The following is a 144179-nucleotide window of genomic DNA, read 5'->3' as shown; positions in this document are numbered from 1 at the left end:
TTTGGGGATGCAGCTTTGGGAATGTCACAAAGCACTGAGAATTCACCTGTTGGGACATGGAGGTAGTCCTGTCCTTAATGGGGATGGATTGCACTTGGGACTGGACTGTGACACAGCAATTGAAGGACTATCTCCTTCAGGGTCGGGAAAAAGCCCAAAGGTGGACTCCACTTGCTTGGAAGATCAGGACCTCCAAAGCATTGTCACACTCTGCTGCCCTCCAGTCCTGTTTGCTCTATGAAACAATTAATAGAAGAAATGGGTCAAACAATAATACTGGATGGGGCGGGGGCCAACCTGTCTGAACAGAATGTGCTTACATTCAACCCCTGAGGCAACAAGGAGTCAAAGCCAGCTAGGAGTGTCATTATATATGCCAACTGTCACCTACTTTGCTCTCCATACTGTGACATCCAGAGTGCTTTATTGACCTGCTTTTGCTCATATAACAAGCCTTGGGTAGCAACACTGAACAGAGGCCTATCATGGCCTGCACTGTAGGCGCTGTGTCCACATGTTGGAACTTTCAACAGATAATTCATTTTCAGAGGTCAATAAGGTTAAGTGTGCTTGTATGCCTGGGACCTTAATCTAATAGCCCCGGTGTTATTAAAGCTGAGGAAGACAGCAGACCCTTATACTAGCCGGTCCTTTTCTTGTAGGAACGCAGAGTGCAACAGCTGCATACAGTAACCTGTTCAGCAATGTACCACCCTACTACTTATGTGGGTTGTCCCAACTGACCTTGGAGGCGCCCCTTCCAGTGGATGCTCACATATCTGATCTCAGGCTATTCCTAATCTAAGCTCTTCCAGATATGTAGGGTGCTGAGATGCCTCTGGGAAGCCTCAGGGTATGCTGGCCTCTGTTTCCACCAATGCATCTATTCACAGAAAGCCACCGACGGAGGAACATGTGACTGATGTTCCCCATGGGCCTGATTCACATTTCCACATCTTGATGTGGGGTTTTTACCAAGGATACCCACAAAGACAGGCTGATTACATGGGCGTAGTGGTACATACTACGTTACACACTTGTAAGGTTAGCACTTGGGGAAAACAGGTGGATGGTGACTTCTGAGTCAGCCTGGGATGGATAATTACATTATGTGTCAAAACAGGCAAGCACACAAAGGACAGGGGCTCTGAGGAGTGGATCTGGGTCATGTGTGTTTATAAGGACAGACTGGCTCCTAAGAATGGATGCCCTGGAAAGGGCTGGCTTTGAACTTCTAGGGGATTCTACTATGTCCCCCATCCTTACTCCTACCAATAACGCCTACTGCTTCCATAAACAGTTACAAAAAGAGAGAGCCAAAATATCTGTCTGTCAGTCTCCCTCAGGCATACACTCAGGCCATGTCAGGACGCTAGAAGGAAACCCTCTGCAGGCTGAGGAGAGAGGCCTCAGGAAAAGCCAACCTTGCTCACATCTTATTTGGATTTCCAGCCTCCATGGCTGTGACAAAATAAATCCCTTGGCTTCGTCTCTCCAGTCTGTGTGTTTTGTCATGGCAGCCCAAGCAGACTCCGACACAGCCGTCCAGGCCACTCTGCGACTGCTTTGCTATGCCCTCAGCAGCTCTGAGCATTTCTCTGCTTCCTGACACCAGGCATCACGTGACATTTAATTCTCTCTTGGCCATGGTAGGCCGACCAGTGGATCGTCTTTGAAAAGGTAAAGCTCCAAGGCCGAGAATGCGTTGACAGTATTTAGTCCGTATAGCACTGCCTTCCATGAGTAGCAAGATGAAAGTTTTTGAAAAGACACTTTTGTATTCTTGCCCATTGAAAGAGGCATTGAAAAGACTCATAATTGAAATTCATAGAAATGGGGATTTGTTTCTTGGGTGAGCATGGCTTGCTTCTCTCTGTCTCTGCACAGCGGAGATAAGTGGGAATGGTCCGGCGTTGCCATGGGTGGGTTTAGAATGGATAGGAGAGGGATCCCTGGATGTCTGCAGTGAGGCACATGCTGGTAGACAAGGGAACAAGGATGCTCACGTGTTCTCTGATCTCAAAGGGTCTGTCACAGGAGTAGCTTCTCACCAATAAGGAGGGTGGAAGACATTACTTAGAATGTGCAATGGCTTTTATTTATTTATTTATTTTGTGGTGTTGGCAAGTAAATCAGAGGACTGGTTTATTGACTCAACTGTTGGTTAGATTTGTGTTTTAATTAATTTTTACATGGATACATAAAATGGAGTTCTTTACAAATGTGTAGGTGCCATCCTAGGGAAGGCTATGCTGACGATCTCTTTATTATTCCAGGTTAATATATATGTGTGCCACCGAAGGAATATAATGGTTAGATTTAAACGGAGAAAATCAAAATGACTCAGAAAGGATAAATCTGACTTAACAAGGTCATCGGGGGAAAATAATTAAGTGGAATAAATGAGGTCTAACAGGAAAAAAAGGCAGCAGGGAAGTTGGAAGTCTTGAGAAACACACTAAGTGGTCCAAGGCCATCACATCTGTGTTCGCTGACCTTCCATAACACACGTAAACAATGACAGCGGAAGCCTACAGTTGAAGAGCTTGGACACACTGGTGTCGGGCCTGAAGCTGTCTGTCTAGACACTGCTGAGAAGACAGCAAAGAAGGTGACTGGGAGAGCTGAAAAGCATCACCCAAGGGATCCTCCTGCAGGCTGCTTGCTCTCCAACTTGCTTCATGTGTGCCATGGTCTTGATCGTCAAGTAAGGCTTAGATTTAGAGATGTCTGGAGTGGTTGACTTGAGTGTGGGGAATGACAACATGATGGAATGAGAGTGTCCCTCATAGGCTCATCTATTTGGATACATGGTCCCCAGTTGGTGAAGCTGTTTAGGAAGGTTTAAAAGGCATGACCTTGTTGGATCTCACGAGGGGCTGACTTTGAAGTTTATGCTATTCCTTCTCTCTGTCTCTGTCTCTGTGTTTGTCTCCGTCTCTTTCTCCATCTCTGTCTCTCTGTCTGTCTGTCTGTCTCTGTCTCTGTCTCTGTCTCTCTCTGTCTCTGTCTCTCTCTCTCTCTCTCCACCCCTCCCAACCCCGTGGATCAAAATGTAAGTGCCCTACCTGTCTGCTGTCTTGCCCCCTGACATAGGACTCTAACCCTCTGAAACTATAGGTTCTAGATAACTCATACTTCTGTAAGGTGCCTTGGTCATGGGGTCTTATTACAGGAATAGAAAAGGAACTAGGATAACAAGTAAGACTGAGCATGGGAGAAACCCAACCTGATATCATTGGAGAGTGATATCATGCAATGAGCTGGAGAAAGAAAAAGAAAGGGTTAAGCAAATGTACACGCCCCCTTTCCTCCTGGGCACACCTACAACAGCTCCATCTCCTTTGGGCTTTCACCAAGGATTCAGTGCTGGGACCTCACCAGGGAGTCTCCAAGGGTTTCAGCACTGGGTTAGAACTGCTGATGCTGATGGCTTCATAAATGAGCATCTGCAGTGATCTCTGTATCTCCAGCATATGCCACTGTTGGTCTATCAATCATCCTGTCAGGTAAACAAATCCAACAAATCCCCTTTCATAGAATACATATGTATTTTTATTCATCTGATTTTCTAAAGAACCCTGTCTAATGCAACATGAGATCCCCCAAGGCCCTCCAAGCTTAGCTTTGTGCTTAACTCACAAGCTCCACATGCCTTTTGCTCTTTTCGAATGCATTTGTTTGTGATCGAGGTTTCTCAGACCCTTCGAGAATCCATGAGAAAAGTGCTTTGTGTAGTGATTAACAGCTAGGGGAGTTTTCTAGTTATCTAGCTACAAGACTTTGGAACTTTCAAGCTACGTGCACTGAGTTAAACTATGACCTAGCTATTATCTAGGTCTCAGTGGGACAAACAACATACCCTTGTGGTAAGTGGGGCTCAGGGATAATGTACACTGTATCTGCATGATCCCAGGTCTGGATCTCACTGAATCAAGGTCCTGATCACTGATCCCTTTTGGGAATGGGGAAGACTGATGTGCCTATGGTTTTGGATTAAGTAGTTATAAAGAAACCAGCCCTCCTTTCTTGGAGTCAGACAGATTGCAGGAGTTAATGAATAATAGAAGGCCATAACCTGCCTACAGAAATGTGAACAGATGCATATGACATAATCTGAGTCTTTGAGAACAGGATAGAAATATCTGGGGAACACTGGATGTCCTGAGAAATGGCTGGGGATATAGTCCCTCTGTGACTATTTAATTTGATGGAACACACATCCAAGGATCACTATGGGAAGGCTAAGTAAGAGCCCATTCAAAATGGTGTAGCTGACTCTGGTCTGAAGGCAAGTCCCTTTGCTGATGACCTGGACAATCTCCACAGTCTTTTTATAAAGTCCTTGCATAGATGATGGTTGTCCATCATTTTCCCAGCCACTATGGATTCCCTTCTATCGAATGTGATAAAACTATTTTTGCCACCAACCTTTCTGAATTTTGAGTCTTGCATCTGAGGATTAGTCAAGGCACCAGAGAGAATCATTTTGAAAGAGTTACTGTGCCAGGAATTAACTCTTTAGAGTCCAGATCCTGGGGAAGTATAGATGCCCAAGGGAGATTAAGGGCCGGTGAGAGGAAGGAAGGCTTATGTCATGGTAAATATAAGTATCTACCAACCAGTATGGGAATATGCCAATGACTCCCCAAGCAGAGTACCTGGGCGCGGGTGCATACTGGTCCTCCCTGTGTAGGGAGGTGGTTCCGAAGCTTTGATCAGAAATTTGTGTTTGCTGATGCTGAAGGTCCTCAGCCCCAAATGGTGTTTGTTCTATCAATAAAGATGCCAGTGGCCATTGGCTGGGTGGAAAGAAAGAGGCAGCATTTCAGGGTCCCACAGGCTAGGAAAGAAGAAGAGAATCAAGATACTTGGGAGAAAGACATGAACAGACAGAGCTACAGAGGAGATCTTCCAAAATGTAAGCAGAAAGGGAAAGCAGCCTGAAAGTGTCTTGGGCAGCAAGACCAATGGGCTTCACAGAAGATAACTGGGCAACTAAGTTGAGGGCAGATTTAGAGGTGTTGAGCTAGGAGTGAAGTTAAGGGCACGCTAACCATGGAAGGCTAGAAGAGCCCAGCCACGGAGCCAATAAACCAGTTTTTAAAAAGAGCTAATGTGGGGGTGGGAAGAAAAAAAGAGCTAATGTGTGCGTGTCTTTTATCCGTGGGATCTGAGATAGCTCCTGGGCGGGTGTGTGTATGCCATCAGCTGGGAACACAAAGTGGCGTAGACAAAACTGCACGCTACCTCCCTGCACACACCATACCTGCAGTCTGCACAAGTGGCCTCCCCTTGTCACTCCTGACACTATTTAGAAAGTATGCTGTAGCTCTGGAACCCCAGAACTTTAGCTGGGATGAGGACAGAAGAGTAACAGGCTTTAACTGAGATATCTCCATTTCTCATGCTGAGACAGCTTAGCCCACATGCATCCTGCATGAACAGAGGAGCTAAGAGAAGAGAACCCATGCAGTCTGCCCTTCTACACACAGCCATATATGAGGCAAATCTACAGACCCTGCCTCCTGTTTTAAGGCCAAGATCTGCCTTTGCCAAAACTACAAGTTAACTAATTTTAACTACAGCCCTCCTGCTTCTGGGCCAGTCCGAATGTGAGCTGACTTATAGTGGGCAAAATGAGACTATTTTCATAACCACTGCCCCCCATTCACAGTTTCCATAAACTCTTGCTCATTTACCTGACAGGACTTATAGTCTTCTCATAGTCTTTAATTTTAATGAGGTCTGTAGGACCCAGAAACAGGGCCATGGATGACAAAGTCTGTGACTGCTCCTGAGGCAAGAGCTGGGATGCTTTGGCACACATCTGCTTGTAACCAAACCAGAAACACAAAAACCAAGAGACCACACAAGGGAACCATCTTCACTCCAGAAAGATGAAGCTGGGTTCTCCCAAAGAGCTGCTAAGTTATGATGATATGCATTCAGTTGGCTGGTCCATGGTGCTCAAATGCTTGGCTAATCATAACTCTGAATGATGCTGAGAAAGAAGGGAGTGTGGGAGGGAGACAGAGGCAAGAGAGAGGGAGATGAGGCTGTGGGGGGATAGATAGATAGATAGATAGATAGATAGATAGATAGATAGATAGATAGATAGATGATAGAATGCCTAAGGGAGCAAGAGAAATATGGAGCCATTCCACATTTTGAATGCTTATGTCTCAAAGATCATGCAAGTCACTGCTTATAAATTATACCTCAAAAAATTCTGAAGAGTAGGACATCTCTTGTAAACATGATCCAAACAGGAAGATTGGCAGATGTTGGGCTGACCTCACTGGTATGAAGATGACCTCAAGTTCAAATCCTTTCCAGGCAAGTTATTCAAATGGAATTCAGTATTATATCCTGTTGGCCCTTAAAATTCAGTCTTGCAGAATTTGAGATCAGACTTCCACCGAGGAAGCATTCTTTCTTGGCTGAGCAAAACCTTTTTATTCACTGGTGGTGTGACTATCTGGCTGAGTCCCTAACCAGTGCCCAAGGCCATCAGCTGCACTCACTTTTCAGAGGTATCTGGAGGAGATAACACAAGTCTGGGGTCAAGAGCTGGGGAGATGGTTCAGTCACTAAGGTACTTATAATGTAACCGTGGGGATCTAAGTTTGATTCCCAGGGCTCACATAAAAAAATACCATCGTGCTGTAGATCCTGCTTTGGGGAAGCAAAAGCAGAAGCCTGGGACTTTGGCTAGTTAGCCTAACCAACCAGTGAGCCCTGGGTTCCAGGGAGAGTCCCAGTCTCAAACAAACAAGTGAGTAGCATCCTAGATGATACCAAAGGTTAGCCACTGGCCCTCATATTTAATCACATAGGTATACCCCTACATTCATGAATGAACACACACATATATTAACACATGGTATCTTAGTTACCTTTCTATTGTTGTGATGAAACATCATGACCAAGGTAAGTTCTAGAGGGAAGGGTTTATTTGGGGTTTACAGTTCCAGGGGAGTCAGAGTCTATCCCTATAATGGCAGGGAGCATGTCAGTAGGCAAACATCTTCCCACAAGGCAACACTTTGCCTTCTAATTCTTCCCAAACAGCCACCACCTGGGAATCAATTATTCAAATGCCAGAGACTTATTGGTGCCATCTCATTCCAACAAAGAGTCTGTGAGCTCCTCCTGACCTTGGGTAACCAACCTGACATTTCCTACATAGCATCTAAGTGCTCCAACCCACATTGTTCCCACACATTTAAAAAAGGAAAGAAAAAAAAAAGCCACCACTGGATGGTAATCAAATTAACCAACATAATGAGAGAAATTTATAATTAAGTGAGCTAATGTGTGTAAGGAAAGAAAGTGCTTAGCACACAGCCATAACCAATTGTGAGACTTTCAGTACCTTTTCTTTTTTTCAAAGATAATTTATTTTGTAAATCAGTCTGGTGAAAAGAGTTCTCAAGCTGTGGTGTAGAACATGACTGCAAGTGCCCACTTCCTGTACCCGGAGGCCAGAGAGAACAGCAGGAGTCCTGCTCTGTCACTTTCCGTGTTATTCCCTTGAGACGAGGTCTCTCACTGACCGCCGAGTTAGGCTAGCAGCATCCTCTGCAGTTCCATAATTCTGAACAAATGAGAAGAAGCCCAGTGCTGGGATAATTGTGTACAGCCCTGCCCAGATTTTTGGGTGTTTGGGACTCCAAACTGAGATCCACACGCTTAGACAGCAAGCTCTGTTATCCACTGTGCCATCCCCAACCTACAAAGTGAATTTCCATATAGATGTATGTTTCTTCTTTTAGGGCTAGAAAGGCAAACTCATGCTAATTTCAGCAAAAGGAGAGGTTTCATTGGTCAGCATAACTGAAAAGTCTAGGATCTACTATTTAAATAGCCCTGCACCCTCTACCATTTCTGACAACCCTAAGTCAAATGTCCTGGAAATTGTTTGTATCACTGAGGAGGGAATCTGGCTTTGTGTCAAAGGCTCATGTCTTTGACCAGGAGACAGGAGAGCCACAGGGACCACATAGACATAGAGGAATGGCAATATCCCTCAAAGAAAGATGCAGAGTTTTCTCAGCTCTGTCTTCTGTGTGACTGACAGGTGGCTTCTGACACTGCAGACTGTGGCCTTTATGCATCCAACATGGAATCCCATGTTGGATTGTGAGCCTGCAGATGGATGTCCAGGGGGAATTCACTCCCAAGAGTTCGTTGAATTCATTGGGGCATAAAGGATTTGCCAGGCCTTGTCTTACTGTGATGCACTGTGATTCATTTATCTGTGGCTCTGACAATCACATGATCCTGTCCACCATTTTTATATCTGTTCTCAGCAAGGGACCAACTCTGAAGGTAAGGAGGCCATTCGTGACGATAGTCCATGACTTAGTCTTGTTACTTTGCCATTGGAGTCTCTTTCTTACCAGTTGTTAAGAGGTTGGGGTTCCCTCAGCACACCTCTCAGGCACACTGAAGACGGTTTCGAGGGCTCGCAGGCATGGAGGGATGATTTGTTAATCTATTTCATTTTTTCACACAGGCTGTTGAGTCACTTGAAACACTTTAATTGCTTCCTGTTATGAGACCAGTGGAAAAGGATGAATGAATTCAACCATTCATTTGGAAACTTAAATGCTAGCTGGCTAGAGGAAAGAAAAAGAAGAAGGAAAAAAACAAGCCTTGTTTTTCACAAACAGCAGCCAGAAAGTGTCCCCGGCTTCCACTCTTGCCATCACCATCACCACCACCTCCACCACCAACATCATCGTTATGTTTGGGGACATTTTTTTATTTTGGAAATTACTTGTATAACATGGGCGATGCAGACTCCAACACTTCCTCCTTTCTTTCCTAATGTTTTGCTTAGGCTCTGAATTTTAGCACTGGACGGAGTAGAGAGAGTCCCCACAGAAAGTTCCTGATGAATCTAGTTCAACTGGCACAAGGCAGTCCCCTAGGATGGCTGAGTACAGAGTTGGAAGCAAGGAGGAACTTGGAGTCCAGAAGTTTCTGCATATCTTTTTTTTAACCCTCTGGTCTTTCTACTCCATGATTTGATTTAATAACTTGATTCCAGCCTGGGTTTGAGACCCAAAAGAACACAATTTTTCTTACCCTAGGAGGAACTGGCCTTTATAGAGATATTGTTCAATAAAGGATTTTCCTTTCCCCACTCTGGGCACCAGATCCCAGACTACGGTTTACAATCGAATCAACTCAGAACGTCTGCCAGAAATGCTTTTGGCTGGAAATAATGGAAAATATGACAAGAAGTTTCTGAGACACTTGGTCAGTTGTCACTGAAAAAACAAAGTCTGGAGCCAGTAGGTGGGCCCTGTTGTACCAGCAGGACTCACAGTGGCAGTGAGGAGACTTTTAGCTTCTCTCATGTGACCCTGTAACTGCGGGGTGACTATCTTTTACACTTCCCTATGTGGCACCCTATTTCTGGGAGGATAAAGGAAGGGAAATATCCTATTTCCCAGATGTTTTGATGTCTCATGGCCAGAAATTGATCACAGGGCATCAATACAAATAATTAGTCTGGCAGAGCAAGCCTTCTTTTGCTCTCAGAACAAAATGGAGTTTCCTTTGCTAAGAATGAAGGAGGAAGGATGTTAGGTAAGCAGCGAGCACTGTCTGCCACACTGGTGCTGGTGTTTACCTTTAGGTCTTTAATGTATTCTGGAAGTTCTCTAATTTGAGAACACATAAAGACAGCAAGATTAGTTGGGATGGAGAAGTTTATCCTGCAGAATTAAAGTGCTCATAATTACCCAAGAACAGAAAGGTCCCAAACTCCAGCCTGTGCCTCCAGTGACAGTGAAGTCAGATTGTGCATGTTCCTGATTGAGAGGCATTGAGAAAAGTCTTAGCAAGGTGCAGCTCCAGGGAATGCTTCTGCCTGGACCCTCCCTTGTCATCCATCCTGCTTTTTCAGCCATTTACAGACTTCCCCTTGTTCTTAGTCATATACAAAACACACTGGCATACTGTATTCTCTCTGTCCACCCCAGTCATCCACCTAACCATTCACCTACCCCATCCCCATTTTTATTCATTCAATTTAAGAATTCAATCAACAGTCTTGCAATATTTTTTTAAAAAAGACTTATTTATTTATTTATTATAAGTATACTGTAGCTATCTTCAGACACACCAGAAGAAGGTATCAGATCTCATTACAGATGGTTGTGAGCCACCATGTGGTTGCTGGGATTTGAACTCAGGACCTCTGGAAGAACAGTCATTGTTCTTAACCACTGAGCCATCTCTCCAGCCCCCAACAAGGATACTTTTTTTGTCTTTGCTAGATTAGTACTAAGGCTATTGCATAGGTCCGTGTAAATATCCTCAGGGTACTTGCAAAAGGACATTTTTCTTTCCCCCATTCAGGATATGTGGCAAGTTTCTCTGCTCCAAACAAGCTGCAGTCCTCAGCTTGAGTGGAAGCATTCTGTATCTGCTGTGGTTTGGGCATGAACACAATGCTTTTTGACTGAGGGATACTGGGAAATTCTCTTTAGAGCCAGCTCTAACTTTATAGAAGAGTGAGATGTTCAGAGATGGACTATGACTCACTTTCCTTTGACCAGCTCTGAAGCACAGAGTTTTGCTGCTGAATCCCATGAGGGTAGGTGGTGTCTCTATTTTCTTGCAAAGAGAAAACAAGAACAAGAAAAAAAATATTAAAACAGCATTGCATTCCTCTCCTAGTCCAGACACAGAAGTCTGCACTGAGGTGATGACTTAGCTCAACCCATTCTAGGACAAGACCACAGACCACATGGTGGTGTAAGCAGTACATGCTCGTTTCTCAAAATTCTAAAAACCCGAGCCCAAGATCAAGGTGTCACCACAGGCCCTTCCGGCTCACAGGTGCCATTTTCTGAGTAATTGAGTGACAGACACAAGACATTCTGATCCATCGTCTTCTTTTCCCAAGGACACATATTCCGTCATGGTATTGAGGAGGGCGGGTAACTTCCTATGGCTTTCATTACCATATCCCTTCATTTGGAGCTTAGGAGCTGAGGAAACGGCCATGAGTGAGTGAAGAGCAAAGAGGAAGAAGAGGGCGACTAGCCAGAGAAGAGGTGGCTTGGTTAACCTTGTTCTACAACAGTCACCCCAAGCTCAGCGGCTTCTAAATAGTCATTCTTTCCCCTTTCTTCAAGATTCTAGCAGGGACTTCCTTGATCTTATCTAACTTTGGTCTTGTAGGTATAGGCTGGAGGCTTTGGCCTCAGAAAACAGAAGCCATGGCCCTCTCCCATGGGCCCTCTCAGCCTCTGAGGCCTCTCCTGGGGTCTGGTCTGCCCAACAGGAAATAAGACTCCTCTACTGACTCAAAGTTCTCCAAGGGTTTCAGGCCATCTGATACCCAAGTTCAGAAACCCAGAAGCAGCGACCCATTTCCTTACAATCCTCTTGATTAGAGGCTAAACTCAGACCAGGAGGAAGGCAATGGAAAAACAGAAGTCATGGGATCTAGCGCCACCCAGGAAAGACAAGGGTGCAGGGGACAAAACTGCCTCTTTCCAGCTTCCATTATGGCTAGCACCAAACCTCCAGCAGAAAGAACCACTGGAGAAGCAACTCTGCCTTCAGGCGTGTCCAACTTCTGTGGTTCTCCACAGAGACTTCAGGACAATGCTCGTTTCCTCCCCATACCTCCACATTCATTTTAAACAGTCCTCTCCTAGGACTGAAGACAAAGCCCTCTGGGAGCATTTGAAGTAAATTCAGGGGAATGTTCTCGATCTGCTATGGCCAAGGAGGACTTCCAGGCCACCTGTAGCAGAGCCTTATTTAAACAAAATGTGTTGATTATTTTTAGCATAACTTAAGCCCCGGGAGACTAATGAGGTGTTAACAGTGCGTGTTAATTATGTGATTTCTGTTGTCTTCATTAAAGCTAAAATTCTCAATTCTGTTTGCCACCTGAAATCCCAGGAGAGCCCCGTCACTTTTCTGACCCGGCACACTTTAGTTCCCTGTGGTTCATGCAATCACAGAGACAGAGTTCCATTCCCCTGAGGAGAATCAGTTGAGTGGCTCACACATTCGGGAGACCTTGGGTTTCCCCTTTCTCAGCCCTTTCCATTTTTAATCTCCGTTACTAGTCGTTAGATCTGACAGAGAGATCACTGCGCAGGAAGCTGGCGACACGAGCTCATGCTGGATCATTCAGGACTGACTGTCCTTCACGGAAAACTGCCAGAGAGGTTGAAAACCAGGAGGCAGCTGAAATCAACCTCCACTGCTTTCCCTAAGCATTTTAACGAACCAGAGAAGTGTGCTGCAGACACACATGGCTCTGATTATTTTAAACTTCTGCAATCTGTGCTATAGCCCTGTCCCAAGTGACAAGACGTCCCATCCAGAATATCTTTCCCTTCAAGAGATAATCACCTGTCGTAGCACTCATTTGAAGGTGCAGTGAACAGCCTGCTCCTGGCTCTGTCTGCATTGCCAGTGCCTGAAACTTGGCTTGGTGCTGGTGTTAGAGGTCTTTACTGCCTGTCCAAGAGGTAATGGGGTTGTTAATGATGACCTCATCGGGGCATATGAAGTCGTAATGAAAATAGCAGGTGAGCATGATTGGCAAACAGAACATTATGAACCTCCTTAGTAATTAGAGTCATCTAAAAGTGGAATGGGCTGTCACAGGAGGTGGTGGGTTTTCTGTCAGAGAAAATGGACACAGAAGTGGGGGATCCTTTTCAGGTGAGGTTTGAGGCAATCTTTTGCATGTGCATGTGCTCCTTCCAGCCGTCATCTGGGTCTTCTGAGTGTTCTAAGTCCATAGAAACCAGCAGTCTCGACTTCGGTGATTTATAAAATAGAGTGTGGTATAGCAGAAAATTTGGCAGAACTGGGTTCAAATCCCTGCTCTGGCACTTGCCAGCCATCCCCCAAACCCTGAGCAGCTGACATCAACTCTCTGAGCCCCTACAAATGAGCACTGGAATATATTGCTTCCGGAGTTGGTGTAAGAGTTGGAAATAATGACTTTAAAATACGAGGCCCACGGTAAGCACTCAATAAATCACTGCTTTAGTGGCCCTTAGGAGTCTAATTCTTTTCCTTTTTCATTCTCTCTCAATGATACAATCAGGATTTGTAAAACTAGGGGGGAAATGGGGGGAATTGTAAGATACAGCTGCAGTATGTTTGTTAGCACTGGGCCAGACAAACAAAGCAGGCCAAACAAGCCTACCTGTGTTGTCAGGTAAAGCCTCACACTCTGGCAGAGTCTTCCAGCGCCCCCCATCCAGGAAAGGATCTTCATATTGAGGAGTAGCTGCCAAGTGATGGACATGTGCATCTGCGATCCCCTCCACTGCTATCCCAGTTTGAGAAGTGGATCTGGCCATCTCCATCTTACAGAGGAAAAAGGTGTCAAAAGAGAAGTCCCAGACCTACCCAAGGACATCTGGATGTCTCCTGGATCAAACCTGCTAGATCTTCTATCAACTCATCCTTGAAATTTTGTGCCATCCACTACTCATGGTGTGGTGTGGTGTCAATCCGGCCACCCAGAGATGCTCCCACCTTACTGGTTAAGCAATGGAGAGCCTATGGAGTAGAGCTTCAGCTTACAGACTCTAAAGGACTTGTGAGTGGCCATTAACTTATTTGTGTGTGTGTGTGTGTGTGTGTGTGTGTGTGTGTGTGTGTGTGTGTGTGTGTATACAGATGCACTTACCCATGTGTGTTCATGTGGAGGCCATGTTGATGTTGGATGTCTTCCTTGACCACTTCTCCACACTGTATTTTGAGACAGAGATTCTCACTAACCCTGGATCTCATCTGCAAAGCTGGGCAGGCTAAGCACAGTGCCCTAGCGTCTGCCGTCTCCAGCCCCCAACACTGGCGTTACAGGTGTATGCTTCTATGCCCAGCTTCTTATATGACTGACAGGATCCAGTGACCCATCTTACCAGCCCAACTAACTTATTCTTTACCCATTTACCATGACCTTTATAGAAGGGCTATGTGGTCTTACTAAACCTTCATGTCAGCTTTTGTATATATGGCTAAAGATTTGAATATATACAAAATTGGATTAAAAAAAATAAAGTTGCCCTCGCCTCGTGTTTCAGGTCCCTACTGCTTCCCAGAGTCGCTCTCTCTCTATCTATAGCCTGCCTGAGGTTTGGGGGTTTGTCTTCTTAGATAAACTTCTGAGATAAAGTTCATGCAACATGTAATTCCCCATTCTAAAGTGTGCAACTCAGGGCCTCTGGTGCTTGCATAACACTGCCCCACCCCCCTCTCTCCAGTATCAAAACATTTTTATCACCCTGGAAATGAAACCACGGAAGCCAGAATTACCCGTTTGAGTAATGACTCCCTGTTTCTTCCTCCTCCCCACTTCTGTTCGCCCTGCCTGCTCTCCCTGTGGATCTGCCTATTATGGGCTCATTGAATGGGATGGGGAACTACAACAAGTGGCCCTTAAGATCTAAATGCTTTCATTCCACTATTTCCTGAGAGTGAAGGCTTCTTGGTTAACTTGCTATTGTTGTCGGTGGAGGTGGTGGTGGTTGTGTGTGTGTGTGTGTGTGTGTGTGTGTGTGTGTGTGTGTTGCTGATGATGGGTTTTGTTTTATTTTAGTTTGTTTAAAATTCACTCTCACTGAGCATGTTGGTCAGCATTGGGGAGTCAGAGGCAAGTGGCTCTCTTCAAGGAAAGCTTGCTTTACACAGTGAGGTTCAAGCCAGACCAAACCCTGTATCAAAAGAAAAGAAAAAAAGACTTACAACACAAACCACCAAGCAAACCACCAAGATACAATCTTACCGTGTGGTCCAGGCAGACTTTGAATTCACAATTTGTTTGTATTGCCTCAGCCTGGGACTCAAAATAGGCAAATACCACACCTAGTTCTTAACATGTTTTTTGAGGGTCATTCAAATTGGAGCATTCATCAAGACCTCACTCATTTTTATTAATGTATTCTAATTAACATGTAGTAATTATGCATTTTATGCAGTACGGTGTGACATTTCAAGACATGGCTACAATGTATAACAATCAGAGGAGGGCAATTAGCATAGGTATCACCTCAGACACATGTCATCGTTTTGTGTTGAGAACATTCAAAATTCTTTGTCTTAGCTCTTCTGCAATATTTAATTGACTGTTGTCAAGTGTATCCGTCCTCTTGTGCAATCCAACATTATTCCTGTATCCAGCTGGGCCCACCTGTTGCCATCCCTGCCTCCCTCTTACCCTTCCCAGACTCTGGTAAACACTGCTCTAGCCTCTGTGTCTCTGAGATAAACACTGGCTTCTACATGTAAGTGAGAACATGCAGTATTTGTCTTTTAGGGTCAAACTCTTTTCATGCGACACTTCATTCCTTTATAGGGGCGATTGATATTCTTCTAGGCATTGGTACCACAATCTGTTTACTCCTCCATCCACTGGTGGACATTTTCACCCTGGTGCTGGTAATGATAATGCTCGCCCGTATAAGCACTTGTGTCCAATTTTCTGTGTGACAGCATGTTTGTGATTCTCATGATTATAGATCTGTGAGTGGAATTTCTAGGTTATGTGCTAATTTATGTTTGAATACTGAGAAATCAAAATTAGGTATGTTTTTGTAGGGCGAGGATCCAAACCCAGGCCTCTCAAATACTAAGAGAACGCTCCACGCCAAGCTACACCACCAGGCTTCACGTACGCGTTTCTCACGGTGCACACAATTCCTCCACCTTACCCATCTGTAAGCTGCACACACACTGTGGTGAGCTTTGCCTTATTCGCCTGGCAATGGGGTGTAGAGTCCTTTGCAGTGGTGTGCAGTAAATGTTTAACTTTTTTAATGCTTTTGTGAGGTGCAAATTCCTCAGGGATAACTCACAGTGTGGCTGGCCTCAAGCCATGCAAGACCACCGATGGCAACACTAGAAAGAGACACTAGCAAAATATCCTCATGAATGGATCCAAGCTGGCTGTGGTGAACTGCTGGATCTTTCCATGTCTGAGCAGAAGGAACGGCCTCATTCATTTTTATGAGGGCATAGCACACCACTTTAGGACATTCTATAATTCTTTAACCTGTCCCTGATGGTGCACACTTAGCTGGCTTCCACTCTCTCCCTTCCACAGACTAGGCTTTAATGGATAATCTCATGTGTGTATCATTTCGCTCATGTGCAAATATAGCGGTAGACCAGACTTTCGTGACAACCTAAGAATCACCACGGGAAGACTTCTTCTTAAAAGCCAATTCATTCCTTCCTTGGACTATCCTGGCTCACAGAACGAATGCTGCACAGAGAAGCTACTCTTCCCGTCCCACTTTCCTTACGGGTAAAGCTGATGTAAGTTAACTAGCCACTTGCCAACATCATAGGAATGCCATCACACTTTGAAACGAAGTAGAAAAGTGTGCTTTTCTTCTGGAAGATGGGAATTAGTGTCAATATAAAGTGCCATCAATCACATGGGGTGAACTAGAGAGCTTTCCTAGTACAGCAGTGGGTAGAACCAGTTAATTAAGAACTAGGATAATGTGTTTTAGCCCAGTTCTTACGCAGATTTAAAAATTCTAAACAATGTTTCTTGATCTTGTACTTGAGAATGGTCTAGGAAAGTCTTTAAACCTTAATTCCCTAGCCCACAGTCACAATTTATCCAACCAGGAAACCTACAAGCTAGCCAGGCATCTGGGTGTTTCAGAGAACCTGCAGAGAGTTTGGGCAAGGTGGAGAAGAGATTCTAAGGAAGCCTCAGACTTGGTTACACATCCGTTGGGGCTATCTGGGGCAGGAGAACCAACAGAATGTGTGGCTATAAACCAAAGAGTTCGATTTTAGGAGTTAGATACAGTCAAACCCAAATTTTGCAGAGCAGGGCCGCCGCAGGCTGCATCCAGGTCTGGTGAGAATCAGTGCTGCAGTTCAAATAAAAAAGCCACCTGCCTGGGCTAGGGAGAGATGGCTCAGTGGGTTAGAGCACTTGCCAGACACATGTGAGGACCAGAGTTCAGATCCCTGGCACCCACATAAAAAGCCAGACCTGGGGAGGGGAGGAAAGCAAACGGGATTGCTGGGACTGTGAGCTTTGGGTTCAGTGAGAAACTGTCACGAAGAATAAGGCAGAGAAGGCAAATGTTGCCTTTCCAGGCTCGCTCTCTCTCTCTCTCTCTCTCTCTCTCTCTCTCTCTCTCTCTCTCCTCTCCTCTCCTCTCCTCTCCTCTCCTCTCCTCTCCTCTCCTCTCCTCCCTCCCTCCTGCCCTCTCTCCCTTTTTCTCTCCTTCCACCAAAGCAGCTATTACTCTGGTTTCACCAGCAATTAGCCAAGTTGCCTATTCTAGAACTTCATACAAGGGAAAGGGGAGCTAAGCACTCTTAACTGCAGAGCCAGTCCCCTATTAATAATAATTAATGAATAATAGCCCTATTAATGCCCTTTTAATAGCTTTAGGATGTGAGATAACAGGTTTTATTTCTTGTCTCATAACAGCCATTTTGATTTCTCTCCCTTCTTTTGATTAGCTTTGCTTAACTTTTAACAGCCTTTCTAAATAAGCTACTGTGGGTTTTAAACAATATATCTACCACGTTTTCCTGCTTCCTGGCTTATGGATTTATGTTTTGGATTGCCTCTCTTCCTTTACATCCGTGTGATGTTTGCTTCTATGTATTTATTTGTTTTCATACTTTTTAAATATAGGTATAAGCACTAAAGCGGTGTATCTTCCTCTAAGAACCATTTTGGTTTCTTTGTGTTTCATGTGTTTCTTTTATCAGCTTTCATTCACAAATATTTTCTCCTCTTCCTGTGGCTCCTTCTGTTAGAAATACAGTGCTTGACTTCCCTGTATTTGGAGGATTTTCTAGACAGTGCATGGATTTCTGTCTTAGCCTCTGTGCAGGCAGGTGACACCTCTTAGGCTTTAGTGAGCCTGTTTTGGCCTCGTGTATGATCTGGTGTGATGGGTGCACCATAGCTTTGAGAACCGTGTATCTTGCAGTTTATTGGGAACTTACCAACTGAGCTGCGTGGACTGATGGCACATTTGATTCATCTATGTTTGGGTTGTTTTGCTTAAGAACAACTAAAAGGCGTATTTTCTTCCAATGTTCAATTCTTTGGATTTTGTTCTGCCTTTAGTTGTATAGGTTTTTTTTAAAATATATTCTCAGCTTCATCCCTGCATACTTAAAGTTTTGAGTGTTATGATGTCTTTGTATCATTGCACTACATTTGGTTGTGGTTATAGCAGTGTCTTGGCATTTATTTGACTGATATTATTTTGTTAATACACACAGCCATTTTGCACAGTAAAACTTTACTGCCAACCCACCTGCATCTTTATAGTTGATATTTCTCTCTAAGAAGCAGAAAAGTGTTGGGTCTTGCTTTGTTCTCCAAGCTGAGAATGGATCACCCGACCATGGCCAGTTAGAAGGGTTTCTGGGAAGCAAGTCTCTGCTTTCCAGTTTGAGAGAAGGGGGCAGCAAGAAGATGCATAAAAATATCTGCTGGGGGGTTGGGGATTTAGCTCAGTGGTAGAGCTAGCAAGCACAAGGCCCTGGGTTCGGTCTCCACCTCCGAAAAAAAAAAAAAAAAGAAAAGGAAAAAAAAATAGCTGCTGGGTCTAAGAAATGTTTATTAAATAAATACGAAACTTTACGTTGAAGACTGTTTCTCTTTTCCCAAGTAGGGTGTTCCATGCAATTATTTTGGTGAAATAAGCATGGAATTAGAATTAGATATGCCCATACTTTCCCAGAGTGCACTGCCCTGTTGTTTACAATTGGCCAATCACAAAGAGATTAGCGCTCCCTCACAGGCCTGCTGGGGCCACAGAACCAAGGGAAGCTCAGAATCCTGTGAGGGATGTAACTTGGAGAGATTTTGATTTGGTGTTTCTGGTGGAACCATCTGTATCCATTGTCCTTCTGGTCAGAAAAGGCCTTTCACTTCTGTTCATCTATGTGTGAATGTTTCTCCTCACACCGGCACAGTTGGAGAGGTACGGGACACGCTCACAGCAGACAGGGCCACTTGGCCACTTGGAAAAGGCCTTCTGGGAAAGCAAGTCTTGGCAGGATACAAGCCACTCTTCACCCAGAAGCAGCGCCATTAAGATGAATGCCAGGTATTGCTTAGGCAGCGCCTGGCAGACGAAGGGTGCCTACCAAGTGTTAGTTGTTACTGTTTCACTTCTATTCAGGAGAGCCGAGCTTGTTTCCCTCCTGCCCATCTCGTCCTGGAGGAGCCTCTTTCCCCTCAATTATCCAAATGTGGCTAGACCAAACGACAAATTCCAGGACTGATGCTCCGAGTCTCATTCAGCTTCTACTCCACAATGGGGGTTCTGGGCAAACGCCAGGCAGGCAAGAATCACTTGATGTTTTCTCTGAGTGTGTCTAAAGTGCTTTGGTTGGGTAAATTGTCACTTGGGACAACCTGGCCTTGGAGGGATGTGATCTGCGCTCCCTGGCTTTTGAGGCTACTGAAAAACCACTTGTTGATGAAACTTAGCTCCTAGAGTTTTCCTGAGCAGAATGAAGAGGATGCCATTCACAGCTGGTGTTAAAGTACAAAGGTCCTGAGAAGCACTTCAGAGGCTTCTGATTCTGTGCCTAACAACTCAGCCAGTCCTATTGCACATTAACAGCCTGAAGGGTAAAATGGTTCAGGGTCACCAGGGAGAAGCTCCCTGCTGTTAGAGATAACTAACAAATTTACAGCACTTGTCTTTGTCTTTTGTCTCAGCTCTGCATGAGGATGGCGGTAATAAAAAGCCATGATTAAGAGGCCAGGCTTAGGAAACTGATCTTGGATTAGGTTTGGGGGACTTGAACCCAGAGCTCTGGGCATGCTAGGTATGCACGCTCCTTCTGTTCCACCTCCCCACCCTTGAGAAAATTGCTTTTGAGAGCTATATAACCCAGATTAGCCCACGGTTGCAGTCCATCTGCCTCAGACTCCCGAGTAGAAGGGAGCACAGTTGTGTATGTCACTAGGCCTATATTATGAATTGATATCCTGACTTGGCCATCCTAGTTTTGCATCTTGGTCTTATAGGTTTTCCTTTTCTGAACCTTATGTCCTTATCTATAGAGTAAATGGATCAATATCTACGCTACATAATTATTGCTACCATTCACCGTGATGCCCATGATACTTTGTTATACTATGAGAAAGTTCACAGAGAGCAGAACTTTAGGTGTGAGGCCTCACCAGGCCCTGGGTCACTGTACTTTCCCTGCATCTCCCATTGCATGGGGCTTGTCCTCACACAGGCTCTCCTTTGGTGGACACAGTGACCATGGCATCTCTCCAGTTTCAGGAAAGAGAAGATCTCTCTCTTCTAAGAGTCCCAGTGAAAGCCAGGTGTGGTGGCACACACCTTAACACCAGCATTCTGAAGGCAAAGGCAACTGGATCTCTGTGAGTTCAAGGCCAGCCTAGTCAACAAAAACCTGGGGGGAGCCCCAACCAATTATCTTGGAGTCTCATTTTCCCAGAATGCATCATGACTAGACCATGACAAATGGTGCCCAAGCCACCAGGTACTAGCTTTGCACCTACGAGTAAAGTTGGCTTCAAAGAAGAGAATGAGATCACAACACCCAAGGAAGGGGACTGAATGTTACAGGGATGGAGTGGGGGGGGGCAATTTTCTCCTAGAGGGCATAAAAAATGCAAGTGAATTGGGGCACAACACTAATCCTAGAATCCCAGAATGAAGGAATGCTTTCCTGAGTCTTGAAAGAAATAAAACCAGGCTCATGGAAGATAGCACCCTTTAAAATAGTATGTAGGGGCTTGTGTAAGAATTACTTCAAGGACTGGATGAAAATAAGGACTTAACAAAATGAAAAGCCACGAAGAGAAGCCAGGGTCTGGTAGGGTAGCTATGGGTGGTGGGTGGTTATGGCTGGCTGTAGGTGATAGGTTGCTGGCAGCTTTGGGTGGTGGGTAGCATCTGGCACTCCGTAAGCTCATTTGTTGAGCACAGCTATACCCAAGTGCAGATGAAGAGTTCAGGACTGAGTGGGTGTTCTCAGAGCTGTCTGCGCTCAAAAGCAGATGCAGGACAAGTGGGCCAGAGCCCTTGAGTCCCGAGAAGCCTGCTTCTCCTCTTTAGGACTAGCTGCCTCTGGACAAAGCTCTTTCCTGTGGGTCTTTCAGCCAAGCAGTGATCTGTAAACCCAGTTGTCTGGCAGAACCATCAGTATTTAAACAGTGTTTCTAGAAGCTTCCACCTGAAGGAAGCTTCATTAGGTTCATTGAGCTCCAGGTGGAGTGCAGAGAACAGTTTACTGAATAAAATCCCCACCTACCAGGCCTAGCGACTGGAGGTGTCAGGGGGCATCCTGTCCCTCTGTCTCGAGCTGTACCATTGATGCTCTGTTTTCTTCCTAAGAGTGTAAACTACATGGGACAGAAACTTAGGCAGCTTTGAATCTCTGATGTGTGGACTGATGCCTGGTAGGGAGCAGATACCCAACAACCATTTGTCAAAGGAATTCAGGGGGTCAGACAGGCAGCAGCAAGCTGACTTTTCCCATGGCTGGGGTGGGGGTGCTTCTCTGGGAAAGAGAACCTTCTGTTTCTGGAAAGAGCTTCTGTGACTGGCAGGAGTTCATGACAACAAAAGAAATAAGGACCCTGGGGTTGAAGGTTCACGGCACCACCAGTCTATGTAGATTTCAATTGGTCTTCCTGGGCTGACCTCAGTTGGCAGACTACTTGCCTAACATGCATGTGTTTGCCCCAGTGACACAGAAACATGGTGTTACATGCCTGTAATCCCAGCATTTGGGAGCTGATGACGGGAAGACTAAAGGTCATCCTCGGTTACCGATCAAATTGAGGCTAGCCTGGGTTAGCCTGGACCTTGTTTCAAGAACAAACAACCTCCTTTGTCATTTTAATACAACAGTGACAACGGTCATAACGTTACTGCTGTGGTCATTATCTGACTCACTAATGCCGTTATGAAAGCCAGACACTGGGTTTACTCTTTTGATTCTCATGGGGATGGAAGTTATTCATACCCTGTGCCTATATCACAGATGCTGAGAGGGAGGTAAAGGGAGGGCTTTCAGGAGCACATGGCAGAAAATGGCAAGACTGTGAAGATATACTACCATGCCTGCACCACACCACAGTCCTGGAGAGAGTGTCACGCTCAGCTGCCAAGTGCCCATGTCTGTCTTAAACACATACCAACATTCAGCAAAAGAAGTCAATAGCAGAGGGAGTCAGGGGAACAGAAAAAGCCCTTCAATAAAGAGACCATTGTGCCTCTTCAAACAAGATTATTTTCTTTCTCATTTCTGCTCCCCTGCTGTGTTCTGAAGGTCACTGACTGCGTCTGCACAAGCCGGGGAAGTCACGAAAGGCATACTTGGCAAGGGGAACTAGCAGTGGGAAAGGATCCTGGAGGTGGGGACAATAAGAAGAAGCGGGGGAGGGGGGAAAGGAGGAAGAGGAGAAGGGAAGGAAGAGGAGGAGGAAGAACGAGGAGGAGGAAGGAATAAGAGGAGGAAAAGGAGACAGAGAAGGAAGAGAAATATGAGGAGGGGCAGGGAAAGGAGAAAAGGAGAAGGAGGAAAAGGAAGAGGAGAAGGAGGAGGAAGAGGAGGAAGAGGAGGAAAAAGCAGACAAGGAGGAAGAGGAGGAGGAGGAAGAGGAGGAGGAAGAAGAAGAGGAGGAAGAAGAAGAGGAGGAGAAGGTGGAAGAGGAGGAGAAGGAGGAAGGAGGAGGAGGGGGGAGGAGGGGGAGGAGGCGGCAGCGGCAATTTTACCACATGGGACAGCCAGGCTGATTTTTCTTCTCCTGGCCAGCCCAATGACCTTCTTCCCTTTTGCTGACCACTCCCCGGGGCTGGCCTCTCTGCTGCTCACAAGCAGCTGGCCAGTTCTGGGGAGGCAGCTCAGAGGCTCTTTCTCAGGCCTCTAGCTGGGTCTGTCCTGTACTTCACCAGAGGAAAAACGTTCTTGGGAGAGCTTGTCAGGTGCGTGCCAAGCTAAGGCTCGTTTCATTCTTTTACAAGTGTGCTTTTTAAGTTTTAGAAACTGGGTTGGGCATCCGGCACTTGTTGGAAAAGGTTCAATCATGTTCGTGGGAGAGAAACCCAATTAGTGACAGGCCTGGCTTTTCTAGAGTGGGGAGTAGAATCATGAGGGGTGGGACAAAGCTTTCTGCATTGGGCCTGCAGTGGCTGGTCCAAGAGGTCTTTCATGCTATAAATGTCATGTATGGAAGGCTGTCATTGGACGCTGTGTGGCTTGGGTGTGGGGGGCTATGGAGGACGCACAGGTACTCTGAAGAGTCTGCTTTGTAAAGCCGTTTGTCCAAGGGTCCTGTCTGGCTTACAGCAGAGGCGCCTTGTAAGGAGCAGCTGGTGATGAAAACGCCTGAGGAAAGGAGACATCTGAACAAGGGGTCTAAGTTTCCTGGGGGTGAGGAAAGATGCTCATTTTTTTTGTTTTCTAAGAGAATTGTCTTTTTAAAACGTTCATTCCTAGAAAAGCCCTAAAACACACTCCAGTTGGAGTTTGCCCTAGGCCTTACAGGAAGAATTCCTGGAGCGCAGCATGAGCACAAGACATTCCTGAAGGGCAGGCAGGGTCAGGGTCCCTGTCCAGTGAGAGCCTGGGGCTGGGACGCATAGGCTGCTCCTGTACTCCACTCTCTCCCCAAAGCTTTAACTTCAGTGCCACACTAGGCCACATCACAAGTGAAGGGGTCTGTAGATTTTACTTTCTCAATGTCCCCTAAGACCTAAGGCTTGTTCTTCTCAAGCCTTTTCTGGCTATCTCCTCCTTCCTTGGTCTCTACAGAATCTCTCAGTTGATGATCCTTACCGCTCTGTCACCAGCTTCTCTCTGACGCAAGCTGCTACCTTTTGCTGAAAACTTGCTCTGCGTGAGAGCTCTAGATGAAAACTGTGCAGTGTGGTTCTGAAGTTGGGCCTGAGAGACACCACTCACTTCCAAATCCTGCCCTTAGCTCTTCAGTGACTATGTAACCTTTCGAGAGACTCTCACTCCTGTGCCTCTGCTTTCTACCCACTAGTGTCCAGATCTCAACATAGGGTGCTTACCAGGATTCAAATCTTGGGGCTGGGGAGATGGCTTAGTCAGTACAGTGTTTGCTGTGCAAGCGTGGGACTGAGTTTGATCTCTAGAATCCAGGTAAAAGCCACACACAGTTATGGAGACTGGAGGGCTTGCTGGCCTATCAATCTAGCTGAATGGGTGATACACACACACACACACACACACACACACACACACACACACAAATGAACCCACATATAGATAGATGTACACACACAAACATACACACCTGCATATGCATAAAATTTGCATATGCCAAAGACATTTTAGCAGTGCATGACCCAAAAATTCAACAGGTGTTGGCAATTCAGTGTTCTCTTTGAAGCCTGGTGGCATGATCCCCAGAGCTAGGTATGCCTGCGCCTACTTGCAAATGAGAACTGGGCTCAGAGAGGAAGCAGGCCCTTCCATAGCTTGCAGCTTAGCACAAATGCTACTGAGCCTGGAAACAGCAATGGCAGATAACCTCAGAGCGTAAGTGGTAGTCAAGTTTTAGATTCATGGGGTGAGTTCCTGAATCCATTCTTATAATCACCATACTAAATTGTCTTTCTCTAACAGCTTTGGAAAGAACTCACACTCCATTCATTTTAAATGACACCTATTCAGGGGTTGTAGAAGGGCTCTGAAAGCACAGATGACCTTCAGCTAGCCCCTTGGAGGCATCATTAATCCCTAAGGGCAGCTTTAAAATGTGAAAGTATCCCATCTATAAATATCTGCCTTGACCCTCATCATGGCCCTCGATAGCAGAACTGGTCTTATTTTACAGGGAAGGAGCCAAGGCTATGGACTGCAGCCCCGTGAAGTCATAGTAGAGTCACCCTCCATGTCCTTGGGTTATGTACCACAGACAACCTCAGACAGAAACTACAAAACTCAAACAAACAGAAACCCCACCCGACATCTGCCCAGAACACACACACACAGACCTTTATTCTTGCAATGACTATTTACGAAGCATTTACCCGGGTAGCTGCAGTCAGCCATCCAGGCAAGTTTTAAAGAATACGGGACCATCTGAGCTGTTTCTGTGCACACATCTTGCTGTCTTATGTAAGGGACTTGGGCATCCATGGGTTTTGGAACCCGTGAGGCATCCTGGAATCAATCACCCACATATCAAATGAGTCAGCTGTGTCGCAACTGAGGTTGGATTCTGTACCTTTCCCTTGCCTTTGATTGGGCACCAGGGTATTTAAACTTCTAAAAAAAAAAAAAAAGCAAAATTCAGTTAAGCTCTTCTGATTAGAATCTCTTGGTTGGTAGCTGGCTATGCATCTTGGTTTTAAAAACTAGAATCCAGGCTGAAAAGATGGCCTTGTGGGTAAAGCAAAAATGAAGGTGTGTGTGTGTGTAGGGGGCATGGATCTCCAGAAACCATTCAAAAAGCTGGATGGGCATGGTGGTCCACCTGTAATCTCAGTACCCCAGAGGAAGAAATAGGAAACTACATCTGGCTAGTTAGACTAGTAGCTAGACATTAACATGCCTCAGGCTTAGTGAGGGATTCTGTCTCAATACATAAGGTGGAGAGCAATTGAGGAAGATGTTCGATGTTAACCTTGGGCTCCTACACAGACTCTCTCTCTCTCTCTCTCTCTCTCTCTCTCTCTCTCTCTCACACACACACACACACACACACACACACACACACACACACACATACACACACTGATGCGCACTCCACACTAAGCCTATCTCCTGGCCCCTCCCAATGCCAGACCTGAGCTTCCAGATGTCCCCATCACTGCACAATCCTAGCCCACTTCCTCTTGGGCCTGGTACCCACAAGCACCCACACATTCTTCTCTTTGGGGCACCTTGGCATTTGGCAATTGTATCTCTCTCCTTCCTGCCACCACACCCTTGCCTTCTCTGCCAACTCCACTGAGTAATAGTTTTCATGGTTTCTGCTTTGGCTCCCTGGAATGCCCCCCTAACTAGTCCTAAGGCTGTCTCTCTGGGTCTGTCTCTGTCCCTAGATTGTACCCACTGCCTTTCTCCTTGGTTTCTAAACCCAGTCCTTGTCCTTTCTTATGTTAAGTCAGAACTTAAATTTTATGACATTGATATGTAATTTTACACATTTATGGAATGGATATAGTGTTTTAAATCTCTTCACTACCCCCCTTCTTCCCTGTGTCTCCAGCACAAGGCTCAAACGTCAACCTGAGAATTGTGTTGAGACAGCTTGAGTGTTTGTCTTCACTGTTGTCCTCATTCAATAACTGTGCACCCTGTTGCCTGGTGTGGACCTAGGAGCTGGACAGGATCGGAAAATTAACGGGTACAGACTAAGGACAGACAGAAACACAGAGGCTCACATTCAGACACAGGCTGAGGACCAGATAGAAAACTATCGCAGGTACTCAAGGGAGAAACCATGAAGAAAGCTGAGTTGCTACCACCACAAGCTCCAAGTAGGCTGAGTGGTGGGAAACACGGTGCTGACGCTTCAGAAAGAGGACTCAGTCCAGGCAAAATCCAAGTCTCATGTGTGTCTGCCAGAGTTAAGAATCTAAAAGGGCACTGAGATTTCCCCATGGTGTTCTCTTGATCTCTCTCTCTCTCTCTCTCTCTCTCTCTCTCTCTCTCTCCCTCCCTCCCTCCCTCCCTCCCTCCCTCCCCCTTCCCCACTCTCCTCCCCACAAGGCTCCTCTCTGTGACTTTCCTAATGCAGGGTTTTGGCACTTGTGTAGACACAGGCCCCAACTTGTGTCCGGAGACACTTTTGCCCCACCCCCACCTCCCTACCCCCAACACACACACAAGTGATAGGACCCAGGCAATCCCTTGGGGACTGTGGGTTTGGGTAGTGAGAATGAAGTCTCCGAGATTGGAAATTTCAAACTGCTAAGACTTGCTTTCTTCCCCCGGATATGGGGGCATTCCACAGGTGTGGAACCTCAGCCATGGTGGCCTTCTTGTTCTGCAACCTGCTACTGGTGGCCTGTGGCTCTGTCACCTGGACCATGTCAGATACCGGAGAGTCCGGTGTCGACTTAGCAGACCGGCTTGACCTGGTTGAGAAGATAGGCGACACGCACTCCAAAGACCTGGAGATCTGGATGGAGCTAGGAAAACAACGGGAGGCGGATGCCAGGGAGATGCACGCAGTCTGCAGGGTACAGCCCTCAGCCATGCTGCCTCCCGATCAGCCACAGATCACAGGCTTGGTCCTCTTCCGGCAGCTGGGGCCCAGCTCCAGACTTGAGGCCTCCTTCAATCTGGAGGGCTTCCCAGCCGAGCAGAACACCTCCAACCACGCCATCCACGTGCATGAGTTCGGGGACCTGAGCCAGGGCTGCGAGTCCACCGGACCACACTACAACCCGCTGGGTGTGCCGCACCCACAGCACCCGGGGGACTTCGGCAACTTCGTGGTGCGCGATGGCCGCCTTTGGAAGCATCGAATGGGCCTGGCCACGTCACTGGCCGGACCGCACTCGATCTTGGGCCGCGCTGTGGTGGTCCACGCTGGCGAGGACGACCTGGGTAAAGGTGGCAACCAGGCCAGCGTGCAGAACGGCAACGCAGGTCGCCGGCTCGCCTGCTGCGTGGTAGGCACCAGCAACTCGGAGGCCTGGGAGAGCCAGACAAAGGAGCGCAAGAAGCGGCGGCGGGAGAGCGAGTGCAAGACCACTTAAGCATCACCCAGGGCCGCCTAGCCTAGCTGCTGCGCGCATAGATGCCTCCACACGCGCCTCTAGACGCCTCCAGTCATCCTAGAGGTCTCTGGGTGTCCTAGACTGACGCTTCCCAGACACCTCAATCGCCTCTGTGCGCCCCACACTCTTCCACATACCCCAGACACCTCTGTATGGCTCAGATGCCTTCAAGAACCTCCTCGGCCACGTCCACGAGCCCCAGATGTTCCCACGTGCCCTGGGCACTGTTCTCGGAGACCAGGACACTTTTTGTAACCTAGGAATCCTTTCACACCCTATGCACTTCCACAGACCCAAACTCCTTCGTGCTCTAGGTCCACCTCGAACTACTTTATGCCCCAAGACAATCCCATAAGCCCCTAGCATCCCCTTTGAAACAGTCTTTGAGTTTGCTCCCAGAGAATTCCCCGCTTACCCCCAGAGGTCGAATGTGCGCAGATAACTCTCCTTTTACTCTGAGGACATCCCAGTGGACCTTCTAGAGAACTCCCTTGGGGTGTTCTGAAATATCACCACCCCACTTCCTTCTGCCCCCTTTTGTTTTCTTTCTGTCCCCTAGCACCCGAGACTTCTCTCTTCCCTAGAGACCTCGTTTGTCTTCCCCTTGTTCCTCCTAGGGCTCTGGGACCACCCTGACACACACACACACACACACACACACACACACACACACACACACACACACACACACATCCCTAAGATTCCATGTTCCTGATCACCTCCTGCCGGGCCCCTGGTTCTGTTTTCATCTGTTTCCCATATGGTGCCTGCACCCCAAGGAGAGCAGCTCCTCCGAGAGTATTTGACAACCTTTATGCTGCTCATTAAAACCACAGCAATTCAGTCCTGCACTGGCCTTGTGTACTTTTTTGAAATTTTGCAGCTTAGTATTTTTTTTTCCTCCCCCAAAATATCCCTGAGAATATTGCAGGTCTCCTCCTCTAAAGATAGAAGTTTCTATCATGAATCGTTCTGCCTTTTGGAGGACTTAGGATTAGCAAGGACACTTAAATGTGCATGTGTGTGGTTCCTTTACAAAAAGATACCAATGCAACTGGGAGCCAAAGAACTCAAAGATGGTGGAATAAAACCCACCTGACGTGAAGTGCATTCCAGGCTGGAGTCCCTAGCCTGGAAAGGCTGAGGTAAGTGTTGAGGTAGCTGGGCATGCAGCTCCCCGGATGTCCCCAGAACAGTCTCTGCATGTCTTATACCTTTACACACCCAATCTGAGGACCTGTGATAGCGCCTGCCTCCCAGCACAGACTTCCCAAGCTGGTCCTTCCAGGCAGCCTCTGCGTCTCCCTGATCGCACCTGTCAGTCAAACTGAATCACAGCCAGAAATTCGTCCTCTGCGCTGCTGAGTGTACTCTGCCTCCATAGTTCAAGGAGATGTGCTAAGGAGATGCCAATGACATGGGGACCCATGATGGAGAGGAATGGCGTCCATCCACAGCCAGATCTGCCCCTTGGTTGCCATGTGATGGCCAACTCAGAACCACAGGGAAGCCAGGTTTGGGATCAGCAGATGCTTCTCATCACTTACCTTTTGTTCTTCTTGGGTGGGCCCCTGAACATTCTAGCAGACCCAATCCATATTTATTCTGTTCATTCATGGGGTTAGCCACTATCTCTACAGCCCAGAGATAAGAAACACCGGGACAATAACAAGAGGGTATGGTCACTGTAAGAGCAAAGGAATGACTGTATGACCTGAACAAATAGCAAAACCTATGTAAAATATAGTCATCTCCCAGGCTTGTTTTAAGGCCTAAATCCGGTGTTGTTCATGAGAGATACTCAGCAGAACAGGCATATTTGATACAAATCTAGTCTAAGAACAGCTACAGCTATCCCTAACAATGCGTCTAGATACCTTGTAAATTAGTGTCATGCTACTAGAAGGAATTCAACAAAGAAAAGCTTGCCACAGAGAGATGGGATTTCTCTGTGTGTCCCTGGCTGTCCTGGAATGAGCTCTGTAGACCAAAGTGGCATCGAACTCAAAGATCTGCCTGCCTGTGCCTCTTGAGTGCTGCTGGGATTAAAGGTATGAGCCACTACCACCTGGCTTTCAACCGAAGGTTTCTCAGAAGCATTTCTACAGCGAACCAACCAGAGCCTATAGGAGACAACTCTGCCTTTTCAGCTTGGGTGGTGGGGAGAGGCAGAAGGAGAAGTTTGGGAGCTCTAAGGCGGACATCTGGTTCTTGGCACAGAATCTTGTGTGCCACCAAGACCGCCCCCTGGACTCCACTTGATCCCTGGCTTCTATTTTTACTTCCCTCATCTCACAGATCTCCCTTCTGGATCTCTTTCCATTTGCTGTTTTGACTTCCTGGCCTGCTTGCTAATCAGTTTGCCTGTTTGACTCACAGGGTTTGCGTTCATTGCTGGGACTTAAACCCACACTTGTTTTGATTTCTTTCTGTAAAATTAGAATCATTTGATGTAATGGCTGCACCTACCCACAGCTGGTAAGGCAAGAATAATGCTCGATCCCGCGTAGCTTACACACAATGTAGACAATAATTAGGGATGCTATCTTTAGATGTTAGGATAAGCTGTTTCTCAGAATGGCAGGGATGTTTTTAATTTTTTTTTCTGAGTGGGGCTTATTAGCGCACATACACAAAAATACTAAAAATCTTAAGAAAATAGAGCAAATCAGTGAGTGCTTTGGCCAACTTAAAAGCCTGCAGGAAATAAACCGAGTTTAGATCTGCTGTTTGAACAAAATGCATAAAATCCTTACATTCTCCACAGTTTTCATTACTGCCATATGAGCAAAGAATTTCAGGGGACACAAGCAAGAGACGAGCTGCTACCGTAGTCTGGAAGTAACACCCAACCCCGGGCTTGGCTTTGGCGAAGGTTGGGGGAAGGGCGACACGGATAATGCAGACTGTTATTCCCCCAGTCAGGAAAGTTAATACTTAAAGAAATTCATTTTGTGTATGTGAATGATGGCGGTGGATTTCCATGGTACATATGTGGAGGTCAGAGAAGAACTTGTGAAATCCATTACACAGGTTCTGGGCATTGAACTCAAGTTGCAAGGTATGTACAGCAAACACCTTTATCCCCTGATATCCCCTGAGCCATAGAGCCTGCCCCATTTTCCTCCGTCTCCACCTCCTCCTCCTTCTCTCCCTCTATCTCCTACTGTGTGTGTGTGTGTGTGTGTGTGTGTGTGTGTGTGTGTGTGTCTGTGTGTGTGTGTGTGTGTGTGTGTGTGTGTTGTGTATACACGGGCACATACCTTCATGATTTCATACTTGTTTCAAATAAGTGTGTGCATGCATGTGCACATGAATATGCCTGTACATGTGTGGGACCCAAATTTGTTGGCAGTTGTCTTGTTTGACCCCTCTCCTTTTTACATATAGAAGCAAGGTCTTTTACTAACTTTGGGGTTAATTGTTTTGGCTAGTCTAGATCTCTATCTCCCAAGGCTTGTATTATAGGAAGGCTGCCCCAAGGACCAAGATTTTACACGGATGCTGGGATCTGGACTCTAATTCTCAGCCTGCATAGCTGGCTCCTTGCTCACTAAACCATCTCCCCAGCCCCCAGCCCTCTCACTTGAGGTAACAATGGCATAAGATCAGTTATGTACGATGCACGATGATGGAGAAACCGGTACACTGTGTGCAAAGGAGTAGAAGTTATCATCATCCTCATCATCGTCGTCGTCATTTTTAGAAACAGTATGATGTACTTAAGGTAATTTAATGTTGTGTGTGTGTAGTGTCTGTGTATGAGTGTGTGGATGTCAGAGGGCAATTGAAGGTGTTACTCCTCAGGCCAGGCAATTACTTTTGTTGTTTTGAGATAGGGTCTCTCATTGGCCTGAACCTTACCAAATAACTAACCTGCTTGTCCAGTGGGTGCCAGGGACCCACCCGTCCATTTTGTCTCCACACACTGGGATTACAAGTGAGTGCCACCGCACCTAGATTTTTGTCCCCCCCCAACCCCTGCCAGATCCCCACTTCCATTCTGGAGTTCAAACCCAACTCCTGTTTAATAGGCAACCCCGTATCAAAGGAGCGCTCCTGCTCCTGTGTGGCATTCCTTCCCCACACAATCCTGGACTCATACAGATTCCCCAAGTGAAACTTTTCAGTGCTGTGTGGGCTTGCCCTACACAGCCAAAAGAAAACATTGTCATTTAGTGAAAGGTGTAAATTGCCCCCATGCTGAGTCACGGCGGTTTGTTTTTGTGTGCTGTATTCTGGAGAGACCAAGCTTTCTTACTTTTCTTGCTCTTCCTTCTAATTAGAGCTTCTCCTGCACTCCTGTTTTCTGCTCTGATCTTACACGGCTCTCTGTTCAGTCACCTCAGTCGCCTAGGGGAAAGAACTGCATTGAAGTGTGATCTCATGGCCACCCTTTGGCTTTTGGACAGCCTACCTGCTACCTCCTGAGGGAGTACTCAGAATCAGGAAGGATGCTTCCAAACACATCTTCCAGAATATTCCAGCAGAGATTTTCAAAGAGGAAGGTGGAAGCCAGGCAGTCACAGGGCTACACAATGATAGCAAAAAAGCCCCTGGATTTTTGTGTGTGTGTGTGTGTGTGTGTGTGTGTGTGTGTGTGTGTGTTGGGGGTGGGGTATAGAAAATCAAGGACAAACAAATTGTCATTGTAAAGTGACAGATAGGGAAGAATCATATTAATGAGCAAATGAAATGACCTTGTCAGATAGTGACGCGGGTGCAGGCTCTCTCAGGGCAGGAGTGTAGCAAAAATCCACTGTGTGGAATGCCACACAGGGCCCTTTCTAGAACTTGGCATCGTGATGGATGATGGGAGTGTGTTAGGAAGCCATGCAGGAACATAAACTAATTCAGTTGATACTAGTTAGCTGTAGGGAGGAAGCTCTTTCAGAGACCTTCTGGCTAGTAGGGCTCAGAGGAATGATCAAGAGGGTGACAGAGGATGACAACAGGGCTTGGGAAGGGAGAGAGCAAGGATGAGAAGGGCTGGCTTCTCAAGCACCAATCCATTTCCTCAAACACCCTGTGGACTGTTCATACCAGCAGAGAGAATGCAAAATGCAGACTTCAAACAAGCTCTCTTTAAGGACGATCAACTTAGTCTTCTTTCTCTAGATTGTTCTCTGCATACTGCTGATCAACTAACTACCTAACTAACAAATCAACTAACTAACTAAGGTAGAAAGCTAACAGGACAGACACACCTATGGGGGAAGCAAGGGGAGGAGGAAAGAAAGCTGGGAAACAGGGCAGGCTATATCAGGAAAGAGGGGAGAGGACATGGTCTTCCCTTAACTAATAACAGTTGCTTTCCAGCTCAGACCCGTTGGCAACATAATATTCTACATTACCAAGCAAGATCAGAAAAGATATGTAGGGGTCATGTCTACACAACTGCTCATTCAGCTGCCTAAGACATGATTCTGTTTTATCCAGATCTCTTTTAGTGTCTTATGTCCAGAGAATATACCTTGATGAACCCACACCCATCATAGAAACATTACTTCCTAGCTAGGCATTTAGGCATAGGTGTGTAATGAATTGTGATTAACACAGTATGGCAGAGACCCTTTTGTCCTTCTCCTTTGGCTCTTAAAAGATGTTTATACATATGTGTGGAGAGATACCCTCCTGCCTTCAAATATATGTGATATATGTCTGGAGCTGTTACTGCCAGGAACTCAACTGACCCCAGACAAGCAAAGATGGGAGATGGATTTCAGAATCCCTGGGAAATTCCTGAAGTAGCGCCAAGATGCTCCACTTCAGACATTCTGGTCACACAACAGAATTTATTACCCTGCTGTTTAAGTTTCTCTGCGTGTGAGCTGTGGCTGGGAATACAGGAGAGATGGAGGTAATGTGGCAGAGTTGAGGAGAGAATGCCGCAGCCAACTGTTTAAAAAAGACCAAGGGGAACGACAAGTAGTGACTGGACTCTCTTTAATGTCTGCAGAATAGAAGAATCATGTTGGGTAGACACAGCAGAACTAGGGATGTTGTTGTCATAGTTACATATTTATAACAATGTCAACTTACTGGCTCACCCCATCTAATAACACAGGTGCCTCCTGTGCTGGCTGCATCTATTGAGCTCAAGCTATGGACCCCTATTATCCTGGCTCCCTAGAGCACAAACCCTGAGACTCACTGCAGTTTCTTGCCTTTCTAGACTCTGCTAGAGTTTACTATAAACCCCTGTTACCTGAAAGTGAAGACTGGCCACAAAGAAGTATACCTGTTTCGTCCAAACCAGAGCTTCTGGGGGGTGAGAGTGTTTATTTTCTTTTTACTGAGTCACATCTGGCTGGGTTTCCCTTGGCCATTCCGTTGTCCTCTGTAGTAATACTGACCATGTGCAGCTGAAAGCCAGCTATGGCCCCCATATAGCACAAAAGGCACCTTCAGGACTATTGGTACGTGTAAACTTACAGCCTCAGGGCCTCCTTCCCTAGAGGACTGGCCTTCAGGGGCAGGGGACAGACTGAAATACGAGGGATAAACAGGGCATTGGGGCTCCCACCAGAAGGTGTGTCCTTGTCCCCAAGAGTCCCAGGTTTTAGGATGAATGGGAACACATTTCTCCTCTGAGCTTCTCCTTCTACCTGGAGTTTCTGAGATCAATTCTGGATGCTGGGGGCCTATATGGAAAATTCTGCTGATGGAGAGAATGCTTTCAGATTCTTCGGTGGTGTAAGAAACTGGGATAACAGTAAGCTTTTCCCAAACCCCAGATAACCACACCATCCGATGAAGACAGCCTAGTATTTCTAATATTATCTAAATAACAATAACACAAAAATCAGATTACCACTAAAAGGTCCCCTACTTCTGGCAGCTACTTGTTACCCATCCCTCCTGACCAGTGAAACCTCCAGACCTAGGCTAGAACACTCAGATCTGCACTCAGTCAACAAACAGCCTCTCCTACCTGCAGCCTAACGTTCTCAGCCTGCTCTTGTCCCTCCCACCCGCCACTGTGAAACACTGGGTGCCAAGACTCCCCATTGCTGGGGGACCCTCCGAGACCACTACATGACAAAGTGTAGCCCTAGCCTCATGAACACATTTCATTCAATTACATCTTTCCTTCCAGCCACCTAGCTATTCCCAAGACGGAGACCCAGGGGCGGAGAAAAAAACCCTTGCTTTCCTAGCTTGTCCCATCATCTTGATGGACAACATTAAATGCTAATAGAAAAACATCTTCTCTCTAATAAAACAAATGCTGACAGGAAGAGGGATGTGGGAAGGCAGCCATATGGCAACCACGATTCCTTTGCCCAGCCATGTTCACAGCAGCACGTCTTCAGCAGACAGAGGTGACACCGAGAAGCTCACAGGCCAGCTTTAATAAATCAGACAGGGCTGGCACCATTGGGTGTTCCCAGCTCGTAGCAGGCTCAGAGTGTTTTCTCATTTGCAGACAGGAAGGTGTTTAGCAGAAAGTGCCTTGGATGATTGTTCTGAGGCCGTAGCCTTTCCTCGCTGTCCCCAGTGCCTTCAGTGTGTCACCCTGTCAGTCTCTCTCCCCCTCATGTTTGCACAGTGCTTCTTGTGTCTCCACCCTCTGAGATGCCTCTGTCACCTCCCGTGCTGGTTGCTTTGACCTCTGGCTGCATGGAAGGCAAGTGGTCCTGGAGAGTTACGATGCATTCCTCCTGGGAGAGGCTAGATGGGGACGGCTGTGGCTCACACCTCTGTTCCTCCGTGGGAGCCTCCCTTGGGACCTCCTCCAGGTCTGTAGCTTCCTGTCCATCAGTCAGTTGAGTGATCTCCCTTCCTCCCACCGTGTTTACTTCTTCTGATAGTGGCTGGGGTACTGGAGGATGATGAAAGTCCGAGTGCTGGTTCGCGTTGCTCGGTGGGGCTGGGGAGCTGACAGCAGGCCTCCCAGCATCCTCAGGCACTGTCAGCGCCTCAGCAGCTGCACGGCTTTCATCTCGTTCCTGCGTCTGAATCTCCCCTGAAAACAGGCAAGGAACAGCATTAAACCTGGGGCAGCAGGCTGGTCTCACCTTCCTCGCCTGGTAACTCCCACCTAGCCACCTGCCTTTAAGAACCAATGGCTCATTACTCTTCCCTCTTCCAGGCAGGGGTCTGGAGCCCAGGGTATTCATGGACCCATGTTGAGAAGCCAGACCTGTACCTTCTCCAATGAGGACTAAGTCACCAGTTCCTGGAAACCCATGCCTTAATTACTAATAGGCCTCCTATGGCTATGGACGACTGAATATGAGGACAAAGGTTGTCCTTTGGAAGCTGAGGACCTTTATGGATGAGGAGAGATTCCGGCTGCCCTCAGAGGAGGAGGATAGCTTGGGGAGGTTTAGTGTCATCCTATTCCTCATTCTCCATCAGCACCTTACTGTCTGAGAGGAATCCCCAATGTTTTCCCAGCTTCAGATATAAGGCTATGTGCAAACAGCTTCAAGCTCCCTCCCGAGGCACCAGACTCTTGGCCTTAAACCCCTCTATCAATCAGAAATTCTAGAGATACAAGAAGCAGGAGTCAGGAGACAATGGATGATGGGTCCTGAGAGCTGGCCCCTTATGCCCATTTCTCTACTCATTTGTTCTATGACGACAGCTCATCTGGCCTCAGTCTCTCAGGTAAGTAAAAGGGAGGGCTCTGATGTCCCTCTCTGACCTAGTAAGTAATAGTGGCATTGTGTGACCAGGGGAGAATAAATGGCTCTTAATACCAGGACATGTGCATTTAATACTAGGCTGTGAATTTCCCACAAGGTAGTGTTCTGAGACCTCAGGAACAATCATGATGAACGGTATGGACGATGCGCAGCTGGGTGAGTTTAGCATAAGCAAAGGTCTTGGTGCAAACATTGAAGGCCCCAGGAATACTTCCTGGTACTCCTGACTAGAACCACAATAGAACAACACTACAGTCAGGCCTGCTGTTGGACAAGTACAAGGAGGTTCTCTGGCTGACAGCTTGCTGGTGGGGCTGGACTGTGGAAAATTGGCAGGAGGTGGGACACATGTTCCTGTCATTTTCCCACATGACACCTTGGGAAGAAGCCTTGCTGATTCAGGATTAGTTTTGACACTGTTCACTTTCTTTGCAAGATCCCACTGGTCCACTCCTGATCACCTGCAGCCTCAGTTTCCAAGGTTGTATGTACCCATGGATACAAAGATAAGCTAGTACATGAACACATGCATACATGAATACATACACATATCCTTCCAGCCAACCAAAATACCTGTGATGGGTTTGCAGTCAGCTTGTCTGGCTGAAGAGATAGCCAGGACTTATGAAAGACACTTGTGTGTTTCTGGGGCCTTTTCAGAGAGCACTGGTATGTGGGAGAGTGACCGGTATGTAAGGAAAGACCTGGCCAGAATGTAGGCAGCACTGCCCAGCTGGCGGCCCAAATTAAAAACAGAGACAGAGGAAGGCAGTGTAGTGGAAGGGCTGCTGAAATCAGCTGATATCAAACACCAGCTTCTTTGGCTTCCATGAGTAGAATCAATACCAACAACTCTCCAGAAACTGAGGCATTTCAGCTCTAGCTGGGAACTGCTGAAGCATCCTGCTTTCTGCACCAGGTCCTTGGCCTGTCTTCTGTTGGACCACCAGCTCCTATAGTGAAGCCATATATCATCTATATAGGGACTTTTGCTTGGTTCAGCTCCTCTAGAAAGCAAGGCCTGACATAAGACCCCTTAGGTCTCTACATGAACCAGTTTCCTGCAGCTCTAAAGAACTTCAGACCAACTGGAAGAGCTTGAAGGGGCTCGAGACCCCATATGTACAACAATGCCAAGCAACCAGAGCTTCCAGGGACTAAGCCACTACCTAAAGACTATACATGAACTGACCCTGGACTCTGACCTCATAGGTAGCAATGATTATCCTAGTAAGAGCACCAGTGGAAGGGGAAGCCCTGGGTCCTGCTAAGACTGAACCCCCAGTGAACTAGATTGTTGGGGGGAGGGCGGCAAGGGGGGGAGGATGGGGAGGGGAACACCCATAAGGAAGGGGAGGGGAGAGGGGGGAGGGGGGAGGGGGATGTTTGTCCGGAAATCGGGAAAGGGAATAACACTCGAAATGTATATAAGAAATACTCAAGTTAATAAAAAAAAAGAAAAGAAAAAAGAATATTTTTACAAATCATTTATTGTATTTTACTTTGTATTATATGACCAAGTCTGATACATGATAAAATATAAGTTTCATGTAGCCTAAAATAAAAAAATCAATAAAACTAAAATAAAATTTTATATGCAGTATCCTCCTACCCAATGTGATCTGAGATCCTCTAAAGGAGTAAGAAAATGGTCCTCTATGTTCAAAGTATCTTTATAAAAACATGTAGCTTATAGAGATAATATAATAAAATTTGTAAGCATATCAGATTATAGAGTAAATATAATATGATAATATACAAAAAAAAAAAAAGAACTTCAGACCAGCTAGGCCTCACTGCATGGCCCTCCCTGCTAGGAGCTGCTCTACACACACGCCATGGTTTATCTAATCATCCAACTTAGTTCCATGAGGCGAGGAGCCTCAACTGATGTGTCTGACACCAGCTGATATTTAAGACCACTTTAAAAATGGGATTTTACTTTTCTTTTTTGAGTAGAAATATAGGTGGGGAGAACTGGAGGGACCTGCCATTATGGTAACAAACATGGAGATAGGCAACATAGAAAAAGAAAAGGTATTGTGTGTGTGTGTGGGGGGGTATTAGTGGGAATTGAACCTAGGGCCTTGCACGAGCTAGGCAGTCTCTACCACTGAGCTACATCCCTAGCTCTTAGATTTTGACTTACAGCTTAGGGGTGCTAGCCCATAATAAGCTCTCATGTTTGGTCTATTGCTAAGGATTGTGAGGTCTAAGCTTATGTTTATGAGCTTTGGTTGTGTAAACCTTGCTCCTTGATTTCAAACTATTGGCTGAATAAAATTGGCTATAGCCAATTACTGGAGGGATTAGAGGTAAGTGGGTTTGAAGTGACCTGGTTAGAGGAGGAGAGATAAGGGCAGAAGGAGGAAGAACTAGAGAGATAGGAGGAGGGGAGGAAAGGGAGAGGGGAGAAGAGGAGAGGGGGAGAGGGGGGGGAGGAGAGGAAGAAAGGGAGGGAGAGGAAGAGGGAGCACATGGCCAGGAGAAACAGCAAGTATCTGGGGTACACCACTGGGGAGGTAGCCAGGCCAGCAGTTAGATTGGGGTGACCCCCCCCCCAGTAATTGTTAAAGCCAAATAAGATAACTGTGGTCCGAGTCTCATTTATTTATAACCTAGTCAGGGATAAGCTTAAATTGGTTCTACTGCATTCCCTGTTGCTTTGTGCCTGAAGCACAAGGTAAACTGAACAAGTCCACCCGGGACAGAAAAGGAAAAGAAACAGAGATGCGGATGGGGTCCCACCAGCCTCTTGAGTATGCCCAAGCACTAGATGACATTGCTCTAGGCCCCACTTTGTAATTGTTCCTCCACTTTTCCTTCTTAATTTCGATTAATGACTTGGATCTGTCTCCAGCCCCTCTCTTGTGAGGTCTGTAGCATCAGATCAGCTCAGTCTGTCTGTCTCCTCTGTGCCTCCACCAACCATGCCTCTTCCCTCACTGGTTCTGTCGGTGGTTTCTGCAACAGCACAGTTTTCTTGTTTCCAGTCGACTTCTGGGTGCACACGGATTGATGTTTTGTGGCTTGTACGACCAACTTAGCACACACATACACCTATTTTCTTGTAGTTCTGGAGCCCAGAAGTCCTAAGTAGGTCTCTATGGTCAGAACAAGAGCACAGTCCCCAGGTCACTCATGATCCCTTCCTCACTTCTCCCAGGTTTTGGTGGCTTCCTGACTTGTTGCAGGATTCGTCCAGTTCCCATCACCATAGGCATATCAGCCTGACTTGTATAAGGAGGCCACACCCTCCTTTGCTTCCATCTCGTAAGACCATTCTTTTAGGACTGAACTGTATAATCTAGGATCATCTTCTCACCTCAAGACCCACAGATGAATCCCATCTGCAAGTGCTCTCATCATGGGAGACAGGATTCATCGGTTCCATTGGAGAACACCGTTTAGATTTCTAGTACCCATGTCCCTTCTCACTTTCTCTGCTGAGCTGGTGCCTGCTCCCCGTGGGTAACACGCTGCGGGCACAGTGGGTGGTAAACAGACTGGAGCCACTGGAAGGAGTCACTGACAAAGGCAAGTCTTGCCTACTGTCTGCACACCTCTTCCGTCTAGTTTTCCTGATACAAATTTGATTTTTTTCAAATGTAAAAGGAGCCGTTTCATTTTCCTCAGCCTTTTGGACAACCACAGAAGAACCCCAGGGACAGATTCTTGACCAATTTTTTTCCTTCTCATTTTTTCAAGTCTGTATTTGGTTATGGATACCGTGTGTCACGGTTCCCCACAAGCCACATTCCAGAAAATGACCCTAGCACTTGTCCTTACAATGAAATACACAAACACATATATGATACAAGTAATCATTGAACTGAAAGATAGATAGATAGATAGATGATAGATAGATAGATAGATGATAGATAGATAGATAGATAGATGATAGATAGATGATAGATAGATAGATGATAGATAGATGGATAGATGGATAGATAGATAGATAGATGATAGATAGATAGATAGATAGATAGATAGATAGATAGATAGATAGATAGATAGATAGATGAATGGATGGGTGGATAGATGGATAGATAGATAGATAGATAGATAGATAGATAGATAGATAGATAGGTGGGTGGATGGATAGATAGATAGATAGATAGATAGATGGGTGGGTGGATAGATAGATAGATAGATAGATAGATAGATAGATAGATAGATAGATAGATAGATAGATGAATGGATGGGTGGATAGATGGATGGATAGATAGATAGATAGATAGATAGATAGATAGATAGATAGATAGATAGATAGATAGATGGGTGGATGGATAGATAGATAGATAGATAGATAGATAGATAGATAGATAGATAGATAGATAGATAGATAGATACATACCAAAACCTGTTGTGATTTGCTCAGACAAGAGAGCAGTGTGTGTAGTTACCAGTAGGGTCAGGGGCCTCCCTATAGCTTTGCCATTCTGATCGTGTCTGTGGACTTGCTTAGAGTGGCAGAGTCTCAGGCCCCACCCCTCATTTACTGTCTCAGAGTGTACACCCTCACAAAGTCCCAGGTGATGGGGGTTCCCTGTGACCTTAAAGCACACATCTCACCATGTCTTCCTCCATGTAGAAAACCTTCCAAGGCTGCAGATTCTGGGGAACAGAGCTTAAACTTTTAACCTAGCATTCATGGTTTATGCTTCAACACCCTTTTCTCCCTGTATCCGCCATCCCAGATCCTCTACTTGCATCCCTCCATCCACCTACCTTAGCCAGTCCCTCGTGGTGTTGCACCTCTCCCCCTCTCCCAGGGACCTTTGTTGAATTCCCTTCTCCATTCCAAAGTGAGCTTTGAAGGGCAGCCCAGCCACCACCTCCTCCATGAAGATTAAATCTATCCAAAAGCCCTATTCTTAGTGGAATTCCTATTCCCACAGGGGAAGTCTGAACCTCCTGGAACTTTCTCTCTCTCTCTCTCTCTCTCTCTCTCTCTCTCTCAAATTGTTACTTATAACTAACTACCTTAAACTACCTTAAGTACAAAGTCTTTTTTTAACTTCGACAGTGTTCTATGGCATAGACTCAATAAATATCTTACTAAGTGCTTGAATATATGGACTTATACATGTATTCATGAAAAAGTGAATCTATTAGCATACATCCTAAATACCATGCATCACTTTATGAAAGCAACTTAAATTTATAGTATTCTTTTTAAGGTATATTCAGTAACTACCCTAAAACTTCTCAAAATGGTACTTTCCGAAAGGAGATGGAGATGTCTAATGCCTACAAATATTTAGCTACATCAAGGCAGCTCAGGGAAGCCAATGCATCAGTTCCACACTAACATGGAAATTCTCACAGCGATTATAGAGGAGACTGAGCAACACCGAGTCAGAACGATGTGCTCTCAGCAGAGGGGGGAGCATTATTCCAAAGGAGCGAATCCTGGGGTTTCCTGAGGCTGCACTTCTCACCCGTGTGAGATGAATAAACTCCTTCTGGAAATTACTCTCATGAAATTACTTCTCCCAAGACAGTTAATAGTATATTCTGGCGCCCCTGAAAAATTAATTAACCTTCCTCCGTACAGTTTCACCCCGAAACCATTGGCAGTGTGTTTTTACTGTGGCTCAGGTGAGACCTTTGCCGCCCTCATTTACATCTAAGGGAAGCTGGGATGAATTATGCCAGGGCCCTTTGGTTGCTGCTGCTTTGCCCTGTGCTACTTCCTTCTCTGATATTCCAATTCTGTCTAGATGTGTGAATCTTGTCACCACTATCCCCCCCCCCCTTCTCCTCTTCTCCCTTCCCCTCCTTCTCTTCCCATCCTTTGGAGTTACCTGGGAAACATTTTTATTTTAAACTTTTGTTCAGGGGGTGAGGAAGATGATCCCACTGTTACCAACATAGATGAAATGCAACCACAGGAAGGGGATGATGGGTATCTAAGGATGATGGATGCCCTGAGAGATAGCAGACTCCTGAAGGGATGGTGGACACTGCCTGTGGTTCTGTTGTCTGTTCCCATTTACTTTGCATTTCCTGAGAGAGGCTGGATAGCAGGTCTTGGGACTAGAACAACGCAAGCTTGGAAATTGGAATTATGGGTACAGCAATGTTTACCACACCCCCTTTTCCCTTGCGTTTATCTAGAAGACACCAAAACCAGCATAGTTTAGTCAATTATTAATACACACAAAAATTCTTAAACACGTGATATTCCTCATGCCTTCACTAAGACCTCTGGTCCTTTGCTATGGGAACCAACTCTCTTTGAATGCTAAGATTCTGGGGTGTTAACTCGTAAGCCAGCCGTGGGAAGCCTTACGTTTGCTTTAATTACAGGCTCATAACACTGACATTTCCATAAAAGACTTGTGAATTAGCAGAACATTAGAAAATATTACTGCAAATAATAGTAATTATTCTGGGCTGCTGTCACAAACAGAATTAACATCATTAATACTTATTAGTCACAAAACACACATCAATAAGGATGAGGCAAATGCCTCACGACAGAGTAGAAAGAAAAATACTGCTTTTTCTCTAAAAGATGACGAAGGAATAGTGATGAGATTATTAGTCCCTAAATGTGTGTCCCCCTGCTCATGGGCCCAAAGAGGACATTTGTCATGTTTTGTTGGCTGTCTGTCCGGGCTTTGTTTGTCCTCCTGATGTGGCAGCTTTCAGTTGGAATTAATCAGGCCACAACAGTGAGGAAGCCATTGGGACACTGAGAGCTTCTCAGAGAACGCATCCTCATTCCCACCAAGAGCTGGCTCAGGACAGACAAGGACAATGCACATTGATGATGGAACCCTGGAAGCTATCATTTTGAATTACTCATGCTATCCTTGGGAAGACTGAGACAGCCAAAGTCCATTTCCATAGGCCTAGGCTTCCCAGAGGCTCAGAAAACTCAGAGCAGAGAGAGGCTTTGTGCTCTATGAGGACATAGGCTGCCAGCATGCCATGGCCACCAGCCACAATACAAGGCCACACATAGTGCACCGGAGGCCAGTATTTCAAGCGGTACAAGCTATGACTGTAAAGACCCAGTTCTACCTTCTGGCCAGTGTTGATTGACCAGGGTAAGGAGCTGTGTCCAGGGCTTCTTCCATGGGTACCTGTGAATGTTTCTGTTGAAAACCTAGAAATATCTTCTACGTTTACCATTCTGGGACTGTGCTGAGTGATTTGAACAGTTAGAAGAGACGGGGTGAACCCTGCTGGCCCCAGCTCTGGTGGGCAGAACGACTACATCCAGATGAGTCCTGCATCCTCCCGCTGATGCTCCAAGCTCTAAGCTGTGTGAGAGTTGGCTCCTTTCACAGTGTGAGCTAAATGATAGAGCTGATCAGTCCACCTTGCTAAAATGTCATCCAATCATCAGGGAAGGACGGTAGACTAGATCAGTCTAAGGAGCTGAGATTTTCAGTCATGACGGCTAAGTGTAACTTGGAAACTGAGCAGGATCAAGTGGGATGGTGAGGTATTTCCATGGGTTGAGCATACAGCTGAATGATGAAAATGAGAACAGAGCAAGGATGGGTTGGAAGTGGGGAATCCAGGAGAGAAGGACTCAACCAGACCGCATCACAAATGGAATGTCTGAGAAATCCCATAGAAAGACTTTGGTTACAGGCCAGATATGGATGGCCTGACAGGAGTTAATGAGTACACGGTTTCAAGTCTCAGTAATGAAGAAGGTGGAGAAAAAAAGGAAGCAGGAATAGTTGGAGAGCTGCTGCTGCTGCTGCTGCTGTCAAGGTGAAAAACCCCACAGACTGCTGGAGAAGTTCAGGTCCTGAAAATTAGATCGCAGCAGTAGCAGCAGATAGAAAAGTGTGTGTGTGTGTGTGTGTGTGTGTGTGTGTGTGTGTGTGTGTGTGTAAGTGTTTAGGTATGGAGTGAGGATGTTGTCATGGAGTCCTCCAACTGTGCAACTATGCAGTAGGATGAGATCCTGCTGGCACTGACATGTGCTCTGTACAGATCACAGATGAGAAAAAGGCAGCAACCTGAAATACTCTTACCATCCCTGGCACTCTCCTTGCTCTCAGTGGGCTGTTCCACAAACTTCAGCAGTGGGGACTTTGACTTCTGTATGGTAGGGAGAGTCTGGTCACTGAGCAATATGGTGTCCTTGCCCCCTAGGAGGAAGAAAAGAAGGTTGGCTTGTTGTGTCACTGGTTTATCTGTAACAGTTTGAATTGTCAACTTGACACATTATAGAATCACCTGGGAAGAGGGACTGACTAGATCAGGGTGAACTCTCAGGTATTATTTAACAACATTGACTGATGGGTTCGGTCCCCAGCTCCAAAAAAAGAAAAAAAAAAAAAAAGAAAAGAAAAAAAAAACAACATTGACTGAGGTGGAAAGACAAGCCCACTGTGGGTGGCACCATTCCCTAGGCAAGTGATTTGGACTGTATAAGGGTAAAGAAAATTAGCTGATCACAAGCATGCACACAGTCTCTCTCTGCCCTTAACTGGGAATGTGACTAGATGCTTCAAGTTCCTGCCATGTTGGGTTCCTCACATCTAGAATTGTAAGTTGAACAGATCCTTTCTCTCTTAAGTTGTTTTAAATGAAACTAAGACACTCCCATACAATGAGCTAGCTATTTGGTGGGGAAATCCCTTCAGCTGTGGGCAGTACAAGTAATGTAGTCAACAGGTCCTTCCCTAGTGTGAGGATGGAGCAGGGCTATATCTGTGCTAATTCTGCTTGACTCATTTCTCCCACTCAAGAACAGCTGCCCACGGGTGCCTCCAGTAAAAGGAAACTTGTCTGGCTGAGAACTGCGAAACTGCGTACGCCAACAGCAGTGGTGGCAGCAGGGAGTTTGGGAGGGACATTAGCCATGGTCTGGCCAGAATCACCTGCTAACTGGATGACAGCAAGAATGTCACTTTCCCTCTCTAAGCCTCAGTTTTCTCACTATGGGTAGTTGTGAAGACAAAATAAACCGGTCAGGAGAAGATCTTGGGTGTTAAGCAAGCATTCTGCAAATGACACCCGCTGACATCATCAGTAAGGACTCCCACACACCTGATACTGTCCTGATTACATCTGGTCATGTCAACTATGCAACTCTGTCACAAGGCAGGTGGGATCAAGTCCTCCTCCTTATCCCAGCTGTATTCCCACTTGGAACGTACACTCAGTATAACCTTGCTGCCTGTCAGTGTGAACTCCCCGAAGAGGGTGGAGAAGGTGTCGAGGGACACCTTCCATTGCAGAGGGCAGAGCAGGCCACACAGATGAGTAGGAGGGAAGAACAGTTTCAAAGACTGGAATGACAAACAGACGCATTGGCACCAAATGCATGGACAAACAGCAATGCCACCTCCAAGATCAGGAGAGCCCACAATTGGTATATTACCAGTTCTTGGCTTGAAAGGCTTTAGGATCTTCTGGGTGGAAACCACTGGGCCCAAAATAAAAGCCCCAGCTCTCATGAGTCCAGCTTGGGCTCCAGTCTGGCTTAGAGTAAAGTTTTCTCAGAGGCTCTACAATTTTGTTTTCCCATTCATCAGAGCCCAGAAGGCCACTAGGGTTAAAACAGATGCCTACACCTCCTTTGGAGAATCAGAAGAAACCAAGCACGTTCCCTCACGGTGTTCCTTGGTTCCTCCTGCTTTTTAGAAAACAGTCCTACTAAGTTGACTAACCTGTGTTAGAGTTCTCCACACAGTAGGCACTTACTTAATGTCTGTATCGCTGACTGAAGTGTCTAATGGGGCCTGGCATCTGCTATGCTTGGTGCTTGCTGCTGTCTTGGGCAATGGCAAGTGGTTCAATAGATGTTGGGTTCTGTCTTCTGAGTGTCAGGCCAGCTGAGGAGAAGCTACCTGGAGCTCACCCTGAGGTTCTGGCAGGCACTTCCACTGTCTTCGATGGAATAAATCTAGAAACGTCAGTGCTACCCTCTGGAAAGTGTTCCCAAAGAGCACTGTGGATTTATGGTTCAAGTGACATGGAAAGGCCCCAGGATAACATACACTTTTAGAGCACAAAGAATCTAGAAATTCCTTCATGGGTTTTTGGTGATTTGCTACAGGGGCCATAATCGGTGACAGGTGCCTCTCGGTAGATTTCTTTCCCTTATCTCCATCGCAGCAGCACAGTATGTCCACAAGTCAGGTCTGACTGTGGCAGGTGGACTGACAGTTTACCAGCCTCCTGGGGAAACTCATCCCCTCTGTATCAAAACCCCGGTGGCCAAAGAATCAGAAGCAGAGGCAGGAGTGGGAACTGGCAGAGGTCGAGGGAGGCTGGGGGTTCCTCTCGTGGGAATTCTTTAGGATAGAACATCCCCTTGACCCCATGAATCCCAGCATCTTCCATTGTAGGAAGTGAGTTTGTGAGTGGCCCCTCACAAGCAAAGAGGCTCCGGCAAAAACTTGAGCAGAGAGCATGTGGGTTTGGCAAACGAACCAGCCTTTGTCTATGCCAGTCACAGTGGGATGAGAAGACAAGCCTCCCCAGACTGTGCCTGGAGATGGTACCCCTCTATCAGCAACACGCCACGATCTGCTCACTCTTGCCACGTTTGAAAAATTCAAAGCCTCTCTGAGAAGGCTCTCGGTTCCACTGCCTCTCTGAGGGTCTGGAGACATCTGCGCCCACTGAACTGAGCTCTAATCGGAGAATCTGGCCATGTAAGTTCTCATCTGGTTTTTACGCTTAAGGGAGAGGGTGCACGGGCTTCTCATTGAGCTGGAGTTTGAGTGGCTGTGAGCTCTGCTGACTCCATCTGGCGCCAAAGCTCTCATTCCTGCCTCTAAAAACAAACCAAGTACTCTCAACCCCCACACTTTTTCCTCAGGCCGATGCCTGGCGAGGAAGAGAGAATGAGAATGAAAATCTCAAAAAGCCAGACTACTGCCTCTAGCCAGACTGCGGATTGTTTCTGTGTCCCTCACCCCATGTGTGTGTGTCTCTCTCTCTCTCTCTCTCTCTCTCTCTCTCTCTCTCTCTCTCTCTCTCTGTGTGTGTGTGTGTGTGTGTGTGTGTGTGTGTGTGTGTGTGTGTGTGTGTAGGGGGATGTCAAAGTGAGGGGGAAGGAGAGAGAGAGAGAGAGAGAGAGAGAGAGAGAGAGAGAGAGAGAGATCGAGACTGTGTCCTAGCTCTTACATGGGAGTTAGAAGACAACCTTGGATGTTGGTCCTCGCCTCCCTCCCACCTGTTTTGAGACTTTGGCATGTGCCAGGCTGTCTGGTTCATGAGCTTCCAGGGGTTCTTCTGACTCCCCATCTCATCTGGCCATAGGAGCACTGTGATTACAGATGTGTGCTAACATGCCTGGCTTTATATGGATTCTGGAGATTCAAACTCAAGTCCTCACGCATGCTTATGCAGCAAACAGTTCACCCAAGAGTAGTCTCCCAGTTCCCAGTGTTGTACAGTGTGGACACACCTAGGACAACACTCCTCAGAGCTACCAATTTAGACTTGAGAATAGCTCAGGGAAGGATCCCAGGAGGTGGGAGTAAAGGGATCAATCCTGGTTAGGGAACATGGCCCACAACTCCTAACAGCTGTCTTTCATATAGAAGACCCCTAGCTTTGCCACTATGAAGGCAAAACAGTTTGGAGCAGTCTAAACTATCAAGATGACCTCTTGCTCCAGCTGGTACCATTTGTCAAATATGTCTACTCTACGGCAAGATCACAAAGTGACCCAAAGCCTAGCAAACACCATTAAGAACTCTGATGAGGCTGGGAAATATAACTCTTTGGTAGCATGCCTGTTTAGCAAGCATGTGTCCCTGGGTTCAATCCATAGCACTGGAGAACAAAGAGTGACTGAATATCTATGAGGCTAACACTTCAGAGGTAGACAAATGAGGATCAGAAGTTCAAGATCATCCTCAGCTAACATAGCAAGTTCGAAGCTAGACTGGGATCCATGAGGCTGCCTCATAAAACAAAATAAAACTCGATGGTGTTGGTCAGAAGTGAAGAGAGGTAAAACGGAGACACAGGAAGCCTCCGGCCTTGTGGACACTTAGACAGCCCAAGGAAGTCTAGGAAGAGGTTTTTCTGCCTTCTGGACCCCTCCTCTCTGGTCTAGCAACCAGAATCCACTTACATCATTTGCCTATGTATCTCAGCTCAGAACTTCAGTCATCCAGCACCCATAGAAGATAGCTTGGGAAACTTAAAACATATGACCTTATGTGTCATCTAAGTCCCTCCCTGTTTCCTGTGCTAAAATGAGCATATTGATTAGATTAGGAAAGACGAAAGTGTTCTTCCACGTGTCCACTGCTGCTACATCTGCGAGAAAAAATGCTGTGATGGATTATTGTAGTGGTTTGCATATGCTTGGCCCAGGAAGTGGCACTATTTGGAGATGCGGCCTTGTTGGGGTGGGTATGGCCTTGTTGGAAAAAGTGTGTCACTATGGGTATGGGCTTTAAGACCCTCATCCTAAATGCCTGGAAGCCAGTCTCCTCCTGCTTGACTTGGGTACAAGATGTTGGGCTCTGAGCTCCTGCCATGCCATGCCTGCCTGGATGCTGCCATGCCTTGATGATAATGGACTGAACCTGTAAGCTAGCCCCAATTAAATGTTGTCCTTTATAAGATTTGCCTTGGTAATCCTGTCTGTTCACAGCAGTAAAACCCTCATTAAGACAATTAGCAGTGTCTGTCATGGGTATGAGAACGGGTGTACCTAACACACGCCAAGCATTTGTCATCCCGAATCTTCTTGTTCTTAACTGTTCTTCACAGAGGGGCGTCATGACTGACTCTCCACATTCTCACTAGTACTTCTGTCTTGGGCACCTATTCAACACTAACCCTGGAATGCTTTCTGTTTTCCTCATCACTGCTTGATGGAGACTCATCTTGCTTCTTTAGATAGACTAGAGATTTAAGGGGAACAGGGCCAGGTTGCCTGGCATGGCTGTATTCACAGAGCTGAAGCTCGAGCTAAGTACCAGCCCATGGATAGACCGACTCTTCTGGAGAGGACACTGCTCCCTTTGAGATGCTCGTAAATAAGACAGGTCTCCAAAACTGCTGGGACCCAGAAACTTCTACTGTGATTCAGCTGCTGCTTGGGGAGTCGATGAGAAAGAAGTGACGGGGGAGGCAGAGGAGGTGTGGGGAGGAGAGAACACATTGCTTTTTGCTGTGCCCTGCAATGTGCAGACACATAGAAGCAGGAGTCAGGCAGCCGATGTGATTCACACAGGAAGCAACACCCCACTCCCCATCCTTACGCGCCAGGACTGCTAAGTCCCTGACACAAGGCTACCTCCACACATCCTTCACGTGTGCTCCAAAGTGAGGCTGTATCCAAAGGAAAAAGTCAGTCTCTCTCTGTCGCTGTCTGTCTGTCTGTCTCTGTCTCTCTCTTCCTCTCTCTCTCTCTCTCTCTCTCTCTCTCTCTCTCTCTCTCTCTCTCTCTCTCCTGTGCTCCATTTGTACTGTACTCACTAATGCTTGCTTTGCACTAATTGAATCCCCTATTTCGGTAAGTTATTCTATCTAGAATATTCACAGAAAGGTACATAACAAATTTCTACCATTCATATACATGGAGGAAAGAATGTGCCCCCGATATTAGCTACAAGAAACCCCAAATATTTCAAAATAAACATACTCCCAAATCCGACTGAAACATTGTAGCTCAGGCCTTCGGCAGCAAAAAGAAGGGAAAAATAGTCATTATTGTAGAACATCCATTGAAGTCCCACCTGACCAAACAAACACCAGACACAGGAAATTCCCAGCATTGATTCACCCATTCAACGTTCATCTTTTTACATAAATCACACAAATGAAGCAGTGAGAAAATTCACCAAGTCATTTTGAGAAGGGGGGAAAATCAAAGCTTTGGTACATGCACAAAAACAGCAATTTGACTGCACAAATAAATGACAAATTTGTCTGTCTGTGTTGGAATTCAATGCAGTAAAAGAAAGGCCTTCACAGAAGAAGCGGTTTGAACATCATCAAAAGCGGCTGGTGCAAAATGGACCATTCAAATCCCCAGGACGGCACTCGCCACTAATTAGTTCTGTGAGGTCTTTTGACATCCAGTTCAAGGAATCGCTGCGAAAAATTCCAATTTATGAAACACACTTGCAGGCAACCTAAGGCAGCTATTCAGATTTCCACTGAGGAAAACGTGATGTTGTCCACCTCCTCTCCTGTGGCAATTTTCATTTCTCATCCGTACAGGAACGCAGCCCACGGGAGCCGAGCAAAGAGGAGACCGCTTTGCGCTGAAAGGGTAAGACACTAAAAATACCCGGACAATGTTCCTTCCAGGGAACCAGGAGGCGGCAGAAAATGATAAATATAAGTTTCCAAACAGCATAAAGAGGAAGGTGAAGAACTGACGGGGTCTCCCGAGAGGGGTATTTTACTGGGATAAACGGAATAAGTATGGCTCATTAGAGAGAAACACCACAGCTCCTCACACATTGGACAAATGTGGGGAGAAAAATCTCCTCAAGAATTTTTGTTATCAAGGTACATAAAACTGTTGGGAGGGGGGAGGCAGGGGAAGGTGGCTGTGAAGTACATCTGGATTGGAGAAATGGTTGGCGCTTCGTTTTTAGTACTGGTGATTAAACCGAACAAATCTTTGTGTGGTTTTACATTCCACTTTAGGACTGATGATTAAATTGCACAAATCTTTGTAAGATCTTACATTCGTTTTTAGGACCAGTGATTAAATTGAACAAATCTCAGTATATTCTCCCATTCATTTTAGGAGGGAAGGTTATATGGAACAAATCTTTATAAGATGACTAGTGATAAGAAATGGAACAACTCTCGGGCAGTCACAAAGGTTAACACACACACACACACACACACACACACACACACACACACACACACACACACTGACAATTTGAGAACTTAGGCTATCTAAACTTCTATGCCCCACTGATAAGAATTTGAAAATGCATTGTGTATTTCCGACGTTGTCCCATCCACGGACTTGCCATGGAATGGGTTTCTCAATTTGAAACCCTTGTGAGCTGTTCCTCCACAGTCTCCAATTCAAGGGGCCTCCAACAGGCAGAATCTTCTTGGCAAGTTATGTGAGACAGTTCTTTAAAAAGTTGAACAAATTCCCAAATGAGAAGAAAGACACCATTCATGAGTTTCTGCTTACCTGGAAGACTCCACAAACCAGAAACTTCCAGAGTCCTTAGTTTCTTCTCCAGCTCTGCCACTCGATTCCCAAGGATTCTAGAAAAGACAAGAAAAGAATATGAGGAGATGAAGTCACCTGTCAGTGCTTGCGCCGATGTGGTAGATGGTGCGAAGTCAATAGATTTAGGATCTAAAAATAGAGCATGTGGGTCCACATGTGCACATGCTACATACTCTATTGGAAGTTCACGTGGAGATAGAAAATACGATAAAACACACACACACACTCACACACAGACACAGACACACACACACACACACACACACACACACACACACACACACTCACTCATACACATTATTCAGTTGAGTTCTATTCTACAAGGCAATCCCATGGAGGTTAGACCATCATTCCACCACTGCCCAAAACATCATAAGGAACTTCCTCAAGTTCTCGTTTGAGAATTGCTCATTAAGATGGCAGTTGATTCTGAATGCCCTTAGTAGCGTCAGACCCGCTTTGAGAGTATGTTTGAGTTTTGGAACCAGTAGGTAAGATAGATGGACACACTTGGAAATGTTTCTTCACAGTTCCACAGCAGGTCTTACCGATGCATGTTCCTGGATATCAAGAACAATGTTTGGCACAGTGTAGGTGGCCAATAAATATGTGTAATTAAGCACATGCTTTTTTTTCATAATCTACAATCATCTATGGGAAAGGTAAATAACAAGAATTTCACAAGAGTTTTTGAAACATGACGTTTTCATTAATTGCTGGGGAATTCTGTGCAGCACACCCCGTCACACGGCTTTCCACCTCTCCCAGTTGGGGCTGTGTTACGGGGATGGCAAACTCGGCGATCTGAGTTCAAGTCTCAGGACCCACATGGTGGGAGGCGAGAACTGACTCTGGCAAGTTTTCCTCTGACCTCCATACACCAGACATGATACCCTCTGCCCACCAACGCACACAAGCCAATACATCTTAAAAAGAATTCTTAAAAGAATCCTTAGTTGTTTGAGAATCAGTAGGATAATGAGGCTCTTTTCCAAGCAACCATTCTTACTTGATGCGATATCTAAGTCTGAAATGCACACTGGAAAAGATCAGACGGTATGCTTGGAAGACAGGCTTTGTATACACGCATAGGTAAACATCTGCCCCTGTGCTCCAGACATTAAACATAGCTGAGGAATGATTGACAGTCATCTAAAACCTTACTTTCCAGTGGGCTGGAATTAGAAACCAGTCTTTATTTTTATTTGGGCAATTTTCTTGGCACTGCTGTGCTGAAACGACATGAAAATCTCCTTAATAGCAAATTCTCCATTCCTTTCAGTGGGATAAATTAGAGCAGCAGAATTATTCTCCTACGTCTCTTTCTATTCCAGAGATAGCTGCGCACACCCACATACGTTCAGGGCCATGAATATGCATATATAGCCGCACATATATACAGCTCAGTTCATCCTGATTTTACCTGAATCGACCTGCAGTATCTGAAGCTTCCCTTGGAGTTCACAGGGAAACTCTGCCATTGCTCTACATGGGTCCGTTCATCTAGTTACTAGAGCTCATCCTTCCCTCATTTCCTTATGTCTCACAGTCTGCCTGGTGTTCACCGACTACCTCAGCTCTGTTCCATCTGTTGGGTCTGTTTTACTTTCACACCCTTGACCCTTCCATAGACACCATTATTAATCAGCCTCTCCGTGTTTTGCCTTTGTATTCTGATCCCAGCTCCCTTCCTCGCAACTGATGGGTCCGACATACAATCACCATAGTGCTTAACTCACGCTTACTTCTGAATGAGGTTGGATCACATGTCTGCCACTGTCTCTTAGGAACAAAGGCTAAGGCTCCACTCTTCAGTGATGCTGAGGGATGCCCCAAGCTGGATTTACAGGTAGAGCACAGAAGCTTTGCTCATGCTGTTTCTGGAGAACCCAGCCATTTCTCCCAGAAATGGAATGAGTGGAGTTGCTGGGACTCTCCCAACCCACATCCTACTTCCAGGGATCCTGCTTGAGTTTATCAGTGGTAGCTCTGTTCATTGGTCTGATATCAGCACCTGGTGCAGGCTGGAGGTAATGGAAGGATCCAGAAGTTGCAGGTGTGGCAACAGCAGTGATGGAACCATTAATAATAGTGACTATACTGCCATGGACACAAAAGACAACTGATTTTCCCAGAGTTCTCAGTATGAGGCACCGATGTGCTAAACATTTACTCAGTACAGAAGTTAGTCAGCTTACCCTAAACTACATACCAGACCCAGTGATAAGTCACCTGTCTCAGCCTCTGAACTCCATGTTCTTAACATATACCCCACCCCCAGTGCCACTTTAAACCTTTTTACATTCTTTCTCATGTGTACAAGTACTCCTTAAAAATTATGCTAATCGAAATATAGATATAGTCATAGGTGATGTCAGAAATACAACCCTAGTTGCTTTGCATGACTGGAAGGGATCTCCTTGCCTGGTCTCACACAGAGACTTGGGCAGGAGTTATGGGAGCTGGTATAAGAGGCTGTGAGAGACACAGTGGCTGGCAGCTCTCAGGATGGAGAGAGAGAAAGAGGAAGAGAGAGAGACAGAAGGAGGAGGAGGAGGAGGAGGAGGAGGAGGAGGAGGAGGAGGAGGAGGAGGAGAAGAAGAAGAAGAAGAAGAAGAAGAAGAAGAAGAAGAAGAAGAAGAAGAAGAAGAAGAAGAAGAAGAAGAAGAAGAAGAAGAAGAAGAAGAAGAAGAAATCTAACTCAGAATGTTTAAGCCATTCGCACCCAGCTCCTGGGATCCACCTCTGCGCTACAGGTTGGAGGGGAAATTGGAAGGAGAAGCCTTTTTCCTATTCCTAGAAAACAATAGTCTGCTAGTGGCCACACAGCACCATGTGATAGGAAACCTAAGGACAGCTGATATATGTCCAGCATTTGTCACAAGTCAGGTGTTATGCCCCTGAACAACACATCCACCGCCCTGAGTTTTGTTTTGTTCTGGGTTTTTCTTTTCCACATCTGGCTAGGCAGTTCTTGATTTGTAGATGAGGAATTTGAAGCTCACAGAGGGCAATGACTCAGTCAGGGTCACACAGCTGGTAATCAGGCAAAAACTAAGCCTAAGAACACCTAAGTCTAATAAAAGCTGGGAGCAAAATTGACAAGTGACAAGAAAAGCAGAACCAGAGTGGCTGACGGGGCCTCTGATGAGGCTAAGCTGAGAACACTCTGGCTTTTGATCACAGGTTCTGGGGAGCTCTCGAGGTGTTCTAGGCAGCAGAGAGAAGCTTAGGAAGTGGTCCTCGTGTGGAGTTGAGGATAGACAAGAACTGGGCGTAAAGGCAGAAAGACCACTTCATCCAGGAAGATGAAGATGTGACCAACCGTCCCGTGGGGATGCAGGGAAGTCAAAGAAACAGGACCAATGGAGGAAACGAAGAATCTGAGGCTGCATGAAAGACGTGAGGCCACATGGTAACTCCCGGAAGAGATGAGCATCTGAGCATGGTGTCAGGGAGATCTGCTTGTCAACAGAGTGAGGCAAGAAAGGGCAGGGACAAGATAGAGCCTGAAAGCTACTGGGAGGAAAGTGCTGGTGAGAAGTGATCACGGGAAGTGCAGGGAGGTGTGACCTACCCCGGGTGGGGGTGTCCGAGGATGAAGAGAACCCCAGTTCCCAAGTGAGAAGCCAAGACAGACTAGCATGCAGGAAGGGAAATGGGTCTGCAGGGAAGGCAGCCAGCAGCACACAGATGTACGCAGGGCAGCAGCAGGAGGCACGCCAAAGCTTGGGAGAGGAAGCCTTTTGGGTTGGGTAGGATGGGGATTTTTGTTTTGTTTTGTTTTGTTTTGTTTTGTTTTGTTTGTTTTGTATTTAAGGTAATTGACCATAGTATCAATTTTGGTATATGTCCTCCCCTGTGTGTCCCTTTGTCTAAGAAAATTCTCCAGATATCCGGCCTCCATACTGACTTTGCATCATGGCGTCTAATGACATTACTGGGCATACAAACAGAGCCAGAAGGGCCGTGAGCCTCTGCACTCCCTGTCACGCCCCATCTGGAGCCCTTTGATACTCTGCTGTGAAACTCATGGTTCTGTGAGACTTAGACAACTTCCTAGCTCATCCACCGCCAGCTAGGGAAGCATGGAAGGCATGTGACTAAATCAGCCACCACCTCACTGCTGGCAAGGACACATCTCCTGCTCGTGGCCTTAGTTTCTCAGCTAAGGGAGCTGGCTCCCTTTAGTGATCACCAGGTAATGGCTAACGTGTCAGCAAGAGGCACAGCAAATGAATGGCCACTGAACAGCACTCGAACATAAATCCCATGGTACTGGGCAGTTATCACGATGGTTCCCACAGGATCCCCTGCCTGAGGGAGGCCATTGCCAAACCATAGAAAGCTAGTAGGCAGAGCCCGAGCTTCCAGAAGGGAAGGTCTGTCCTGAGGCACTACCTCACCCTAATAAAATGTCTTTTTCCTCCCTTGGTTATAAGGCTAAATCATGAGGGCTACTGGGCGAGCTAACCAAACTCTCATTCTGTTGTCAGCCCTTCATTTATAGTACAGTTAACTTCTTTATACATCCCCAGGAAGTACGAAACAGACAGCCTTCAAAGCACCAACAATGGGACACACACTTGACACTTGTTGGCGTACCTCCACAATCAATTGCTACAGGGGCGAAAAGCAAGCAAAAGAACAAAAGAACGAAGGGCACCCCTCCCTTTTCTGTGATAATGAGGAGCTGCCTTTCGGTTCTTTAAAATATCCATGTGTATGAATAGGTATGTTTCTGTGCACTGTGCCTTTATTTGCCTGACGTGAAGAACCCACGAGCACAAGAAATGGTGACTCCTCTCATGAAGGGGTTGTGGACAGCTGAGATGTGTGGAAACCCACAGTTCTTCAACCATGGCTCAGAGAATATGCAAAGGTATGTGCAAATAAAAATAACAAGATGAATGGACGTGCCAGCCTTCGTACAGGGAGACAGTGGTTTGCGTCTGGGGCCCGGTCCTGTTGCAGTAGCTATGGTAAGGTTCAAAGGAGCCCAGAGACACTGGCCAGGTGTTGCTGAGGAGTAAGAAGCACACTCCTGCCTGCTTCCCGGGATCCTCGGGGACAGCCCCTCCCCCACCAGATTCCCAACCCTGCCTCCTCAGAGTAGCTGCAGTTGGGCATGGCTGTTTCATTTTGCAAACTTCTCCTGTCAATAAATTACCCTGTCATCCAGGGAGATTGCTGGCCTCCCTTTGATGCTCTCGCTCTCTCCCACATACATCTTCATCTCTGGTACGGTCCTCTCCACACTCCATCATTTCCTTCTTCTCTTTTGTTTTTATAACACTTTCAATCATCTTCCAGTGGCCCCTTCCGTGGGTGTCCCTGCCTTTGGCAGCCCCAATTCTCAGGTCCCTCCCCTCTAAGCCTAACATCTGTTCTTGTTCAAATCTTCAGCAGTGTCATTGGGGCTCTGAATGTAAGTCTGGGGAGGTTTCTGTACAAGATAAAAATATGAGCCCCATCCACTCCCACACCACCACCCCCGACACCATCCCCAGTGAAAAGTCAGTGGTAGCAGTGTCTGAGCAAATGCCAAATCCTTCTAGGTGGAGATGGCGTGCCACAAAGCTTATCCTGCTATGAGTCAAATGCACGCCTCTGTTAGCAGCTACATTTTCAAGCTCATAGTTTAGTGCTGATCACGGTTAGGGGGTGGTTAGAGTGAGAGCCTGTTGGGAAGGTGAGGCCCCCAGCCTGGCATCTCTGGGATCCAGGGTGGGCACTCTTGCTGTGTTTGACCACATGGAAACTGGGTCACGTTCAGATGTGGCATGAAGACCATCATCAGACACACTGACATGCTTTTGAATTCAGCCCCCGCCCTGAAGTGTGAGAAGTGAACTTCTTGCTTTAAAAAAAATCTTCATAAATTACCTAGACTTGGTTATAGGACAGAATACAGAAATTGCTTTAATTATTGCTGTTCTTATTCTCAGGACACTTTCAACTCCTTCTGTTGCTTCTGACCACTGTTTCAACCTACGTTAACTTGCTCTGCTTGATACAATGTAACCAACGCTCATACAGGATACTTAGTTACTCTGCCTTTTCTGAAAGCATGCCACCAGGCTGTCTCACACACAGCAGCAGTCTGTAGGACGTTTATGATTATCTTTCTGTTAGTCAGAGAGGACCCTCAGAGTCAAGTTATGGGACGGAGGGACAAAGAAGATCTAAGAAAGAGGCAAGAGCACAAGTACCATCCTGTGGGCGCCAACATGAAACACAGGATGGGCTCTCTAAGAAATCAGGTTTCCTGCTTCATTGCCTCTGATGGACAAACAGGATGCCAAAGCAAGGCAGAAGTGTGGTTCTGGTTTCATGCTTGTTGTCTCCCCTTACCCACACCCCTCTAGATAGCAGGGATCCGACCTTCTTCCCAGAAGGCTTGTAGTTGATTTCTGGAAGCCCATTCATTCTCTTACCACCCAGACTAAGAACCTACTACCCACCTGTTGGTTTGCCTCTGGTGCTGAATGACCATGTTTTTCTCATGGATGGTCTCCAGCAGGGCAGTGGCCAGAGACTTCAGGTCAGCGATGGACTGAGGAGTAGCTGGGAGGCTGCACCCGTGGTCTTCAGAGAGCAGATCCTGAACTAGGGAAGACAAAGTCAACAGCTCAGTTTTGGATTCTGAAACAAGAGACTGCAAACACAGGTTGGTTACTCCTGGACAATGGGAGTCCCAGGCTTTGACATGACACTTGTTTTTTTCTGAGAGCCTTCCTCAACTACCACAAGGGATACAGCAGAAAACTCAGTGTGAGGGTTAAGTGGGGAAGACTTAAAGTTTGACCCTCCCTCCCCCTTTTTATTTTCTTCTTTTTGTCAAACTGGGATAGAACCAAGGTCTCACACATGCTAAGCAAGTATGCTCACGTCCATCCACTTGCGAGCTGTTCAGAGACCAATAACATTTTCACTTGCCAGTGAATGCAGACTTATTTATGCTAACTCACTGAGATTTTGAACTAAAATAAATAAATAAATAAATAAATAAATAAATAAATAAATAAGCCAGCCTTGCAAGCACTATTTATTTCCATTTTGTAAAAAATAAAGCAAGTCTCAGGTGGGTTAAAAACACTCATTCAAGGTCATCTTGCCCTGAAGATGACAATGATTCTGTGATCTTTAGACTCTCTGATTGTTGCAAAAGTAATATAGCACTTTAAAGGGGTAAATCGGTGGAGAGAAAAACACAAGTGACAGCTACCCCGGTACTCCTTCTGACTATGACAAAACACTGTGACTCTTTCGACTATCACTTCCTATGTGACTGTGTGTGTGCAGACTCATTCAATATTCTTCTAAGATGGGGGAAATACTATTTTTTTTTCACTTAACTACATTCCAATCCCATTTATATCCTAAGTTATAAAAGTGAACACACATGTCAATGGCCCATCTAGGTCTCTAAAGATTAATTTAGCTAGATATTTATGCCATTTCCAGTCGAAATACAGAATGTATGAAGGCATTCTCTTAGTTAAAAGTTCACGTATGTCTAACTTATTTCTTGCTCGTTCCTGCTAAGGATCTGTTTAGGTTTGCTCATATATTTTGATTACCTATCCAGTAGTTCATGGTAATAAGGCTCTCTCATAGGTTTTCTAGATGACTTGGGTCAGGGCATAACTCTGTGTGGCCTGTCAGTGTGGCTGGCTCTTGTGACATATCAGTCAGTACAGGAGTCCATACTCTAAACTGGTAGCTAGGTATTATATCCAGGGCTAACCATGTTTGTGCATGTGTACATGTTCATGTGTGTGCATGCATGTGTGGGTATATGTAGAGGAAACAGGTTGACATCAGCCCTTTCCATACTCTCTCTTCACCTTTTAGTTTTGGGTGAAGCTCTTGCTTTGCAGCCCTGGTAACCTAGAGCTTGACAGGTAGACCAGTATGGCCTCAAACTCCACTACGACAATTTTTTTCCATGGCTGCTGGGGATGTGAACCCAGGGCCTCATGCTTACATGGCAGACACTTTACTGCTGAACCACATAGCTGGGGTTTTCCACACTTTTATAGAGTGTTATAGCTACCCATTCAAGAACAACTCTAGGATGTTCTCTTCTAGGTAAAGGGGGGAAAGAAAATGCTTGAAAAAGAACCTTGATGGTTAGGTCCACTGAAGATGCTATGCTTTTTAAAGCCGGTCCTGATTAAGACTGGACCGTGATAGTTGCTGGTCCGACAGTCAGCAGCTGAGGCGCAGGCTGGGGCATCCTAAGCTTAAGTGGAAAACTGACTGCAGAATATGAAGTACCAGACTTGAGCTTTCTGCTGTTTATTCCCCCTGGACTGCTCCTGGAAGATCATTATTCTTCATTGGAATCGACAGGAAGGAGGAACAAAGCTACAATCAATACAAGCTTCTTGGAAACCGGCATGCATTCCCATGATCCATAGGGCAATGACCTTTGCAGTAGGGGCTTCTCCACTCAGCATGCAGAGGCCAGGAGAAATACACTCAAGGAAGGTGAGCACCTAGAGGCTCTCAGGTGGTAATGGGAAAGGAAAAACATCCTCAGGAGGACAGAGATCTGATCACTGGTGAAGCCTGAAGACGGTGATTCTTAAAGTGGGGTTTCCCACTGCAACACCATGGTCTGGCAACCCTGCAGACATGTAAATTCTCGGGTCTTACCTTCAAGACCTGTCAAGCCAGGAGCCTAGGTAGGGGTTTATCTGGGTTGGAAGGACTCGGGCAATCCAGCTACAAGTGGCAGTTAGGAGCCACAGTTTTCTTTCCTGGGGGCTTGGGTGGGTCATAGACTACAGCTCTGTGCTCAGAAGTTGGTCCCATTTGAATATTGAGGCCTACCTTGTTTCGCAGACAAGACCCCAGTCAGAGCACTACTGTTGGATTTGCCTTGGGTCTTGGAATTTTTCCGTCTCTCGAGAGCATTCTGAAGCAGCAATGGAAAGACCAAAAACCTTTGTCAGAAAAGGCAGCGACAGAAAAATTCCTTGTTAAGGATACACCGTGTGTACTCATAAGAACCCTGGCAGACTCCAAATGTAGCCTAAAACACAGGACCCTTGGTTCCTTGGAGTTTTAAACGGCTCCACATAGAGGGTTTGTTTCACTTTTAAGTTACTGCAAAGGAGAAAGGCAGTAATTATAGTCCCTTATATTCACAGGTATTTAATTGATGTTCTTAAAATCAAATCTGAGACAAGAACCCAGTCTAACACGTGGAGAGACTTGCTATCAAAATCATTTTAGAATAGACATGAGACGAACACTACATTTGTGTTCATGTATCAGAGGTAGTATCTAGAAAGGTATGATGGTTGGATTGGAAAAAGACCATGGTCAATTGGTGAGGTCTACCTGGGGCACAGGATTGAGTGAGTGAACGTGCTGCTATGGCCATTCTTAGAATGGACTCTTGCATTCACACCAGTACGCCAGGGTTTGAAACATGAACAAGATACATGATGCATGAAAGGACAGGTATGGCTGTAAATTTACATACTACAAAGCTCATACTTCCTTGGCTCCTGCTTATCTATACATTGATGTAAATGGACGTGTGGCTCCCACCAATTAGAAGGCCATGATGATCTCTGAGAACAAGAGCGAGCGTCAACAACCAGGACAGAGTGCCAGCTCTCCCTAGCATTCAGTCGGCTGTGAAACTTCACCCTCAGGAAGAGACGTCAATCTGTTTTCAAAGCAGAGAGACCCAGGAGAGTCTTCCAATTATAACACTTAGAACTAACATCTGCAGAAGGAGATAGTACCAAACCGATGCAGCTGGGACTAGACTAAATAACAGAGTAGCGAATTCTACCACTCTGTCCTTTCAGGGCGCCTCCAATATTAGCGCTTGGGTGGTGGTGTCCGTCTTTGTTTCTTCTCCCACAGAAACCATTTCCTTGGGGGATAATTATGAGATAAACAGCATCTGACAACTGCAACATTTCATAGAGGAAGTGAAGAGGACCCCTGAGTTCGCGGGGCTGAGGCTCCAAGGTGGAAGCACACAGGTTTTGGAGGTCTCAGAGTTCCTGGTCCAGACTGCAGACACAGATGCAGATGCCAGGGAAAAATGACGTTGGGAGTTCATTGGTTTGTGGCTGGTTTTCCTGGCTACTCCAATTAGGGGTCTTATTGGGCTCCATTTGGGAGGCCAGGAGAGTGATGGGATGTCTTTGAAACATTAAAGAATCATAATAGGATGGCTCCCAGGTGACTTGGGATGACTTGGTTAGGTTACCTTGTACTTGGCTATGTTGGATTTCAGAAGGCTGACCTCCTCATGCAGTTGTTTCAGTCTCTCCTGGAGATATCTAGAAAAAAAATAAAACAAACACATACACCGGAATGGGCATGAGGGCAAAATGAAGCCCACTGACCGGTACAAGTGGAACATGAAGTCCCACTGTCATTGGGATGTAACAACTTCTTCCTCATCCTGGAGGGGGGGAGGGAGCAGGAAAATGTGACCTTTTATTAAATAGATGTGATCAAGGTCAGACGTGCCCAAATCACAGACACCCCACTTTAAAACAGCCCTCTTGGAGATCCCCTAAGGGGCAACAGCATCGTTTTCACATAATTCTCATTAAGACGATTCCACTGGGGAGCAAACCAGGAAGAGACGACGCCAGCCGCAACCTGAGTCAGACACAGCCACACGCTGAAATGTGCCGGGGGCAAAGATACAGCTAAGGGAATTTCTCAATTTATTTTCTTATTCTTTCCCCTCTCCTTGATGGCAATCACAAACAACTCTCCCTGACTCTTCACCCCTGTGGCCCAATCAGAGAAGGCGTACAGAGAGTGAGCGAGGGAGGCTAGATATGTGGGTATCTCTCCCTTCTTTTCTTACTTTTATAACCAGTACACGCCAGTGCCGATATTTTGGGGCAGGGTTTCAGGGACACCCCCTCCCACACATGCACGCAGTCTGCCTCCCTGGGAGGCTTGGCACTTACCTGTTCTCCATGCACAGAGCATCCACATCGATGATTCGGTTCTCGTGACCACCCAGGATGTGGTTGAGCTCCTGGTTCAGCCTGTCCACTTTGTCCTGGTAGGAAGCCCGTTCTTCCTTAACATCCTGAAGTTCATCCACTGAAGCCTGTAGGTCATGCTCTAATGACTCTATCTGAAATCCAAGGAATGTCACAGAGGTTCTCAAACGTAGGCTTTTGGGCCAAGGATGCAACTTCCACATGATTGGCTGACTAGGAGAGCTTATGGGTACTACTCAAACGCTAGAGCATATTGCATGCTATATACCACATTGTACTGCAGCCTGGGTAAGGGCTGGGGCTAGGAGACACTTTCCAGACACTTATCATGGATGGCATGGGTGAGCCTGGTCTTGAACCTTTGCACATTGTCCTAATTCACAGGCACCAAAACAGCAGGCTTCTCCCAGAGTTTTACAGATGCATGTGGTTCCAAGCCATTCGAACCTGGGCATCCAGTGGCCAGTTAGTAAGAGAAGAGAAAGGAAGTCTCCATTCTCGTAGCTGCTCTCCAGGCAGGAGTCTGTACTCTCTGAAATCCTGCCTAAAATCATCATTCAGCATCTTAGCAGCAACTCATAAATTAAAGGCCATTTTGTCATATTTCCTCCCTGCTGTCTATGTGGTCGAATGGTAGCAAGTCTCTTGGTGTGCTCAGAATAACAACAGTTAGTACCAAAACCACCCATCTGGGGGTCAATCAGTCATCATGGACCTAGGAAGAACTGAGCAAGTTGAGCCCTCTCTTAACATCTCCTGGCCTCCTCTTGGACCTGGACATGGTAGCACGTGTGTCCTATCTCCTGCCAGGAAGGGCTGAAGGAGCATGTGTTCCCTGCTTCCTGTTGTGAGACCACACGCAGGCGTCCCCACCCAAAACCGAGCTCAGCCGTCACCTGTTCCTTAGCCCGCTCCAGCTGCTCAACCAAATCTTCCCGCTCATGGGCTGCAAAGTGCCTCACGCCAATTTCTTCATCTCCGAGCCTTTGTTTAGCAATTGTCATCCTCAACAGCTGCGTTTTCCGTTATCGGGAAAAGGCAAAGGAAGAGGAAAGAATATGAATGAGTGTATCTCCCCCCCCCCAAATCTCAAGGTCCTGTATAGAAATTTCTAGAAGAACTCTTAGAAGAAAGTACAAGACAAGCTGCCTGCCACTATAATTAAGTTTTTTGGTTTTTTTTCCGGAGCTGGGGACCGAACCCAGGGCCTTGCGCTTGCTAGGCAAGCGCTCTACCACTGAGCTAAATCCCCAAACCCATAACTAAGTTTTAAGAAAGAGGAACCTTTGTTATAATTTGTGCATGTTGACACAAATGTGCACACATTCAGTGAAAGGCTGGGGGTACCCAGGCTTGATCCTGGAAGCTGGATATGCTATAGGGCACTGCCTCAGTGAGGAAGAAAATACTGAGTCTCATTTGGACTTAGCAAAGATCCATAATGACCCCGTACTACTGATAAGGATCTGCTAAAGTGGGCACAGCCCACATTAAGCAACTAGGCAACGCTATCAGGAACCTTAAAACTGCTATTCAATGTCCAGTAAGTATTCCCGTCAGTCTGCGAATGACCCCCAATGTGGACCAGCTTCTTAAGGAAGAGATAAGTAGGCTGCACTGGCTAGCACAAGTCTTGTATGCACTGTGATAAAGTATGTACTAAAAACTTATGCCTGGGACAGTAAGTGACCAAATACATGACGTACTCAAATATGTGTGGGGATGACAACACCAGGGAAGGCCACAGCAGGAATTATAGGAGAGATCCCAGGATGAACCCATGGTCTCCAGACGGCCATGCTTACCCACCACGATATATGTATCCTAAAAAGGTTCCTCCTCTTCTTCTGATGGATACAAGTGGATGGGCTCCTATATACACAAAGCCCTGGAGACAGGTTGTTCCTACCATGTGGGACAGTTCACCCACACGCTCTTAGGAGAACAGTGGCCAATAGAGACAAGGGGTATAAACTTCAGTATTTCTGGAGGATTTGAGTCAGGTGAGAGACAGAAACTTCATTTAAGCCAGGGCAGAATTACCTCAGTGAAATTATGATGGCAATGACCTGAAAAGAAATGACAACTGCAGAAAAGCAGAGAGGATGCAAGGACCCTTCGCTGCTCTGTTGAATCCCACGATGCTGACTGAGTGTTCCGGGTCAAGACCTCCCAGAGAATGGAGGATCCTCATATGCAGAACTGACTCTTAATGGAATCTGCTAAGTTCGTCCTCAGGGTTCACAGCGTGTGTATTTGTGGATTTTCCTACTCAGTACAACTTATCTTCACCCCCAAATCCATCTTCAAGGTCTTCCAGTGTCACTGCTAAACATTCACAGTATGGGGAAACTGAGGGCCAGGGGTACAGCTCAGATGAGGTCAACAATGCCACCTTCGGCCTCTCTGCGTCTGCCTCGCACAGGGGCTGATCTGCCCAGGGCCTACTTAGTGTTGAGTGCTCACATTGTTATTATTCTTTGACAGTTTTGATAGTTTTATAGAATCCATACATGTGTGGGGCTTGATGCGGTGCCTCCGTGCGTGTATATACACTGTATGGTGGTCGCAGTATGGTAATTAATACACACTTCACCCTCCACATTGATCATTTATCATGAAAATCTTGGAAATCTAATTGGTCTGCAATGCATGGCGCTGCTAACCATAGTCACCTACTCTGCAGTAAAGCGTGAAGCTTAATCCTCCCCTCCGACTGAAACTCTGTGCAGGATGATGGCTCCTGTCTTTTGACGCCCGCCCCAGTCCCAGACAAACACTGTTCCACTTCCTATTTCTGTCCTAGTTTGCTTTTCTGTTTCTCTGATAAAACTCTGACCAAAAGCACCTTGGGGAGGGAAGTATTTGTTTTGGTTTCCACTCCCAGGTCACAGCCCATCATTGAGGGACATCAGGACAGAAACTCAAACAAGAACTGAAGAAAGCAGAACCCTAGCTGCTGACCGCTCACTCCTGGCCCATGCTGAGCTAGCTATTTTCGCAGTGCAGACCCACGCGCCCAGAGATGGTGTTCTCTCCACCCCTACCACAGTGGGCTGAGCCTTCCTACGTCAGTCAAGACGATCTCTCACAGACATAGCCACTGGCCAATCTGATTGAGGCAATTCTTCAGGTGAGACTCCCTCTTTCCAGGTGATTAAAGGTTGTGTCAAGTGGACAATAAAAATTAGCCAGTGTAACATATCTAGGAAAACTCTGTTTAAGATTCTGGATATAAATCGGATTAAGTGAAGTGATTGTCTTTATGTGCTTTTTGTCTTGTTTTGCTAACATGATGTCTTCTGGATTTCATCCGTTAAGGTAGAGTGATATCCCACTGGGTACATGTGCCATATCTTCCTTACTCTGTCCACTGACGGACACTTAGATCGTCGCTGGACTGGGGCCAGCCTGAATAGCATATCAATGATCATGGGTGTGCAGGTATCTTTTTGATATTCTGATTTCCTTCCTGTGGCTATATACCCAGTAGTGCAACTGCAATAGTTTGGTGCACATATATTTCATTTCATTTATTTACAATTTGATGCACTGCGACATTTCCTCCTGTGACTCTATTAATCTATACCCCCACTGGCAGTGTGGAAAAGGTCTCCTGATGATGTTGGCCTCACACATGCTGCTTGGTTGATATCTAGTGTTCCTGAGTCCAAGAAGGAAATACAGTGTGCCTTGCAGTGAAAATCTGTGAATTCATCCATCTTCCTCTGACTCTAAGCTAAAGAATGAGTGAACCTGTTAGGACACTGCTGATGAATTTACCACCTCTGTTAAATAGGTTTATATTAAAAGATGCGACAGAAGACACAGTCGGGATGAGCCTTGGCACGGCAGCTATAGCAGAGGCGAGCAGGCCTCCTCACCTCCCCAGTGAGCCAGTGAGCTCCCAGTCAGCATCTCAGTGGCCCATGGAACACGAAGACAGCAGAAGTGGTTGATTCAAGCAAACGCTTGCATGTGAAACATCTTTCATGTCACCTGGTCCTTGGCTTGGGACAACAGGACTTTGAAAAGCACATCCCAAAGCCACAGCAAAGCCAAGGAGCAGCATTTGTCAAACCCCAGAGGCTGTGTCACAAGCACACAAGCTTTTGGCAGGAGGCCACAGGAGACTCAGGCTGCGCCTTGAAAACTAGAGCCTTTCCCTGACACATAATATGTGAGATAGACAGCCTGAACTTGATGTAAAGAAACCTCCCTTTCCAGTCGCAACCAGCTTCACTGCACTCTTCATTTAGAGTCATACGATTATGTTTGTTAATGCCAATTAATTATTACACGTGCCTAGTGAGGCACGACTCCATAGGAAAAAAAGAAAGCCATCTTCACACTGGATGCTGGTTAAATGTCAATCAACACGTTAGCTATCATTTGGTGTTTAATGTGCAGATAATATTGCTCCCACATTACAGGGCTGTCCTGGTTGAAATACTTTTAAATTGAGACTCAAGTTGGATTGTTGGGTCTGAAATTTAAATGCAGTCAGCAGAAGAGGCTTGATGGGGTTGTTGCTGTGGCAACATAGAGCCCAGGAACATCAAGCCTGCCTTCTACAAAGACGGCTTATAGACTCTGGGGTCTCCGGCTTAGGGCTTCCCACTCTCTCTCCTCAAGAATGAGCTTGAACCTCCCTAGGCCTCTGTCCCTTCCTGCTGAGAGCACTGCATGGCAGGGGAGAGTGGAGGCATAGTCAAGAGACTCTAGGTTAGGGGCCACTAGGCAAACAGGATGAGGGATGCAAAGAAGTCATTCTAAAATTTGAGTGAGTTCCCTCACCCCTATGTGAAGAGTGACTGCATTTATGTATTAAATATATATGCATCGTTTTCCTAGCTATCGATGCAAAGTTGTAATGGTTGCAGTCATCAATAATGCTACAGTTCAGAAGCACGCGTGCAACTGTTTGCCCAGGACTGCCTGTGCAATTTAAAGACCATCCAGGTAATCCGAGCTTGCCCCATGCTAATAAAAGCTGTGCCCCTGAAGAACAGAGCATGGTCCGTCTCTATGGCATTAACTCAGTCCAGGAGCAGAGAAAGTGTGTGTTTAGCTAACATCATCTGCTTGCATGATGTTACCATCCTCACCATCACTGCTGTCATTGACATTATGATCGCTGTCATCGCCGCCGCCACCACTGCTACTGCATCATCATCATCATCATCATCGTCATCACCTTCATCCATTCCAAAGGTCCTAACAACCCCCCAGGAAAAGATGCCATCTTCAGAGCTGGCTGAAGCTGAGCTCCAGACCCAAGCATCCAAGAGAGCATGAAGGTGTGGCTCCCTACCACGAGAAGCGACAAGCAATGCTCCCCACATTTGCTATTCCCAAACATGGCACTGCAGATAATCTCCCAGTGCCAAGAGGACTTGTGCTCTGTGAACACCCACTGTCAGCGATGGACGCCACCATTTGCTGATTTAGAGAGGAATAAATGTTTATGAATGAATCACAGACATGAGTCCTTGGCTGGTGCATGAGGTCCAGCTGCAGCTTAGATGTCGCTGAGGGACAGGGAACAAAACAGTGTAGCAGGAAGGGTCCAGGTTCTTTTCCAGCTGCCCAGGCTCTACCAGGCTTAGCCTTTGAGTCAGAGAGGTTCAGCCCTTCTTTGACCTCTCCCCAGGTTGCCCCTGTCATGGCCTTCTATGTTCTCTAACTCATATTGTTTTATTTACTGGGACTATTGTAGCCACAGGGTGCTGGGAGGCAGCCAGGGTAGGAGCCGCTATGCTCTGAGTATTACCTGTACTCAGATTCTGATGCTAATCCTAGCTGTGTGGCTTGCCAAGCCACATGTGACTTGTGAATTTAAAACACAAGAAGATAAACATGATCTTACAGATACAGCAGTGCCCACGCAAAAGGGTTTGTCAGTTAAGTGCACTGATGCAGGTCTTTAATCCCAGCACTCAGGAGGCAGAGGCAGGTGGATCTCTGAGTTCGAGGCCAGCCTGATCTACAATACAGAGTGAGTTCCAGGACATCCAGAGCTATACAGAGAAACCCTGTCTCAAAAAGCAAAATATGATGCCACCACTCTCCCATCTTAGAAACAAATGATGGGACTGTGCACCACTCTTGGATCTCAAGAGACTGTCGTCCACACACACGAGTGTGCCTATTAGCTAATGAGCTCCTACCCGGGCCAAGAAAGAAATGTGCTCAGCTTCCTGACTGCAATAGGCACTTGAAGTTGTTCTCTCCTGCACTGAGTTGAATGCAGAGCCCTTGCTGAGGCTGAGAGGCCCATGTGACCCTCCTTATCTGCCCCAATGCCAATGCTGCTACCCTGAGTTTGTGTTTCCCCTATCCTGCTTGCCCCCTGGTATCCATCCCAGCTCCCAGGCATTTACACTATCTCTGCCCCTAGCACAGTGAGTCATAGAACTGCCCACAGTCACTCCTGTCATCCTATTCAAGGCTCAGATTAAAGACTTCCTTAGACATCTCATCTCAGCTGATGCTATTCCTCCCCAGGCCTCCTGCCTACTAACGCCTGCCTCTCTACACACATCCACTTATGACACCTGATGTCAGCTCTTCAATAGCTCAGTGTCCACAGCCCAGGGTTGGGCACACCATGGGGATCTCAAAATGCTTGTCAGATCAGGGATGTCCCTCTGCCATGCTCCTCATAGCCCAGAGGCAGATCCTGATGTCCCCAAGATCAATCTGGGGCCAGGTCTACCTGCTCTGGTGCTTGTCCAGGGTTCTGAAAATGCTCAACCTGGGGAAGAGTTTCTTTGTGTCCAGCTGGTCATGATGGTGCCCAGTTGGGTGAGGACACAAACCACAAGAGACAAAGTCACTAGCTTAAGTCACAAATCCTAGAAATGACTGAGGTAGGGTTGGTTCTGGCTGTCAAAGGTTTGTCCTCTGTTGTAATACTGTTCTATGCAACCCTTGCTCAGACAAAACGCATGCCCTCTGCAAAGCCTTCTCTGAGCTGGTTTGTGTTATAACTTCCCAATATAATCCTCAAAAATACCCTATACTTAGGTCTGCCTTGGGACAATTGTTCTATATCCCTTAGGTGTCTGCCTGCCTTCCTCCAGGTCTCTGTGCCCTAGGCATGTGAGTTCAGGACTTCCCCAAGCCCCATAGCAACACCAAGCTAGCCTTATGCTCTAGCCTTGCTGCCTAGCATCACTGACATATCTAGACTGTGCTCTGGCCAATACACCTCCAACTCTCTTGTACAGAGCACAGAGCACAGAACACAGGCATTCTCTCCTCCTGATACGGCACAAGTGCAATGATGAAACTCCACTTCCCAGATCCCAGAAAAGGAACTTATTCATTTGTTCACTGGCTGGCTGGCTCTGCCACAGTTGAAGTCCCATGAGAGTAGGGACTCAATGCTTCCTGTGCTGTCCCCAGAGCATATGTGTGGAATGAACCAAACCCATGGGCTACACAAGACCCTGCCTCAAACCAAAGCAAAGAATCCGCTATGCTTATGGGAAGAACTGTCCACCTGTGGCACCTGACATCAGCTCTACGGTAGCTCTGTCTACAGCCAAGTGTCGGGCTCTCCATGGGGATCTCCAAATGCTTGTCAGATCAGGAATGTCCCCCTGCCATGCTCATGAGGGTGTCCCCTTCTGGAGGTCACTCAAACAGGACTCTGCTGTGAAGCATCTAGAAACAGCCTGTTTGTACGGGGCTTCCCCTGCCCTCACCCAGGGCCAGGATGAACAGCCACAGCTGAACACGTTTTCTTTCTTTTTTTTCTTCTTCTTTCTTTTTCTAAACAAACAACGTATACTTTAATTGGTCACCTGCTTGCTCATTGGCCTGCCTTTATTGGTTGATGGCTTGGACCCCACTGCTTCACAGGATCCATCCAACCACACCCCACAACTGGCAGTCACACAAGGGCTCTGTGGCTTTATGGGGCCAGTGCCAGAACAAACAGAGGCACTCAGGGCTGCCAGTTGGTGAAATTTAAGCTTATTACTAAAGCAGAGCCCACGTTCCTCATAGAAAGCTAACAATGGAAATGTTCTCCTCTCGGCTCGTGCCATGCTGTATTCGGGTCTGCTACCATCCAAGGACTGTGATCTCTAACGTAAAGCAAAATGAAAAGTACGTGAGAGCCAGTTCTGCCGTCACTGTCCCAGAAGTGGAAGGGCCTGGGAGGGGGGTGACTGCTGCGGGTGCATCTTACAGATGCTTCTTTTACAGGTGCATGGCTCCTTTTATAGGAAACCAGCGTAAAAATGATGCTTGCAGCTAGCCACGCCTGGTGGTGATGAGAGGGCTGGGCTCCGAGGTCTAGGTGTCATGTGACAGACTTCTCACTTGAATCATGGGCTCCTCTGGGGCACATACTAAGGTCCTGGGAAACAGTGAGTCTATTAGAGGGAAGTCTGTGACTGCTGGTGGCGTGCACTGGCTCCTGACATGTTGGGTTAAAGAAGCAGCTCCATCCAGAGGACTCGCTGTGCAGCGAGGACTGAGCACACACACAGTCATTAAATCTCATCACCCTGCTTTCCCGTCTTCACCCTCCAGACACTGTCTGATGACTTTATGTCTTTTATTCTCTGTCTGTCTCTCCAATCAGTAGTTAAGCTCCCTAGTGGGGAAACTTGTTGTGCTTCTCTAATACAACTTTAGCTGCTAGAGTTCAGGGAGTCGACAGGTATGTGCTGGTAAACACAGAAGGAAGCCTGGCCACCCCTGATTTTCATCTTGCTGATGAGAACATTGAGACCCCAGAAAATGACCACATTTCCTAAGATCACTCACACATTGGCAGGCAGAGCAGGAATACACACTTGGGTCTGGAGATGCCTGAAGAACAGGACCTCCTGAGTTGCCTCCATTGCTGCTCTTAAGCCAGATCTTCTAGAAGGCAGTGCACTAGCTTTATGTCAACTTGACACAAGCTATAGTCATATAAAAGAAAGGAATTTTGAGAAACAGATTCCATAAGATCAGGCTGTCAGCAAGCCTGTAGAAGGTTCTCTTAATGATTGATGGAGAAGAGCCCAGCCCACTGTGAGTTGTATCACCCTTAGGCTGGTGGTCCTGGATTCTATAAGAAAGCAGGCTTTGCAAGCTGTGAGGAGCAAACCAGTAAGCAGCACCCCTCCATGGCCTCTGCACCAACTCCTGCCTCTAAGTTCCTGTCCTGCTTGACTTCCTGTCCTGGCTTTCTTTGATGATGCACTGCGATATGGAAGTGTAAACCAAACAAACTCTTCCTCACCAAATTGCACTGATCACGGCGCTTCATCACAGCAATAATAACCCTAAGACAGGGGTTTGAGGTTTGTTGTGACATCAGTCCTTATGTCACGAAAGCTGGCCAAGTTCCACTGTAAGCGTTCTCTATCAGAAAGGTGGTACCAGCTCCCATCTTAAGCCTCAGGCAGCTTCTTCCAAGTTTACTGGTGAACTTTTAGACACGCAAAGATCCCCTTCTGCTGCCCTTACCCTTCTCTCTACTAGAAAAGAACTCAGGCCAAGACCAGGTGTGCTGAGACTACTCAAAGCAAGCTCAGTACAGATGGAGGTCTCCCCACATAACTGGTTCTTAGTCATCCTCACAGATGACAGCAAGGGTATCCATCACCAGCAAGGATTTCCCAAGGTGGGGTGGTGCCTGGGCCCTTTCTTCCCCAGAATCCTCATTGACCTTTAAACACTAAATTTTAATCCCAATCTGAGGAAGTAGAGTCAGGCAATCCCTGGGGCTTGCTAGCTAGCCAGTCAGTCAGCAAGTTCCAAATTCAGTAAGAGACCCTGTCTCAAAGAAATGAAAGGAAAGTGACTGAGGAAACACATGACATGGATCCCTAGCCTCCACACAAATGCACAAACAAGTATAAGCATACACATGCATCTGCAAATGCACACACACACACACACACACACACGCCCTGAAATTTTGAGGAAGGGGCATCTTCTGGTGGGTGTGGGTTGTCATGCCTCCAATCTAGTTTGGGTTGGGAGTTGGTACTTATCTGGGTGCATTCTTGGTCCCTTGGCCACCAGTCAGAGGGATGTCAGGTGGTGATAGAATCCAAGCATCCCCCCTAAACACACACGTTACAAGACCCCTGCCCCCTAACTCATGCAAATACCAAGCTGTCAGAGCTGCTGTAGTTGCAGACCCTCTGGAAGCTTTATGGAAGAGCTTTATGAAGCACAGGGGGGCCAAGACTCTAGCTAAACAAATAGAAAAATGAGTCTCTCTGAAAATATCCAAGGCATGTCGTTTCCTGTCACCCACAAGTGCTTAATACCCACAGTCTACCTTTCTAGGGGGTAGGGGAAGGTCACTGTTGAAATGGTGACTTGGAGATAAAGGCTCAGGGGTTCATTCAGCAAGCCCTGCCCTCGGCCCCTACTTGGTCTCTCAGCAGCAAACGCCCACTCGGTAAGTATGCTGATCAGGCCATGAGCAGGGCTGCCATAGACATCCTCTGGCCACTGGAGTGTTCCTCTGTCCTTGGACTATCAGACCTTCCCAAGGGCTCCCTGGTGGAGTTGCTGTTTGTCCCTTATTGGGACATTTTGCTTTTCTGGAACTTTTGTTCCAATTTCTGAGTTCCTCACAGCACATGCTGGTGATGTGAAAGGGGAGTTCTGTACTCTGATCTCTTCTTCCTCTCTTACTTGAACTCTTTTGTCCCACCCTCATTTTGGCTAGGATCCCAAGTTCCTCCACTTCTGACTCCCACGTGCTGGAGTTATGAGTCACCACACCAGCCCCTTGGCCATTCCTTTGATCCCTTTTATCCCTCCACAGCATCATTCATTCCCTCAGTCACAACATTCCATGCCTTTATGGATGGCTCTGTGTAGGGAACTAAATTAAACATGGAAGGCTGAAGCATGGGCCAAGCACTCATCTTCTGAGCACTGCCCCCTGGAGTTACAGGGTCACACAAGTGCCAAGGCAAGGAACACAGCCAAATCCAGTGAGGACACCTGAGAGCAAAGACAACACCTAATGCCTGATCTGGTGACACATGAGATGCCTAGAATGGGAACGAGTGGAAAGGGCAGTGAAGGAGAGGGCCCCATCCTGCCCCGCAGATGCAAAGATCCCATGGCACAGGCAGCATGGGGGACAGGCTGAAACCAGAATGAGAAGACCATATTAGCCAGATGATAGCTGGAAAGTTCTGCAGGGGATGGACCTCGGACACTTGGCACATGATGACAAGAATGTGGCCTGCATGTGGAAGCCACACATGGTATGGTGATTCAAAACAAGGAAAATAAATAACAACTATCAAAAACACAACACACACACACACACACACACGCACGCACACACACACGCGCGCACACACACACACCTGAGTCAAAGGCTTAACCCATTCTTGATCATACAACCACAGCCACCTTTGAACAGGGCCTTCAGTTTCAAGAAATCTAGTGCTGTATGAGATGAACAGTCTTATCGAGGCCTGGAGGTGGGCTGAGGGGAGGGTGATCATAGGCCTGAAAATAATTTGAGGGACCAGGCAACCTCAAACTTTCAGATGCAAAGAACAGGGTAGTGATTCTGGGGCTTGCTGGCTTGTTTGGTTTTGTTGTTTTGTAAGAAGAGCCAGATACTGAGCAGGGACCTGGTCTACCTTTCAGCAGACGACTATTCTGCAGGCCATGAGTGAGTCATTCAAAAACCCTGGATACACGCTGACACACATGCAAATCACAACACTTAGTAATTAATAGAGCAAAGGAGCCCAGGACAGAGCATGCACATGCATCACACACACACACACACACACACACACACACACACACACACACACACACACACACCACAGCCACCTTTGCTTTCCTTGAATTATCAGTTGCCATCATTTCCTGAAATTTCTAATGCTTAAAAAGCAAAAGGCGGCTCAGGGTTAAAGTTCTGCGCAAACAGGAGGACTGGAATTTGGATTCTCCAAATCCACGCAAATGCCAGGCGAGAGTGATGGCTTGCCTTTGAGTCTGACTTCAGAAGGTGGAGACAGGCCATCCCTAGAGCAAGCTAGCTAGTGGGGTTGGACACATCAGCATTCTCAGGGTTTGACTGAGAGACCCTGCCTCAAAGGAAAGGTCAAGAGTGATGGAGGAGGATTCCTGAGAGCAACCTCGGGGCATGTGCCCACACTCACATATACATGTACAGAGAGAGAGAGAGAGAGAGAGAGAGAGAGAGAGAGAGAGAGAGGGGGGGGGGGGGAGGGGAGGGGAGGGGAGGGGAGAGGAGAGGAGAGGAGAGGAGAGGAGAGGAGAGGAGAGGAGAGGAGAGGAGAGGAGAGGAGAAAAGAGAAAAGGCAAAAGATCAAGAGGTAACCAACCAACAAAGCAGAAAGGTAGTCATAAAAGTTAAAATCTGGTATAGCTCAGAATAACAAAAGGAAACAGGGCAATAATATAATAATAAAAAAAAGAAGCATGAGTAAAAAATAATCACATTTCAGACTGTTTCCCTGGGCTTATGGGGTCTCCCAAATCCACCTTGTATTTTTATGAACTTAAAGAAAACAACTGCACATTTTATTAGAAAAAACATGCTCTGTTACTGCTGGAGGAAGGGACTGCCAGAGCTGACCTTTAACCTCTAACCTACTACTTCAGTCACATGGGACCCTGCTGGGCTTCTGTGGTGCTAATGCTCTCCAGGCATTCTTTATTTCACAACCACAAATAACCAAGCTGAGCTGTTCAAACTTACATTATATACCCAGATCGTTTACTTATTTTGTAGTAAGCAGAAAGGAAAAGAATGGTAGTTAGTGTGGGCCTTTAATCTCAGCAGAGGCAAGCAGATCTCTGTGAGGGCAAGGGTAATATAATCTACGGCCAAATTCGTGGATAGCCAGAACTACTTGGTGAAACCCTGTCTCACAAATGAAGGAAGGCTTAGCCTGTTTAAAAGTATTTTTATTTATCTAGTTAATTATTTATGTGACCGAATGCATGTATGTGCTTTATGCCCTGGAACTGCTAGCTAAAATAAACATCTATGTGCGCTCTTAGAGAACAGACGAGGACACTGGGTATTCCCCTCTGTCATACCCCATCTCTTTCATCGATACAGGGTCTCCCCATGAGCCTAGAGCTCTAGTTTTCTTTACTAAGCTGGAAGCCAAATGGAGTTCCTGCCTCTGCCGCCAACTCTGAGCTGGCGCTACAGACATAATTCAGGACACCAGTCTTGGTGAGTGGATGCCAGAATCTAAACTCCCGCTCTCAAGTGTGGGCAATAAGTACCCTCAACGGCTGAGCAACTTCTCCAACCCTGACTTCCACTGCAATAGCAAAATACCTGTGGCCAGGCACTTTATAAAGTAAAGAGCTTTTCTTGACTCACATCTTCAGAAGATTTCTACTGAGGGCCTCTACTGTCTGGTTCTGTCAACATAACACAAGTCAGAGTCAGCAGAGAGGAAGGAGCCTCCGTTGAGGAAATGCCTCTATGAGATCCAGCTGTAAGGCATTTTCTCACTCAGTGATCAACAAGGGAGGGCCTAGCCCATGGTGGGTGGGTCCATCCCTGGGCTGGTGGTCCTGGCTTCTCTAAGAAAGCAGGTTGAGGAAGCAAGCCAGTAAGCAGCAGTCTCCATGATCTCTATATCAGCTCCTGCCTCCAGGTCCCAGCCCTGCCTGAGTTCTTGTCCTGACTTTCCCCAATGACAGGTTGTGATCTGAAATCGTAAGCCAAATAAAACCTTCCCTCCCCAACTTGTTTTTTTGGTCATGATGCTTCATTGCAGCAATGAAGCCCTGACTAAGACAGGGCCTCATGGCTGCAGTACAGGTGGGGAGAGAGGAAGTGAGACAGCAGAATGGGGTCACTGCTCCTGTGATCTGACTCTCGTGAACAACGAGAAGCCCGATTTACTCCAGTAAACAGGTAGGTAGTCCCTTGGTAAGGGCACTCATGACCCAACCTGCTAGAGCTCATTTCCTGTCTTTTTAAAACATGCTTCTTTTTTATTTATTTTTCTCTTGGATATTATATTCCATCCACAGTTTCCCCTTCCTCCTCCCCTCCCAACCTCCTACCCCCTTCTCCTCCAGATCCACTCCTCCTGTTTCCTTTCAGAAAAGAGCAGGCCTCCCAGGGTATAAACAGAACACAACATAACAAGTTACAGTAAGACTAGCCACAACCCTCATATCAAGGCTGGACAAGGCAACCCAGTGGGAGGAAAAGGACAGACTGAGAGACACCCCCCTCCTGCTATTAGGAGTCCCACAAGAGCACTAAGCTACTCAATTGTAACATATACGCAAAGAACCTAGGTCAACCCATTCGGGCTACAAGCCCTACTTAGTGGATTCTGTGAGCTCTTTTCCTGTGGCGTCCCTACTCCTCTGGCTTCTACAATCCTTGCTCCCCATCTCCTGTGCAGATCCCTGAGCCCTGCCTAACGTCTGACAGCGTAGACCCCACTTCTTAAGTGTCCTCGCTCTTTCCAGAGCTGTCACTGGGACTGAGCTGGGCAATCTTGATGGTCATTTTGGCATTTCACAATCGAAACAAATGACTGAGCAAGGCTGTGAGGAATTTTAGGTTTGATTTTGAGAACTGTGAAGACCCACCCTAAACACAGTCAATGGGCGGGAGCCGGGACCCAATAACAGGAGAGAACAGTGCAGTATCAACTTTTCCAGCTTCTGCCTTCTGTTCCTGCCACCCTACCTTTCTCACCATGACACTTCCTCAAATTGCTTTTTGTCAAGAGATTAACATAGTAACCAAATTTTGAGCCACCCTCAAACCCTTTGGGCTTCCCATCTACCAGTCAGCCAAGCCTCTCTGATCTCTTAGAAGTGTTCCTTCTATGCAGTTGTCTCCCAGAATGTCCTAAACATGTTTTAGTTTTGGTTTTATTTGTTGTTTGTTTGTTTGTTTGTTTGTTTGTTTGTTTGTTTTAAATGAAGATCTTCAGCAACAGGGTCACTAAGGAACAACTCCCTACAGGCGTAAAAACCACCTTCACTTGTCAAGGAATATGATTCTATCCAGAAAACATCTCCCTAAGAAAACACCCCTGAACATGCAGAGACTACATACAGCTTCTCCGAGTCAAAACCTAATGCCCTTTCTGTTGCAAACACTGCCTCTGGGCTGGAAATTAATCTACCTGGGCCAGGCAAAACAGAAAATTATTTGGGGGCAGAGTGGGAGGGGCAGATTTTAACTTCAATACTTTTTCTTCTGTTTTCCCATCGGACTTTCGTTTGTGGCTTCAGCTGGGAGAGAGCGAGTGTGCACACATTTAGTTTGGAGTTTATGAGTTCATATTTTATAATTAACGTTGCCAACAGGGGAGTTTGATTAATGCCGAGCCGTGGATTTTGAGCAATGTTCCATACAAATTGCCAAATTTAGCAATAAAGTAAATTGGTGATGTGAACATCATTAGTAGAATGACTACTTAAAATTCAAATCATCTGAGCCACAAATCCATTATTTGTGTAGAAGGGAGGAAGTATCGCATTTGGTTTTATTTCGCCCTCAACCACATGTTGTCTATCACCATGCTGGATATAACGAAAGTTCTACAATGGGTTGGGACAATATTTCAGAGAAGCCCAGAAATACACACATATGCACGCACGTGCACACACAAAGGGGCCATGATCAAGACAAATGCTAAACGGTGGGGTTTCATTATGACAAATATAAAAAACAGTCTATAGAAAACTCTTTCAGCCGATGCCGCAGTGCATTTCCTAATGTGCTGTGCACACAGACACACTCCCAGTGTGAAGGCATGCAGTGAGCTCTCTCCTGTCAACAGTCACAGTACCTTATTGTCACCCTGGACCTCGCCAAGCCTCTGCCGAAGTTCTTTAATCTCTTCTCCCAGATGTTTATTCCTGTCCTGTGACTCTCTCAGCAGCTGCGCAAGATTAGCCTGGAAATATCAACGTAGCACAACAGCAATCAGTATGGAGGTAGAAACCCATGTAGGCTCTCCTGACATGGATGCTGGCAGCCACCAGCTCAACTGCATCCCACAGAGCCCAGGGCAAGTTAACCTGTGTGAAAGAAACAAGCATACAAGGTGCACAGTGACAGCTTAAGGGGAGGGGAGTGACATGGGAACACACCCCCATTATTTAGGGAGATTCTTTGTTTCCAGAATGGCTTTAAAAAAAAACAGACAGGTTACAAAGGAATCAGCTGTTTTTGACTATTTCAAAATTTTCCTAAGAGCTTGTCACTAAGATGTCTATCCTAGGGGGTTGCTGTGCAAGCATGAGGACATGAGTTCAAATCCCTGACACCCACATAAAAAGCCAGGCATGTCTGCATACACAGATATCACATTGGTGCTGTGGGGGAGGAGACAGGAAAGTCTCTGGGGCTTGCTGGCTGTTAGCCTAGCTCTAAGCTCAGTGAGAGACCCTGCTTCGAGGAAATAAAGTTGAGTGATAGAGCAGGTCACCTGATGTCCATCTCTGCCTTTGCACCCTCACAAGCATACACTTGTGCATATATACTCCCCACACACATACACACAGGTAATAGAATGTCCACTTTCAAATTGGATTGTGTTCAGTTCTCCAGTTGGGGCCAGCAATGTATTTTCTCACTTCAGTCATTTCTTCTGTTCCTTCAAATGTGACTTGCTAAATGAGCCCTTCTTTGTTATTTCAGTGCCCAGAATTTGTGTGTATGCTTGTGTGTACATATGTATATGCGTGTTTGTTTGCACACACAGCAGGCAGAGGTTGCTGTTCAATGTTTTCCTCAATTGCTTTCCACCTTATTGTTTTGAGAGTCTCTCTCACTAAACCTAGAGCACACCAATTCCACTAGGCCAGTGGTTCTCAGCTTGTGGGTCATGACCCCTTTTGGGGGTCACATATCAGATATGCTGCATATCCAATATTTAAGTTGCAATTTATAACACTAGCAAGATCACAGTTCACAAGATAATTTTATGGTTGGAGGTCACCACAGTATGAGGAACTGTATTAAAGGGCCACAGCATTAGGAAGACTGAGAACTACTGCTCTAGGCTCTCTCGCCAGTGAGCCCCCAGGATCCATCTCTGCCTCCTCGACAATGCTTGGTCTCAAACTGCCATGCCTGCCTTTTACATGTGTGCTGGTGATCATACTCGGGTTTGTTGCAGCAAACTTGTTACCCAGAGCCATGGGCATCCTAAATGCTCAGAATTTTGAATTTAGAAAGGCAGCCATTTCCAATATTAGGATCCAGTTGTGATCCTTTAGTCTCCAGGGCTGTCTCCCATCTCATTGTTTCCTTTGGGTGGTGGTGGTCCATGTAGTGCCAAAAGAGCCCGGGTTGGTGCTTTCTACTCAAGTCTTCAGAATAGGACACCAACCCACTACCACCACAGGCTTCTCCACTCACAAGCATCGCCTATCTCTTTGGGGTCCAGACTGTGTATGTGTGTGTGTGTGTGTGTGTGTGTGTGTGTGTATGTGTGTGTATGTGTGTGTATGTATGTGTGTATGTGTGTGTATGTGTGTGTATGTGTGTATGTGTGTGTATGTGTGTATGTGTGTGTATGTGTGTGTATGTATGTGTGTATGTGTGTGTATGTGTGTATGTGTGTATGTGTGTGTATGTGTGTGTATATGTGTATGTATGTGTGTGTATGTGTGTATGTGTGTGTATGTGTGTGTATGTGTGTATGTGTGTATGTGTGTGTATGTGTGTGTATGTGTGTATGTGTGTGTATGTGTGTATGTGTGTGTATGTGTGTATGTGTGTGTATGTGTGTGTATATGTGTGTGTATGTGTATGTATGTGTGTGTATGTGTGTATGTCTATATATGTGTGTGTATGTGTGTGTATATGTGTGTGTATGTTTGTGTATATGTGTGTGTATGTGTGTGTGTGTGTGTGTGTGTGTGTGTGTGTGTGTGTGTTGGGAGGAGGGCTTACCTAGCCAGCCAGCCCCATTCCCATTCCTTTCCCCAGAGCAGCAGAGCTGGCACATTCTGATACATATTCAACTCCTCTTGGGGTTCTCCTGAACTTCTTCTGTCAGCCCTTACACAGCTTCATGCTTCTCTCCACTCAGTCTTCAACTGGCCCTCATCCTCTGTTCTGCAGAAAACTACCCTGATGACAAACCATAACTTGTTCTGACTCCCACTCCACTGGTTATGGTCTTGTCTTTCTTTAGCAAAGACAAGCACTGAGCAAGACAGCCATTCACGCGGAACCTGCGCATGGGCGTGTGTCTCAGAGCCTCAGGGTGAGGATGAAGGAAGGGGAAAGTTAGTCCCTCACAGAAATCACTTGAAGAGGCACACAGGGACACAGGAAGTCCCAGATTCCTTCATGCTGAAGTCGAAACCCAAATGCAGGGTTAAACGGACAACCCACCTCTAGTGGCGCCCTTGCCAAGCCTTCAATGCTACCCTCCAGGGAACGACTGTGTTGGGTTGAAAGAGGCAGCAAAGGAAAGAACAGGAAGGTAAAATTGTCACCCATGCTTGATTTCCCCTCCACCGGGCCTCCTCAGCCCATGGGTTAGGATGCCCTTCTGCCTCTTCCTCCAGGGTACCCAGCATCCACGCTTGCTTCTTTGCTCCTACACGCTGGGCCTGATTCCATCTTGGTGCCCGCACCCTCCGTCAAGTCCTTCAGGCTTTTGCACAGAGGTCACGAGTCCCCATAGGACCCCCCTGGACCACTGATTTAACATGGCCCCCCTCCCTTTGTCCTGTGCCTTTTGTCTGAGGTGCACGCCATCTCCTAACACACCATATAATTTACTTCATGGTTTACTGCTCGCTGTTTATTTCCTGACTCCCTCTCCCTGCTAAACCATAAGTTCCATGAAGGGCGAGGAACTTGGTTCTCTCTCCTCCCCTCTCCCAAAATGCTCCACAGCACAGCTAAAAGACGAAATGAGAAGCCAAGCTGGATGTTCCAGCCTCAGCACTGGGAGTGAAAAGCAGCTTCTAATAACACGGAGCCTCGCCTGGGACAAACCCCACCCCCTTGAGTTCCAGGTTCCCTTTTTCCAGCCCACGGTGCATCCTAAATTTTAAACCCCATAGCTGCATGGCTCAGAGCTTACAGTACATTGATTCCCATTTCTCCAGAATTCTGCTCTCATGAAATACACCGTAGATGGTGAGTGAGGAAGGCCAGACTCCCCTTTGTAGACAGAGAAACAAGGAACCATTGCTGCCAACTGACAGTGGAAAGTTCTCCACGGGGAGTGGAAGTTACTTCCCAGTTTTGCCCCTAGCTGCATGGGGAATTTCTCTATCTGCAGAGGGGAACCAACCCTGCACTTTCCATGTGCTGACCTGAAATGTCCACAGCAAACACAGAACGTTGAAGCCCAAGCTGACATCCAATGGTTCTGCTTAAAGCCCTCCTCCATGACTCCAACTCAAGCACCCAGAAGACAAGAGTTGTGGGACATGAAAGGTTCCTCCTTGGCCACATCCGGCTCTTTATGATTCTGTCCCTGCACTGTTCATTCTTCGTCCCTTTATTTACACAAATCTTCATTGGGCATCTGCTTTGTGCTACGCACCATCTTAGCACCAAAAGAGACAAAACTTTGTGCTTAGCAACAAAAGAGACAAAACTGTGATCTTGAAAACTCACATGTAACTGATCACATGTTACATTATGTGGCACAGAATGAGAGTGGCTCCCTAGGTGGGGTATTAAGCTTCTAGAGAAACAGAAAGCAAGTACAGGAAGCAGAGTGTGCAGAGGAGAACATGTTGAAAAGGAGATTGTGGGCCTTGTGGCCATCCTCGGGGAAGGATCCAGGCAGGGAAGGGGTATTCCTCACCTTGCATCTCAAGTTCTTTGAGGGAAAACAGTTCAAAGACACAAGGCAGGCTGGGTATAGGAACCCAAGGTGAAAGTAAGAGGTGTTCTTGGTTGACATTTTCTGGTTCTTTCCCTTTGCTCCACTGAACCCCAGAAAGTTCCCAGGCCTTAGCTTATGGATCCTCTCAGTGAGTTGGCAACAGATGCAAGGGCAGGCACAAGGTGGAAGGATGGTCTCCAGGGAGAAGCTACTGCCACCTGTACTGCCACCTGTGCTTCCACCTGTGCTTCCACCTGTACTGCCACCTGTACTGTCACCTGTGTTGCCACCTGTGCTGCCACCTGTACTGCTACTTGTACCTTTCCATGAACAAAACTCAAAAGCAAACCAAAGCACAAAACCTGTCACCCTAGAGTTCCCCATTTCAATCACTAATGGCTTGATCCCTTTGGAGCAGGGAAACCCTGACATTCAGGGACCACTGCCACTGAATTAGCAAACCCAGGGTAACTTAATCTCATGCAGCAAAAGAACAGCACTCCAGTCCATCCATGTTCAATGCTTTTGTGTAATGCAGCCATCATGAATTATTAGAAAATAAATTTAAGGAAACCCCAAGTGTTTTAAAACGGTGCCCGAAAGATGGTTCTGAAAGCTCATTCCCAATTTCCTTACCTATCTTGTCATAAGCCAGAAACAATTGGGTTGCATCAAGACTCTGGACCTAGGGCCTTGCTCTGAGAAGTGATGACCCTGGTTATTCTGGACATTTGGGCATAGAAGCCAGGATAAATATCCAAGATCCCAGAAGATGCTAGGCTAGAGGCCTGGGCTGCAACAGGGAGGACATTCAGAGAAGCAGAGCCATGTTATCAAGCCTTATTTAGTCTGCATTCCAACTGCATGAAACTGTAAGACAGTCAGGCACAGCCATCACCCACAACACAGTGGAGATGGTCAGTTGGGATCACAACACCTTTGGGGCTGTGAGTTCATGGTAAATCTACCCCGGCCTTAAACTTGATCTCAGAGAAGCAGTGCGGGGAGGAGCACCCTTCCCTTAAAGCTAGTGACTGTAATTTTCTTTTATACTTGTCAGGTAAAGTTGTCAACACACTCTTTCTCTAATCAAGCCCTCCACCTTCTCAACTCTGAACCAGTAACTGAAAACCAGAAAATGACTATTCTGCTAAAGTACCCAATTGCTTGAGATACACAAAGGCGATGGGGGGAGGGTGGGTTGTACATTTCAAAGAAGACTGGGATAGAGGAGGAAAGTTCACACAGTTCTTCGACCAAAAATAACGCCCATGACTCACACGCTTGCTCTAACAATCCATCAAGCGAGCAGGTGGTGGCTGCTTATAATTTATCAGCGATGCAGAGCGCACTGTTCTGCCTGTTATGGAGAAGGACTCTGTGACCATCAGTTTGGAATAGCACTTCGTGAAGGAAATGTCAGGGAGAATGTGACAAGACCCTCCGGTTTCAGAGGGAAGGGAGACAGGCCCTGGAGAATTCTTCCTTTCCATCCCCAGGGCAGGTGGTGGCCCAGTAGAAAAGCTCCAAAAGGCACACAAAGGAGCCTTTTAAATAGTCAGGTCAAGCTAGGAAAGGTTGACAGGATCTCCTTGATAGCAGGCATGAGTACGGAATGCAGTGTGCACACTATAGACTCCTCACCCTCAAGCCCCTCTGTCTGGGAGTTAGCCTACTGAAGTTGTGACAGGGGACCAATGAGGGGGCTTAGCCACTGTCTGCTGAGCCTGACAACTGAGTTCAATCCCTGGAACCCAGGTGGGGGAAGGAGATAACTAATTCCCCACAACTTGTCCTCTGACCTCCACACATGTGCACACACTCAAATAAATAAACAAAATATAATAAGACATTTTCATTGTGATGGAGGAGGGAAGAGAGATCTGATAGAATAAGATGGGGAAGAGGGGGTAGCCAGAAGGTTTGGTGCTCTTCCAGAGGACCAGAACTTTCAACTGCCTATGACACCAGGACCAGAGGCTCACACAAACCCTCACACACATGCATATTCATGTTGCCCAAGAACACCCTCACACACATGCACATACACAGGTAGGCACGAACATACCCATAATATCTAACCTTAGTGGCAAGTATCGAGAGGTGAGGCTTAGAAGCTATGGGCACTCTCAACTCTGGAGAGTCTTTCCTTTAAGAAGGAAAAGTTCAGGTCCCAGGAGAGGGGGGATGGATAATGTATACTGCGCTGGCTAATTTTTCATGTCAACTTGACACAAGGTGGGTCATCTGGGAAGAAGAAAACTTAATTGAGAAAATGCCTCTGTGGGCAAGCCTGTGATGCCTTTTATTGACTGATGAATGACGTGGTAGGATCTAACTCACTGTAGGCAGTGTCAGCCCTGGGCTGGTAACCTTGGGTGCTATAAGAAGGCAGGCTAAGCCAGCTAGTAAGTAGCATTCCTCTATGGCCTCTGCATCGGTCACTACCTCCAGGTTCCTGCCCTGGCTTCCCTGGATGATGAACTCAGAAGCTGTAAAGTGAAATAACCCCTTCCCCCCAAAGTTGCTTTTGGTCATGATGGGCTTTTTGGTTTGTTTTTTTTTTTGTTTTTTGTTTTTTTATCACAACAATAAAAACTCAAAGACAGACGTATGTCTGCTTAGGTACATCTCCACAAGCCAGCTCCTACGGTGAGAAGAGTGTGCCCTGGAAATGTTCTGCACAAGGCAATTGTCTCAACCTCTTGATGGCTCAGATGAATACGCCAGAGAACCAGCACCTCTCAACCAAACCTCTTAGCCACCTTCTGGTAGGAATTCTTACCAGGGAGGCATAGTCTTCCTTAGGTAAGTCCCCTGGAATCTGTTAGATACACATGATCTGAATCATTGAGCCATGGGAAGGTTAGTCTACATCATAATATAAAGTGTTAGGACTTGAGCTGGAGAGATGGCTCAGCCTCAACAGTTAGGCGTGTGTTCTGTCCATCCAGAGGATCCAACTTCAATTCCTGGTACCCATAACCATAACTGCCTGCAACTACAGCTCCAGGAGGAAAAAAATACCTCAGACCCCCACAGGGGCCCACACTCACACACTCACATGCGCATAACACACACACACACACACACACACCACTCACATATACATACACTCAACAAATAATAATTTTGTAAAAATGTATTCCCTCAAACAATATATCCTGAACATATCCTCCCCTCCCTCCAGACCTTCCCTTTCCTCCCCTTCTCCCAGCCTCCCCTCACCTCCCCTCTCCCCCAGATCTACTGCTCTTCTGTTTCCCTTCAGAAACAAATAAATATATATAATACATTTTTAAATGACAGAGCTGAGAGGATAAGTCAGTGGGCAAAGGCTGCGCAAGCGTGGAACTTCAATTCCAGCTCCCATGAAAAAAGCCAGTATGGTAAGGTGTGTTTGTAATCCCAGCGTAGGGGAAGCGGAAGTAGACAAATCCCTGTAGCTCTCTGGCCAGTCAATCAAGATGATGAGAGAGTGCCAGGTCCCAGGAGAGATCCAGTCCCTAACAACAAGAATGGCTCCCAAGGAACACACCCAAGATTGACCAATGAGCCCCACATGCACATGCACATACGAACACACACACACACACACACACACACACACACACACTATATGAGTAAATAAATGATGTATACTAGGAAGCCCTATAACATACCTCTCAATTTGCAGACCCATCAGAATAAGAAGTCAAAAGTAGAACGAAAATAAAATTAGACAGAAAGAAAAGCAAATCCCTGACTTCCTCAGGAAAGAGGATGAACTGCAGAGCACCTTCAGAAAGCACTGCCGAGTCCCATCACACTAGGAAGTTTAAACCCTGGGCCCCATGGATCCATAGCTTCTATAGGGCAAAGTACTACAGAAAGCAAAACTACATTAAAAAAAAAATTCCCACCCCACACTTGATGAGACATCAGTGTTCTTAAGGCCTATGATTGATGGCAAATTTAATTGCAGTTTTCACCATGCTGCCTTGGTCCAGTGGCAACTCCTATGTTCACAGTAATTGAGTAAAACTTGATTAGCGAGGGCCCCTGTCCAGAGAGACTGCCAAAGCTATAGCCCCCATTACATGGGCAGGTTTCTTATTTCCAAACACCAACCACTGAGAGCATGTTCCGTGCATAGTCTGGGGCAGCACAAGAACTCAGCAGCCTCCTCCTGCCTCAGTCTCCCCCGCCCTCACAGAGGAGGAATGTCTTTCCAGGCAAATCTATTGAGTGGCTTTTGGGAAGATGCAGTTCAAACAAAGATTTGCTTGGTTTAGGACATTATGGTTTTGTTTCTGCTTGCTAGTTGTTCCCGAGTGTCTCCCAAGTGTTTTAGACTGGGGGATCAAGATAGCTAGCTGAGGAGACTGCCCACAGCAAAGAGACTAACAGACTTATACTATAAAGAGCTCTCCATGTCTTTATTATTAACCCCAAGCAGGACCCCCAAAAGCTCCTGAAACTTTGTTGAGTCTGTGAGTCAGGGGCACTCCCAGACTGGTTACCAAATTGTTTCAAGGATCTGTATGATCATGATAGGGAAGATGGAGCCACAGTCATGAGGGGGGAGGGCTAGAAACAGCTGGACCTGGGTTGCCGCCTAGCTTCCCTGGTGCGACACTTAAGTCACTCTCTTCAAAGTGTTATAAAAGAACACCTCAAAGCACTTGGAGTCTTTGAAAGAAGTTTTAGGCTCTCCGCATCAAACCAGGAGTAATGTACAAAGTCATTCTGATTTGTGGGCCCTGGGGACTGAAATAAGCTTGACCAAGACGACTTTGCTACTGAAATAAAAGGCCCCCCCTTTCCTGAACAGGGCCACTCTACACTCCATTTTCCCCAGAGTTGCCATCTCACGCATGTCACTGTATAAATAAGCCATTCCTTTTTAGAGGCAAGAAAGCAAAGACTCCCTAGTGAGCCAAGAGAGATGCCTCCCAGGGTACTTGTGCTTGAAATCAAACAACCAAAGACAAAGATATTAAAGATGTGTTTGACTGTCTGTTCAAGAAGGAGTTTTGTGGGAGGAGGGGTGTGCTGATGTGACCCACAAGAATTTCATCACCTAAAAAGATTAACCCAAGAGCATCTTGATTCCCTTGTCTCCTTCACGGAAAGTGCTTGTTTAGCAAAAGAAAAATATTTAAAGGGTCGTTTGAGATCTTCCCATGATCTCTCCGCACAGTGCAAAGGGGCGCACTGTGTACAGTTCTGCCTGGAGTAATGGGAAGACGTTTTCATTTCAATATCCCACGAGAAGCTATTAGTGCAATCGCTGTTGTCTGGGTTTTTTTCACAGCTTCTTTAACGGGTGATTTGCCACTGGAAATTGAGTTGTTTGAAAAAGAATTCTGAGGTCCAAAAGGGAGGCATGACAGCTATATTCCTAGAACTTACAAGCGTGAAGTTCAAGTCTGTCTTTTAAGGAGATTAAGAAGGAAGGGGGAGGGGAAAGGCCAGACAAAATTATGGTCAGAGGCTAGTGGGCACGAGAAACAAGGCTAACTTATGTAACGGGCACCCAGATCTTGGCACAATTGGCACCATGCTGGAAGTGCCATTTAGGCCATAAAACTCAGCATGTAGACAGCACAACCTGGCAAAACAAAAACAAAGATCTAATCCATCAAAGTCCATGGTTCTGGAAGTCTCCAAATGCACTAACCTTGTTTTTCTGTTTCTGAAGTCTTATTCCTAATACCTGAAGCTCCTCGAGCCAGGTTCAACTCCTATGATTGAAAATCCACTCTGAAGAAGGTTCAGAGATCTCAAATATCCAGTGTTGTTGCAACCAGCTACTAAAGACTTTCTATGGGCTTAAACTAGTATCAGAGTAGTCTTCTCTGGTGAATACTTCCCAACAGCACAGTATAAAAACCTTACTTCCATTTCTGTTTCTCTACCACTGCTTAGTTCTAAACAGGGCTTTCAAAATGGGCTAAGACTAATGGTGGTGACCATGGTTTGTCCCTGTTCAAGTAGTCTAAAAATCAAAAACAGAACCAAAACCCTGAACCAAACCATCACATCATAAACAGTCTTCTTGAGTCCAGTGTTGCCCTCTGAACCTGCTGTGTGTCCTGGGAACATCCCAAGAAAACTATAAAAGACCCAGCACTCACCCAACACTCACTGACTACCAGGGATGGCTATTCTTGGTTGTCAGCTTGACTACATCTGGAATTAACTAAAACTCAAGTGACTGGGGAGACTGATAAGGGATTTTTCTTAATTAAATCATTTCAAGTGAGAAGACCCACCTTTAATTAGGCTCCTTTGAGGGGAAAAGGTCTACCTTTAATCTGGGCCACACTTTCTGCACTCATTAAACAGCCTTTGTTGGATTAACTGGACCATAACCTGTAAACCACTCTAATAAATTGCTTATATTTGACTAGCCTTGGACATTATAATTTTGCTACTGCGTGGTAGTGGCTCCCAGAATAACCCCCAAGTGTTTTGATTATAAATTATTGACATATAGAATCATTCTATGAGTTCTGTTCCTCTGGAGAACCCTAACTAATACAGCACACTAGAGGCCTTCCTGCAGAAGTTGCTCAAGAACTTCATGAATATGTCTCATTGTTATCTTCATTTTGATGAGGAAGCAATGGAGGCTTAGAAGGGTTACTCAGCTTGCCAGCTAGCCAGGAAGCAGACTATTAGCCAGCCTGGAAGGCATCATCAAAGCTCATGCTTACTAACTTTATGAAAGATGCATCTCAGGTGAAAGCAGGACTTACACACCTAGGCATGGACACTTGTATGCCCTCTTAGAAAGTATACAGCAGTCCAAGGGCTAAGAATGTGTTGTTTTCTATATAAATATGTGAAGAACCCTCAATCCATGTACAGATCCCAATATGCAGCCTGTGGATGCCAAGGACATACAGGTAGGCCAGAGAGGAACTAAGACTCTATTAAATGGTAAGCAAGGTTTTGTGACAAGCCCATGGGCTTCCTCTAGAGTGAGGGCCTGTGGCTTTGGGCATGTTTACAGAGACATCTCTGATTCCCAATAGGGTGAGATAAAGGAGAAGGTATGGTCACAGCATCTCTCTTCCAAGAAATGATCAGGGAAGGTCCTAGTGAGGTCCTTCCAAGTCAGAGATGGCTACTGCAGGCTCAAGGACGACGAGGCAGCAAGAAGCAAAGTGGGCATCTCCTTTTGCAGTGCACACACCTTGGAATCTCCATGCTGCCTCTGTTAACTTGGCGGTCCAGGCTAGTTCAGTGCCATCAGCTGGTGTCAAGTGCATTCATTCTGCAGCAGTGGGGGGGGGGGGGGGGGGGCTAAACACTTCTCCTTCTGCCTCATATCTGGGATCAGTACACAACATGGGCTCGGAGGCACTGGGTCAGGAGTGTGCCTCACCCACTTCCTGCTCATGTAGGAAACAGTTCAGGAAATGAGCATGACTCCCTCCCATTACAAACACTCGCACTGCCTGGTTTTGGCTCCATGGGAAGGGAAGGTTCTAAGGGAAGTCACCTTGGAATCAGTGTGAAAAGAAAAAAAAAGTAGCTGAATGCTCTTCACCATTCTGAACAGCCTGACATAAAGTGACTTTAACACTACCAGTCAAAACCATTAACCTGCCCATTAACTAACATGAAACAAAATTTTAAAATATTTTAAAGGAGAAAAGGCCTCTTTTTCCTGATATCAAGACTATTCCCCCAGTACTCTGGCAGAACATACTTTCATGTGCCCCCCAAACACACACAGTTTTCTCTCCTTGCACAATCACTGTCTACCATCCTATACCTAATGACATCATTTCCTGGCCTAGTCACAGTATCCCCATTAGACTTATTTATACCAAGATACCTTGGGAAGTGAGGGGGCTGACACCAGGACAAGAGGTAAGATCAAGGGGTGGTGACGTTGACAGTACAAGTTCACAAGGTAAAGGGCTTTTCTCTGCCTTTTTTTTTATATACCCCAGGTCTTTCCTGTCAAAATAAGCACTGGACACATGTAAGGTGCCCACTAAGATCTTCCCGAGACCCAGCAGTCACCACTAGCAACTGGGGTGCAGCTGGGCGGAGTTCACGTTCACATGACTTCTACTTCCTGTATATGTGTAACTTCTTTGTTCTCCTGTGATGGTTTGCATATGCTTGGCTCAGAGAGTGGCAATATTAGAAGATATGGCCCTATTGGAGGAAGTGTGCCACTGTGGGGGTGGGCTTGGAGACCTTCCTCCCAGCTACCTGAGGATGTAGTCTGATTCTGGCTCCCTGTGGCTGAAGCTGTAGAACTCTCAACTCCTCCGGCACCATGCCTGCCTGGATGCTGCCATGTTCCTGCCTTGATGATAATGGACTGAACCTCTGAATCTCTAAGCCAGCTGCAATTAAATGTTGTCCTTTATAAAACTTGCATTGGTCATGGTGTCTGTTCACAGCAGTAAAACCCTAACTAAGACACCACCATAAATGTCCCATTCCACCCTGGTCAGATAGCAATGACCATAACCATAACTTGCCTCACTTGACTGGGCAGGAATTAAACGAGGTCACCCACAGCAGCTGTAACATACTGAGAATGATTGAACGATAAGGTTGCCTATGCTTAATGTATGTTACTCAAAGATCACTTCAAAAGGAACATAAAGTGGGTGACCATGACACTATCTACCAGGGCCCATGGCATGGGCACAGTGGGACCCATCTCAGCTCTGTGGAAAGTCTATCTAACCCTAAAGTGAGCCCTGGTTTAATTCTGCCTATACTATCCCCTGAGACCCAGAGAACTGTCTCTTTCTCAAGGCAAAGGATGTAAGGCCCATACATAGTTCCAATGTGGTTAGTGGTTGCATTGTCTACTCTGGGGAGAAAACAGGCCACAAAGAGAAATGATGATAAACAAGAGAGCTGACATGGAGGACAGACCTAGGGCCACTCACACTGTCTTCCTACTTCCAAGGCCAACTATATTTTTGCCTCTTGTGAGTACCAGGCAATTCTAGGGAGGATCCTATGATCTAGGAACCATTGCTTTGGCCCAACTTACACCAAATGCAACCATAAGGCTTCCAAGAAGGACAGCGTGCCCTCTAGAGGGCTAGGGGCCATGGTGGACAGTTAATATCCTAGAATAGAGACGGGGAAAGAGGAGAGAAAGAGAGAGAGAGAGAGAGAGAGAGAGAGAGAGAGAGAGAGAGAGAGAGACAGAGAGACAGAGAGACAGAGAGAGAGAGAGAAGAAGAAGAAGAAGAAGAAGAAGAAGAAGAAGAAGAAGAAGAAGAAGAAGAAGAAGAAGAAGAAGAAGAAGAAGAAGAAGAGGAGGAGGAGGAGGAGGAGGGAGGAGGAAGGGGGGAAGAGGAGGAGGAAGGAGAAGAAGAAGGAGAAGGAGAAGGAGAAGAAGAAGAAGAAGAAGAAGAAGAAGAAGAGGAGGAGGAGGAGGAGGAGGAGGAGGAGGAGGAGGAGAGTAGGATAGAGAGGGGAAGGAAGAAGAGGATGGAGAGGGGAAGGAAGAAGAGGAGGAAGGGAAGGAAAAGAAGCCTTCACTAAAGCTCACCTGTGCCAGTCACTGAGGTGAACATTCTCCTTACATTATATCATCTGTCTCTCATGGACACTCTGTATAGTAGGCATCATATTTATCCCGTTTTATGAAGAGGAATGCTGAGGTACCCAGAGGTGCCTTCTTGAGGCTACACAGTCTGGATCACGTCATTGTGACCTAACAGCCCTTCCGTCCCCGATGACTAATCTAAGCCAATGATCATAATAATGCCCTGGGGTTGGACAAAGAAACGGAGTATGACCTCGATGGACCAACCTAGAGAGAAGGTCTTGAATGTTGGGCATTTTGCCACTCCTGCTCATGGGATACAGAAACAGAAGAAAGCAAATGCTGACCACAAGAGGAAGCCATCCAGACAGTTGCTGCAAGGACATACTTCTTGGGTGAGGTGAGTTTGAACTTCGGATAAATGATGACTTACATTTTAGTATGTGTGTCCCCATCATTGCCTGGAATATACTTTTATCCTAAAAGAGTATTCATTGGCTATCTGATTTCAAGTCGACCTGAGCACCCTACTTTTTTCTTATTTGCTAACCATGCCCCAGAAGAGAGACAGGGACTAACAACCCCAAGAGACTTTGACCACACAGCCCTTGGCTTGCACCATCTCAGAGCATCTGGTTCCACCAGCCCACTGCATCCTTGACCAGCTGCACAGTTCAGAATCCTGTTACTTGCCTGCCCCTCCATATCTCATGGGGCTAGCAAGTGATTTCTGAGGTTGGCAGGAAGGACGCCCAGCTTAAGCTCCAGCACCAAATTAATTCCCAAAGAGAAGGGAGCTGAGCACCGTATTAAAAGCCACAGTGCTCGCGTTTGGCACCTTGAACTTGTATTTTTAGAACCGTAAGGATGCGGCTTGACAGACTTACTGGAATTCATCAGATTCTCCTCAGTAAATGTAAATGTGTCATTATAAAGTCACAGAATGTGAACGCACTTAAAACTGGAAAACTCCTTCATGAATACTAACAAACTCTGAAATCACAGGGAAGATGACTGCCTCCAGCTATCGAAAACACCCAGCAAGCCAAGATTAAGGATTTCAGTTTTTTAAACGGTAATGATAAACTCCCATGTAATTTTGTTTAGAAAAAAACATCAATTAGCCACACAGAAAACCACACAGAAAAATTAGACTTCAGATCAAACACGGAGCATTACAAACTAGTCACATAAAGCAGGGAGGAGTTTAGGAGAGGGAGTAGCATTGGACAGGTGGACATGGACTGCACTGCCTTATGGATAAGAGGTGTGTGTGTGTGTGTGTGTGTGTGTGTGTGTGTGTGTGTGAGAGAGAGAGAGAGAGAGAGAGAGAGAGAGAGAGAGAACGAGAGAGAGATTATCTACCAGCATCAGAAATCTCAAGATAATGAACCTACAAATTTTATATGCAATACCTTGTACATTAACAATCAACTGTGTTTGCTGAAACCCATCAGTTACAAACACAGGATGTTGGGGTAACCATCACAGCTGGTTTCTGTGTTCTGGGTTACATATTCCCGTTCTGAAGTCCTGCTCAAGTGAAAAGGCCTGCCATCCCAGAATGCACCACCATGAACATTACCACCACGAGCATATGAAAACCTCTAATACACAGTACAAGGCAAAAAAAAAAAAAAAAAAGCTGCAAAGTTAAGGGAAGGTCTAAGAAAGCTGTCTTGGGGGAAAGATCACTCTTTCACACACATAGGAGTGAGTTCAAATTCATCCATAAATTAACATATTCAATACATTTACTATTAGCCAGCACTTAAAAAAGAATTTTAAAAGGAATTAAATTGAGTTAGCCTTTTTAGCATCTATCAAATTTAGATGTTCATTTTTATCAATTTAACGCAACAATTTTCCCAAAGTTTCAATAGTATCTGTGTGGAAGAAACAAAGGAAGGTGTGATAAACATTGCTCAGCTTTATCTGAACAATGGATTCACGGGTTTATCTGAACAAACACGAAACATTTGAACAAACAGAAATAAGGCAAACGGGCTGACCCAAGAAGCCCTGAAAATCAAGGCAAAGCCAAATACTTAGAGTCATGGAGGATGGCCGAGGGCCCAGTGGAGTAATCCCGAACTCAGGAACAGGACGTGTACACATGTGGAAGTGAGAAAAGGGGTTGATTGCCGAACAGGATTGGCTACTATGCAGAGAAAAGTAAGAAGCAGCAGGAGAGTTTTTATAGAAGATGTGTTAAAAGTCTGAAGTGGGAAGGACTTAACAGCAGGCCTCCTGCTGCATTAAGGAGCTGCCACTGAACCCTCATCTCCCAGCCTTCCAAAGGAATTCCCCACAATCTGGGGATCCAGTCAGCTGCTGTCTCCCCACACCTTGTTGAGCTGTGCTCAGAATCCCTTCTGCCTCACCTGATCCCTCAGACAACCACATCCTCCATAGTATAAAATATTCCAGGAAAACTTAAAAAGGAAGTTTGCTCCATACATTTGAGGATTCCCAATTCTTCAAACAGTGTCAAGGTAACAGTCATGTCGGATCTAAAATCTGCCAGATATCGGGAAGAAACCTTACCTGTTTCCTCTTTTCAGGGGGAAGTGATGGATCTCCATCCTACAAGGAAACAAAGACTGTGTCTCACTTTCTAAGAATGAAACTGTGCACCCAAACTCACCACAGAATCCCAACCCTCAGTTGGACCAACTGTGAGTCTAAATTCAGACTTAGCCCCGTCAGCCATGCAGCCAGTAAGGTGAGGAAGGAAGCTCGACGACTCTTTAAAAATAACTACCACTCGAGAGGGGACCCAAGAGAATCAACTCCAATCAAGACCAAACATGTATTTTCCAAAATGCTGTTTCTAAAAGAGAAACCTAGATGGGTCAAAATTACTTTGAGGCAGAGCATAAATTGAAATAGTATTTCATTTGGTTAAAGTTTTTTTAAATAGAATAAAAGAAATCATGACTCACATGCACGTAGACATAAATACACACACATGCATATATACACATGCACATGTACACACGTAAACATCCATTTTGCCTATACATACACACATACATATCTACATTTACACAGGCACACACCTGCACATGTGCACACACACACACACACATAAACATGTTGTATGTACACAAATGCGTGTATACACACATATCTACAAACACACATGTAAAAACATACAAGCACACATGTACACATATATGCACACACATGTATACACACATGCATAGGAACACACAAGCAGATACATGAAAACATACACATGTGCATACACACAAGCACACATTAAAAACGCGTATGCCCTAAAGCTGTAGCTTTACTGTGTTATCTGTTCCCAAATAGGGCTGCCTTGTCTGGCTTCAGCGAGAGAGGATACACCTACCCTGGCAAAGACTTGATGCACCAGGGTGGGAAAATATCCAGTGGGGCCCCACCCTCTCAGAGAAGGGGAGGGAGACAGGGGAGTGTCTCTGTGAGGGGAGGACTGGGAGGAAGGGTAGCATTTGATATAAATAAATTAATTAATTTTTAAAAACACACATGCATACACATAAAAACACATGAGCACATATGCATCACATGCATATGTGCACACAACTGTATATTATTTGTGGGCAGAATAATCAAGGGAAGGAAACCTAATTTGCTCAGATAAATAAGAGAATTTCCAGTTCTATTAGGCATTTTAACTTATAAAAGTTGAATCTTCCTCCCATTTGTGCCTTTGGGAACATAAATATCTCAGGAGAACAAATATCCATAAATTGAGAACCTTATTGTTGTTGTTATTGGTGTTGTTGTTGTTAGTATTATTATTATTATTATTATTATTATTATTATTATTATTATTATTATTATAGTTTTATAAGACAGGGTTTCTTTATGTAGCCCAAGTTGGCCACAAACTCCCCAATCCTGTTCTAGCCTGTCAGATACTGGGATTTCAGAAATGTCTCACCACACCACACTAAATAAATATTCTGACATAGACTCCAGTTACATATGCATCTAAGTTACTTCAATTCAAGGAGTATTTTTATTTCTACTCTAGGACAGCTCAGTGATCCCAGGAAAATGATAAACTATTAACAATAGTGCCTGCACTTAATAGAAACTGGGCATACACCTACTCCCAAGACTTGTGAAGTGAACCCAGAAGGAACACAAGTTGAAGACCAGTATGAACTACATTATGAGTTCTAGACCAGTCTGGACACACAGCAACAGCATGTTGACAGAGGAGAGGGCTCACATCAGCAGGGGAAAGGGAAGCATCACTGATTCCTTGACTTCTGCCTAACTTACATCCTTGACTGTGACAGATGTATCCCAACCATGGGGACTACGCAAAAAGCCCCAGAAGTGATGTGGTGGCTATTCTTGATTGTCAACTTGACTACATCTGGAATTAACTAAAACCCAAATGGCTAAGCACACCTGTGAGGGATATTTTTTTAGTTAAATTATTTGAAGTAGAAAGGTCCACTTCTAATCTGGATTCTTGAGGTGAGAGGATCCATCTCTAATTCAGATTTGTTTGTTTGTTTGTTTGTTTGTTTGGTTGGTTGGTTGGTTGGTTGGTTGGTTGGTTGGTTGGTTTGGTTTGGTTTCTTGAGAGAGTGTTCCTCTGTACAGCCCTGGCTGTCCTGAAACTCCCTCTGTAAACCAGTCTGGCCTCATACACAGAGACCCACCTACCTCTGGCTCCCAAGTGCTGGGATTAAAGGCATGTACCACCAGCAGCCAGCTTAATACAGATCTTTTGAGGTGGGAAGATCCACCTTTAATGTGGGCCGCACCTTCTGCTGGCTGCCTATACTAAAGACATGAAAGCTCACTCTCACCAGCAAGTCCATTCCTTCAATGGCGTTAGACCATCTCCCTGGGATTCTAGCATACACCGAAGGTCAGCTGAGACTTCCAGCCTCGTGGACTGAACAACTATTGGATTCTTGGATCTTCCCTCGGTAGACAGCCATTGTTGGACTAGCTAGACCACAGCCTGTGAGCCATTCTAATAAATCCCCTGTGTGTGTGTGTGTGTGTGTGTGTGTGTGTGTGTGTGTGTGTGTGTGTGTATTCAGTCCCTCTAGAGCACCCTGACTAATATAGGTGACTTCGGTCTGTGTACAAGGCCTAGGAAGCCATCATGGAATAAAGAAATGTTTTAGACAGCTTGTTCACACGCTATCCAGCAGAACTCTGTAGCAAAACAGAACAGCAGCCACCATGGGAGCTCTCAACCCTTATCACCCAGCAGCTATCCACTACCTGTGGGGTCTGAGCTCATGGAACTCGACAGAACAATGAAGAACTGAGTTTTATTTTCTTTATTGCCAATTAGCTTGGTTAAGTTGGGCCACCATGCACACCTGGCAGCCTCGGTATTAGCAGATTTAAGGTATGAATATTCTTTAAAATGAAAGGCAAAAGTCCATATCAATAAACCAATAGTAAAACAACCACAGTAAACATATGTGGTCATGAGCACCTCCACAGGTACCAGATCTAGCATCCTGGAAGTACATACATGTAGAGCAAACAGGTGGCAAATACATCTCTACCTTTAACTTTTGTTTTCTTTCATATTTTTTTTGGCTCGTTCACTAGTCTGAGACAGGTTCTTAAGCCTCTTACCCACTACGTAGCCAAGGAAGGCCTTAAAGTCCTGATTCCCCTGCCTCCACGTCCTAAATGCTAGCTAGGGTTACAGGCATAGACTTGGCTACTGCAAACAGTTGGAAGGGGTTACTTTCTAAGAGAGTATGTCCAAATGCCACCACGGTGTCACTTACAATCAGCTCTCGATACTTCTTCTTCAGGGACTGATGTCGTTCTCGCAGCTGATTGGCCATGAGCTTGTACTGGTCCCTCTCCTGCTGGCAGGTGTCCAGCTCCTTGGAGAGGATCAGTAGAGCCTCCTTCTTGCTCTCCAGCTTCCGTTTACACACCAGGTACTGCAGGACAAACAGCCACTGGTTAGAAATGGCAGGTGGCCTTCTACACTCCCCAAGTGCACCGTGCTCCACACACTCGCCTTATTTATGGTTGGGGATCACACGCTACACTTCCGAGGAACTCTAGGCTTGCCTGACACATGGTTCTCAAAAGACAAAACCAAACCTTACCTGTCTTTGAGCTTTCACAAACTGGGACAGATACAACAATTCATTTGCAAGTGAGTTCAAAAGCAGAACTGTAAACCAGCAAGGTGGCTCAGTAGGTTAAAGCACTAGCTATAAAACCCTGATGACCTGAGTCACCTAGGCCCATAATGCAACAAGAGAACCAATTCCCAGCTTCATCCTCTGACTTCTACACATATGCTGTGGCAGACACACACCATACACATGATGTTTTTTTTAATTACATATGTGGATAAATACATTTGGATCCCAAACTTATCTAATATGACAGATAGATAGATAGATAGATAGATAGATAGATAGATAGATAGATAGATAGATAGATAGGATCACATAAAATTTTATTAAAATTTTACAAAGTGATACACATAAATATATTTAATAAAAAATTATAAATATTGATAGGTATGAGCTCTCCTTAGTAATTTCTTTTCCTCAAGTTTTAAAACTTTTTCTATGCTCTTCTGCTTCTTACTAAATTCTCAAGGATAAGTCCATACACTATTGATCACAAAAATACCCCCCAAATATTATGAAAATCATTTAATTGAGCCATAAATCACTTCACTCGATCATTCCCGCCCATGAAACTCAGCAGCCTTTTTCCCCTGGAGAATTTCTTCACCGGCTATACTGTAAAACCTCTGATCCGTACTGATCTGTAAAACCTCTTTTTGGGTCAAACACAGACACCCATCCATCACCAGAGACCGATTTTAGAAGCTAAGTATTTTTGCCATACTCTGAATTCTCCCCATAACAGCCAGGTCTGTGGCTGGGACCCCTGCCTTCAAGCAATAGTATTTCTGAATCTCTACTTCTCCCTCCTGCCCTGTACCAGAACTGAAGCTCAGCCAAGAGTCCCACCGTAGTAGCCCATGTGAGCCCCAAGAAGATTCTACTTTTGCTGGATATATCACACTGCTTGGCATTCTTCACATATGTGAAATGTGGCACTAAATACCTTTTGAATTTTCCCCATAAAAGACCAAATTCAGAGCATTCATGAAAACAATTTATAGTTTCATTATACACACTGACACGAGCGCTTTGTCATTGTGGACATTCACACAAAGCAGAGAGAGAACGGCTCTCCTGTACCGTTTGAGCCAATGCTCTTTATAGACAAAAGGCATTACTCATAGATAGTGCTTGCTGAGAACCGACTTTGTTAAGTTCAATTTCAAATAAATGAAAGGGGGTAAAAAGAGAGTCTTGTGCATTAGCGCATTTTTTTCCTTAAAAAAAAAAAAAGAAAAAGTAATTGCTTAGTTTCAAAAACAAAGGGGGAAGAAAAGCCGCTCTGAGGCAGATTTGCGTTCTGAGAGAAGACACTTCACCTTGGTAGAATTCTATTCCCCACAGTAACAAGATTGGAATCATGCCTAAAAACGCTCTGGATTTTGAGACTGACTTTGTCTGCAGGATGGCAAAATGGTTCTGTCGACACAGTGATTTCTCGAGAGTCAAGTCCTCAACAAGTAAATATGGGAGGTGAGCGGCTTGAAACCCTGAACTGCAGTCTCCTGAGGGAGGCATTGAGATTTCACAGGGGAAAGCATCATTACACACCACTTAACCCATCTGCCCTTCTCTCAGCTTTCCCCACAGTCAGCAGCCCCTGTCACGGGGGCTTTGGGTGTGGATGGCAATAAGATTGCATTTATGGGATTCATACCTGAGGCCCCAAAGACATCCACTGGGGAAGAAAGTCTCAATTGTATCAAAATACTCACTGAGTAAGCTTGTACAGAACACCCATCTCATGAAGGGGACCGTAAAGGCTACCTCCAACTGGAAAAGCAGGAATTCGGGTACCCTGCCCTTGAATGATCCAAAAGAAAAGGCATTTCTCTCCAAGGCATGGTCCAGGTTATAACCAATGAAAGGCAGTAGAAAACTCTGGCTTCAGGCTCTATGGAACCTGGGAGAAGCCAGACACGGAAGCCTTGATCAGCCACAGTGGCTCTGAGTTTAAGAAGCAGAGTTCTACAGTTTGCTCCTAAGCACATGGGAGAGGTGACAGTTATAAACTCTATCACAAAGAGCTAGGCTAGGAGAACATCACAGAAGGGGGGGGGGGGGAGCCGAACAGTGAGGAGGAGCAATGTAAAGTGCTGAGGTGGCCACCACACTCATGAACTCCCCTCTGCTAAGGTTACCTGCATAAGCTCTGGCCAACAAAAAGTCATCAACATTCTAGCAGACAGCACTAACTGGACTCAACGGTTTACAAAAAAAAGAGGACATGTTGGGGAGGGTTTGGGGGAGGGGACAGGTGACAGAGGATTTGAGGTAGATGGAATTACATTACAAAATATATAGTATATATACACATATGTATAATATACATGGTATATATTTCTATATTATAATATATTGTGTATTTTATAATCTATTATATTAATCATAATTATTTATAATTAATATATTAATTATAATATGGAAAATTATATGCAATATATATGTATTTAAAGAAAACAGAGGCATTCTTACAGAAACTGAAGCCACACAGAGAAAAGGGCGGGCCTAGAAAGTGACCACTCAGCCGTCTGTCCTTTCTTATTCTCGCTCTAGTCTGGAGAACTGGTTGTCAAGAACTTTAGCTCATGTCATTGTTTTTATCAGCAGGATAAACCTTAGGCTGAAGTCTCACTTATAAAACAGCCCAAAGTGAATCTGAGCACAGGGCTAGCAGAGTGAAGACTTGTCTTAGCATTTGCATCCACAGGTAACACTGAGGATCCAGAAACAGAATGTTGGTGGTTCTAAGATGTGCAGGTTTAATTGATATGGGAAGACCCAGGGGATCCTGGTGGGTGTACATGGAGAGTGAAGACTGAATAGAAGTGTGCAAGCATTCATTGTTCTCTTTTCCTGACTGTAGATACAAAGTGAGCTGCTTCAAGCTCCTGCTGCCTTGATTTCCCCGCTATGATGACCTACAAGCTAAAATTGACCCTTTCTCCTCTAAGTTGCTTTTTTCAGAGTACTTTATCACAGCAACAGAAGAGAAACTAAGCCAGTCATCTTGTCTGATTTTCCTGTCCTTTCTGTACTGTGACTTGGTCTTGAGCTATACTTGGTCTTAAAGAATGGTGACTTTTTAGCATCTCCCCTGTCACAGGGAGTGGGGGGGTTTGGGGTGTGAATAGAAACTTCCCACGGAGGGACAATGCAGGATGTAGTCATGGTGGAAATCCTGGCAGAGGAGCCAGCATGCCAGAGCTCCAGTCTTAGCTTTGCTATTCCTAGCTATGTGATCAGCCAGCTAACCACTCAAGCCTCCCTGTCTACCAAATGGAGATGGAGACTGTGCCTTCACAGGGTTGGCATGAGGGTGTAAAAAGCTAGCATTTGTAAGCCAGCTAATGCATTAGTTGTAATTGCCATGACTTCCACTCAGATCCCTCCGGCTGAGACAAGTAGAGAGAGCTTGGAAGTGAAGGTGCTCCCTGGAGGAGGGGTGACACACCACATGGAGCCTGCAGGTCTGGGAGAGGGGCTTCTGAGGTAAGGGGTTGGGGGGCAGAGTGGAGGAGTCTATGATAGGCACTAGGAAGAGCACAGAGCTCACAGTAGGGAAGTAAAGGTATGGGGGCTTCCTAACCGGGGTTGAACAATGAGTGCCGAGCATCAGGCTGGCAAGGGGTAGTGCTTGGGGTGAAACTGGAGAGACAGCTGAGGCCTAGGGAATGCACAGAGGCTAAGCAGTTCAGCCTCTCTTCTCCCAGGAGTGAGGATCCCAGGGTCTCTAACCAGGGTACGCTCATTCAGAGTCTTCTCATCGGGAAAAATATTATCCTGCCACCAGAGGGGGTAAGTCACATCAACATGGGCACAATTTGCCATGCAGCCCACAGTGGGAAGAAAAGGCAATGGGGCTTGGGACACAACGTCATTGCTCTCTGCAATGTGAACTCCCCCAGAAGGCTTCCAGAAAAAACTCTGACTGCTGTTTCTTAATGTGGTCTGTCCTCACCTTGTCTAAGACAATATGGTTAGACAGGGCACTCCCGAGACCATCAGACACAAGACACACATCAATTTAGCATCAGCCACAGAGTCTGAGATGGGGATCATATCAGTGGGTCCATGAGTCATGTGACCTCCCCACCACACTGCAAAGGCTGTGAGCAGGACAAACCCAGGAAAACACTCCACTCTCTGGCCGCTTGGGTAGAGCCAAGGAATCCACCTTCAATCTCTTATTCCCTCACTGTTGATCTTCAGTCAAGTAATAACCCTGTTGGCCAAGTTCACAGTTGGAATAGGGACAGTGGATTTTTCCCTTTCTTTCCAATTTCAGGAAAGGAGGTATTCAATTTATTTTTAAGAAAAAAAAAGAGGAGCAAATGCATTGTTTGATTGTTTGGTTGTGTTTTGTTTGTTTGCTTTTTAATGTTTGCCATGTGTCCAGCATTGCTAGAAGTAAGAAGGACTTTATTTGATTGTAATAGCAACAGCACCCACCACTGGTGAGCTCACTGTCTTCCATTCCTTGCTGAGTGCCGTATTGGAAGCACCCTATTTGTTCCCTGTGGTGGGTCTCTGCAATAGACAGTGGGGTTAGCCCCTTATTCAGAGATTCGGACTTTGAGCCCAACGAGGTCAGTTATCTAGCAATCTCAAAGGCAGGAGGTGGCAGAGTTGCACTGTTATCTGTACAAAGAAATCAGGATGCTTTGGTGGGAAGTAACAGTAAGCGCTCTGACATAGGAATATACCAGAAGACTATTGGCAATATAGACTTGGCTACTGGAGAAACTTGGACTAGAGGGAGGGTAAGAGGGAGGGATCTGCAGACACTGAGGGCAAGGCCCAGAATACCTACCACCAAGTACCACTGCAGCAGAATTTGAGTTGGAAACTGCCCAAGAGGTGAGCTGAGTTCCAGTGTTTCAATCTTTGTGGTTGAGTGGTATCTTCAGGGCCCTTGTCCACAGTCTTGGGGTAGACAGATGGGTCAGTGACAATAGTCTCTAAGTAAAGGAGCTAAGAGAAATAGAAAGGAATGCTGGGATTGAAAAAATGGCCAACTCGAGGAGGAGTCATCTTAGTTCTTCTTTCCGAACCTTGCAACCTTCGGGTGTGTCTCATGAATAGCGTTTGAAAAATAAATGGTTGGGGTTGGGGATTTAGCTCAGTGGTAGAGCGCTTGCCTAGGAAGCACAAGGCCCTTGGTTCGGTCCCCAGCTCCGAAAAAAATGAACCAAAAAAAAAAAAAGAAAGAAAGAAAGAAAGAAAAATAAATGGTGGGTATTTGCTAACAATCCCTTTTATTGTCATTGCCTCTGAGCTGCTGTCCATCAGGTACAAAAACACGTGTCCCCGGATGACAGTTGTGAGCTGTCAGGACTCCCGAAGCTGCAGGTAGTTACATCCCTACCGGCTAGAGAAAGGAAAGTGCCACACACCAAGGAGTCTAGGCAACCCAGGAAATGCGCATAGAATGAACTCCATAAAATACGCCCCGTTTCTGGCATGTATACTAGATATCGTGAAATATTTTTATTATCCACTCAAAAATAGATTTCTTTTGAATTGCATTTCAATTACTTTTTTGAAGCTGAGCCTGTAACTCATGGGTGATGTTAATTCACACCCACAAGTGAAGCTAGTTGGGTCCTCATCACCTCAAGAACCCCATCCCACAGTGTGGGCTGTTGCGCGCCTTTTATCTGCCCATTTTCTGTTATCTGCAATAAAGCAAATCATAATTGCTACAAGGAAGACCATAATAATTAAACGACTATCTGACATACTACATTAGGATTTGGACAGCTTTATGACTGGCTAACTGCCGCCGAGAGAGGAGGTAGCTCTGTGTCAGGGGAGTATGTCTGCCAAGTGACCCTTTCTACCGAATAGTGACTCCTGGTCCTTAGTGACTTTTAGTGAAGAAATCAAGCTGGCTTTCCTCGATGTGTGAGGGCATACCTGCTACCCCACTAAGGCATCAAAGAGAGAGGATGGCACACACAGCCCAGGGTCATGAGCAGGAAGAGCCCAGGAGTTTGTTCTCTGCAGACTCATCCTGCTAGAGGCACCTCCTCACCTAGACCTGGAGTTTGGATATTAAATGTCCCTCAAGGGCCCACGTACCAAAGGCTTTCTTCTTGGCATGGTAATTTTAGAAGGCTGTGGATCCTTTAAGAGGCAGGGCCTTGTGAGCCATCTTGGGTCATGGGAGCATGCTGTTTGAAGGGGGATGGTGGGGAACAAGACTCTCTCCTCTCTCTTTTGAGTCCTGCCCATGAGGTGAGTAGCTTTGTTCCAATGCACACTCCTCACCATCATGGGCTGCCTCCTCCTAAAACTCAGAAGCCATGGTGCCGACGGCCCACAGATGCCAGTCAGGAAAACTTTCTCTTCATAATTCCCTCGGGTGTTGCTACAGTGATGGAGAGCTGGCAACACTGGGTTATCCTCTGCCTTCCGTTCTGTCCTTAGTGCTCTCTCTCTCTCTCTCTCTCTCTCTCTCTCTCTCTCTCTCTCTCTCCTGCCCCCTCCCCTCCAGCAACCCCTCCTTCCTACCCAACTAGAAGCACCGAGTAAACAGCACTCAATAATCAGCCCACCCCCTTCAACTCCGATGGGCCACCTCTTCGTTCCAAACAGCTGCTTGGCTCTGCCTGTGATGTCTGGCAGCCTCTTACCATAGCCTCTTCTGCATTCCCTACCTGCCGACTTCAATCCTGGAGCCTTTTCCTTCCACCACGTGGGACCCAGGGATGTGGATCAGATCCTCAAGCTTCATGGCACCGTTACCCACAGAGCATCTTGATGGCTCTCCTACCATTCTCAAAAACCCCTCTGAACGTTAAAGCGCCTGTCACACCACAGCCCCTCAGTATTTGGCCATAGCCTGCTTCTGACTTGACTGCCTTCCTTGTTCCCATTAAAGCCTCCTGTTATTACTCACCCACACCAACACACAGACACAGACAGACAGACAGACAGACAGACAGACACACACACACACACACACACACACACACACACACACACACACACACATCTGAGTTTATCCAGTGGTAGGGAAAGCATCCTGTCCTGAAAGCCTCTTAAGCCCCAAGAAGAGGAGGAGTGGCTCCTGGTGGCTGTAGAACAGTCTGAATGCACCTCAATAGGAGAGAAAGTATGTGTACACGTGTGTGTGTGTGTGTGTGTGTGTGTGTGTGTGTGTGTGTGTGTGTGTATGCCCGTGCCACACATATGCATTCTGTGACACAACACCTGCCCCCTTATCTACTCTATGCCTTTGGCCTCTCTGCAGCCAGGCCTTTCACATAAACTATTGCATCCATCCCCAAAGGCAAGTACAGGCTCTCGCCCACAGTGAGAGTTGAGAACATATAACCTGTCAAGATGTAACTCTAGTCCCCAGTGAGTGAGTGAATGTACACACACATTGATATATAGATCTATGCATTTAGTGTTAGTTTACATATTTTAGCAAGACAGTCGTCGATTTGATGTTCTGCCTAAATCTCTACCAGGTATGTCCAACCCATGGATCACAGACCACATGCAGCCAAACATGACTATGAATGTTGCCCAATACAAAATCATAAACATTATTTTATGGGAATTATTTTATGGGAATGTTTTGTGATTTTTGTTTGTACCGTGATTGTTCAGTTCAGAAAGGTAAAACTCGTAGATGACAACATCATATTTGCAAAGTCAAAGGGCCAGGGGGAAATATAGAGTTCCACAAGCAACAGCTTACATGTGGAGAAAGTGTGAGAGTCCCTACAGTCATCAAAATGGGATTTGTGCTCTGAACTTTGAGCACATAACACAGTGCTTCCCTTAATTCGGGGCATACTGTCCCTTCCCCATTCTAATCCTGCAGATTTGCCAAATGGGCTCTCAATCCCTTAGAGAGACACAAATGTGTCCTTAACTTCTTAATGATATGATTGGGTGTTTAGCGTAAAAAGCCATGTTGTCAGCCAGTGTCCCGCATTTAGTTCAAATCTCTCCCTGTTCCTCCCTCAAGCTTTAAGTGCAAGTTTTTCCTTCCTACTCTGCCCATCTTCCATGGGCATACCTCCCAGAGCACAGACCCTCTACTATGATGGTGCTCTCCTCTGAAAGTTTTAGCTAACAACAATCCAGCATTCCTAAGTCACTGGCTTAGTGGTTCTAATGGAATCCTGGAAGATGACTTTTTTTATGATCCATCTTCTTCAGGCTCACCCTCCCATTTCTCCCTCCTTGGGATTACTTTCAACAGGCAAACTTTGATTATTTGAATCCCGCAGGGGATGTGCTGGAATTTAAGTTAAGTGAGATTTCAGGTAATTGGAAGAGTTTATAACGTGAACGGCAGTAGCTGGGGGGTATGTGAAATTCCCCGACAGTCTTGCTTAACTGGAGTGGTAACTAACGAGATGTACCTGCATATCTGTTTCAATCCATTTCTTACCGCTTCTCTCCCCTCCCACCATCTAAGACACCACGCTTCCTCTCATGCTCCCCACTCCCTGCCTCCTTTGGGCCTGTAAAAGCTGAGTAGGAACGCCAGGGAAGAAGGCTGCTCTTTCTGCTGCTGGCCACAGAGAGCCAGGGCATCCCTCTTCCTTTGATGAATAGAGCACGTTTTGTCAAACTAACCGCTTCCCTAGACCAGTGCTACTGCCACCACTGTAAGGATAATCCAACCTTGCCTGAGGCCAAGATGTTGCCTGCCAGTGGGGTGTGCAGCTCCAGTTTATTACAGAGATCAAATGCTCCAGAGACAGCGCTGCGATCACTCAGGCAGCCAGCAGAGGCTCTCCCATCCCCAGCCAGGTTGCTGGGTGGGGACCTAGAGCCATCTGGACTTGAGGACAGCCTGTGCGTAGGCCCTCACATGTCTATTTACCTACTATATTACACATCAGTCATGCACAGGCTAAAGGAGGGCATGTTCTGGCTATCATCTCCACATAGGAGAAAGGTTCAGCTCAGCTCTTCAGGGCCGAGCAGCATCAAAAAGGCAGCAGAAAGCTGGGGCACGTGTTAGTCAGGCTGACTTCAAAAGCTGGGGAACTACAGCGGCTCAGCTTTCCCCGGAATGAGAAAGATCATAAAATGGCCCCAGGCCACTGGTGGTGGTGTGTGCCTGTAATGCCAGCGTGTGAAAAGCTGAGTAGGACACCTTTTAAGTAAGAACTTGAGCCATATAGAAGACTATTTTTTCAGACAGCATTGGAGGGCTAGAATCAAGCTCATTGGTAGAGTATATGCCTAGCAAATAAATAAATAACCATAAACAGACAGATAGATAGATAGATAGATACATACATACATACATACATACATACATACATATATACATATATACATACATAGAAATAGATAGGTGTAAAAGGTCTTAACCTTCTGCTGGCAGGGCTAAAATGCCCCTTTGAAGAATCTAACAGCTCCTAACTTCTCAGACATACTCCCAACAGGACAAGCCAGAGGGGACCCAGGGCTATGTTTTCTACTTCAGAGAGGAAGTCTCTACTTCCTGAGAGAGTTGAGATATGGTCCCTTCAGGACTCCATCTGCCTCCCAGGCAGCTGTTGACAAAGGGAAGTCAGGATGAACTAATGTGAAGGCATCATTTTTGCTGCCAAGTTGGATTCTGGGGTTTGGAGAACACCATGTGGGTTTCATGGCTATCCGCTACCCAAAAAAACACAAGGAGCTACTCTCCAATCCAATCCAGTGCTTGAGTTTCTTTCCCTCCTGTACATAATATATATGGCCTTTATCAATCTGGAGTCTGGTACCCACCTATAACATAGCTCCTTAAACATCGTTGATCAACATCTATCCCCTCTACAGAAGAAAGGGGAGGGGATATAAAGGGTTTGTTTTTAAGGAACCCAGAATACCAGCAAACTATTTCAGCTTGCCAGGGCAAAAGTAAGATGATAATGCAGACTTAGCCCCTGGCTCCTGGGCTACACCATCCTGCCTCTCTCACAGAAAGGTTGCAAGGATTCCATTAAACAGCTCACCTAGAATAAAGCATTGAAACTCTAATGCCACCAACCATTTTCCTTTGATAGTACTGGGGATCCAGCTGCCAATTTTCACGTGCTAAACAGGCAAAAGGTGCGTTAGCACCTGAGTCACATCCACGACTCCCGATAGTACACATTCTCTCACCACAGTAATCAAGAGAATTGCATCTGAACCACCAAAAGAAAAGAAACAGTCTCCCTCCTTAGGTTTGACAGCAAACCCCACCTTTCTGTATCTCCTGCTGGGCTGAACAGTCCCGTGAGTGGGCCAGAGCACTGGAGACAGAGCCTGGGTGGAAGCCCCACCCCCAATCCCACTCTCATCCACTCATACTGGTGCCAGGTGCAAATCCTCTAAAGCAAGGAGGTGCTCCATCGCAGTTTGCCCTACATGTGGGCACCCGCAGCCTCGAGATCCTTCAAATCAACCATGCAAATCCTTACCGCTTTAATTACCCAAGTAAGTAGAGCTCTCGCCACCATCTGCCAGGATTCCAACCAATCGTGATCATTACAGTCGTTTTCTCTGGATGAGAACCTCATAGACATCCCTAAAGGGCCACTTGGGCCCTGAATTTCCGCCTGCAGGATGAAGGTGTCCCCAGCCGCAGCCCGAGGCGGGGAGCTGTTTGCTCCCTCGCTCTGCGCTCTACTCAGCTCTTCCAGAGCATTGCTAATTTGCTCTCCCGCCTCATCTTCACTGTGCTTATTTTCTTTCCACCATCTCCAGGCATGACTGATTAGGGAGAAATTTTCCTCAACAAGAGCTGTCAGTTCAGAACCAGCCCACAGCAAAAATTCAGGTGGAGACTCATTCTGGGATGCGGGGTGGGGATTCAAACCACTGGAGTTTTCAGAGGACAAGCTGAAGTGTAAAGAGTTGTTACAGGGGAGTCCATTTCTGTGGCTGCGTGTGAACCATGCACACGGATTGCTTATGTTAACAAAGGGTTCCCATGGGTGGCCAGAGACTATGGCTTTTCAGGAAGATGGAAAATGCTCACTGGCTCCAAATCACCAGTGGAACTCACACCAGCACTAGGCACAGTTTTGTTTCCCACCACAGTCTGTTTGTCCCCCACCATCACCACCTCAGTCATTGCCATTCATCAAGATAGCATTTGGACAGCAGTGCAGCACGTATAGATAGTCTGAAGACCTGACAGTTACCAAAAGCATTCCTGACACAGCATTCGGATGTCACTGAGGCAGGTAACATCCAGATTTACACATTTCTCTATCAGTAAAGAAATCCAACATTATCAGGATCAGCACAGGTAGAAATATCAAAATAAACTGCAGATTCAATAACCAGCTGGCCTTATCTAAAGGAGATGAAAGGCAGAGGTAGAGGGACCCCAGTGGGCATAGCTGTGGTAAATAACAAGTTAGGCCCTGGACTTGAGGGTCACATGCCCATGGATACCAATCCCCCATTCTTCAACCTTAGCCGAATGATCTTGGCAAAGAAATGGTGTCTCTTGCTGATCCTAAGGTCTTCCATCTATAAAATGGAGACCATGATTGCATATGGCTGTAAGAGATTAATTGAGATTATAAAAACTGCTGCTTAGCCTGGAATCTGGCCATTTACTAAGAGGTGGTCCTCTCTTGTCATTCTTCTGCCAACCCCTCCTTCCCCTTCTCTTCCCCCTCCTCCTCACATATTTCACTTTCATTTGTGTTTATATGTATGTGTCTGTGTGTTTCTATGTGCTTGTGTGTGCAGGTGCCCTCAGAGGCCAGAAGAGGGTGGGTCCCCAGGAGTTGGAGTTACAGACTGTTGTAAGCCACCAGTGTGGTTGTGGGAACTGAAATCTGGTCCTCAGAAAGAGCATTAAGTGCTCTGGACAGCTGAGCCAGCTCTGCAGTCCCTCCTATCAGGACCAGTGACTAACCATCAGAACTGGTTGCTGTCCACACTGTAGCAAGGCACAAAGACGATTTTAAACGAGTGCTTGACCTAGAACTATTACAGCCATGACAGACAGGGTTCTCGGTGCTGTACTCCTGGGCACTCATGTGGCCTTCACAGTGAGGACCTATGAACTAGACATGGTGCTTGGCCCATAAGTAGGAAGCAACAAGACAGAAGCAGAATTGTTCTCTGGAATTTCCTGGACACTTTTCTCTTTGTGTTCTCCTCCTTCCTGCAGCATACTGGCCCATCAAATGGACAGCCTGCAAGCCACCTCACCGATGCTAACTGAACTTGAGGAGAAAGGCAGTAACACCTTCCTGAGGTATGCAGTGCAGAGATCAGGTGGCTGGGGTGGGAATGGCAAGTGAGGAACTGAGTCTCCCCTAAAACTCTGTGTCACTGCTGACAGCTGACATTGGCTATCCATGACACAAAAGTGTGTGAATATTCCAGTGAGTTTAAGTGGAAGATTTCTGTCTGGTACCTAATGCAAAAGGGGAAGAGATGGCTCAGCATTTAAAAGTGCTTGCAGCTCCTCCAGAAGAGCCATGTTTAGTTCCCTGCACCCACACTGGGCAACTCAAAACCATCTGCTACTCCAACTCCGGGGGATCTGACGCTCTATTCTGGCATCTCTGCAAATACAAGAGGCATACATAGAGAGAGACAGTCAAACGTACACATAAATAAAAGTGAAATAAATTAAAAGCATATTTTCTGAACTTAAAAACTCAGTATAGTAGGCTACCTGGCTCACCCCCTCATTTTTTTTTATTAATTTATTTACTTATGCAGTTTACATCCTGACCACAGACACTCTTCTTCCTGCCCCCCACAGCCCCTTCTTCACCCCGCCCCCTCCACCGTCAGCCTTCCCTGGCACATCAAGTCACTTCAGGACTAGGTATGCCCAGTTAGGGAACGGGACACCTCAATTTCACTGGTATATTTATTCACACATTTCCTGAGGCTCAGGCAGAGTTGGAAAAGCCTGGGGTTCAAATCCCAGCTCCTGCGTTACACACACATTCCCGTCTGCCCACTCAACCTTCAGTTACTGACAGCTGTGGATGAGTCACAGGCTGACGGCGACTGCAGCTATCTCTCAAGACTACATGAGTGACAGAACATGGGAGGGGCATGGGCTACCATGGATGCCTCTTCTCTCTCAGAGATTTCTCTTTTATGTTTTAAAAGAAATTTTTGTTTGTTCATTTTTAAATTACTTTATGTGTTTACCTTACTCACATTTCTGTGTACCCCTTGCTGGTCTGGTGCTCAAGGAGGCTAGAAGAGGGCATTGACTCCCTTAGAACTGGAGTTACAGATGGTTGTGAGCCACCATGCATGTACTAGAAATTGAACCCAGATCCTCTGGAAGAGCAGCAAGTCCCCTTAACCTCTAGCCACTATTCTAGCTCCCTCTTCTAGAATTTCCTAAGAAAAAAGGTAAGAATTGGGAAGTGCAAGCATTCTAGAACTTGCTCCCCTATAAACACCGGCATGTGTCTATTGTGCTATCAGTGAGGTTACTTCAGCTGTGGTTAGTCATGCGCCTCTGTGGGAAAACGTGTTTGCCACATGCAGCTTATCCTTGTGATTGCACACTTTACTCAGGTGACTCTTCTTAACCCTCAGCATATGTGACTGATGCTCTGGATAAAGTCGCATATTGCATGAGGCTTTAGTCTGCCTCACATTTTTAGGCCTCCCTCTCCTAGGTTCACATTGCCAAATAGAGTGGTTAACACTCGGCTACGTGGTTGCATACGTGTGTAAACAATGCATTCTTCTTTCCAACTCAAATGTGTGCTTACACTGCCTGCAGGGTAGTCTTCGCATAGATACAAAATTAAAACGGCATCTACTACAGACTCATTTTGTAGAAATGATAACATAAGAAATGAGAGATCACACATATATTAACGGCAGTCAAGTCTGGGTAAACTAAAGATTTTTTCCCACTTCTTAAACATATCCATATTTGCTAAATTTGAAACGTACAGAAAATTTGTATTACTCAATATTAAAGTTAAAAACCCATTGTTACCTACGCTATTTATCATATCTATATAATAACTTTAGCCACTTACTTTTCTTTTCAATTTCTTCCTCTTTCAAAAATCTAGGCCATCATGGCCAAGCCTTCCATGCTGCCTGAGGATACTCTGCCTGGCCAGGAAGAGACAAGCCTAAGTTGGGGAAGTAAACCTTTGAGTATTACTGGGTCATCTGGTATACCTGCTTCCAGCCCATACCAACAGAGAAGGTGTTTTGATGCCCCCTTTAGGATAGAGTCACAACTACAGGGCTTCTAACTCCATTGCTACTTTTTCTAGTCTATGTGGAGTTTAGGCAGGAATCTTGAGCCAAAACAAAATCCTGCTTTTTAGCCCAAGTTTTGGAGTTTAGGCCTAAGTGAGATTGGAGCCAATATGAGGTACAGTTCAGAAAGTGAGGATAGAGGGGCTTGGGCACAAGGCTTCTAGCACAAACTAGATGGGAAACCATGTGATTTGAAGTGGACATCTCTGCTCCCAGTTCTTGCTGAGTAACCACAAAACAGGTACTGAATAAACACTCAGAATTCATTTCTTTCTCTGTAAAGTGACACCTGCTCAGTCTAACCACCAAGGTGGTTATGGGAAGAATGCGCTTTGCGATTGTGCACCCTGACTTTTGGGAAAGTACCTAGAATATAGTCAGTGCTTTTTAATAATAGTTGAAGAAAATAGGTGTAAGGAATTATTCTGTTACTATTGTGCATGATGAGATGATGACCACACTGATAGAACACATTGTGTGACTGAGGCTACAGAGGCATCGCAGCAGTTAGGAGCACTTGCCGCTTTTGTAGAGGACCCAAGTTCAATCTCCAGTATTTATATCGGGTGGCTCATGTATAACACTAGTTCCAGGGGCTCTGAAATCTTCTTCTATCCTCCACAGGTGTGTGTGTGTGTGTGTGTGTGTGTGTGTGTGTGTGTGTGTGCGTGCCCCCAACCCCAACCCCCACACATAAACAGAAAAGAGAAAATAAAATAAGTATTTTTCAAAAACAGAAATTGTGGAACTTCACTGCAGACGAGTCAAGCCTAAGTGGTAGATGATCTTTGGGGAAAGTTAATTCTAGTCAAGAGCAGAAGAAAGCCTAGTGACCACTCAGGGGCAGGTTAGATATAACTTTTTATAACCAAATGATTTTCCACCCACAGCCTCTGCCTGCCTTTTTTCCTGCAGTATCTCTACATAGTAAAATTCCAGTATGGAAAGAATGAAGGGAAAGAAATGGGAGGAAGGAAGTGAGGTCTAGTAAACTCATAAATCCGAGAGCTTATTAAAAGGCGATTTGACTTACTGCCTCTGGGAGATCACAATCTAGAGTTTGAAAGTCAGAAGCTCTGTGGGATAAAAATGGATAGAAGAAAAAGACTTAGAGAAAAAAAACTCTGACAATCATGTTGTTCTCATAAAAAATATGATGTCCTTATTTTGATTCAGTAGTTTTTCAATTCAAGTGTTAACGACAAACCATTCAGATTGTCATCTCTTCTGAATTTGCTCATGGTAGAGCAGGCACTAAGAGGGACCCAGTGGAGAATGAGCAATGAATCAGCCTTGTCCTCACCTGAAAAGCTCCAGGCTGAAGTCAAGGCGAGAACAGCCCAACTTAAGCCTCTGAGGGGAAAGTTGCCCCAGGGACAGTTAGTTAAGGGTGAATTTGCCTAAATGGATGGTTTGGGATGGCAGGCAGGAAGATAATTTTAGCAGTGGCACAAGACACTGATGGCTGAGCCTTGAATTCAAATAGTGATAAAGAAGTATACAAGAGTTCTGGGCAGAATTCTGGGCCTGTGGAAAGGTTGTGTGGGGGGGGACCAATCTTTACAAAGAACCAGAAGTGGTTCTGTTCGCCAAAAGTACTAGATGTGTGAAAAGAGAAACACAATATAAAGTTGGTCCATTTGGTTTAGATGAAAGTAACAACTGTCTTAAATGGCAGCAAAGTTTAGGCCAAAGTGAGAGCCAATCAAGAGTTGTGGAGACTCTCTGAGCAAGGAAAAGTCACAGTCAGAATTCTTATGAGTACTTGAGCTGGCAGTCATGGCTGAAATAGAAAAAGTGGAAGAAATTTGGGTGCAGGAGGTCTGATGTTACATCTAAAACAGTCCTGTTAGGAGGTTATTGCTAATTCTCTGTGAAAAAGCACCATGCCTTTTTCCTAAGCACTAAACTTGACTTCACTCAGCAAAACGGGAAATCAGAGTGGTTGACAGATGTATTCAAGACCAGAAGGGGGTTAAAGTGGAGTGGGGCAGAATGGTGTGGGCCTATGATGAGATCCTTCTCAGGAACAATGAAGGAGGCGTGAGGATGGAGGTTAAGAGGCTCTTAGAAGAACTAGAAGTTGCCTGGACTAGACAGAGCAGTCAGCAAGCACACTGCAAGGTCTTGAAACGCTGTAAAGGAAGAAAAAAAAAGGTTACAGGCTGACCCCAGCATACATATCAAGCTGGAGCCAATTATAAAGCAAATTGGAGTGGCTAGAAAAGTGGAGTCCCCCACCCTACCCAACCACCTTCAATATTGCCTTCATCGTGGATTTACAGATGGCAGAGCAAGCAGGCACGTCAATCTGTGCCCCATCAGCATGAATTTTCAATGGCATCGTGTTGACAGCTGCAGCTGACACATCACCTCCGTTTGCAGAGGCATCCCTGATGCCCTGAGGAAGGATTTTCCTACAGCCTGACAATGCTAAGCCCTCTATAAGGGAGTGGGGCTTGAAAACACACTTTCATACGAATTTTCACTTGGTCTTCTTTTCTGAGAGGTACCAGGCAGATAGGGTCCTCCTCTTTACAAAAGTCCAGAAAAAATAATGCATCCAAGACACAAGGAGATTTACCCAAGTCCAGGGAGCAACCAAGCAGCAGACTTCGAGGACTTAGATGAGCATGGCAGTGTCAAGTAGGAAACCAGCCAGGATGGTGGGGATGCACCAGAGTCATTTGGACAGAGAATGGGTGGAAGGTAAACTCAGATAGATGGAAAGTACACTTAAGCAAGGCTCAGGCACAGGGACAGATGGGCTCCTGCGTCTGTCTAGCCCTTGTCCCTGTCAGCCTTTGTCTCCATCAACCATGCCTGGCAGACAAGTCATCTCCAAAGGCAGTTTCTTCTGCTCAGTTGCCAGATCACTCCACTCCATCATTCACCTCCAGAGTGAAGGCTACACTCACCACCCTGGTACCTTCTCTACTACCAGCAGGGTACTTGAAGTCTGAGTGTCCCCACCTAAAGACAGATGAGCTGAGATCTCACCGGCAAAGCCTTTGGTCTGCTAGCTCAGCACTTTCTCTGTCCCTGCTTCCTCTACCTAGAACACCCTTCCTCCGTATTCCCACAGGACAGGTTAATACTATGAACTTGACAGGATCTAGAATCATCTGGATAACAACAGTCAGGGCTGCTTAGCATAGGTTAGCCTCTGGGCATGCCTTTGAGGAATAACCTAGAGTATGTTAACTAAGGTAGAAAGACCCACCCAAAAGGAGGCCAGCCCCAAAATGCATAAGAAGGGGGAGCTAGCTGAACAGGGGGGTTCATGTTTCCTAACTGCAGGTACAATGTAACCAGGTGCTTCCAGCTCCAGCCTCTTTGACTTCCCCATGTGATAGGCTCTACCCTGGAACTGTGAATGGAAAGATCCATCCTCCCTTCCTCCCTTTTCTTTTTAAGTTCCTTTTGTCAGCGTATTTTATATAGAATCAGGAAAACAACCGAACTACCTCACATGCTGAAATTCTGCCCATCCTTCCTGCCTTAGTGGTCACCCCCACCTAGAACCTTCTTCCTTCCTCTGCTAAATTGTCCTCTCCCCCTGCCTCCCAACAAGACACTTGTCACAATGCATATCATGGTAAGAAGCTCATCCTTGGACCTCACCAGTGGACACCCCAAGGGCATCTTTGCCACAGAAGAGGCTTTGCACCAGAGCATGCCCAGTAGTGCACTGAAGGATGACCTTTACCTGTGACCCAGCCTGGCCCACTAACACTGTGGGTGGACCTCCATTGCACCAACCATTCCCACAAAGTTTAACGGGGGGGGGGGGGGGGGGGGAGGCCAGCCAACACTGCTGAGCTCTATGTACAACTAATCAAAGTGTGGGTCAGTAGGTGGACAGGGCCATCCACTTTTATTTTTCGTAAATGAGGATAAAATCAAACAGGTCTAAAATGGGTCAATCCTGTCAGCTTGTGTTCCTAGGTAGTATCAGCATTCTAAAACTGTCTACTGGCTCTCTGTAAGCTCACCTGCCCTATCTCTCACGAATCTTGCAGGAGCTTGCACAGATACACAGGAATGTTCCACTCTCTCTCAGGCTGCAGGCCAGAGCTGGTGGAATAGCACTTCCAGGTGAGATGCATGAGGAAGGAAGAGAAGTGCTGGCTTCAAGCTCAACAATCACAATGATTTTTAAAGGGCATCGTAGTCACTGTATTATTGCTGTCAGAGACACCATGACCAAGGAAACTCTTATAAAAGAAAGCATTTAATTGGGGGCTTGCTTACAGTTTCAGAGGGTTAGTCCATCATCATCATGGCAGCATGCAGGCAGGTACTGGAACAGTAGCTGAGAACTATATCCTGTCCCATAGACAGAGAAAGCAAGAGAGAGAGAGAGAGAGAGAGAGAGCAAGACACACACACACACACACACACACACACACACACACACACACATACACATACACACACACACATACACACACACATACACACACACACACATACACACACACACACACATACACACACACACACATACACACACATACACACACACAGGGTGGGGAGAAGAGGGAGGAGAAAGGGAGAGAGGGGGGAGGGGAGGGGGAGAAGGAGAAAGGGGAAGGGGAAGTGAGCTTTTGAAACTTCAAAGCTCTGATGACACAGTCCTCCAATAAGGCCACTCCTCTTAATCCTTTTCAAATAGTGCCTACCCCTGGTGACTAGGCATTCAAATAAATGAACCTATGGCAATTCTTATTCAAACCACCACAGGAAAGATCGCCTTTTCAGCCCAGTGAGGAAAAATTGAGAAGGGCTCTGACCAAGGATAAGAGCCTTATCCCAGTGAGGTCAGGGTGTAAGGAGGGAGCCAGGATGTATGCAGGATCTATTTGGTTGAAGCAGCCAATTTATGAAGCTAGCACCAGAAAATGGGGAGCCACTGAAGGTTTCCAAGTAAGAACATTAATAAAACCTGCTTCTTGTTTTGTTTTTAAAGTAGCTTAACTGGTAATTTGTATAGAATATAGATTGAAGAAGATCTAATATCCAAGCAAAATTAGAATGTCTATTGCAGTAAAATAGATAATAGAAACAGTAGATTAAATGGGTGAGATGAAAAGGGGAAATCAACCAAAGGTATGTCGATCAGCCATTCATTACCATAACAAAATGCCTGACACGAACAACTTAAAAGAAAGAAAGGTTCTTGGTTTCAATGTAAGGTTGACTGGGCCCGTTACTTTCAAGCATGTGTCAAGGTAGAAGCATCATGCAAGAGGAATATGGTACAGAACAGTGCCTCACCTCATAGCAGCCGGAAGCAGAGGAGAAAGAAGAAAACTCTGGGGCCAGACACTCCCTTCCAGTGCATTCCTCAAGCGGCTTACTTCCTCCAAGTGAGCCCCTCTTCCTAGTTTTCATCACTTGTCAATTAACACATGAAATTATAAACCTATCCATGCACTAATTCATTCATTGATTAGGTCAGAACCTTCATGATCCAATCTCCTCCCAATGATGTCATCCACCAGCTGTGGAATCAAACTTTTGTCACCTGAATCTTGGGTAAGGGATAATTCTTATCCAAACCATTATAGTTTGTGTTCTCTGGGAATCATCTAGACCCAACATGTTGTACCATTTTGTCTGAGGTCCCCAAAATAGGAACAGACCCTCTACTAGGCCAAACACTCGCCATGAGACACCCAAAGTGGCAATTTCTTCCAAATTGAAACATTCCTTCCTGGAGAGAAGTAAGAAGCTGAGGAAAATTCACAAGGCTTGGAGAACCTCAGAAAGTCTAGAAGATCTGAGAAAGGCTCAAGATCTAAAATGCCAAGCCTTAGAGGTTCCTCTCTGCAGTTTATAAGCAGTGAGCAATTGCTAAGGAAGAGGAAAGTCTTGAGTGGAGTGGCCAGCAAGATGGACAGGGAACTCAGTGGATATGGAGGTTTATAAGCTGTCATCAGGCTGGGTGGGTTTTTGGGTAAAACAGCTGATTTGAAGTCACCCACACTCCTGTAAATAGCCCCGGTAACCCCATGATATGACCAAGCTAAAGTGGAATCTTTTCTCTGGTCTATCAGCAGTGCCCTAGGTAGATAACCAGATAATTGTTCAAGTCTCCCCAGAACATGGTCATGCAACAGGTATGTGTGATTGATGTGACTGATGAGAAAGAGGCTGTGTGTATGAAACATCATTTACTCTGGTCATTTTCATTCAGAGACTAGCCACCATCCTCTTCCAATCTTCAGCCAATGTGTTTTATTCAGTGTGAAACTCAGTTAATTTCTTAACATAATAGAAGTAAGAAATTGTCAAATTTAGAAGTACATATGTGAATTTCTCCACATAGGAGAGAACATGAATCCTATTAGTTAAAAATAGCAGTTGCACTCAATCCCCCCTTCATGTGCTAATTTTAATAAACTTACTCTGAAATTAGCCTGCCACTACAAAGATAGCTGCTCATCAGAAGCATTCCCAGTGAGCACTCTGCTCTCCTCACAAGAGTTCAAGCACTCCCAGCAAGCTGAACAATGCAGAGATCAAAATAGAACACGCACTCTCTCCTTACCAAGCCCTTTTGCCCCCACCTCCTGTCGTTCCCATTCCCATGATGCCCAGGCTACCCATCAAGGCCATCATTCCACTCCATCTGCCCCATCCAGCTGCTGTGACTCCTGCAGGGGTCTCCCTTTGAAATGTTTCTCAGCGCCGTTGTCTTCAATGCCCACTAATTCTACATTTCCTTAGCTCTTCACTCTTTTGAGCACTGACTCGGTCATATAATCTATACTTACCACTATACTTCTCCACAATGGACAAGTCTGGTCCTCAGTGTAAGGTTACAAATTAAAAATTTAGAGTTACTTATGCCCAAGAGGTAAAGGTTTGGGCATCCAGTAGAGAGATAAAGAACTACAGAATAATTGGGACTCACTGTTGTAATATACAAACTACATTGGTAAACTGCTGTGTTCTGTTCAAGCGCACCGAGAAGCTGAGTCTAGAAAAGGGTATACACAGAGAGACACAGACACAAGCATGGGCACATGCGCATGCACACTCACAAGCGTGCTTATATCAAGGGTCTTCTGAAACCCTCTGTCCTAGGTCTGACTTGCTTGCACCTCTGTATTGGAGAGAAGGGAAATCAGCAAGAAGCTAAACTATCATGTGCTTGTGAACGGATAGAAAGTAAAGCTATCTCCAAGTGTGGTTACCAGTGTTTACCCCATAGAATGAGGCAGCCTGCTATTCAGCTGTGGAAAGTTCATCTCTGAGGAGGATGAAGAGAACCTACCCCCTGAGACTCTTGATTGGGAATCCCAGCCAGCCGACTGGACAGCTTCCCCAGTCTACCCTCATAGCTGTTTACTGATGTCACCTCCATCTGCTGCTATTTCATCTTTTACTTGGAGGCCTAGCTGATGGGACACTCTGCTTGGCCTGGGACCCTGGAGGGCAAACTGCAACTGAGAGCCTCAGTGAGATTTGCCTGTTTTATTTTCTGCTGACTATTTGTAAGGTCCCGATGTGATGGTGTCCCCTTCGTTCTCTCAGCTGTCTTACTCCAGTTGAGTCTGCTAAGTGTTGCAAACTCCTGACTTAATATTTTACTGTCTACCTGTAACTTCCCTCTACCTGCTAATTGCTATTTGTTCTTTTACTTACTGTATGCGTAATGAAGTCACCCATTCAAAACCAGAGCTCTCTGGCTATCGTAGACCTTTCTCTAGACCACATAAAACAACTGAGAATAGTACTGTTGGCAGACAAGGTCAGATCAGTGGTGGCTCACCCTCCCCTGTCTCTCCCTGATTCCTGGGAGTCACTACATAGTTTATACATCCCCACTGCCTGGCACCGTGACCTGCAGACGACTGAAGCTCTGTGACAAGTTCAATGGAAACAAACCTCTCCCAAGTACTTTTCATCACTTGGACTTTAGCTGAACAAACATTTGGTGCCCCTGTGCTCTGACTACATCAGTGCATACCCTGCTGTCTGGCCTCTGAATCCATTTGTTCTACCCGATCTACCACTGACCTACCCTGTCTACTAACTACAGTGCATGCTATCCCCACACCAAGTAGCTTCTGCCCCTCCTTGGAATATTTCCTCTCAGAGGAACCAGCTCAGGCCCATCTCTGCTCATGATAGCCTTTGCCCTCTTTAACTAAAAACAGTAGTTCTCAACCTGTAGGTCATGATCCCTTTGGGAATCTTATGACCTTTTCATAGGGGTCACCTAAGACCATTAGAAAACATGGATATTTATATTACATTCACAGCAGAGGCAAAATTACAATTATGAAGTAGCAATGAAAATAATTTTATGGTTGGGGTCACCACAACATGAAGAACTGTATTAAAGTGTCACAACATTAGGAAGGCTGAGCTAGAGGGAAGGGACCCAGTTCACATCCCACTTCCTCTAAGTCTGCTCCTGTGCCTAGATAATATACTATTGTGTATATTTATTTCATAATATACTTTTATGAAATAAAAAGCAGCTAATGGGAGAAAAATGCTTCAAGAGATTAGTAGGATAGGCTGTCTTCCCTTGTCACCTCCATTTCCTGTAGTCACTGCCCTGGTTCTCCCTGCACGTGTCTGTCTCATTTTAAGAGGCCAGACATTCTGCCTTTCTGTCCCAGAGAAGGGAAGTCCAGCAAAACCCAGGCAACAAAGCGATGGTGGTTTCCATTTTGAATGCCTTAGCCTCATGATATCATAGCATAAATGGCTCCCCAGTAACTCCCTCTACCAAGACCTCCCAGAGATAAGAAAGTATATCCTGCATCAAGGGTAGGGCAGAATCTGACTGCAAAGGAGGACTTGGTCCTTAGTCTCCTAGAAGGGATGCTGAGCCCAGTTTGATGAGTGTTGGGGGAGAGGGAGTGATGCCTGGGGAAGGAACATGAATGGTTCCTTTAGATACAAACCTCTTGAGTTGAAGAACTACAAAGATACAGAGTAAGGCTGTCAATAGCAATGGCTGTCCTGAATATCCACTGCCTCCTCTTTAAAAGAAATATATTTACTGTAGTATTTTCATATAATTTGCCTAGGGAAACCCGCCTTTCTAAAGTCTGAAGTTCTATAAACTTTAATAAACTTACAGTCACCCCCAATATGACTACTCTATAATCAAGATAAAGGATACATCCATCAAACCAGAAAGTTCCCCAAAGTTCCTCTTTCACATCACTACAAAGCTCTGGTAAACCATAAGGGTTTTCTATCTCTTTACTTTTGGCTTTTCAAAGACTTCTTTATTCTTTGGTCTAATATCCATCACTGGGTGGATATTGATGCCCCAACAATCAACTGTATACACTAAACAAGTATGGGGATTTATATATCAAAGAAACCTTAATAAAAGTGTGTTTAGAGAACATACGAAGGGCTAGAAAGCTGGATAAGGAAGTGGATAAGAGCACTTGCTGCCCACACATGAGGTCCTGATTTCAGACCCTCAGTATTCACATAGATAGGCAGCTGTTGGTGTGGTACATGCTTGTAGCCCAGCACTAATCCCAGCAAAAGTGGGGAGAAGCCAGGAAGATCTCTGCGGCTTGTTGGCTACCAGGCTAGTTCTAGGGAGAGTAAGAGCCCCTGTCTCAGGAGAATGAGGCAGATAGTAATAGAGCAGGACATTGGATATCCACTGCTGGGCTCTGTGCATGCGCAGGCGTGCATGCACACACTCACATCACACACACACACACACACACACACACACACTGACATAGACAAACAAACAAACACTCATATCATACACATACACTAACAGAGACACTGACATAGACAGATACACACACAGACATCACACATATACATACACATCATACATGCATACACTTACACATAGACATTGACATAAAGACACTGACATAGACAGACAGACTCACACACACACTCACATCACACACAGACACTGATATAGACAGACAGACAGACAGACACTGACATAGACAGACACAGTCAGTCTCTCTCTCTCTCTCTCTCTCTCTCTCTCTCTCTCTCTCTCTCTCTCTCTCTCTCCAGAAGTGACTGCCAAGGTCTATTCCTTCTGGAGACTTCTGCTGGCTCTGCATCCTGCTAGTTCTTTATTAGTTTGTTTGCCGTTTTCCATTCTAACAGAGTGTTGTCATTTCTCCCTGTGGCTCCAATTTCCATTTCCCCAGTGACTGATGGTGCTGAACACCTGTGCAGGTGCTTGCCATCCCTATCTCTTCCTCAGAGCAGCATCTACTTAACTTTGCCCATTTGGAAAATTAGATGGCTTATTTTCTTATTGAGTTATAAGAATTGTTTATATATTCTGGATATGAGATATGTATTCTGCACATACTATTTCCCAATCCATGGCGTGTTTTGCATTTATCAAGCAAGTCTTTCATAGGCAAATAACTCCTAATTTTGATAAAATTCAATTTATCTACCTCTTTTCTTTGATGATTTTTCTTTCCATATACATGGAGACTCTCATCTTTTAGTAGATCCTTCAAATACAGGTTGGGTTTATCTAGCTAATGGTTATATTTTCTTTCTATCCTTTCAGTCATATTGGTCATATGACAACACTCAAAGGAGTGGCTTGTGACCCAAAGTGAAACAAGAAACTCTCCATCCATCCCTCAGGCAAGTAAAGCCCCTGCTCTGGATACCTCCCTCTTTCCCCTTCCTATGGGCTAGGATATAAAAGTAGCAGCATCCAGGTCCAACCACCCAGTTGATGGCATGCCCTAAATTATAGTAGAGCACTAAGATGCAGGGAGCCGGGTTCTGATCGGATTCACAGAGCAGAGCATAGGCCCTGGGCCACAGCACAGTAACATGGGTGCCTATCCTATTTAAAATGTTACATTTAGAGAGTAGGTAACTTGAATTTTTAACAGACACACCCTGGCTAGATGGCTCGGTGGTTAAGTGCACTGACTCTTCTTCCAGAAGAACAGGGTTCAATTCCCAGCACCCACATGACAGCTCACAACTGTCTGTAACTCCAAGATCTGACACCCTCACACAGAATACATGCAGGCAAAACACCAATGTACATATGATAAAAACAAGTATATTTGTAAAAAAAAAAAAAATACACCCAAGATACACCCATTTTCCTTAGAAAGTGAAGTTCCTTAGATCCGAGTTTTGCATTCATCGAAGCTAAGGTCCTAGAGTTTATGCTCATTTGTCTAAATTTGCCTTCCAAGCACAAGGTTCAGTACAAGCAGGCATTAGTGTGTTTTTATCCTCACAGAACCTAGGGTACCCAAGCATGGTAGTGCAATTTTTAATCCCAACCCTCAGAAAGCAGATCAGCCTGGTTTATATACAGAGTTCCAGAATAAACTCAAAAAAAAAAAAAAGTGAGCATTTTTATTGTTCTCTTAAGGGTGAGGGAAAGAAAACAAGGAGGCTCATGGGAGCTTCATGGCAGCTCTTCCTGTCTTTGCTTAGTTCCCAGTTTTATTTGGGAATTATGTTTATCCCTGTTCTCAGTCTAGGAGCCCTAGCAGGTCGATGTGCACAAATCCAGGTCTAAAACCATCAGATTACAACGTTGCTAAGCAATCCCTATTGGAAAAGAGGGTGACCTCCCAAGGGGTTTGACAGCCAGGCATAATGGCTCATGTCTATAATCCCAATGCTGACGGGAAGCAGGAGGATCACCATGAGCCCAAGGGAGGAAGAAAAGAAGACAGGAAGACATACCGAAGACAGAGAGAGAGTGAGAGAGAGAGAGGCAGACAGAGAAAAGGGAGGAAGAGAGGGAGGGAGGAAGAGAGGGGGGGACAGAGGGAAGGAGAAGAGAGACAGAGACAGAGACAATCAGAGACAGAGACAGAGAGAAGAAATTAAAGGTGTTCATAGTGTCCTAGGCTTTTATGGGACACTAGACAAGTGTCTTCACTTCCTCTCTGGACTTGAACTTGAGAATATAGAAGGCTAACTGAATCTAGAAAAAAGCAGGCTCCAATATGGGGAGGCGGGTAATCCTTGGTGTGCCAAATCCAACAGTGCAAAAAAGCACGCCCAATCAGAGTGACTGGGCATGTTAGGTAGGGCTTACCATAACACTGCCATACACCAAGTGTGCAAACCAACTCTCTCATAGTCCTGGAGGATAGAAAGCCAAACCAAGGTGTCAACAGATCTGTTCATTGGAAGCGAAGCTCCATTTTTGCCTTGACTAGATTCCAGGGGCAGCTGACAAGCCTTGGTGTTCCTTCACTTGATGCTAACTCCAAATTCTGCCTCAGTCACTAGTTGGCCATCTTTCTCCTGTGTCTTCAAGAGTCCAAGCAGTCAGAACACATCTTGACTTTCCTATGTTTCTAAGGACCCTACTTTAGAATAAAGTCACACTAAAGTCACACTGATATAGAGGGATAGAGGAAACATACACTCTGGGCACACAGTTTAATTCATAGCATCAGTTGATAAAATTACTTCTGAGTCTTAGCCATTTTAACACTCAAGGTTTTGATCATTTGCACCAAGCAAGAGGTAGAGCCGTGGCTTGTGTTTAAGCATCTTAATATCTTCAGAGTCTAAGTCAACACTAAAACTAAACACTGGGTCTTCAGATCAGCTAACCACGTGCCTGAACTCTACACTGGCCATGAGTTTTTCAAAACCAAAGCACTGTGGCTTGGAGCTGAGACAGAGGGTTAAGTGCCTGCCTCACAGCCACTGTATATAACATGCCCAAATGAACCAACCAAATTTCAGTCAGTGATTAGGCTAAGAGATGACTGTCAACTTGACTGCATTGAGAATTACTGAGAGGGTTTGCAGGAATTCTGCTGTGGGCATATCTGTTTAGGCATTTCCAGGGAAGAATAACGGAAGAGAGAAAACTCACCCTGAATCTGAGCAGAACCATGCTACACCAGGGGCTTGGACTAATGAATGGGAAAAGGAGGAGAAAGCCAGCAAGAGAGCTGAATTCACCACTCTGTTTCACCATGTCTTCCTCGACCCAATAGTCTGAACCATCTGAAAGCATGAGCCAAAATAAACCCTTCCTCCTTTAAGTTATCTTTGTCTAACTAGCCACAGAGACAGAAAAGTAATTAACACAAGTCACGGATTGTGTGTGTGGCTGATTTCATGGTTTCTCTACGACTGAACACTCACCTCGTGTGGCAACGAGAGGCCATTTGCACCTCCCCAGGCATTGAATGTCCAGCTTTGAGCATCGGCCATGAATCTTTCACATGTAGAGTGTCTATAGCAGGGCTGTCACCCCTGATTACCCTAGATATGGGGAAATGGCCTGATCTCTATAGGCTCACTTTAAATGAAAACCATGTCCGAACCAGTGGAGAAAACCAACTGAAAGACAGCCAGGGCTCCAGGCAGGAAGGGAAATGGTGGCCTAGGTGGGACTGAAATCCAAACTTCTGCAGAAAGAGATGGTATTCCTTTACAAAGCTCATTTGGCCCTGGTCCAAGTTGCTTCCTCTAGATCCTCAAAAAACTTGGCAATGCCACTAGCCGTGGTTCACGGCGTTTAAGCTGACTAACTACCAGGCCCAGTGCACACACAGAGAACCCTACTACCTAAAAACATGGATAGGTACTTCTGAGCAGCTGAAATTTCAAGAAAGGCAGACTAGAGGTTGAATCTCTCAGCACACACTTCTCAGCACTTTCCAGCAGTAGGTGGATTTGTTCCCCGTGGCTGATGTGACAAATGGACACCAGCTAAGGCTTAAAAACAGAACCAAAAATGCATTCTCCTGGTCAGGGAAAGCAGAATCTGTGCCAGCGGGCACACGACAGCTTGTGCTGCACTACTCTAGTCTCTGGTGGTTTTCATAAGTTTTTTTCTCTGTGTGTCTGTCTCCCTATAACCTTCTCCCTGTGTCTCTGTCTCAAGCCTTTCTCTCCTCTCTGTGAAGAGACACTAGACATTAGATTAAGTGCCCACCCTAAATGTAAGATGGTCTCATTGCAAGATTCTCGACCTCACAATATGTACAAAGACCCTACCTCCAAATAAAAACACATGAACAGTTATGAAGAGCTAAAACGCAGTCATATCTGTGGGCGTTTGAGGAGCAGAATTCCATTCGTTGCAGTACATTGAAGACCCAGAAACTTGCCCTTTTATGAGCATCCAGAATAACTCCACTCTTCAGGCCTCGTTTTGAGAAAGCTGAGCCATTTGCCTCTGATACAAAAGTGGACTAAACATGGCCCCCTGCCTAGGAAGGCATGCCGTTTATGAGAGCTGCAGATAGATCACACAAAGCACTGCCCAGACAGACCAGAACTCAAGTCCTGTTTCCTCCACTTTCAAGCTGTGAGGCTTAGAAGTACTTCCTTGCCCTGTCTGAGCCCCGACTCCCATCCTGCTTGAGAAGTGATTCCTATATAAATGAATGAGGCTCAACAGCTGAGGAAACCATGGTTTTCTGTACTGTAACTGACATGAAGGGCGCAGTCAAGAGACAGGCATGAGTACCAAAGGCAGAAAGCAAATTCTGCTCATGCTCACACGGTAGGGGTCTTTAATAAACATCTACGAAACAACAAATTCCATTCTTTTATAGCATGTAGACTGTGATAGCTAGGAACGTATACAAAATTATGAACTTAAGACATAAAAATTTTAATGTATTTTTATAGTACGATTGCATGGCTCTTGTACGTTATAATATCAACAAGACTTTGGGTGGATGGGACAACTTTTAAAAGACCCATTTCAGGATCTGTGGGCTTATTTAGCAAACATTTATTAATTACTTCTGTGTAGGGAGTTCAAAGTATAGGCTTTGGAGAGCCAATTAAAAAACCCAGGCTAGCTAGGATACCGCTCCCATGCAACGTGGGCAGTCCGAGTAAACACCTGCCGCTGGGAGACACCCTGGAGGGACACCTGGTACAATTCAGCTTTGATTACAGTCCTTTCCTCAAGACGTTTCTTGTTTATTGAGTGACTTCCTTCCCAGACTACACCAGTAAACTTCCTGTGTGTTTTGAAGGCAGGAGGTGTGAAGTGTCTTCTGAATCGGTGACCACTGAATTCTAAGCACAGAACAGTGTAAGTAACTTCTTGTTTACTGTCTATTCGTTTAGAGGGAGACAGGGTCTTATGCAGAGCTTAGAACTCACTGTGTAGCAGAAGATGGCCTTGGACTCCTGATCCTCCTGCCTCTACCTCTACCAAGTGCTGGGGTCACAAGTGTGCATCCCCGTGGTGAGCTAATGTGCTTGATTGGTAATAACCAATCCCAACACAGATCTACTGGAACAAGAATATTGTACCTTCCATGTCAGAACCCAGTACTGGACTTCCATGGAGACACTGCCCCCATCATCTTTTCCTACTGTGGATGATTCTGGATGGGCCCAGACATGAGATTCCCAGTGGATCTATTCCTTGACATAAAGCTGTATTACAGATAAGACAGCCTTTCAGAGAAGGTGGAGCTGGTCATGGGCAGAGATACAGGGATCATCCTTTCCAATGCTAGACCAACGCTTAAAGGAACTAAACTAAGTGGCCCTAAGTGGTGGAGTTCATTGCTCTACACACACTGGTGTTAAATGGCTAGATAACTGGAGGAACCATCCACACAGCTGAGGGAGGTGAATGGGAGCTTGCTAGGGGAAGAAAAACATCACCATCCCTCTCACCTGGAAAAGCTAATGGCCGCACCTGAGCCAACAAACTCTGGGTGAATTCAAGGGGTGGGGGGTGACCTAAGAGTCTGAAAGCTCCCTTCTGGTCCATTCGCTGGGGAGGGCGTGGTGTTGTCACTATCCACAGGTCAAATCACCTCTGTACCTATGTCACTTTCCTTGGAGAAATGAATGGCTTCACTAACACACACACACACACACACACACACACACACACACACACACACACACACACACACACACTGTAGGTGCAGGAAAGGAGCTGAGTGAATGGAGTAAGTGAACTCATGAACCAGTTACTGCCAAGGACGCCAAACTCTTTCACCCAAACCGCTACTCCAAGTCGTATCACCTGCCCAGTTGTTACCCAAGGGCCCGGATGGTCCCTCAGGCGTCACCTTTTCAGCACCAGGAATCGTCCAATCGCCTGCTTCAAAAACAGTGGTGACTAGGCAGGCAGGTGGGGCTTGGCTCTTTCCCCTCCCGGATCCCAGGGCTTCTCAGTCTCTCCAATCCTAGGCCAAACACTGGCGAGCGAAAGGCCCCTCCCCAAAGCCTGGCACCAGATGGTGCGGGAGATCGCGGCGCCCCCGCAGGCCTGAAAGTGCGGGATGGACCGTGCACCTGCAGGTCCTGCTGCGGCCACCTGCTACCCGCCCTCGCGGGGCTTGGGAACCCGCTGCAGCCGCTCCAGAGGCCGACCCGGAGCCCCGGCCTCACCTCGCTCACCAGCCCCTGCCAGTCGCTCTCGGTCCGATCGCCGTCCATGTCCCCTCCGGCTTGCGCGAACAGGCTGCACGGACGCCTCCCTTCTCCTCCTCCGGCTCTTGTCGCCGCCGCCGCCACCCCGACCCCGCGCAGCCCAGAGAGGGCCCGGCACCTCCGAGCCTCCGCGCCGCCGCCTCCCGCGACCGCCCGCGCCGCTGCCACCACGTCAGCCTCCGCGGAGGAAAGGGAGGAGGAGCCGGCCCCAACCACTGCCCTACAGTGACTCGGGGCAGGCGCCAGCCGGGACACCCCGGGGACCCCAGGCCACCAGCTGTGTCTCCTAGAGAAGGGAGCCTGCTTGTGAGTCTTCACACAACCCCAGACTCTAGCATTCCCAGGCCTACGGTGAGGGAGGGAGGCTGGCGAACAGGTGGGTGTCACCCCCACACTGAGAAGCCAAACTCCCCTAACCAGCCATCTCCTGTCAGGTCAGGACTCTACCACTGGAATTGAAGCTCCACCAAGGAAGGGCCTCTCTTTTCCCTGAGTAAGCTTTGGAACAACCTTGGCAGGCAGTAGATATTCTGCACATTTTGGTTGAGCATATGAATGAAACCCTCCACGTTGTACACTTACTCTGATTTTTAAAGTGACCAACATTTCTTTTTAAGTATCTGACGTCGTAATAGAACGCAAGTACAAAACTAGGAAATAAAACTTTAGATTCTGAATAGGGCCAAAAAGCTTGATGGTGGGACTGAAGATTGTGCTATTCAGGGTTCTAGGTGGAAGAGGAGGTGGAAAGACTGTAAGAGAGAGATAGTGGATGACTTCAAGGAAACATTTTGCAAGCACAACAGGGCTCCTATGGACTCTCAAAACCCATACAAGCCCAAGTCAGACACAAAACTCCTAGCACTGAGTAGAGACATGGCCACAATGTCCTACCCCTCACCAAGAAGTTATTTGCAGTCAATAGCTCCTGGGAGAGGGAAAATCAGTTTTCTTAAACATTTCAAACACCCTGTAAGGCAGGCCCCATGTTCGGTCATAGTCAGCCAAGAGGATAGAACGCCATGATTTTTTTTAATGCTTTTGTTTGTTGATTGGTTTTTAAGAGAGAGAAAGAATAAGAAGTTGGGGGTGGAGAGAAAGGGGCCTAGGAGGATTTGAAGAAGAGGAAAGAATATAAGAATATTCAAAATCTATTGTATGAAATTTTCAAAAAAAAATAAATAAAAACATCTTTACAAAGATAATTCCATTAAACTTTCACAGGAGGGAAGACTAGCGAATTCCAGAGGGACCCTCACGTGAGTGCTATGTGACCCCTCCCCTCCATAGTTGCCAACAAAACCGTTCCATACTTGGGGAGGACACAGCTTGTACAAGTGAGTAGGCAGCCTGAGAAGTTGATAAATCCATCTGACAGTGGTAGAAGCCTCATGGCCAACATGGACCTACATTTTTAGTTCCTGCTGACCGTGGATCAGTTCTGTGACATAGATGTTCTCTTTCTTATCAGCTATGGCAACTGAGTGCTGAAATGTGGAGGAATGGCCTCAGCCCCAGCATGCCATATGGTGAAATATCACACCTGAGAATAGGAGAGAGGCCGAGCTCTGCTCTTGGCTTTTCTTCCTTGTTTCCAAGATGGCAGCCTTTCCATTCTCTCTCATCCTGGGCTTGGTCATTTGATCTGCTTTGCCCAAGCAATATTTGTTGTTGTAAAAATATAAAAAATAAAAAAAGTATGGTTGTCTTTTATCCCCACTAGGTCCGGCAACATGGTGCCCCAAGATATCTGTTAGATATCTTAAGTCTCAGTCAGCAAAGTGTCTCACCTGCTCTGCTCCATCCCGTATCACACTGCCAAAAGCCTCTCTCTGAGCCGTCAGCAATCTCTCTACCTAGCTAGTTCCCAAGGCAGGTTTCTATGCCAGAAACACACATCCCAATTCCACAGCGGCCCAGTGTCTCCAGCCACTCCACTGCACACTTTCCTACACTCAAACCGTCACATAAAGAAACACACAACACAATAACCTTTGACCCAATTGATAAGATATAATTGCCCACCTAAACATACAAAGCCCAGTACCATCCATCCCTTAAGAACATTAATAACAACCTGTAAAGGTACAATGTGGAATCTTAACGTCACCTGCCATATTGTCCTGCCACAGCTTCTCTCCCTGTCCTTCCTGTTTCTTCCCCTTTTCATTCCAGTTTCCTCCTCTTCCTTCAAACTTCTCTCCCACCCATCCTTCCATCTCATCTAATGACAGGCCTCTTTCTATCATGTACCTGCCCCTCACCTGTGTTTTACAAATTCAATGGGGCGAAGGTTCTGGTGAAGTCACCTGAGTCCTGAGTAGTGACTAGGCAGCTGTCCTTGGGGCAGTGGAATTAGCATCAAAATACAGATAACTCCAGGGCAAACCACAACAAATATTTACAAATGTTTTGTAATAATCAAGTTATTAAGCACCTTTGGGGGTTAGGGCTTAGTTTTGCATAGTACTCCTGGGAACACTTCCATGAAAGCAGTCCCAGAATGGCTTACTGAATGTCATTGGACTCCCTAGACAGACGGCCACCAACCAACCACCACATGTGTGAAGTCCCCTCTGACACAAGTGTCTGAGTAAGTCCAGCTAAGACAACAGAAGAACTGCACAGCTAGCCTTACCCAATTTGACGACCCACAACTCAGGCAGTAAATAAGCAGTGCCTAAGCCCCTGTGTTCAGGGCTGGCCTGCTGTATATCAGCAGGTAACCGGGATAGTGGGTAGTGGCACTGTCAGTGAATAAAGGTCCTGGGTGTTGAGCTCTCCCTGTCAGCCCTTAGAGGAGCATCTGTGCCTGACATCACAGCCTGGTTCTTATGGTGGTTTGAATAGGAATGGCCCCCATGCACTCATTGGTTTTGAATACTTGGTGACCAGGGAATGACACTACTAAGAGGTGTGGTTGGAGGAGGTGTGTTGTGGCCTCTTCTCTCAGCTCCTTCTCCAGCACCAGGTCTGCCTGCACACTGCCATGAAGGTATTGACCTAATCCTCAGAGCTGTGAACCAGCCCCAATTAAATGTTTTTATAAGAGTCTCCATGGTCGTAGTGTCTCTTCACAGTAACAGAAACCCTACGATGGATCCCATCCACAAAAGTTTCTACAATAGACTGACGGACTGGGAAGGGACTATGGCCAAGAAGCCAGCCTATCTGTGGGTTTTTTTGGGGGTTTGTACCTGAACTCACCCTAGAAAAGGTGAAGAACACTGTAGTCCATGATCCCTGTCCTGATGGTGTTCAGACTAATGCTCTAGAGAATTGGGGAAGGGGCGGAAGAATAAAGTAATATGCTACTGAATCCTCTGGTCTTCTCATCATTCTAGCCCACCTAGCTCACTGTCTTTGCAATCCAAGAGGCTGGAAGGAGGTCATCCTACAGCAGAACCTCTAGGGTTAATTAACTCAATGCCAAGCACTTACTCCTAACAGCCTGTCTCTTACCTAAAAAGCAAGGTACTGTCTGCCAATATATTGCCCTCTGGCAAACCATCTGCTTCCATTCTGACCTGTCGATGAAATAGACTGTAGGGAGAGTGGGCAGATCTGGGCCATCTGCCTTGCTCTCTCCTGGCCTTCAGGTGGGAAAGCCCTTTTCTGGATACCTGGGTTAGCAGAGTCTGTAAGCTCAGCTGCTGCATGAAGCCATCACTGATATTTTAGGCAGCAGGATGGGCAATCAATGGAGTGCTAAGAGCCGAGAAGCCTTCATTTGGAAGCCATGGACCTTTAAGACAACTCTCTGTGATTTGCTTTCTTTCCCTGAAAATAACAGACAACGATCGAAGTATTTCAAAGGAAAAAAAAAATTGTGCAGGAAATCAAAGTGCATCAGGCCTCTGCCCCACCCCCTCCCTTCCCAGCAGGCTGAGAAACCTTCCAGGGAAGTTGAAACACCTTCCTGAGCTGCTGGGGTTTACTGGAGATTTCATGTGCCAGCTCCCACCGGCTCTGCCGGTGACATGTGATGCAATCACAGAGCGAGGCAGTGGAGCTGCAAGCCATTCTTTTTTATCTCTTTTCATTTATGTAGCCTGACATTGAGTAATAATAATAATTAAATCCAGTTTAAGCTTTTAGGCACCTATACCAGAAGGCCTCTAGACATCTCATCAACAGCAGCCCTGGCTGGTGCAAACAAAGCTAATTATATTGTGGTTAACAGTTTTCAAAGGAAAAAAATAAAATAAAATAAAACCACTTATCAACTGTCTTCACCTCATACAAAAAGCAATCCATTAAATGTCCTACCCAGTGCCCGTTCACATAGGGCCAGTTTAAAGACAGTGACTTTCTGTTCAACTTGCCACCCTGTCACGAAACACAGAAAAACTGGCTTTAGCTTCTGGTTTTACATCCCCTTAGCTTTCTAAAAAAATCATCTCTTGGGACTCAATTTCTTCATATGTATTCATAGCCCCAAGACCAATTTTATTGATTTATTTCTACACACCTAAGGTGGCTAGAGTACCCAGATGCCTTTGAGTGACGCTTCTCACTTTTCACAGTCTAAGAGGGATTTTTAGATAGGAAACTCCAGAATAGTTCAACCTAAGAAATTAAATCAGTATTTACTAATGAAAATAAAACCAAACCAAAAAAAGATCCTGGGAGATTGGGAAAGGAAGAATTCTCTGCTGCACGAGATCATCTGGCCCGGTCCCAAGAGCTTCCGACGCGCAGGGAACCCTCCAGAGCTTTTGGACTTCCACAGTATTGTCTGTTTGGATTTTGGTTGCCCATGTGAAAAATGTCAGAGTTCTCATTAAATGAAAGGAAGTAGTTTTTCTGGAGAGATTTGTGGGCCCTCCCCTTTTGAGCTGTTGAGGCAATAGTCAGGGCTAGTTCTTCCCCTAATCACTGCCTTTCTCCTGCCTGAATTAAGAATCCCAACTTGGAAAAGTAATGATTCTTAATGGTTGTGATTTGCTGGGAGTGGGATGCGCACACGTGTTTCATTGGTGTTACCGAATTTAAACAGTGTGGATAGCTCTTGTTCTAAAGAAAGGCTCATTTTGACCCACCTTACTGGAAGCTTCCATGGGCTTGCTGCTCCGTGTTTTAGCTGAAGACTAATAGGTCTGTAGGTTCCTTGCAAGAGCTTCCTGAACAGCCTTGAGACCTGAGGTCTCCTGGACCATGGGCCTCAATTCTTTGGAAAAACAAGGGTTCATCGCTTCTACTGCTAAGGGACACTCTGGGAGGGAACCTCATTCTTCATTTCCCTGCACAGGGCCAGGCAGCAGAGGAGTAGATAAGGGATTCAGGCCACTTCCTCATTCTCAGCATGCTGTGTGTGTTAGCTGAAGGAGTTTCTGGGGCCTCCCTGCCATTGCCACTAAGCCCTCCCTGTCCAGCAGCAATCATGCACGCTCACGATCCGCCTCCAGCTCGGCTGGCTGCCAATCAGCGGGGCAACAGGGGGTGGAAGGAAGTTCCACTTCCCGCTGAACCATGCAGAGGTGCTCAGAGCCAGAGTGGGACTGATGACCGCCTGGCAGGCTCCAGGAGCAATTGTCACCCCGAGCGGGAGCACGTCTAGGCGTGATTGGCTTGGGCATTGCGGGAGGCAATAGCGGGGGGAGAGGCGGAGGCAGAAGACAGAGGTTGAGAGAAGGGGGCTGAGATGCCAGGATGCCAGGAGAAAAAGGAAAAGCCCGGGAAATGAGCTGGAGGGGGCGAGGGACTCAGGAAAAGGCTGGGCCTGCGTGCCTTGATGAAGAAGCCAGAAAGAAAAGAACCTCAGGAGGAGACCTGAAAACCCCAGGCGCCAGGGAAAATCTAACCTCAAGCCCTGTGGGAAATGGAGAATCCTGGCCACAGAAAAAGTTAAGGGGAAAAGTCAGATAAAGTCACTCGGCTCTCAGATCACTCAAATTTGTTATACTTATTGATAATGTGTTTCATCTCTTCTGCGAGGGCTGGGGGCCATGATTCAGCACAAAATTGATGTAAATTTATGGAAATGAAAATGCAGAGAAGCTGCAAGCTCCAAGCTGCTGGAGGGCTGGCTGTATGGCCCTCAGCGAGGGGAGGTGACTGCTCTCTGTACTAGGGGAGCTGAAAATAGAAACGTCTGACTCGGGGGCCACTGGCCTCTCCTGCCGACCAGGAACAGGACTGACCCTGTCGCTCTGGAAAACTTAAGGGGAAGAAAAAGTTTAAAAGCTGATGACTGTCGAAAATAAGATCACCTCCCTTGGCGTCCTGTCTCACCTTTGCCTGAGGGTGGGGGACTGATTTTTTACTCAGTGGTTATGGACAGACTTATGTGAGTAGGAAGGGGACCGGGGCGGACCGGGAGGGAGAAGAGAATTATTCTCTAGAACCTACTGTGTGCAGAGACGTAGCTTGTAAAGTGACAGGCATATTTTTTTCCTTCTGCACTGTGAGAGAATCTTTTGACAGAAAGGGTGAAAGGTGGTATTCCAAAGAATTGTCCGGAGCTGGTAAAAGATTTACTTTCCATTAGGCCGTCCTTCAGAACTGTAGATGGGAGATTTCTGTCCCCTACCCTTCATACCAGGTCATGACATTTGTCTATTAATGTGGTTCTCCCAAGTCAATAGCAGTCTTTCTGGCCTGGCTGTGGTCAAGCAGTGCGGGAAGGGGGTGGGGGGCAGCTTTCATCTAGGAATTGCCTCTCTGGGCCAGACCTTGCTTTGCAGTTTGCAATTGAATTGAAATAGGAGAGTCAACACTCCAAGGGCAGGAGAATGTCTCAGTAACAGAATGCTCACCCAGCATATATGAGCCTCGGGTGTCATCCCCAGCACTGCCAAAAATAAAAAAAAAAAAATTTAAAAATTTTAAAAACACCACCAAGATGCAGTCCCAGGCCAAAGAGTATCACTTTCCCTTCATCCCTGTTGTTTAAAATACTTATTTATTTTTATTCTGTATGTCTGAGTGTTTGCCTACATGTATATAATAAGTGTACTGTGTGATACCTTATGCCTGGGAATGCCAGAGGAGATGGTGGGTCCCCTGGAACTGGAGTCAGTAATCCAGTATGTGGGTTCTGGGAGCCAAGCCCTGGCTGGTCCTGTACTCTCAACCTTTAAGCAAACAGTTCTCAACCTGTGGGTCACAACCATCAGAAATCATGTATTTCCTATGGTCTTAGGAACTGAGATACCGACATGGCTCAGTAACAAAATTAGAAGTAGCAACTAAGAATTTTATGGTTGGGGGCAGGGGTCACCACAACGTAAGGGCAGCAGCATTAGGAAAGTTGAGAGCCACTCTTCTAAGCCATTTCTCCAGCTCCCTTCATTCCCATTTGAGTCAAATATTCCCAGCACTGACTCTGCTTTTTGCCAAAGCTACATTCATTTTTGATAGCACAAGGAAGACCTTCTTCAGACTTCCATGGGTGCTTTAGTCTGGATGTGGACAAAGAGGAAGGTGGTGGTTTGAAAATGCTTGGGTCATGGGAAGTGGCACTATTAGGAGGTGTGGCCTTGTTGGAGGAAGTGCGTCACTGTGGGGGTGGGTTTTGAGTTCCTATGCCTAGGCTCCATCCAGTGCAGAAGAGACCCTCCTCCTGGCTGCCTTCAGAAGACCAAGGGATCAAGATGTAGACCTCTCAGTTCTTCCAGGTCCGTGACTGCCTGCACACTACCATGCTTTGTGCCATGATAATGGATTAAGTCTCTGAACCTGTAAGCCAGCCCCAATTGAATGTTGTCCTTTCTAAGAGTTGTCTTGGTCATGGTGTCTCTTCACAGCAATGAAACCTTAACTAGGATGAGGAAGTTATCTGAAACCCAAGGTCATGGCATGTAGGGATGGTGAGGCAGATGTCTCATAGGCTGGGTCTGATCTCATCACATCGAGAGCTTATGTGAGGCAAAAACTGTCATTCCTCGGTGACATTCATACAGTGGCTTCAAACTCACTGAGTCAAATTTCTTTTTTGCTCTCCAACAGAAAAGATGGCAAGCATGATTTCTAGGTGGCGCGTGCCAGCAAGGATGACCGCCAGCTCATAATTTTCTTATTAAATTTCTTTCTAATTAAATTAATTAAAATTTAATTTTAATAAAAGAAATTTAATTATAAATTTCTTAGTACAACTAAGACCTAAATGTCTTCTTTTTGAGGGAGAAAGCACATGTATTAACTATCTGTGTTTTCACCCAGCACAGCTGTTACCACTTCTTAGGACCTTTCTTCCCATGAAATAGAAAAGGCTACGGTAAGATGCTATGCTGGCTAGTGTTTATGTCAAGCTGACACAGGATATAGTCATTTGGGGAAAAGGAACCTCAATTGAGAAAATCCCTTTGGCACATTGCCTATGGATCATTTTCTTGATTAATGATTGAATAGAGTAGGCCCATTGCACAGATGACAGTGCAGCTACTAGATGGTTGGTCCTGGCTGGTATAAGAAAGTAGACTAAGCAAACACGACAGTAAGGTACCCTCCTCCATGGCCTCTGCCTCAGTTCCTGCCTTGACTTCCTGCCCTGACTTCCCTGAATGATAGACCATAATCTCTAAGACTAAATGAACCCTTTCCTCCCTGTAACCTTTCTTTTCTATGTTCACTCCGGTTCTCAAATAATGACACAGAGGATTATTTATTTATGAGTTAATGCCTAGGCCTTAATCTAGGCTTGTTCCCCAGTGAAAAGGCACAACACCCACTTGTACCAGTCTACATCCTTCATATGGCTGGTTACCTCTCATTTTCATACCACACATGACTCCTTCCCAGAGTCCCCATCTCTCTGCCAGATGTCCCAGCCTTTCTCTCCTGCCTTGCTTTGGCCAACCAGCCCTTTAGTAACAAGCAATGCCTTTACACAGTGCACAAGAGATTATCCCTTCACCTCCCCACGTTATTTTTGGTCATGGTATTTGTCACAGCAGTAGAAACCTAACGAAGACAGGTGATATTAGAGCCTTGGTGGTTTCTCCTTTGACAAACAGCATTTAATTCGTTCAACTAGGATTTCTTGAGCACGTCTTAGGTGCTGAGCTAGGCTGTAAGCTAGGACCAGTGCTGCAACCTCAACTTCTTGGGGCGTAACAGGCAGATCCCCAGCAGCACTGGAGAACTGGGACCACCTGAGGATTGGATGCCCAGGCTACTATGTGACATCCAATCTGCCTGTCCAGCAAGTGATTTGATATACTTAAAAATGAAAGTGATGTAGGAAGACCCCTCAGCAAATAAAGTGCTTGTCCTGTAAACATGTGAACCTGAGTTCAATCGCCAGAACCTGTGCTTTAAAAAAAATACCTAATATTCAAATTCTAGACAGATGGCTCAGTAGCTATGAGCACTCCCCTTTCTTCCAAAGGACCTGAGTTCAGTTCTCAGCACCCCATCAAACAACTTAAAACTATTTGGACTACAGGTCCAACAGATCCAACTCCATCTTCTGGACTCTGTATACACACACACAGACACACACACACAGACACACAGACACACACACACAGACACACACAGGGCAGGGAGGTGGTGAGGGGATATGAGATCTTTAAAACAAACAAAACACAGCCTGTGTGCTGGTGCAGACTTGTAATCCCAGTACTGGGGATGAGATCCCTGGGGCTTGCTGACAAGCCAGCCTAGCTTTCTTGACAAACATCAAACCAGTGGGAAACTGTCTTAGAAAAACAAAATGGATGGCATCAGAGGAACAACAGCTGAATCGTCATCCTCTGGCCTCCATGTATGTGAACTCACTCCTGCATTTGCACATGTATGAACTCACACACATTTGTAAGTGGGTAAATTTCATGCTTGTCATAGGTACATATTTTTAACACTCTTTGGAGAAAAATGTTTAAAAACAGAAAACTAGGTCCACTCAAGAATGACAGGAAGGTGAGCTGGAGGACTGAAGACACAGCAAGCATGACTGAAGAGAATCTACTCAGCAGATCCTGGGATGTCTGTAAAGGAGGGAGCATTGCCCCTATGGAAGATGGGAAGTAGAAATGGGACAAAACTCAGGGGAAAACAAACAAACAAAAACCAGTGGGTCGGGCAGTGAGAGGAAGGGCCTAGGCAGCATGGCCTAGTGTTTAGTCTCCTCATCTCTACAATGAGTAAGTTGGGCCACATGATCTGGATGTCCTGAAGGTCACAGAGATTAAGTTTACATTTGACTTAGACTCTACATAGAGCTTAGTGATGGTGCTGTAACTGTCCTCCAAAGAAGGCCATAGAACATCCACTGCCTTAGCTACTTTTCTGTTACTGTGCTAAGAAGCCATGACCAAAGTGTCTTGGTCACTCTTCTATTGCTATGAAGAGGCATCATGACCACTGAGACTCTTATAAAGGAATGCATTTAATTGGAGGCTCGAGTATAGTTTTAGAAGGTTGATTTAGTATCTTCATGGCAGGAAGCAGACAAGCATGGCACTGGAGCAGTAGCTGAAAGCTTTACATCCTGATCCACAGGCATCAGGCAGAGAAAAAGGAGACTGAGCCTGGTGTAAGTATCTGAAGTCTCAAAACTCCAATGACAAACCTCCTCCAACAAGACCACACCTCTTAATCCTTCCCAACCGGTCCACTAACTGGGAACCAAGCATTTAAACCTATGAGCTTGTGGAAGGGGATGGAATGGCATTCTCCTTCAAGCTACCATAGCAATTCATAGAAGGAAGAATTAATTTGGCCTTATGGTTCCAGAAAGATCAGAGGCCACCACCACCGTGGTTGAAAAGCAGTGGAGAAGCCTACAGGCATGGTAGATATAGGTCAGCAGCTGAGAGCTCACATCTGATACCATAACATGAAGCAGAGAGACTGAACAGGGTTGGAACACGGCCTTGAGACTGCAAAGCCTACCCCCATGAACTTTAACAAACACTCTGCACCTCAGTGAACCTTCATCAACTATGTCATTATTGACAGAGAATGTTCCCAGGCCTCATATTGATCAGGGTCATTAGTTGACATCCTCCTTGCTGTGATTAAATATCAGAAACTATGCAAAGAAATAAAGACCTACTTTGGCTCAGAGTTTGAGAGGTTCCAGCCATGGTCAGCTAGCTCCACTGTTTCTAGACTGTGGTGAGTCAGAACATCCTGGCAGAAGGGTAGGGTTCTCTATTGCAAAGTTGCTTTCTCATCGGGGTCAGGGAGCAAAGAGAGCCAGAGGGAGGAAGAATGAAATTTAGGTCACAAAAATAATTGCTCCCAAAAGGCCTACTACCTCCAACTAGGCCCCACCTCTAGCTGTTTCTACCACTTCCTAATAATGTAACCAAGCTATGAATCTACCCATGGATAAATCCATTGATGAGGATGTAGACAGCATGATCCAGTTACCTGTTAATGATTGGAACCAGCTGGAACCTAAGCTTCAGGATATGAACCTATGGCTTCCTATCCAAATTACAAAGGTAGGTCTCCTGGATAGTTCTATGTCAACTTTGACACAAGCCAGAGTCATCAGAGAGGAAGGAACCTCTAGTGAGAAAATGTTTCCATAAGACTGGGCTTTAGTGAAGCCTATAGGGCATTTTCTTAATTAGTTATTGATGTAGATAGGCTCAGCTCGTTGTGGGTGGGGCCACCCTTGGACAGGTGGTCCTGAGTTCTATAAAAAAAAAAAAAGAAAGAAAGAAAAGCAGGCCAAACAAACCTAGGGGAGCAAGCCAGTAAGCAGCATTAACTTCATGGACTCTGCATCAGTTCCAGCTTCCAGGGTCATGTCCTGTTTGAGTTCCTGCCCCCCTGACTTCCTTCAACGATAGACAGTGAAATGAAAGCATAAGCCAAACAAACATTTCTTTCCCCCACCTCTCGATCCCGCCAAGTTGTTTCATGGTGTTTTGTCAGCAATAGTGATCCCAAGTAAGACAGTAGAGTAAAGCCAGAAAGGCTCGCTTGGCCAAGCAGTATCAAAGCACATCCATTAATATTAGTAACAGCTGACCCACTATCCTTCAAGAAGCCTTTCCCCTCACTCCTGTCTCCAATGAGCACCTAGTCCAGGAAAGCCCAACATGGGCACTACCCAGGGCCTCTTTTCCTAAGAGCTCTCCATGGCTGCTCCTCAGTGCCTCCCTCCCCATGATCTCCATAGCCCAAGTTACCCAAGCTCTGAAGACGGAGAGAGGGCCCTGGCACAACTGGTGTTAGAACTTCAGCAAGTCAATGCTTGATGCTGGTCTCACCATGCAGGACAGGTGCTGGCCCTTAGCAGTTATTGTGTCTATTGTGACTAGTGTGTGGCACTATGGGAATAGCGTCTCCGCTGGGCACCTGTGGGCTGTTGAAAATCGGGTGTCCTGCTTGCATTCAGAAGAGGAAAGTAAGGATTCTAAAGAGTTTTAAGTGACTGCAAGAACACTACCTAACTATTGAGAAGAGGATCTGTGCACCTCACCATTGCGCCAGGCAAATGTGTTGATTTACTAGGGGTGCTGCTACCCTAAGCTGTGTGATTTTAACAGACAATTTGATTGTCCTGCAATTCTAGATACATGAATTCCAAAGTTCAAAATGTTGGCAGGGTCAGAGATCTCTTTTCACAGCTGTTGTCTATCTCTGCTCTTGGTCCCTTTCCATCATCCTGTGTCTACATTTCCTCTCTTTGTAGAGACCCCAGCAACATTGCATTGGTGTCCACCTACTCTAGTGTGACCTCATTTTAACTAATTACATCAGCAATGACCTTATTGCCAAAGGTCACATCTGGAGTATTAAGGATCAGAACAATTCAACATATGAGTTGGAAAGGGAGACACAACCTAAAGACTGCACTTTCAATGTGATGTCTCCCTACCTCTCTGTATAACATATCCACTGGGTCCTGATGAATGCTTCGCCATTCCCAAGGCTCCCCCTGGCCTCATCCAGAAGTTCCAGTGGGTAACCACACAGTATTTATTTGCCTTCACCCCATGTAACTCGCTTGTGTTGGTTCTAACAACCCATTCTGATATCTGGCTGAAGGCTGTGAAATGGGCATTTTTACCTCTTTTTTTTTCTATGTTTCTTTGATGTCCTCAAGCTCACTGCTGGGCCTACGATCAGCAAGTGCCCGGTGAGTTGGCCTTTGTTCCTGTAGCAATTCACTGAACTGCAGCTTGCAAGATTCTGAGTTGCCACTCACATCTGATGAGTCCCTTCCGAGCACCAAGGAGCCACTTCATAGGCTCTCTCTGCCAAGTGCTGTGGGAAGATTCTACCTGCAGAACTTGTCTCTCACCAGGGCTCCCTTCTGTGACTGTGAGATGACTGTCTGGCTCCCCCCCACACCTGTGAAATACAGTCACCTTGGTCTCAGACGCAGCGTCCTCAGACTTGGAAACTCATTGGACCAAAAATGTCTACAACTTATTTTTTCCCCTTATATTTTCTTTTTTGTATTGATTTTCCATTTTTAGCACAAGATTGATCACCAGCAAAATACCAATTTACATACAGATTCTGCTAAACTCAGCATCCTACATTACTTGGAACTTTTTCGTCCATAAACCAATTTTTTAAAGAGAGAGCTTCTATTATCAGAAGCATCTCTGGTGACACTCAGGTCGCTTGGGAACAGACCCAGGAGAAACACAGCCAGGTCCGGGAAAGACCAGTTGACTTGTATGCATGAAAAGTCAAGGAGCCAGGGATGCATGTGGACAGGTAACATGTTGCCTAATTCAATGGATGCTATCATGAAACTGACAAGCCTTGGGCAGCTATCTAAGAAGGTCATTCAATGGCACTCAACAAGCACATTCTATGAGAATGAGATAGGGCATTGTTTAGGTACTGGGGATAGGAAAGAGCCCAGAGATCAGGATGTCTGGGTGATTGCTATAGGACAGTGGGGAAGTACATTTCAAACAACTGTGCAAATAATGGTTTAAAATTCCAAGTAGGCTTAAATTTTAAAAATCACATAGGGTTGTTAGGACAGTGTATAATATAGGAAATTTGAGTCACTGTAAGTAAGACCTGAGGATATGTAAAAATTAGCTAGCAGTGGCAGAGCTAAACGAGGCTCTGGCAGGATGAGGAAGAGTAGGAGTAGACTGGGTGAAAACACATGGGCCAGAGAACAGTAGGGAAGGCCATGGTAACAGACTGGGTGAGAGGAGCACCCTGAGCCTAAGCCAAAATAAGGACATTGGGATCTACCATACAAACCCCAGGAGCCCCTGCACAGTACATTGAAACCAGACTGTAGTACAGAGACCCAAATATACAGTGACTTGACCAAGAGAATTCTATTCATATGCAAGATTGCTGTGTTTGAGGAGACCCATGTGAATAGGGCATAGGTAGAGCTCAGTTTAACAGATTTAGTCTTTGTGTGCTCAAAGACCATGGGAAAGAAAGAGCCTCCCAGTGATACCAGCCCCAATTACCAAATCTCCCCACCTGTGTCCCCAAGGATCATGGAGATAAGCATGCCCAGTCTACTGTGCTCTTGGTGGATTCTTGATTATAGTCTCTTTCACTACAATGAGGTGTTCCCACACCATGAGGGCTGAGATGACCTATGCAACAACAGAAACTGGAGCCGTGCATCTGATTTTGACTTAATATCTGTCCGAAAGAGAGTCTGATCTAACAGGCTTCTAAGAGTCTTCATAACTACAAAGTCTTGGAAATCTGATCTTATCACCATGGGGCTCAAAACCCTTTGGGTCAGCACAAGGCCCTCCTAGAGGCCATATTTCCCATGTTCCTTTGTGGTGGCTTCAAGTTCATGAAGTGCCATGAAAGCTCAAGAGTGACAATACCAGTAAAAACTGTAGAAACTGCATTACCTCATGTGCTGGCTCTATCCCTGAAAGTCATGTAGTACCATTTCCACCACATTGGAAAACTATATGGGAATCAAAACTGGATCTCAGCCCCAGCTTTTGGAGGGAAGAGTGTTAAGATGATGTCTTGGGGGATCTTGGGAATGGGAGAGTTACTGCAGCCATCTTAGCAAAACACATTCTGCCCAAGAGCCACATACACTGGCCACAATACCTACCACACATGCAAGCAAAATAGTCCTTTCTCTCCAAAGGCACACAACATCTCATCCTGTAACTGTACCAGGTGCAAGTCCAGACCCCCATCCTTTAAATCTTGTCCAAGCATAGATGAGACTCCTCGAGGACAGCTTTTTAAAGTTAACATCCTTACGTATCCTTCATCCTGCTCCTTACATCTGAAGTTGGAAGACATACATTATTTGTCCTCTGCTCTCTTTGCAGCATTTGGCCCTGCCCTTTGAGCTATCATTCTTTTCCCATAAATCCAGGCCAATGCATGCATTGGACTACACTTGCCAGTCCAAGTTTCTTGCCCTTCCAAGTGTGGGGGTCAAAAGGCTTCTTTGAATGTTAGTTTTCATTTTTTCCCACTAAGTCAGAGTTGACATATTCCTTATGAAAATATTATTGCTTGTTGTTACTGTTGCTGTTGTAGCTATGTATCAGTATGGAGTCAGCTCTTCCAAC

The 144179-nt window shown here is 46.0% G+C and overlaps 2 protein-coding genes, 1 long non-coding RNA gene and 1 other non-coding gene across 7 annotated transcripts; 3 read left to right on the top strand and 1 right to left on the bottom strand.

Annotated features, from left to right (window-relative positions):
• The first annotated feature begins 625 nt into the window (after nt 1–625).
• LOC120096780 (small nucleolar RNA SNORA70) lies at nt 626–757 on the top strand. Its single transcript, XR_005493619.1, has one exon. It is a non-coding gene; the product is annotated as a small nucleolar RNA SNORA70 (small nucleolar RNA).
• Nucleotides 758–22866: 22109 nt separating this feature from the next.
• Nucleotides 22867–28604, top strand: Sod3 (superoxide dismutase 3). Its single transcript, NM_012880.2, has 2 exons — nt 22867–22982; nt 26990–28604. The coding sequence occupies exon 2, from the start codon at nt 27006–27008 to the stop codon at nt 27738–27740; it is 735 nt and encodes a 244-aa protein (NP_037012.1). The 5' UTR covers nt 22867–22982; nt 26990–27005; the 3' UTR covers nt 27741–28604.
• A 5086-nt stretch (nt 28605–33690) lies between these two features.
• Nucleotides 33691–128902, bottom strand: Ccdc149 (coiled-coil domain containing 149). 4 transcript variants are annotated; one of them, XM_039092757.2, is made up of 13 exons: nt 128683–128882; nt 97711–97872; nt 94484–94522; nt 78397–78504; nt 63481–63597; nt 62546–62718; nt 61825–61897; nt 60423–60507; nt 58046–58190; nt 51540–51616; nt 50013–50045; nt 44422–44538; nt 33691–35730 (listed from the first exon to the last, which is right to left on the bottom strand). In XM_039092757.2, the coding sequence occupies exons 1-13, from the start codon at nt 128728–128730 to the stop codon at nt 35300–35302; spliced, it is 1608 nt and encodes a 535-aa protein (XP_038948685.1). In that variant the 5' UTR covers nt 128731–128882; the 3' UTR covers nt 33691–35299. The 4 variants fall into 4 exon arrangements, with proteins under 4 accessions (XP_038948685.1, XP_006251096.1, XP_063129830.1 ...); XM_006251034.5 differs by lacking the exon at nt 50013–50045 and having other exon boundaries at nt 128683–128902; XM_063273760.1 differs by lacking the exon at nt 78397–78504 and having other exon boundaries at nt 128683–128879.
• A 1046-nt stretch (nt 128903–129948) lies between these two features.
• LOC134481755 (uncharacterized) lies at nt 129949–132043 on the top strand. Its single transcript, XR_010057524.1, has 2 exons — nt 129949–129983; nt 130196–132043. It is a non-coding gene; the product is annotated as an uncharacterized LOC134481755 (long non-coding RNA).
• Nucleotides 132044–144179: the final 12136 nt, after the last annotated feature.

This window comes from Rattus norvegicus, chromosome 14 (assembly GCF_036323735.1).
Source record: "Rattus norvegicus strain BN/NHsdMcwi chromosome 14, GRCr8, whole genome shotgun sequence".
Taxonomy (NCBI): Eukaryota; Metazoa; Chordata; class Mammalia; order Rodentia; family Muridae; genus Rattus; species Rattus norvegicus.
The sequence above is the reverse complement of the archived record's forward strand: the minus strand, read 5'-3'. Positions and strand labels throughout refer to the sequence as shown.

Coding starts and splice junctions, on each gene's coding strand:
- Sod3 (NM_012880.2), top strand. CDS start 27,006: ATGGTGGCCTTCTTGTTCTGCAACCTGCTACTGGTGGCCTGTGGCTCT.
- Ccdc149 (XM_039092757.2), bottom strand. CDS start 128,730: ATGGACGGCGATCGGACCGAGAGCGACTGGCAGGGGCTGGTGAGCGAG. Junction 97,873..128,682: donor GGCAGGGGCTGGTGAGCGAG/GTGAGGCCGGGG, acceptor TTTGTCCTGCAG/TACCTGGTGTGTAAACGGAA. Junction 44,539..50,012: donor TGTTTCAGTCGGATTTGGGA/GTATGTTTATTT, acceptor TCTTCCTCCTAG/GGGGCAAGGACACCATATTG.